At 34.9% G+C, this 133,815-nt stretch overlaps 13 protein-coding genes and 1 long non-coding RNA gene across 48 annotated transcripts; 7 read left to right on the top strand and 7 right to left on the bottom strand.

Annotated features, from left to right (window-relative positions):
- Positions 1 to 3,931: 3,931 nt before the first annotated feature.
- Positions 3,932 to 10,970, bottom strand: LOC110938202 (WD repeat-containing protein 13). Its single transcript, XM_022180664.2, has 12 exons — positions 10,519 to 10,970; positions 9,889 to 9,998; positions 9,238 to 9,307; positions 8,500 to 8,641; positions 8,286 to 8,423; positions 7,756 to 7,895; positions 7,488 to 7,535; positions 7,160 to 7,270; positions 6,893 to 7,074; positions 6,088 to 6,209; positions 5,476 to 5,552; positions 3,932 to 4,325 (listed from the first exon to the last, which is right to left on the bottom strand). The coding sequence occupies exons 1-12, from the start codon at positions 10,738 to 10,740 to the stop codon at positions 4,206 to 4,208; spliced, it is 1,482 nt and encodes a 493-aa protein (XP_022036356.1). The 5' UTR covers positions 10,741 to 10,970; the 3' UTR covers positions 3,932 to 4,205.
- Positions 10,971 to 17,050: 6,080 nt separating this feature from the next.
- Positions 17,051 to 20,236, top strand: LOC110934239 (protein NYNRIN-like). The gene has a single exon (XM_022177421.2). The coding sequence runs from the start codon at positions 17,051 to 17,053 to the stop codon at positions 20,234 to 20,236; it is 3,186 nt and encodes a 1,061-aa protein (XP_022033113.2).
- Positions 20,237 to 25,156: 4,920 nt separating this feature from the next.
- LOC110934238 (purple acid phosphatase 2) lies at positions 25,157 to 29,357 on the bottom strand. Its single transcript, XM_022177420.2, has 8 exons — positions 29,172 to 29,357; positions 27,988 to 28,188; positions 27,541 to 27,652; positions 27,237 to 27,466; positions 26,733 to 26,871; positions 26,406 to 26,626; positions 25,752 to 25,873; positions 25,157 to 25,511 (listed from the first exon to the last, which is right to left on the bottom strand). The coding sequence occupies exons 1-8, from the start codon at positions 29,355 to 29,357 to the stop codon at positions 25,316 to 25,318; spliced, it is 1,407 nt and encodes a 468-aa protein (XP_022033112.2). The 3' UTR covers positions 25,157 to 25,315.
- Positions 29,358 to 31,590: 2,233 nt separating this feature from the next.
- On the top strand, positions 31,591 to 34,265 carry LOC110934237 (E3 ubiquitin-protein ligase RNF144B). The gene is made up of 2 exons (XM_022177419.1): positions 31,591 to 32,228; positions 34,169 to 34,265. The coding sequence occupies exons 1-2, from the start codon at positions 31,591 to 31,593 to the stop codon at positions 34,263 to 34,265; spliced, it is 735 nt and encodes a 244-aa protein (XP_022033111.1).
- Positions 34,266 to 42,145: 7,880 nt separating this feature from the next.
- LOC110938201 (probable E3 ubiquitin-protein ligase RNF217) lies at positions 42,146 to 44,718 on the top strand. The gene is made up of 2 exons (XM_022180663.2): positions 42,146 to 42,817; positions 44,477 to 44,718. Exons 1-2 carry the CDS (start codon positions 42,210 to 42,212, stop codon positions 44,610 to 44,612), a joined length of 744 nt encoding a protein of 247 aa, XP_022036355.1. The 5' UTR covers positions 42,146 to 42,209; the 3' UTR covers positions 44,613 to 44,718.
- Positions 44,719 to 48,735: 4,017 nt separating this feature from the next.
- On the top strand, positions 48,736 to 52,003 carry LOC110938200 (cysteine protease RD19A). Its single transcript, XM_022180662.2, has 4 exons — positions 48,736 to 49,383; positions 49,487 to 49,606; positions 51,211 to 51,457; positions 51,554 to 52,003. Exons 1-4 carry the CDS (start codon positions 48,910 to 48,912, stop codon positions 51,823 to 51,825), a joined length of 1,113 nt encoding a protein of 370 aa, XP_022036354.1. The 5' UTR covers positions 48,736 to 48,909; the 3' UTR covers positions 51,826 to 52,003.
- Positions 52,004 to 53,393: 1,390 nt separating this feature from the next.
- On the bottom strand, positions 53,394 to 54,716 carry LOC110938199. The gene is made up of 3 exons (XM_022180661.2): positions 54,366 to 54,716; positions 54,122 to 54,166; positions 53,394 to 53,938 (listed from the first exon to the last, which is right to left on the bottom strand). Exons 1-3 carry the CDS (start codon positions 54,651 to 54,653, stop codon positions 53,618 to 53,620), a joined length of 654 nt encoding a protein of 217 aa, XP_022036353.1. The 5' UTR covers positions 54,654 to 54,716; the 3' UTR covers positions 53,394 to 53,617.
- Positions 54,717 to 56,602: 1,886 nt separating this feature from the next.
- LOC110935355 (glycine-rich protein 3) lies at positions 56,603 to 57,289 on the bottom strand. Its single transcript, XM_022177760.2, has one exon. It carries the CDS (start codon positions 57,286 to 57,288, stop codon positions 56,725 to 56,727), a length of 564 nt encoding a protein of 187 aa, XP_022033452.1. The 5' UTR covers position 57,289; the 3' UTR covers positions 56,603 to 56,724.
- Positions 57,290 to 69,718: 12,429 nt separating this feature from the next.
- LOC110938197 (B-box zinc finger protein 21) lies at positions 69,719 to 72,081 on the top strand. Its single transcript, XM_022180660.2, has 3 exons — positions 69,719 to 69,961; positions 70,190 to 70,541; positions 71,759 to 72,081. The coding sequence occupies exons 1-3, from the start codon at positions 69,773 to 69,775 to the stop codon at positions 71,764 to 71,766; spliced, it is 549 nt and encodes a 182-aa protein (XP_022036352.1). The 5' UTR covers positions 69,719 to 69,772; the 3' UTR covers positions 71,767 to 72,081.
- Positions 72,082 to 78,092: 6,011 nt separating this feature from the next.
- LOC110938194 (serrate RNA effector molecule) lies at positions 78,093 to 85,244 on the top strand. Of its 32 annotated transcripts, none has more exons than XR_004890960.1 (20): positions 78,093 to 78,546; positions 78,897 to 78,924; positions 79,149 to 79,223; positions 79,427 to 79,495; positions 79,973 to 80,016; positions 80,213 to 80,273; positions 80,427 to 80,501; positions 80,931 to 81,015; positions 81,127 to 81,559; positions 81,649 to 81,766; positions 81,845 to 81,918; positions 82,229 to 82,284; positions 82,395 to 82,478; positions 82,604 to 82,691; positions 82,995 to 83,072; positions 83,213 to 83,670; positions 83,751 to 83,895; positions 83,992 to 84,111; positions 84,183 to 84,254; positions 84,720 to 85,244. XR_004890960.1 is itself a non-coding variant. In XM_035988839.1 (6 exons), the coding sequence occupies exons 1-5, from the start codon at positions 78,800 to 78,802 to the stop codon at positions 80,471 to 80,473; spliced, it is 363 nt and encodes a 120-aa protein (XP_035844732.1). In that variant the 5' UTR covers positions 78,093 to 78,799; the 3' UTR covers positions 80,474 to 80,501; positions 80,931 to 81,015. The 32 variants fall into 32 exon arrangements, 7 of the variants coding, with proteins under 7 accessions (XP_035844732.1, XP_035844731.1, XP_035844734.1 ...); XR_004890951.1 differs by having other exon boundaries at positions 79,318 to 79,495; XR_004890946.1 differs by having other exon boundaries at positions 78,848 to 78,924; positions 79,318 to 79,495.
- Positions 85,245 to 88,395: 3,151 nt separating this feature from the next.
- Positions 88,396 to 103,508, bottom strand: LOC110938193 (kinesin-like protein KIN-7D, mitochondrial). Of its 2 annotated transcripts, XM_035988834.1 has the most exons (26): positions 103,195 to 103,468; positions 102,780 to 103,119; positions 102,508 to 102,605; positions 102,329 to 102,418; positions 102,147 to 102,199; positions 101,517 to 101,582; positions 101,240 to 101,293; positions 101,009 to 101,068; positions 100,536 to 100,614; positions 100,376 to 100,443; positions 100,138 to 100,194; positions 99,931 to 100,035; positions 98,938 to 99,042; positions 98,702 to 98,809; positions 98,488 to 98,619; positions 97,625 to 97,804; positions 96,390 to 96,566; positions 94,548 to 94,685; positions 94,310 to 94,429; positions 94,110 to 94,160; positions 93,501 to 93,548; positions 93,149 to 93,280; positions 91,710 to 92,387; positions 90,119 to 90,248; positions 89,892 to 90,008; positions 88,396 to 88,666 (listed from the first exon to the last, which is right to left on the bottom strand). In XM_035988834.1, the coding sequence occupies exons 2-25, from the start codon at positions 102,923 to 102,925 to the stop codon at positions 89,923 to 89,925; spliced, it is 2,961 nt and encodes a 986-aa protein (XP_035844727.1). In that variant the 5' UTR covers positions 102,926 to 103,119; positions 103,195 to 103,468; the 3' UTR covers positions 88,396 to 88,666; positions 89,892 to 89,922. The 2 variants fall into 2 exon arrangements, with proteins under 2 accessions (XP_035844727.1, XP_022036349.1); XM_022180657.2 differs by having other exon boundaries at positions 102,780 to 103,508.
- Positions 103,509 to 111,394: 7,886 nt separating this feature from the next.
- On the bottom strand, positions 111,395 to 114,272 carry LOC110938192 (septum-promoting GTP-binding protein 1). The gene is made up of 6 exons (XM_022180656.2): positions 113,759 to 114,272; positions 112,894 to 113,032; positions 112,660 to 112,753; positions 112,530 to 112,569; positions 112,365 to 112,448; positions 111,395 to 111,879 (listed from the first exon to the last, which is right to left on the bottom strand). Exons 1-6 carry the CDS (start codon positions 114,137 to 114,139, stop codon positions 111,715 to 111,717), a joined length of 903 nt encoding a protein of 300 aa, XP_022036348.1. The 5' UTR covers positions 114,140 to 114,272; the 3' UTR covers positions 111,395 to 111,714.
- A 10,302-nt stretch (positions 114,273 to 124,574) lies between these two features.
- On the bottom strand, positions 124,575 to 128,417 carry LOC110934236 (general transcription and DNA repair factor IIH helicase subunit XPD). Its single transcript, XM_035989544.1, is given in 10 exon segments — positions 124,575 to 124,777; positions 124,848 to 124,936; positions 125,014 to 125,078; positions 125,081 to 125,213; positions 125,712 to 126,082; positions 126,994 to 127,076; positions 127,368 to 127,669; positions 127,860 to 127,931; positions 128,093 to 128,245; positions 128,382 to 128,417. Coding segments are annotated over 10 exon segments (1,356 nt in total). The 3' UTR covers positions 124,575 to 124,725.
- Positions 128,418 to 129,861: 1,444 nt separating this feature from the next.
- On the top strand, positions 129,862 to 132,694 carry LOC110938189. 3 transcript variants are annotated; one of them, XR_002591248.2, is made up of 9 exons: positions 129,868 to 130,025; positions 130,107 to 130,203; positions 130,410 to 130,480; positions 130,607 to 130,705; positions 130,825 to 131,409; positions 131,485 to 131,567; positions 131,683 to 131,751; positions 132,072 to 132,120; positions 132,434 to 132,694. It is a non-coding gene; the product is annotated as an uncharacterized LOC110938189 (long non-coding RNA). The 3 variants fall into 3 exon arrangements; XR_002591247.2 differs by having other exon boundaries at positions 129,862 to 130,203; XR_002591249.2 differs by having other exon boundaries at positions 129,866 to 130,203; positions 130,434 to 130,480.
- The last annotated feature ends 1,121 nt before the right edge of the window (positions 132,695 to 133,815 follow it).

Genomic DNA, 133,815 nt, shown 5'->3' with positions numbered 1-133,815 from the left:
CTTATCCTATATATATATATATATATATATATACACACCTGAGGGGAAACTCTGTGTTTTTCTAGTAAGGGTAATTACGTCCATAGAATAATTACCATTTAATGATATACGGGTCATAATAAAATCAGTGATAATTTATTAGATCAGTAATAATTTATTAGATAACAAGGGTCATATAATATATTCTTACAAATGATACCATGTATTACCTCTCTTTGGTTGTCTCTTTTGAATTGTACTATGAATCTCCAATAGATCTCTTAACAAAAAAGCGTATACGTCAGGAATTTTACACCATCTGCTGATGGCTTGCCATACAACTGTGGATATGTAGCATGATGCGAAAATCCACTTCACATAGAGCACATAATGTTCCTTATAAGGAGCGTTGTTTGTTGGAAAATGAGGCCCTTGATCAAACACACACGCACACACACGCACGAGAAAATGAATGAAGTTGCTGGACTCTTTTACTATTTATTAATCAAAGCACATCAAATTACAAGAGACCTAACCATCTATATATACTAGACTCATTATAATCTTAACTCAGCCCAAACGCTATTTTAGCAATAAAATAAACCTATCTAATAAACAGAACATTCAAACTATTTAAATAAACAAACCAAACTTTATTTATTTCCAACTAACTTGAATCATCATTAACCCATATTAACTTTATGGATAATCCACCAAATCAGAATTATCTCTTCATCGTTCTCATAGGGAGTCTAACGATTTCTGCTCTCCATGCCATGATGTTACACTTTTTTGGTAGCCATTTGTTGCATATAGATGACTTGAATCCCTTCCCATAGCTATCATTCATTTAATAGAGAATATGCCAGAAGAATCGCATAACCAGGACCACTTGTCTCTCCCTTCTGAGATCTTCAACTGTTGAAGCAGTCTGCTGCATTGCAGCCATTCAGATATTCCTCCCTAATCCATCTCCAGTACACACACTAAGATTATTCTCTAGAGAGGAGCATTCTCTATAGTTGTTCTTTATAGAGAATTTTTTTTTACATTTTCTAAGCACGATCATACCCTGTGTAGTCTCGTGCTTATTGTATCATAGAAACAGACGCGTTGGCCTTAAGAAGAGGTGCGGAAACTGTTTTATATTGTCAAATCTTGAATTATACACATATGTATATAGGCAATTTTAAACTATACATATGTGTATATTACTAAAAGCTTAGAAAAATGTGTGGTCCAGAATGCTTCTAAAGTTTCTCAAATAGGGTGGACTTCTCTTAGGATCCCTACCCATAATATCTATTTCTAAATAAATATATGTTTGATATATTAAATAAACTGTATATACAAAGTAAGTTTATTTAGGCTTGTGAGCCAACTCGAGCTAAATATATGAAGCTGAGGCTCGGGCTTGTTAATTAAACAAGCTTATTTTCAGGCTGGAACTCTGTCTCAAGATCGTTTAAGCTCGGCTTGATTCGAGTTTTTAGCTAGCCTATTTCAAATAGCTTACGAGGGACTTGGCTCCTTTACACCCTTAGTTTTATACGATTACATATCATATAATATAAAATAACATATCTTTTTCTATAGGTACCACGTTCCGCGGTCTTGGTTAAAACCTACACAAAATTTGATAGTTGTTTTTGAGGAAATAGGTGGTGATGCATCAGCCATTTCTATTATGAAAAGATCCTAAAGGTGTATATAGAAGGAGGTTACTTGTTGCAGGGTTGATCAAGACCTCTATACTTGCACAAGAAGTAAAAAAACATGTATATCTGATGTGCTATGAAGTATTGAAGTGCTATATATTGTTATATTATAAGAAATCATACAATGAGAGGCAAAAAAATACTATAAGAAAGGTTATATACTTGTATGCACATGTGATGTTTCCACAAGTCTTTGGTTCGACCTTCTAATGAGAATTAAGTGGATTCTAATGAGATAATCATAAGTATCCAAGTGATTTAGTTGCCTCCAGTATATGCCCAATGTTTGCCTTCGTGTTCGAAAAAAGTATATCATTTTTAGCCTTCCACATACATCAACATTTGATTATAATGATGTTGATCGATTCTTTAATATTTAATAGAAAACAAGTATGTAAATCATGTGTACATGTTAATCCTGAATTCGGTGATATAGAGGTAGACGTGTTACTGACTAATCGAGTTCACGTCTAGGGTGTACGGTTAGGAAGGGTACACCCTATTAACTTTATGGATAATCCACCAAATTAGAATTATCTCTTCTTCGTTCTCGTAGGGAGTCTATCGATTTCTGCTCTCCATGCCATGATGTTATACTTTTTGGGTAGCCATTTACACCATTTGTTACATATAGATGACTTGAATCCCTTCCCATAGCTATCATTCATTTAACCGAGAATATGCCAGAGGAATCGCATAACCAGGACCACTTATCTCTCCCTTCTGAGATCTTCAACTGTTGAAGAAGTCCTCTGCATTGCAGCCATTCAGATATTCCTCTGGGATCCAGTACACACACTAGGATTATTCTCTAGAGATTTAGAGAGGAGCATTCTCTATAGTTGTTCTTTATAGAGAATTTCTTTTTACCTTTTCTAAGCTGTGTAGTCTCGTGCTTGAGAGCCATGGTTGTTGTTGTATCATGGAAACAGACGCGTTGGCCTTAAGAAGAGGCGCGAAAACTGTTTTAAGAGACCTGTTTTATCTAACAGGATCCTCAACCAAAAACTGGCAACCTTTTTAGTGTGTTCATTGTTGCCGTCAAGAAGTAAGATTGAAGACGCAATGTGACGTAGGCGCAATACTACAAGGAAGTTTGTTCAAGTGCCCATAAAAGAAGTGCTTGAATCGTGTTTGGTAATCTATCATAGTTGTTTTCATGAAAATCATTTTGTAATCTTCAGTTGAATGATAGTTAATAATTTTATAAGTCAATTTTTGCTACTCATGAAGTGATATAATATGATGATGAAATATATATTATATCTCAATGTTATCAACTTAACATTGTACTCAGTATTTCAAATTAGTTTATATCATTGTAAAATTTGCAAATCAAACAAAGCATTCAAATAATGTAGTAGTAACTGATAATGCCATGGTTAGCTCGATTTTTAGAAAGAGAATCTAGAGAGAGAGAGAAAGTGGTTTCACTAATCAAGCGTAACCATTATGGTTAGCTTCAACGACTTTTAACGACCTTTCAAACATTTTACAAAGTTTACAACTTTGACCCCCTATCTTCTAAATGTTACAAAATAACCCCTAAACTACTAACTAACTTCCAACTAACTTCTACATATTAGAGTGAGCTCCGACTACCTTTATTGAAGGTTTAGAAGCCACCACATTATGATACACATTAATAACATGATTCTAAACTTCTAATCAAATTACCATAACTATCCAAGTGATTTAATTGCCTCCAATATATGCCCATTGTTTGACTTCTTGTTCGAAAAAATTATATCATTTTTAGCCTTCCAAATACATCAACATTTGATTATAAAGATGTTGATCGATTCTTTAATATCTAATAGGAAACAAGTATGTAAATCATGTGTACATGTTAATCCTGAAATCGCAGATATAGAGGTAGACATGTTTCTGATTAATCGAGTTCCCGTCTAGGGTGTACGGTTAGGAAGGGTAAGGTGATATTGAATTATCGATGATCATGTTTCTGGTAGAACCAGTTAAACTGCCGATACACCCTCTTAAACCGTTTCAGAGCCCAATCCAGTATGATATAAAAACCGGATTTTAAAACATTGGTTCTGATACCCTAGAACTTGAAAAAAAAAAAAAAACTGCTAGTTAAATAAAAATTTAATTTTCAGTAGATGGTTTTGAGGTGGAACATCTTTGCTATTTTATGAAGGAAAAAATTGAGCAAGTGATTAGATCCTACTTAAAAACACACACACATTAATATATTAATATAATACATTATAGAAGGTCCAAATTTAAGATATACTTCTCAATGTAACATGTTAAGAAAAGGCAAATGTACAATAACCTATCTCAAAATCCTGTATTCGTTTAACAATTTTCTACAGAAAACTCAACACAACTGTTACTTTAGTTGACACAAAAACTAAATGACTTAAAAGTGCCATATGAATATTGGTTACACAAACTTCTGGATGATTGATACTATGCAATTTTCACAACTTTTTTTAGACAAATCTTATATATAAAAAAGTTCATCATTTAAGTAACTAAAACTTATCTTTTTTGCTTTGTTTTTTCTCTTTTCCACACAATTACAGTGCCACCAAAATCAGAGGATGCTAATAGATTCTCACCATGATTCCATGCAACTGCAATCACCGGGTATCCATGCCCCTGCACATATGTGGATAATAAACCTAAACCGTTAAAACTTTTCATTATTGGTTCTTATATTTTTAAATAAATTTACCTTTTACACAAAAATGTGTGTGCTTTATAAATAAAAACCCATCAAATGAAAAGATAAACAGAGGCCACACAAATGACACAAGCATGCATCTCATTTCGTTTTATATTAATTTCAGCCAAAAATATGCTGGATAAAAAAATGTTCGTCATTTTGTTTTAATGGATATTATTAATTAATTATAGAGTAAAATGCACGGATAGTCCCTGTGGTTTGGTGAAATTTCACCTTTAGTCCCCAACTTTTCAAAATTACACTCTTAGTCCCCGTGGTTTTACAAGTTGTCACTCGGGTAGTCCCCAAAGCGGATGAAGGTTACTCGGATAGTCCCTGTGGTTTGACAAGTTGTTACTCGGATAGTCCCTATGGTTGCACACCCACTTAACCAGAAAAACTAACCTCCATCCGCTTTGGGGACTATCTGAGTAACAACTTATCAAACCACAGGGACTAAGAGTGTAATTTTGAAAAGTTGAGGACTAAAGATGAAATTTCACCAAACCACAGAGACTATCCGTGCATTTTACTCTTAATTATATTATCATGTGTTGTGTTATCTTTTACGTAATATGTTTGTTCATTCCTCAAATATTTAAAAGAGCATTCAATAAAGATGCAGAAATGTGAACCTGGATCAACACCATTGATTTTGGTGATAATGAAGACAATGGGCACATACGTAATGTTACAAAACGGTGCAGTTTATTGACAAACGGTGTACTTTTTTTTTGTTCCTTTAAAATTAGAGTTAATTACTGTTTTTGTCCCTGTGGTTTGTCAAAAATCACTATTTCAGTCCATTAGTTTAAAAATTGCGATTTCAGTCCCTGAGGTTTCACTTTCGTAACCATTTCAGTCCCTATGGTTTCACTTCCGTAACCATTTCAATCCATTATTATGTTAAGTACAGGGACTGAAATGGTTACGAAAGTGAAACCACAGGGACTGAAATCGCAATTTTTAAACTAATGGACTGAAATAGTGATTTTTGACAAACCACAGGGACAAAAACAGTAATTAACTCAAAAAATTATAAAGTAACACATTTTTATTAGGACAGAGGAGGAACAAACAAACCTGTAGCTTGTTGACACACGTATTTTTGGGCCGAGTTAAGTCATAGAAATAAACAGCTGCATCTTCACTTCCAATAACTTCAAAATCAGAATAAATTTCTTGTATCAGTAAAGCTTTAAATACATTTTCCAAGTGAACCTTAATTACTTGTAAAGATATTTCTTAATTCTGACTAATTAACCTTAAATAGTGGCCTAACAGCAAGTTAGTGGAAAATACTTCTAAATTATTGAAATATACAAGATACTCTAATGCAGTGAAAATTTGTTGTAGGAATCGCTAGGCGCTAGTCGTCGGTGGGGTACCGACTAGTGATTAACCGGATTGGGATTTTTATATGTATTTTTAGTTATATACATACACACACATTTTTATATGTAGTTTTTTAAAGTAGACATGTTTTAACCCCTCATTGACCCATTTTTTTAAGTAATTGGCGGGAATTTATAAGGTTTGGTCGAAATTTGACAGAGATCTGGCCAAAATAAGACTGCCATTGACCGTCTAGCGATTCATCGGCCATTAATCAGTGAACCCTTGATTGGTGATTAATCGCCGACCAATCGGATGCTAGTCGAGATTTTTACAACCATGAGTGAAATGAATATAAACCTATGTATTCTCCTTTCTCAAGGGAAAGCAATGGACAAAAAGACGCCCGAATACTATGAAGCCGTGGGGTCAATTTCAAAGAGCACCGAAGAGTCAGATACCCTTGTAACTCCAAGTTAACGCTACAAAAAAGAAAATGTATCTGATCAGCATTTTGAATTTTAAACTATTTGATCAGCACTGAAATTATAACTTATTTATTTATTGAGTAAAATGCCATTTTTGTCCATGAGGTTTGGCCAGTTTTGTGACTTTCGCCCAGAGGTTTGTTTTTCCATATTTGGATCCAAAAGGTTTGAAATCTTGCCATTTTCATCCGGCTCGTTAGCTCCATCCATTTTTCTCCGTTAAATCAGGGCCTCGGGGGTATTTCTATCTTTTCTGTTAACTTATAGGGCAATTTGATCTTTTTAGGGGTATTCGGTCTTTTTACATAAAGTGAAAAAGACTGAATTGCCCTTTAAGTTAACAAAAAAGACAGAAATACCCCTAACTACACGGAGAAAAATGGATGGAGTTAACAAGCCGGACGAAAATGGCAAGATTTCAAACCTTTTGGATCCAAATGCGGAAAAACAAACCTTTGGACGAAAGTCGCAAAACTGGCAAAACCTCAGGGACGAAAATGGCATTTTACTCTTATTTATTTATTTATTATCATTAACTAATATTATTGTTTTAATCTCAAAAATATACTCATAATTATTTAATTATTTTGAAGTGTTTTCTATTTCCATTTAACCAAACATGTGACGGATTCCAACGGTCTCTAAGCAATTTAACTCAAGGAAGTTCAAACACAAACCTGAAGAAAGACAAACTTCCATCCCGAGTAAGAGAAAGCAACACAGGACCTTGTGTCATAAGAGAAAATGTTCTATATTGTATGGTCGTAAATTCAGATTTTTGTTTGCTGCTACTTCTTGTGCGGTGGGTCCGCGATAAGGTACCTTGATGAGAGTTCACTTTAACTGAATATATAGAACCCTAAGAAATCAAAAGTAACAATTTAATCTTTGTGTGTGTGTGTTATCAGGATAGAGTTGACTTGTTGACTTTGAAAAAGGCTGACCTGTGAATCCCCGCAGAAAATAAACTGGCCCGTATGGTCATAATCAAGGGCAGGAACCTCACCGTCAACAACTATCTTACTTATTAATCTTCCTGTACTAAAATTGAATACCTGAGATAGGAAATACATGATCAGACAATTATTTTAAAATATTATTACTATCATTTACTTCCTTAATTAGTTAATTAGTTAATTAGTTTCGTAGTCTAGTTACAACTTACAATAACTTGGAACACACGTTAATTAGTCTATATTGTTACTATTATTTTGTTCTTTCAAATTCAATCTACCCACAAAAATAAAGGCAGGAAAAGATTTGCATTATTACCGATACTTCTCTGTTTGCATTTCCAACTGTAAGAAAATTATTATTCACCTGCAATTAGTTACATAGATTAAGATTAGTGTATGCCCAAAAATATCTTTCTTTATCAACTATAATCCTAAAATGAAATCCGTTAGCACTCTTCAAATAATTTTTGAAGTGTATTTTGTACTAAAAACCAATGGTACGTACGCTAAAAAAAGATGGTATTTATGTAATTTTCCATATAACATAACTATATAAGATATATGCAATGTTGATTTGCACTTACAGGATGAAATCGAATACAAAGCTGCGAGGTAACTCCATATATAACTCGAATGCAAAGGCCATTTGGAATATCCCATACCCTCACAGTTTTATCCAGTGAAGATGACGCAATGTATTGGTTGTTTAGTGAGAAGTCAAAATCTGAAGAAAAAAATATATAAAACAGAAGTATAAAAGAAATCAATATATTATCAAGTGTCCTTGTTAGGTTAATGTATAATATTTTGACATAAATGTGTATTCACCCTTAAAGATCATGCATTCATATTAAATAAAATCAGTTAAAACGAAGTTGGGGTAAAACTGGTAATAACTGTATATTCATATACATTTTGCGCTTAATTGACGGTTCATAAATCAGGAAAAACTAAAAGTGTGAAGTTCGTTTCGGTTTAGTTTAGTTTGCGCTAACTAAAACATGATCAACGCCAACGGATCACAAGTATATTTGGCAACAGAAAACTATTAAATGTATACTGCATCAAAATACATTAAAGCAAAGCCTCAAGGGTCAGTACCAGTTGATCCAACCTGTGACATCTTTTGAGTGTCCGGTCAATTTCTTCATGATCGAAGGCGGTTCAGAAACAGTGCAAACTGTTATTGTTCCATCTGTTGCTCCATAGGCAAGTATATCCGAAGACATATGCCCAAATTTTATAACAGTAACTGCAAAAAAAATTTCGAACACTCATTGCATGAATAAAAAAATCAAATTACCATAAAAAGTAAACTTGAAAGTTACCCATAGATTTGCATTCGTCAAATATGCAATGCATTCCCACAAAAGAATATGCAAGTTCAGCCTTTCGACGTGGGTGTTCAAAATCACTTGAATTTGCCCCCAAACTAACGGTACGACTTAGTGTTTGACTTTCACGTATATCCTGTAAGAATATCAAACAGAGTATATAAAATACAACAATAAGACTATTTGGGATGATAACAGGTTTGTATAAATTTAATGGGAACTTTGTTGGGGGTTTTTATGGTACTAACGCTTTGTAAAGTTGTTTGGAAAAATAAATATTTGATTGATTGTCTAAAACAGCTTATTTCACTAACAAATAATCAGATAAGCCTTTTTAAATACCCACAATGTGCTTATCTGCTGTATTAAAAAGCAGTAAGCAGATAAGCAGTTTCAATAATTAATCCAAAATAACCCCTTATCATCCCAATATATATATATATATATATATATATATATATATATAGGGTGGGGTTCTAGAGTGAACACTAGTGTATTTGCGAACTGAGTGAACGAATCCTGGGCATTGATTTACACACGTGTATGGCTAGGATTTCATCATCAAATCATAAAAGACACTAGTGTATTTCATCATCAATTGTTGGCCATTGATTTACACACGTGTATGGCCAGGATTAGTTCGCTCAGTTCGCAAATACACTAGTGTTCACTCTTGAACCTAATTCTATATATATATGTGTGTGTGTGTGTGTTTAGGGTGATGAAACATGCCCTGCTACCAGCCCAGCTTTCCGCCTCAAGCGCAAGGGAGAGTTGACTTGGAGAAGACATCCATCGCCCGCTGATAAACCAACCAGTAAATTAGCTTGATTTCAGAATTAAATGAATCAGTGGTCAACTTATCATTCAAATCTGCCTATTATTTATTGCTGAAGACAATAACTTATTAGACCACTTACTAACTGACTTAACTACACTAACAGACACTAACTTACTTAGGCTTAGCTACTAAATGAAATGTAGACACACATCATTCACCAACAGTATGCTCAGTAATAAACATTTCAGTTCCTACTGGAGTATAAACAACTTTTGCATTGTGCATCTTACTATTATATAAAAATCCACAAAAACAATTAAAATAAAACAGAAGCAAGTAAAAGTTCATCCACCTGGTTCTAGCCTTCTAGGTGTGCTAGTTCGACTAGTTGTTTGCGAATTTAACCTATTATCTGGCCTATTAATAAATCTAACAATGTCACTGGCCCTCACTGCATCCAATCCAAACAAGTTATGCTCAATAATGAACATTACCAGATCCTACTGAAGTGTGAACAACTTTTGCATTGTGCATCTTACTATTAAATAAAAATCCACAATAACAATTAAAATTAGACAGAATCAAGTAAAAGTTTCATCCACCTGGTTCCAGGTGTGCTAGTTCTACTAGGTATTTGCGAATTCAACCAATTATCTGGCCTGTTGATGAAATTACGATACGCTACATATCCTTTTCCATTGCATCTCCAGTCCTAAACATAACAATATCAACATCTCATTAATCACCAAACGAGGCATCATTAAACTATTTCACCAAATTATTAAATTTGTTCGCAACACAAATTCACCATACTCAATTACTCATACATACGGCTGTAAATGAACCAAACGTTCAGCAAAACATTCGTGAACCGTTTACGTGCAATAAATGAACGAGCATGAACAAGGAATTCCTTTCGATTAATTAAATGAACGAACGAGGTACGAACAAAGGTCTTGCTCGTTCAATTGCGTTCGCGAACTGTTCGGTAATATGTCCGTCGTGTTCGTTTACAGCCGTTCATGGCCGTTTGTTTAGTTTATGTTCAGTCATTAGTTAACAAGGTGATTATGTCTAATATGTCGGAATGCGAATGTCGTTCGTTTATTTTTATAAAATGATATATGTTCGTTTGTGTTGGTGAACAAGTTCAATGCTAATGAACACATAACTACATCCTCTAGTTAGGTTAAAACTTAAACAAAACTGAAATCAACAACTAATCGAACTACCTTCCGACGAAGAACACCTGATTCCGCCTTACGAAACAGAAGAATCCGGCGAATTCCGATGTAATTCGGATCGGAATCAGGCGGACACGGTTGAAGCATACAGCTGAACGTTTCCGGATCTTCAGTAACATCCTTCTTCTTCTTCCGATTCTGATTCTGATTCAAATTTTCCTCATGTTGATCGATTTCAGACGAGCATTGCTCGATCGTCTGATCCGTCATCTCTACGATTCCGATGAATCCTTCATATCATTCACAGTTGGAGATTGACGAAATTGAATGCACAAATCGAGGATTTTGAGATCGTTTGATGTGAATTTACGGTTAGTGATTCGTTATGGATCGAATAACGTGTAGATTTGAAGTGTTTTGGATCGAGATTTGAGAGGTTGTGAGTTTGAAAATTGAAATTGGGGTTGACGAATGACAACTACCATGTGAGATTGATTTGGTTCTTCGATCTACGGTCACAGTATACTTACAGTTTTTACCCTTTATTTTAACATAATGAACGTTTGGTCCTTGTAGTCATGTAGTGTTTCTTAATTTTGGTTGAGTTAAATGTCATTTTAGTCCATGTGGTTTGGGCCATTTTGTCAGTTTAGTCTAAAGTTTCATTTTTTGTTTGTGGATTCAAAAAGGTTTCATCGTTACCATTTTATTCCACTGGGTTAACTTAGGGGCTGTTTGGCAACATCTGAATGGTTAGGTGTTGAACCAGTAAGAGGTCTGAACCATTAAGAGTAGGGCCGTTCAAATCGCTCGCCGCTCGTCGCTCGCTCGACGCTCGTTCGGAAATTGCTCGGAAAATGCTCGTTCGATTTGATGCTCGGTTGTAAACGAGCCGCTCCGCTCGGTTCGGTTTGTAAACGAGCCAAGCCTGAGCAAAGGTCCGCTCGGCTCGGTTCGGCTCGAATTATTATTTTTAGTTAGTATACATATACATATACACATACACTTACACACACACATACATATATAAACATGTATATACACATACATATACACAAATGTAAATTATATATATACACACACAGACCTATATATACACACATTACACATACATATATATTTAAATATTAATTAAATTTATAGTTTTATATATACCACTATATTAGATTTTGGTTCACTATATACAAATTTACAAGTACATCTATACGTATTAGACCAACCACGCCAATAAAAAAACTAGTAAATCTAAAAGTTAAACCCTAAACCGACAAACGACAGGCTGCTTATTGCCTCAATATTTCATGTCGTTACCTAAAGTCGATCGTCCCTTGCTCTCAACGTAATTGTTAGTGCAATATAATCATCGCCTCGTCGGCCACAACATTGTTCTTCATAAGGAAAATAGTATACCATGAAATGTGCATGTTTTTAAAGACATAAAAACTTGAGACCAACCATTGTCACTATCTCTCTCAGCAAATTTAAATCGGGCAACATGGTTGTCCAAATTACTCGAACTTCGCTCGACGCTCGCTCGTAATATTTACTGCTCGAAAAACGCTCGCTTGATTTGAGGCTCGGTTTTAAATGAGCCGTTTTGCTCGGTTCGGTTTGTAAACGAGCCAAGCACGAGCAAAGGTCCGCTCGGTTCGGCTCGGCTCGTGAACAGCCCTAATTAAGAGCCGTATAATGCGTAACCGTTTAGAGGCAAATGTCTGACCAATTCAGATTAGAGGTCTTAACCATTCAGACTTTGTATAAAAATCTTAACCATTCAGAGGCAAATGTCTGAACCATTCAGACATCTGTTCGTGAAACAAACAGTCTGAACTATTAAGTGCTAAACCAGTAAAAGTTCTGAACCATTAAGAGCCTTATTAAGAGGTAAACAAACAGCCCTTATATCGTTATTCACTTATTTGTTTACTATTTAAATTACTACGTACGTAAGTGGCGGATTCAACTTTTTTTCTACCGTGGTCGGTTTTTTAAAATACTTGGATTTGACTTAAGTCGACGTTCGAATTATTGGCTTGGGTCAGGACACTTATATAAATAATGATAAATTGTCGTCGTAACCGGTAAAACTAAGTGTTAAGTCAAATTTTGAGGTGATGGTAAAAAAGGTCATCACAGTTCAATAACTATTTATACACTATAAATTATCAACATTTTTGTGTATTATAAGTTGTACATCATGTTTGGGGAGTTTTCCAAAAAAAATGTTAGATTTTATACTTTTAGTCCAAAAGCATTTGATGTATTATTTTTAACCCAAAACTATTTGGGTTATAATTTTTAACCCAAAACTTTTTATCTTTTCAGTTTAACCTAATAACTTTTTTACTTTCAACTTTGGTCTCCTGTACTTTTTATATTCCGCAAATTTTTCGTTTTACGTTTCATTCTAAATTTTGTAAGTTAACACAGAGCAATGTGCGTGTGTGGTTCAACATTTTTACGTTCCGTTTTACACTTCGTTCTAAGATGCAATGTACGTGTGTAGTTCAACGTTTTTACGTTGTCTATTTTTTTCCTGTTTGACAAGTTCGTCATAACGTGCAGGTCCTAAATCGACTTAGTTATTATTTTCTATGTTTTACGTTTCAGCCTAATTTTTTTCGCCGCAAATTCAGTGTTGGTGGTCGTTGGCGATGGTATGACATTGATGCTATGACACGGTTTATGCCCCCCCCCCCATCGTTTTCTAAAGAAAAAATGGTTATGCATATGGTTGTTGTAACCTTGGCTTTGGGGGTTTTTCAAAAAAATGATTTTTTTTTTACTTTTCACCCAAAAGTATTTCATAAATTACTTTTAACCCAAAACTATTTGTTTTTTTATTTTTAACCCAAAACTTTTTATCTTTTGCAATCTATCCTCGCAACTCTTTTTACTTTCAACTTTGGTCCTTTGTAGTTTTCATTTTCCGCAAATTTTACGCTTTATGCTTCGTTCTAAATTTTGTGACTTAACACATCGCAACGTGCGTCTTTGGTTTAACATTTTTACGTTTCGTTCTAAATTTTGCGAGTTAACATGACGCAACGTGCGTGTGTGGGTGAACGTTTTTACATCGTCTATTTTTTTCTCATTCGACAGGTTCAACATAACGTGCAGGTCCTAAATCGACTTAGTTATAACTAAAGAATCTCCGCCGCATTGCGGCGGGTCGTAATTCTAGTTTAGAAAAAATAGCAAAAGTAGATACTTTTCTTTATTTGCTTTTCATCTTGTTTTCCATAGCAACATGTATAAACTCATTTTTTTCTAGGAAAGTATAAAAACTCGAGTTCGGTTGACCCCGCACCCTATATTGTAGATCCGCTAGTGATATGAATCACCAACAATTATTATTGACAGTTGTGTACATCGTATTAGGTGGATGTTTTCGTGATATCATTTTAATGTTTTTAGGTTAGTCGTTGGTAATAGTTTTTTATAATTGTAAAGTAAAGCCGAATCAAAGCAAAATCATTAAAAATAGAAACCTAACCAAATCAAACTGTTATATATTGAATCTAAAACAAATCAAATTGTTACCAATGGATTAAAATACAATGTATTTCAGAACGTACATATAAATAAGCAATAAAACGTATTGTATTTGACACGACTCATTTCTAAAACGGATAAAATAAAATTTATTTCAAAACGTACATGACGAGGTGTGACCCGCATCGGTCAACCCGACCCGGTTACAACCTATTATATTAATATAAATACAAATGATTATTCTAGAACTTTCCATATCTACATGGAAGTTGCACAACCAAATCTCCAACTTTTCGGGAAGATCATGTAAATCTCTAACTTATCGGAATATATCCTAGGTTAAAGGAAACACTAATGGAAAACCTATAAATAAAGGTAAACGTATAAGGTATGATCATCTTGCTCTCATACATCTTCTTCTCCTAAACTTCTTTCATAAACCAATACTTATTCTCACGCCGGAGGGTGGTTACAGGAATAACCCCATTCCTGTAACGAGTCCTAACGGTGTTTCTGTTTTGCAGCCAAGCGTTCGGGTCACTAATCCTTGAAGCCCTAGGTACTGCATAGGTCAGTGTTTCTTCATTGGCGTCATCCGTGGGACCTATTCAGCGACAAGAACCTCATGGCAAGTGATCAGAACACGGCTGGTCAAACGTTGACAAATAGTAATTTGGCGTTAGGGGCGAACCCCAGTACCGTCCCACAGTCTTCCCCAGCCGTTACGAGGTCGTTAGATCCAGAGTTTGAGGCAGAAGGACCACCTCCAGGTTTTGACAATATCACCACCGTCTCTTCCCAGACTGTGGTTACAAGTCCGTTTCTCTATATGCCCTCACAAATACCACCAAGGGAGTTGGGGGGAGCTAGCAGTAACATATTCACCCCGGTGACAACTGTTTTTGCACAGGCTTCACGCCTCCACTCCACCCCTGTCATTACCTCGGCGATCCCCAGTACCATAGTGTCAGAAATCAGTACGCCTCAATATTACCAGCCGTTGGTTTCCAACCCAATGCCGCCGCTATACTCAGCAGCGCTCACGGCGGCGTTATCTACACCACCTCACCAGCCGGTTATCATGCCAGCCGGAGTAATGAATGCCCCTGTCACGCCAGGAAATCAGGTATATTTCCCGGGGTATTGCTATGCAACCCCTTACGGGTATTTACCCTCATACGGGGATTCGGCGTACCCTTTCCAGGGAACAGCGCAAGGAAGCTCTCAATCGCCATACGCGGCTTACATGCCGCCATGGTGGAATGTTCCAACTCCACAACCAATGTATACCCAAGCGCCAACTGAGCCCGTGCACGACAGAGGAAACGCGGTCAGGCCCCGGGTAGCCCCGTTGGAAAACTCCAACCTAATGGCGGGACCTGCCCCGGGTATGAACGTTCCACCGGTACAACCCGTAAATGTGGAAGAAGATGAACTTACCAAACCATACAAGCCGGTAGACGCGACGTTCCGGTCCAAATCCACTCGTAGGATCGCCGAAGCTTCTATTAAGGAAAAACCCAAAATGCCCCAAACGGTCGGCAAGTACGATGGTCTCACCGATCCCGACGACCATCTCAATTTATTTAAGAGCGCCGGTAAAGTGGCCTGCTGGCCCATGCCCCTATGGTGCAAAATGTTCGTACAAACTCTAGTGGGAGCGGCACGAGTCTGGTGGGACAGCCTGCCCACAGGCGAGATAGACAGCTTTGAAGATTTGGAATCAAAGTTTATCCTACAGTTTAGTCAGCAGCGCCGACATACGAAAGATAGGAACGAACTCCTTCATATTCGTCGTCGAGACAATGAGACGGTAGAAAACTTTATCACCAGATTCAACAAAGAAAGCCTGGCGATCCCAGGCGTCACCAACGATCTGGCGTGTGGAGCGTTCCTCCAAGGAGTCAACGATGATGAACTATTAAGAACGCTGCATGGAAGGGATGGTGTACCCCTAACCATAGATGAAATACTGCGAATAGCCAAAGTATATGTTATACAAGAAAAAGCGGTAGCAGCCAGTCACGCAGCCAATAGAAAGAAAGAAGCCCTAAAAAATCAGGAGGAAAAAGATCACCGGGGATCCAAAAGCAAACATAGGGGGGACCGATACCAGAGAAACGACAAAGACTCGCGATACGACAGACACCGAAACTCTTATTCGAGGAACGAGACGTCGAAACCTCGGTCTGAATATCCCAACTTAAGCAAGACCCCGGCTGAAATTCTTGCCTCAGAAAACCTCAGGCTTAATCCACCAAAGCCGTTGAAAGACAACCCTAACAAGGATACGAGTAAATACTGCGAGTACCACAAGGGGAGCGGGCATGACACCAACGACTGTTTTCAGCTTAAAAAACAGATCGAATACTTCGTAAAGTCGGGTAAGTTGGCACACCTAGTGCGAGACATCAAGCAAGGCCCGCCTGTGGTCAAGGAGGAGAATGATAAAGCGGCAGGCAAAAGGCCGCGTGAATTGAACATGGTGCACGCTGACACGGGAAGGGGGGCAAAGCGGAGTTTCTCCACGCTCGAGCCTTGGATGTTGGCAACAATGACCATAGAGCCGCGAATGGAGGATTTGCATCTTACCACAGACGCCCTGCTCATCTCCACGGCAGTAGGAGACTACCGCATGAGGCGAATCCTAGTCGACACCGGAAGCTCAGAAGACATTATCTATGAACATTGCTTTAACAGAATGCAACCAGAGGATAGGAAGTTGCTTGAATCAGTACACGCCCCTATCAAAGGTTTCACAGGGGAAAAGGTTGATCCTATTGGTCAAATCACTTTCCCAGTAACCTTTGGGCAATCACCCAAAGAAAGAACCATACTACTAACTTTCCTTGTAGTCCGCGCTGAGTCGTACCACAATGTGATAATCGGAAGATTCACCCTGGGGAAATTGAACGCCATAGTCTCCACGGCGAGGGGTTTTATGAAGTTACCAACACCGCGAGGTATCACTACCGTATTTCGTGATAAAATCGGGGAAGTACTAAATACCAAACGATATCGCTAGGGGCCCACTGGGGCCACGGGCCCAGAAAGATGGGTACCGAGCACGCGCCATCCGGACCAAATGGTCACAATCGGGGACACTCTGTCCCCGGAAGTTATAAGCGACCTGAAGCAATTGTTAAAAAGAAACGTGGACATTTTCGCTTTCGAGCACTCCAATATGACGGGAGTCCCCCGTGACAAAGCAGAACACAGGCTCGCCACACTTCCAGGCGTTAAGCCGGTTGCTCAGGGTAAACGCAGCATGGCCCCGGACCGCCGGGCAGCGGTCGTTAAAGAAGTACGAAAGTTAGTGGAAGCTGGAATCCTCAGGGAAACGCAATACCATACATGGGTGTCCAACCCGGTCATGGTGAAAAAGCCAGATGGCACGTGGCGAATGTGCATCGATTTCAAAGACTTAAACAAGGCGTGCCCAAAAGATGCGTACCCGTTACCCGAGATTGATTTAAAGGTCGACTCCCTGGTACCTTACCGATTCAAATGTTTCCTGGACGCGTATAAAGGGTACCACCAGATTAAAATATCCAAGGAAGCTGAAGAAAAAACAGCGTTTCATACCGACGTGGGCATCTTTTGTTATACCAAGATGCCTTTTGGGCTACGAAACGCAGGAGCTACCTATCAGAGGCTCATGGACAAGGTGTTTGAGGCACAGATCGGGCGAAATTTGGAAGTCTATGTAGACGACCTTGTAATTAAAAGCAGCGAAGAAAAACAGATGTTAGCAGATATCGAGGAAATTTTCCAGCGGCTCAGAGAATACAACATAAAATTAAATCCAAAGAAGTGTTCGTTTGGGGTGGAAGAGGGGAAGTTCCTGTGTGTAGTGGTCACCCGAGACGGTTTTAAAGCTAACCCGGAAACGGTAGCCGCCATAGCGCGAATGCCTTCTCCCCGAACGCTGAAGGAAGCTCAAGCTTTAAATGGACGGCTAGTAGCGATCAACAGGTTCTTAGCAAGGCACGCCGAAAAATCATTGCATTTCATAAAAACATTAAAAGGTTGCCTCAACAAGAAGAATTTCAAATGGACCAGCGAAGCGGAGCAGGCTCTACAAGAAATGAAACGTTTTATAGAAGGGTTACCTACGCTGACAGCGCCAAGGCCCAGTGAAATACTAAAAATGTATTTAGCGGCAGCTCATACGGCGGTAAGTGCCGTGCTCATGGTTGAACGAGAAGGGAAGCAGACACCAATATATTACATAAGCCGGGTGTTAGCGGGGCCTGAAACGCGCTATCCTACACTGGAAAAGCTAGTTTTAGCATTAGTACACGCCACAAGGCGACTAAGAAGATACTTTCAGGCACACCGCGTACAAATCTTAACCAATTACCCGCTGCAGCAAGTCTTACACAAGCCAGAGGTTTCGGGCAGGTTGGCTAAATGGGCCATTGAGCTGGGGGCTTTAGATATTGAATATCAGAAACGAACAGCAGTTAAAGGGCAAGTGATTGCTGATTTTTTAGCTGAAATACCGGAAGGAGAAGCCGTTACGGACCCAGTCGTCCAAGATATACCGGAGTCCAGCACCACAAGGCAGACTTGGAAGCTATACACTGATGGATCATCTAGCGGAAAGGGGTCCGGTGCAGGCCTAATGCTAATAAGTCCAGATCAAATCAGACTAATGTACGCCTTACGTTTCGATTTTGAATGTTCTAATAATGAAGCGGAGTACGAGGCATTATTGGCAGGTTTACGGATGGCAAAATCCATGGGGGCAGCAAGGGTAGACGCATATGTCGACTCGTTGCTGGTTAACAATCAGGTAAACGAGACGTATGAAGCTAAAGACGAGTCAATGGCGAAATATCTAGCGAAAACTAAAGAACTCATGGATTCCTTTGACAAGGTCACACTCAACCATGTACATAGAGGAAAGAATCAAATAGTAGACGCCCTAAGCAAACTCGCCACCTCAGGCATGGAAAAGGAAGTCAAAGTCGAAACGTTACAGACGCCCTCAATCGAACCACGGAGCGTTTCCGCCATCACAATGGAAGAACCTTGCTGGTATACTCCGATTCTACGCTTCCTCGAGACAGGTGAACTACCTCCCGCCAAGGGCGAAGCACAGAAGATACAAACGAAAGCGCTACAATATGAGGTCAATGATGGTGTCCTATACCGAAAATCTTACTTGGGTCCGTTGCTGCGATGTGTTTCCCCGATAGAGGCAAAGTACCTCATCAGCGAAATTCACGCGGGTCTATGCGGCATACACGCCGGACCTCGAGCAGTGGTGGCCAAAATCCATAGCGCGGGATATTACTGGCCTGGGATGCACGAAGACGCTGTAACGGAACTACGAAAATGCCGCAGTTGCCAGAAGTTCGCTCCTCAGACAATACGGCCCAAGAACAGCCTGGTACCGGTGACAGCAGCGTGGCCCTTTCAGAAATGGGCCATGGATATCGTAGGACCTTTCCCGCCGGCCCCCGGAAAGTTAAAGTACCTGATTGTGGCAGTTGATTACTTCACCAAATGGGTGGAAGCAAAACCCTTGGCCAAAATAACGGCGGAAAATGCCAAAAAATTCCTCTGGGAGCACATAGTGTGCAGGTTCGGGTTACCGCTTTACCTGGTGAGTGATAACGGAACACAGTTCACGGATAGAATTTTCCAGGAATGGTGCACTGATCTCCACATCCAACAGATTTTCACATCGGTAGCACACCCCCAAGGTAACGGCCAGGTGGAGCGGATGAACAGGAGTTTGCTGGATGGCATCAAAAAACGACTGGGGCACGAGGGAAGCTCGTGGGTGGAAGAATTGCCACATGTCCTTTGGGCACATAGAACAATGCCCAAAACTAGCAACAACGAAACCCCATTCAGCCTTACCTATGGAATGGAGGCAATGATACCTGCTGAAGCAGGGTTACCGTCGTTATGCCGTCTCAATACAGGCAATGACAACGACCAATCTCTGAGAGAAGGCTTGGATTTGTTGGAAGAAAGGCGTGAGGCAGCCGCCATCAGCGAAGCAAGATACAAGAAAGCGTTGGAAAAGTATTATAACAAACGGGTGGCCAAACAGAGCTTCAAAGCGGGTGATTACGTCATGCGTGACAACGAAGCAAGTAGAATGGAACCCTCAGGAAAACTGGGCCCAAACTGGGAAGGCCCTTATATCGTCCAAGAAGATCTGGGTAAAGGGGCCTATCGCCTATCCCGACTAGATGGCACGCCAATACCGCGCAGTTGGAACATCGCCCAGTTAAGGAAATGCTACCTGTAAAACCTTGCTCCTAACAGCAAGAGTTAACTATTTTCTCAATTCACATTTGCAACCCGTGTTGGGGTTTTTCTGTTTTTCTTTTATTACTCCATGCAAGTTTAATAAGAAAGATTTAAGTTTATTTGTTACAAAAGTTACCATCGCACGACGAATGCATAAAACGGTAAAAACACAAACAACACCCTTAAACACGAAATATTTTCATTCATATAAGTCATAGGGTTAACATTAAAAAGCGCTTACGGCGGGTATCTTGGTAATAGATACATACACCGCCCCAAAACAGATAGGCATCACTACATGTACATAACCTATCTCAAAAAAAAAAAAAAAAACCAAGTACTTGTCCCTGTCACTAAAAACCGAACATATGGGAACCAAAATACAGAACATGTTCAAAACATCTACTGAGGAAGGTTGGGTGCCATCACCACTGCAGGGGTATGCACCACCACCTCATCATCCACAACTACAACTGGATCGATCGCCAAGTTGTCAGATGAACCATCACCGACCATCGGAACCACCGTACCTGAGCTATCCGTCTGTTGCCTCCTCGGTCGACCACCAGAATGGCGTTGGTACGTCAGACGATATCGCTGTTCAGGGTTCACCGGAATCAGACTAGACAGCACATCAGCTGATAGCTGTGGCACTCCGGGATCCACTGGTTGAGGATCCTCAATGACAATGCTCTGACATGCTCGGTTAGCACGAACCGGAGCAGCATTGGGAATGGGTCTCCTCCCCCTAAGCATCGACCTCGTTACCGGGTATTGCAGCTGGAGCAAGCCATCAGCAGCGTCAAGGACCCGGAAGATCTCGGAAAGTCTTTGCCTATATCGTTTTCTTTCCATCGTGTCCAAACTACCAAATAAGGAAACGGAAGGTAAATTTATAGCAGGAGTAAAAAGTTTTGACAGTGGTGACGTCGGGTGCATTAATAGAGAATAATCATCACACGTCACAGAGCCATATTTTCAAAATTCGGCGGTGTCAGAAATCATGACATTTGCATTAATATGGCTGTCAAATCAAAACAGAAATGGGCACTAAGCCCAATTCAAACAGTGTCATTAGCAAAGCAATAAGAGTACATCACAAGCAACAAAAAAGAAAAACAAAGTTGTCATTCTTCTTCAGACTCCTCCGCGGGGTCCAGCATCAGACGCAGCGATTCTATCCCATACTCATTGACTTTGTCCATCAAATCGCCATAATAGGGCAGCGGCTCGGTATACGCCGCTTCAAGGGCATTTGCCATATCAGTTTGCAGTTTACTCTTGACAGCATGAAAATCCGGCGATACCCTATCCAACTGCTGGCAATCCATATAGCCCTTATACACACCATCATGATGCCCGGATTGGTAAGCAGCCGCGGATAAGCGATCAATCAAGCTGGTGAAAGGGGGCGATTCACGCAGGTACTCGAACGCCCCCACAAGCCCATTAGTTATCAACCAATTCCTGTCACCCCGCATAGCCGCTAGCTGGCTGGTCAAATCATCGACTTCTGCGTTGGATTGTGCCAACGCATTTTCCACTTCCTTCAGTTTAGAAGATGACGATACAGCAAGTTTGTTGTTCTGAGTGACAAGTGAATCGCAATGGTCCTGCAACTCCTTGACCTTTCCTTCCCGTTCCTCCAGCTCTGCCTGCATAAGCCGGATTTTGGTATGGGAGGCTTCTATTTCAGTTGTCAAGCTTTGGTACCGTTCCTGAACCTGAGACACAAAATCAGTGTCAACACGAAATTTTTCCAATTGTGCCGATAACTCGAGTCTCACCTTTTGAGCCTCCGCTATGGCCTTACGCTCCAACTCCTCCTGTATATTCTTGGCCTGAGCCAACACTCGATCTTTTTCCGCCATGTCGCGGGCCCACAAGATCCGTTCTTCAGCAAGATGGTTAGTCACCCTCTGCAAATCTTCCTCAGCTTTGTTTTTCTCCGACAAGAATCTGGCCTCCCTTAATCCCACAGTCTGAAGTTGACCTTCTAAGCGATGCTTGTCGTCCCTCAATTCCTGAATAGTAGCTCGCGCCTGGTGGAGTTGGGTGTTATCATGCATCCACCTGCGACGGATTTCAACCAACCTTCGTGGTAGGCTCACAGAGTCAGATATTGAAGAATTCATCAGATCTTCATTGTTCAAACCCTCTACGTACGCCGCTTCGGCAGGGGGATACGCCCGCTCGACCCAGTGTTGAACCACAGGGGGGAAAATCAGCCTTGAAGATTCAGCGATTTTCCAGTGAGGCTGATAGCGTTTGTCTTGAGCATTGGGGTCCCAACGAACGGTTGGTATAAACAGGTCGTCAATCAGACGGACATCGTCATCAGCAATACCGCTGCTCGATCCTCCAGTTTCGCTACCACCCACGCTGGTCACCTCCTGTGCCGCTGATACGGTAGTAACATCTTTATCTACATCGGCAAAAATGCCTCTGGGCGAGTCAATTACAGGTGTATCCATACCGCCTGTCCAAAGTGTGGACAGGGGATCAACAGTCACAGCTACTGATAACGTAGGAATAGGGAGAGGCATGACACAGCTCACAGCGGCAGTAGCAGAAGCCGAGGTTTTGGGGACTGTGGACAAACTAACACTGGAACCAGGACATGACAACGCCACGGTCGACATAAGTGTTGGTGTAACAACCCCAGGTGGGACTCCCACAGAGGTACATGCACGATAAACGTAGCGGGGGTTTAGCAACATGAAAACTAATATCCTACAGCGGCAGGCTAAGTCAGTTAATAGATACCTGTTGGGAAAGCACAAGCAGCCTGTACCGCCTCAAAGGCACTTAGAGTAGGTACGACAAAGGTTTTTCTTTTCTTAAAGGCACGACCTGGACTGGTCAGATCGGTGACCAGGGGAATATCACGCCCAACACTGGAAGTTTCCTCAACGGAGGGCACACCCCCATGGATCGCTGTGTGTTTCTTCCCGGTAAGCTTTATCCGGGTAGGTTTTTTCTCCGACACTGACACGGCGGTAGTTGCCACACCTGACAATTGGGTGACGTATGCTGTGGGATCCGCCGGTACAGCGGGTAGAATAAATTGCTCAAGGTGCACCCTTAGCACATCTGGCTCTCCTTCGTCCAACGCGCGGTCGGCGGGTTTCAACGCGAGATGCCGAGGAGGATCAATAAAGTCAAACATACTCCACTCCCCTGTGTGGCATGTGGGAGTTTAAAAAAAAAAGCAAAAACACAGCAAAAATAGCAATGCACGACAAAGTAAACATACCTGCATCGTCCCTTTGAAATGAGGGATAACGCCTGATATCAGGCCACAACAAACTCATGCCGGCCATCACCAACGCACCTTCAGGGATAATCGTGCACTCGAAGGGGCGGCCACACAGCTTTATGTACAGAACATTCGATACATACGCATCCTCAGATGGAACATCGTCTTTCACTTTATCCTTTGGCCCTTTCTCTCTCCAGTGCATTTCCCCATGGATAACAGAGGCATCAAGATAGAAGAATTTTTTCTTTCAATCTTTGTCCCTCGAACTAGTAGGAATATCCCTTAGGCACGACACGTCAGTATCTCTCCGGTCGAAGGTAAAGAAAGGGGATTTCCACACAAGCACAAAGAAAGCCCTAAAGACAACCAGTTCTGGGATATGGCCCAGTGCTATGCAGGCAAACTCAAATTGCCGAAGTTTCACTAAACCGAGGGGATGTATTTGAGATATGTGAATACGGTAAAAATCAAGCACCGATTTCAAAAATTTAGTGATGGGTAGCCGGAAATTGCAGAATTTGAAAAAATCACTGAACAAAGTGATTTTACCCGCCTTCAAGGGGAATGCAGTGTCAGTCTTGGACGGCAAAACAGGGTTCCATTCGGCCCTAATACCATAATCATGAACAAGGTTGTTGAAGGACGTCACGCCCCACTTGCAGAACAATATGTCTGTAGGGGCGGCAGCGGTGGAAGACGATTCGTTGGTTTTCGAAGCCATTGATTGGAAAGAATGACGAAGGAATGATTTGGGGGAGGAGATTTGAACTCCTACATATAGAGTTGTTATTTATACGCAAAGGCAACTTTTCAAATTCAAAAAGATGTACGAACGGAAATACGTGTCCATGTGGGGTAAAAACAGTTGTCACCAAAATGATGACCCCACTGTCACATCCTATCTTTTCGCCGTCATTTCCCAAAAACGTAACGGTTCATAGCCCAATGAATGTGGCAACAATCATAATACACTAACTTTTTCTTTTTTCTCTTAGTCCGACCTAATGGATTTCTTTCCATGAACTCGGACTGGGGGGACATGACGAGGTGTGACCCGCATCGGTCAACCCGACCCGGTTACAACCTATTATATTAATATAAATACAAATGATTATTCTAGAACTTTCCATATCTACATGGAAGTTGCACAACCAAATCTCTAACTTTTCGGGAAGATCATGTAAATCTCTAACTTATCGGAATATATCTTAGGTTAAAGGAAACCCTAATGGAAAACCTATAAATAAAGGTAAACGTATAAGGTATGATCATCTTGCTCTCATACATCTTCTTCTCCTAAACTTCTTTCATAAACCAATACTTATTCTCACGCCGGAGGGTGGTTACAGGAATAACCCCATTCCTGTAACGAGTCCTAACGGTGTTTCTGTTTTGCAGCCAAGCGTTCGAGTCACTAATCATTGAAGCCCTAGGTACTTCATAGGTCAGTGTTTCTTCAGTACATATAAAAAAGCAATAAAACGTATTGTATTTGACACGACTCATTTCTAAAAGAAATTTCCGCTGAAACATAAACAACTTGAATTTATACCAACTACCTTAGGTTTTACAGTTAAGTCTTTATCTAGTATTTTAATAAAAAAACATAAATATCAAAATAACTAATAATAAATTGTATACAAAACACGGAAAGTATAAACAAATCAAATTATCAATTACTAATCCAATTTATTTCTCTATGATCCGGAAACACAATTTAACTGAAGTATTACAACAAATATACATGTGGTGCATCATTCAAACACAAAGTTTAGTTGTTTGCATGTCAAGATATTAAAAAGGATGATTTAGTGATTAAGTTTCAATGGCAGACTCGTTTTTTGGATACCAGTATCGGTTAAAGAACACTACTGAATCTGATTTAACAGCATATCCATCTGAATTACGATGCCAACTATAGTACGCATGCGTTCGGTTTTTAATCTCCATCGTTGCATGACCAAAACTCGCTTCTCTAAATGCCGAATAGTTTGGTTGCGGCTCCGTCATGCTGCGAGAACAAGAAAATAGTGCATTAGAATCTATTTTCCATGTTTAGCCCGGCTATATAACATTTATTTTCTTTTTTTTTTTTGTACTCAATGTTTTTCTATTGAATAAACCCTAGCCGTTTTTCCTCTGTAAATGTTTATTATTTAACAGATTTAAAGTCGGAAAAAACAATGAAGTATTAGACAAATAATATTAAAAGAATATATAGTAAATTTTTCTATGTGACAAACAGTCTTACATAGTTGCTAGACCTTCAATATTGCCTCCATCTCCAATGGTGATGTACACAGGGGCATTTTGGTCAAAGACCGGAGTGCATTTCCCATTCACAATGTTATAAGCAACGTTTGATATCCGATTCTGTGTGTAATCATTTGACAAAGAAAGGTGAGAGATTACATTGTTACCCCCAATTCATTATGAATGTAAGGATATTTAATATGTAGAGTAAACCTCAATTTTTGTCCTCGTGGTTTGCTGATTTCAACACTCTCAGTTCAATAGTTTAAAAATTGCATTTATCATCCATTAGTTTGCTAATTTTAACAGTTTCAGTCAACACCAGTGTTAGATTTTAACAATTTCAATCCACACCAGTGTTAGTGTTGTGGACTGAAACTGTTAAAATCAGCAAACTAATGGACGATAAATGCAAATTTTATACTATTGAACTTAGAGTGTTAAAATCAGCAAACCAGAAAATTGAGGTTTACTCTAATATGTATAATACAAGTCTTCAATGCATACAAGAGAAAGAGCCAAAGTTAAGACATCGTATCTCAACTTTTTTAAGGGTGTTTGACAATCTCAAACGTCCTTTGAAACGGTTGTACTAATTATATGCATCCATCAGTAGATGTATATAATAAATGTTAGATGGTACGCTACTTACCGAGCGTTCATAAGCATGAACATGACCAGCAAACACGACATCAACCTTGTACTGAACAAACCATGGCTCGAACATAACTCGCATGGTCTCACCTTCCATATAATGGTACGTGTTGCTATTGTACCATGGTGAATGCATAAGAACAATCAACCATGGAGTTTCACTTCTATTTACCTTTGGTAACTCTTCCATAAGCCACATATATTGAGGAGTGTATGTTCCTACACCAAATAACTAAATGTAACCATTTTATAGTTCTATCATTTATGTCACTTTTTTGTAGGTGATCGTATTATTTACTAAAAGTATGAATAATGTAAGTCTTACCGTATGCTGAATAGGAAGACAATACAATGATATATGCCGAAGCTCTCTTGATCGAGTACCAAAGGGGTTCGGTGCTCCTTGATGCTTCAAAAGGGACATGATATCGGTGGAGAAAAGGCTTAAATGGCTTGTTTTCACCCTATATCAAGCAATGCATCATTTAAGAATGTGTCATGTTTTAACATGTTGAGACCCGATTGATCTTGATTTTGTTTCTTCGGCGCATTAATGTATGAGACAATGGATTTTGATAGTGCTTATTTCAAACAAATCAAATGATAAATGAAAATCATCTAACTTATATTTCAATATATATAACTTTGTAAGTTGTTTTATTTAACACATTAACTAGTTATATTAAACTTAAAATGAATACCAAAAAAGTGTTAGCGTGACGATTCCGCCTATAAAAACTACCTCTTTTTGTTTGATTTGCCTATTTACCACCTACTATCAATCATATTTAAGACAGGTGGTAATTTTTATTATATGTTGTTTACTTACAAAGCTAGGATCATAATCAAGTTCATGGTTTCCGGCGGTCCAAATCCAGGGTTGATACGCAACGCTCCTTTCAACAAACCTTGCCCAACTATCCCATCTTCGATTATCATGATACGGGTAGTGATCAGCATAAGATAAATCTCCAACATACAACACTGACTCTCCTTTGATAGGGTTCATCTCATAATGTGTAAGCGTGATGTTCGAATCGTATGTTTGACCAAGATCCCCTATACGAAGTCAACCTTAATTAAACAAGTCGTATTTTTGCCACAAAACTCAAAATTTAACTCAAACAACATACCGATGATTCCAAACGTGTAGGCCACATCTGGACCGACTGCCGGAGGGGTCACAAACCAAAAGGTCCTTGTTGTATGATCAATCCCAACCTCATAATAATACTTGGTATTAAACTGCCAGAGAATTATTAAGAATGTGATGATGGAACAAAATAAGAAAATGGTTTACTTTATAAAATAATAACGTTTTTTTATATTTTTACTTACAATGTATTTAAAAAAGATTTTTAAAAAATAACAACATATTCATCTTCCCCCATCATTGCCATATATCCATCCATACTAATAACTAATAACAATAATCATTTTTAAAGATGTCATCTTTTTAAAAAAAAAAAGTATGCTATTACTTATTATATATTTCGTTAAAATCATATTACTAGCATTAATAAAAAAAATATGTTACTACATTACATAAGTTATGGTCCTATGGAGGGTTGAAGATTAACCTCTAAGTTATGGAGGGTGCAATGATGTATGTAACCAGAGGTGTAATTGTAGTACTTGTAAGTGGTTATTTGGCCTGTGGCTTGGTCCTTTTGGGTGCCATCTTGAGGCCAATAAAGAACTGTGCTTGAACCAGGTTCATCGACTGTGACCCATGACACTATCACTGCCTTTCCCACATGATCTCCTTGTGTTATATGAACCTTAAAAAGTGAAAAAGGTCATAATGACATATCCTGTTATTATAAATGCAAAAGGTTTCAATTTTATTAGTATGATATATTCACATATTTGTTGATTATTATTTCGTGTAAATTTATTGGTAGACACTTAAAAATTTAATGATATTAAACTTTTACAAATTTTAATCCAATTCTACCATTTTACCGAGTCGTTTCTATTCGACCTTGACCTTGTAGTCAACCGTTTTACTCGACCCATTTAGTTCAAAAGGTACAACTAGCCATTTTTACTCGACTCATTTTCAACACCCGCAAATAATGATACATCCATCGCTGTTTGGTATAACTTACATATGATTTGTTTGAATGGCAACTCAACTGTAAAAAAAATAATAAGTTGAAGCTTGGGCACATATTTAAGGTCCCACGATTTAAAGAATATACACGCTTAGGCCAGGCGGGGTCGAACGTTGATTTTCCGTGATGGCAAACTTCAACGCGTTGAAGTTCCGTGATTCCCACCGCCACCTAAACGACAACGCGTGATAGTTCAACGGTTTCCCGATTTCGTTATTTTTTTTAACGGCGTGATGGTTTTTTTTTTTGTGAGGGTAATTGTTGGTTGGGGGGAAAATGTTGGGTGTGGTGGTGAGTGATGACCATTGCCACCAAAAAAGGTTGTGAGTGATGAAAAAATGGTTGCTGACATAACGGAACATGATTGAGTGTTTGTGAGTGATGGAATTCTATCACTAGTGACCACCCCCACTCTCCTTAGAAGGACTTTCTTTTCATTAAAACTCACTTCAACACTAAAATCCAACGTGTATAAGATATGTGTCATCATTTTCCAACGTGTTATGATCCTAAGCAAAATTCCGAATACAAAATCCACTTTCGGCCCAAAAAAATAAGTCGGCCCTAATTCGTTCATGCGAAACTAAAGTTGTTTACAATCAAAAGGTCATAATGTATTCAAAATATATTAATATTTGTATGATCACCTGTTGAGGGGCATTATAGCCAGAAGGAACCCTAAAGACATCACTATCAAAAGGCATGTCTATGCTTTTCTCTTCATTTCTAACAAAAGAGCTTGTAACACCTCCATTAGAGAGCAACAACAAACCTCCATCATCCACTGCCAAAACACATAAAAATGCAAGCAAAAACCACTTGCAGAATCCCATTTTCTGTAAGAAAAATAACACACACACACTAGCTAGATATACTTATAGGGGTTTTCAAAGTGTGTGATACATCCAAAGTGATGGATATTGCATGAATCACTACGGTGATTTCGAAGTGGATGAATTGTACCGTCTTCTGTTTTTGTTTTTTGTTTCTGTTGTATCATTGAAATATTTCATAAGTTACAATATTATTATTGTTTGACTTATTGTCATTATTATATATAAAACTTGATGGGATGAGTTGGTTTCATGAGCGGGCCCATCTTTGCAGTGGCGAAGCTTGAGATTTCCGATCGGATGGTCGAAAACGTACATACCTATAAAATTCTATACGAAAACTACATACCAGACACTACTGAGCGAAAAGTTCGGGGATTTTTTTAGGCGAATATAGAGTTAATAATAATACAACCCATACTCAACATTTAAAATGAGTTGGTCAAATATGCAGAATTACATCTAAAAATTATGAAATTATTAAACTCCTTATTTATATCAAATCTAAAAATATATGTTTATAAAGTATGGGTTGTATATTATAATCATACGAAACCAACGTTTTCTTCCTTGTTAGATTTGAGAAATCAAGCTAGTTAATTTTCCATCAAATAATTTCAATTATGGTGACTGTTATAGACATTTAATCTACATATGAATTATATGATTATGCACTTAATTTATATCTTATATATGATTCTTCATTTTTTTTTCATAAACATGTTCATGTAACACACATAGTAATAATCTACTAGTATATTATATCTAGTTTATTTAATAATCACCGTTTCAAAACATATAGCTAGTCAAAACATTTTAAAATTGTTATATACAAAAATAATTTTAATTCAAAATTCTTAGTAAAATTGATCTAAACTTAAATAAAATTAGGTGTTAGTACCCAAATGTGTTACATTGATACAATTAAAAAAATGGAAAGGTATTTTAGTCATTATATTGATAAAATTAACTAATTTTGTTGTTAGTACCCAAAGGTGTTACAAAATTGAAACCATAAAACCTAAACCTGTTAAAAAAAGTTAGCACCCAAATATGACGCTAGCTATAAACCACAAGATCCAAGAATAAAAGTAACATGAAGCTACTTAAGATCGTGTTTCTCCTGATTCGCATACTAATGCACATAATAAACTACAACTACCACACATGCATTTACATTGTTAAATTATTTCAATTAAGTATCGTAAGCTTAGGGCACATGAGGTCCTGTGTTCGATTCTTACAAGAGGGTTTTCCCGGATTTATCAGGTTTCTCCTGAATTGATGTATAAACATTATTGCCTAGTGGAGATAGATATGATCGAGTGGTTCCGCTGGTGGTACGATGATACTCTAGTGGTCTGTCAGTGATCCAAATTTGCCGTTAAAAAAAGGAGTTATCGTATTTCATCTGTGATTGTCGAGATGACCGTCTGGCTGCCAAAAAGTGGACCTAATCCCTGTTCACCATCGTTAACAACCACTACTCCCATGAGACCATCGTTAGTTCTGAGCACCGTGAAAACGCTAACCTTTGCATGTCCTGATCTGGTCTCGGAACCCTATATCCCTCTCTGTTAGATCTAATCGGACGTCCATGATTTTATAAATCACTATTCAAATCCATGAGTCTTTATAGATAGATAGATAGATAGATAGATAGATAGATAGATAGATAGATAGATAGATAGATAGATAGATAGATAGATAGATAGATAGATAGATAATAACTACTAATCAATGATTAAATTTATTTCATGCATGTATGTATGAAGTTATATACACTTCAAATTAAAGTATAAGGTTGTAATATGTTAAGTGTTCAAAGTATAGTGGCTAAAAGAATAATAAAAAAAACTAAACTAAACCACAGGACAAGATTCAGATAGATTCAAAAGGTTTGAGTTTTAGACTAAAGTTGTAAAAGTGGCCAAATCTCAGAGATCTTTTTTGCAGTTTACTCAAAAAAATATACAAATCGCATCAATTTCTCTTGATCTTTTTTCCTTATCGCTACCCAACAAACTCACGAGATAGACCGGGACTTGGAGATATCCTTACTATTAAATCTAATTGAAGCTTGGTTCAAACTCTTCACAATAAACCTCGCTATCTCTTTGTGCCCGTAAAATATTAATAATACCTACACAATATATATTATATACTTTCATCCCTCCCACTGCTCACAATCTCACAGCAACTTCTTTCCCCTTATTTAAGTTGGGTTTATTTAATGGGGAATGTAAACAAAAAACCACAACAAAAATCAGAAACCAAAAAAGAACATGAAGATCAAGAATCATCATCATCATCATTATTGACGTTCACTTGCGCGATTTGTTTCGAACCGGTGACACTTCCTAACACGAAATTTGAGAATAGTAATAGATGTGTTGATCACTCCTTTTGCATGGACTGCATGATCAAGTACATTCACGTGAAGCTCCAAGACAATGTATCCGACATCAAATGCCCATCTCTAACCTGTGACCATTCTCTCGAACCGTTATCATTCCGCCCAAAAATCCCACACCAATTGTTTGATAAATGGTGTGATGTGCTTTGTGAGTCGGCGGTGCTAGCGCTTGACAGGGTTTATTGTCCGAATAGAGAGTGTTCAGCTCTTATGATCAACGAGTGTGGTGGTGGAGGTAGTTTAAAGAGATGTGTGTGTCCCAGTTGCAAGAAACCTTTTTGTTTTCGGTGTAAGGTTCCGTGGCATGTTGGTTACGCGTGTGAAGATAGTAGGGAGACTATGGACCAGAACGATGTCGCCTTTGGTGTTCTTTTGGAGAGGAAGAAGTGGATGAGATGTCCTAAGTGTAGACATTGTGTTGAGCTTGTGAAAGGTTGCGAAATTGTTCGATGCAGGTAATTCTCCTGTTTACATAATCGTCTTTTGTATCATAGTAAACAAATAATAAAAAGTTTTAATAAGCAATTCATCTATTCGTAAATTTCCATGTATTATAAACTCATCAATTATTTAATCACTAAATTTATGTGAAAATAATTTAAATAGTTATTTTTCGCTAAGTGTAGTTCGTAGTTTATTAATTAAAGAAAAAGATGTAGTTGACAAAATTAAACATTAAATGTCATGCAGCTAAAAAAACTAAAAACTGATGTAGTTGACAAAATTAAGCATTAAATGTCATGCAGCTAAAAAAACTAAAAACTGAAGTTAAAACAGAGAATTTGGAGAGCCAGGATTAGAACCCGCGTCTCTTTGTTGTTTAAGCAACGCACTAAGTCACTAACCACACTGATAAGAGCTTGTTTGTGTCATCTTTTGATTCAGCATATATATATATATATATTCTAGCTTATACAACGTAAATTCTATACAAAATTAAAAAGATTTGGGCCTGGGTATGGGCCCTGTGCCGTCGCCCACCCGCACCCCCTCCAAGCCGGCCACGACCCCTACATACTATAATCTATAATATGTATGTTTATGTAATTTTTCTATCGTTAATTGTTATGTTGAAGAGAAACTGATTTTGATTTTGAATTAAACTTGGTACAGATGTGGCACTGTTACAAATGTGGTAAAAAGGTGGATCGCCATTGGTGCAATTGTCTATTATCACCTTTCGAAAAATGCTTGTTGATTACTGTCATTGGTGGACTGATTTTGTGGTCGTCATTGTTCTTTTTGGATGTGAATGGCTGGCTTAGGTTCTAACTTTGTTTAGTTTTAAACATTCACTCCAACTCTAATATTCCTAATTATGTGCCTTTAAGAAATCTTATACAATAATCGTGTGTTATCGTGTTGGTTTTAAGAAGAAAAGTTTATGTATATTTTTGCGAAGATGGCTGCAATTAAAGAATCGTTTTAGGCCCCCCAAAATACATGATTCGACCCTCAACTATGACAAGAATGATCTAAATACGAAGTTCAATGTCTAGTTTTATTTGGTTGTGGATTTATGTATTTTCTTTTTGTTGGGAATCATGGTATCAAAACTTGAAGCGGAAGCGGTCTACATATTTTAACAAGAGCTGATTATATATATATAGGGGAAGGTTCTATGCAGAACACTAAATATTGCGAGAACACACAGAACAAAGTGAATCACTCATTTTTTCAATCCTAAACAACTAAAAAGTAAATGAAAATGTTATAAATGTAAGAATTATTGTTTCTCACACTAGAATTAAAACAAAATAAGAAAAATCTTCAGTTTTTAAATAACCTACACACATGTAGGTTATGTGTAGGCTAAATTACCTACATGTATGTAAATTATGTGTAGGGAAAAATATATGTTTTTTTTATGTACATATAATACACATATGAATGTAGAGAAAGTATAATGTACTTCAGGGCTTAACCTACATTAACATACATGACAAAAAATATAACATGCGTTATTATCATAGAACGTGCGTGATTATAGTCCCATGCGTGATTATGTGGTCCCATGTGGTCCCATGCGTGATTATGTGGTCCCATGCGTGATTATACCCCTGATCCAACGGTTACCATTGTCTCCTACGTGATGTATGATAAGGCTTTTTGTATGTTAACCTTACTCTATGAATGTAAGAAACATAAAATTTAAGAAATATGAACCTTAAATCCCAAAATTTAGCGATTTAGAGTTGTTCTTTTTGTTCTCGCAATAATTAGTGTTCTGTAATGATCCTTATCCTATATATATATGTTTGATTTATTAATCCAATTAATAAATATTCTCAATCAGGATCAAGGTTATACACGTATAAACAAATAAATAAATAAACAACCATAGTGGGTTTTAGTAATCAACCTTTGACGACTACACAGTGATTGTAACACGCAGGTTACAACAAATCCTCCCTAGTAGGAAGTTCGCAACCGAGCACAAGGGACCTGAGGTAGAAGCGGCCAAGGAAGAGGCGGCAGCGGTGCTTGGTTGAGCAGGTGGTGGCGGCCCCTCATGCTTGGGGTCGGCCGAACATGGGGAAGGAGGCAAAGGGGTTTTTGTTTTGATAAAAGTGTTCTTAGAGTTTGGACCTTAATCTTCCTTTTATAAAACGTAATCTTACATTAAGCCCCCTATGATTATACAATTAACTCTCTTAATAATAATCTAATTAATATTAAGCGCATCGGGTTTAAACTATTACTATTTCACAACTAATAATCCACCTATTCGTGAACATATACGATTCGTGTACCAACGAGTAACTCTTCGATTCGTACCGAGATGGTTACGTTGACTTTAATTATGGTCGAACATATACATATCTCCAACACTTAGGGTTGGCTATTCTTTGATGACCGTTATGGCTAGCCATTAGACATAGTCGTTGGCCACCGACTATTTAAAATAAAGAGTAAACTACCATTTTGGTCCCTGTGGTTTGGGCAGTTTTGCCATTTTAGTCCAAAACTCAAACTTTTTAAATTTGGGTCCCTGTGGTTTCGTTTTTGTTTCCATTTTGGTCCAAAACTCAAATCAGATCAGATTTAAAAAAAAAACTGATTTTTGTCCTTTTCCTTAGGGGTATTTTGGTCATTTTGCCCAACTACCCACCCCACCCCCATCCTCTCTCCCTCTCCTTTTCCTCTTTCTCTTTAAAAGAAACTGATACCTGATTCTCACCACCACCACCACTCTCTCATCTCTCTAGCACCACCGCCACCATGAACTTCACCAACGCCACCGCCATCTCCTCTCCCTTCTCACCAGCGCCACCACCACCACCTCCTCACCGTACAAATCTCCACTCACCACCGTCATCCCCACCCTTTAAACCCTAGCTCCACCACATTCTGCCACCAATGGATCCCTGCCGGCAATCCCGCACCGTCATCGATCCCAAAGTCCTTCACGTCGGCTTCTTTGCACCACAGGGATCGATCGGTGGTGATTGTGGGTGTTTATGGAAAATGGAGTTTGGGTGATTGTGGGTGTTTACGAATCCCCTGCAACGATTCCCAACGAAGCACAAAATCGGAGATCTCGCACCACCATTCCCGAACGGAACAACAGATTCAACGCTCCACCACCATAATCGCCGCTCTCTCTCTCTGGCTTCACCACTTTGAACAACATTTCTAGAGAGGGAGCTTCAAGCTGCATCAAGGGAGTTCTTATCGTTCGTAGGTTGCGTTCTCTTCGTCTCTGTCTTCGTTTTCTCCGCTTATCTTATTCCGGTTCTCTTATTTCAGATCTATCTCATTTGAAAATAAGTTTTGTAGCTTTGGATCTGTATGTTGAATTGTGTTTTAATGTGGATGTATGTGTGTTAGTGTATTAACCCATTGGAGAAGATGATCTCAGTGGGTGATTTTGGGGAGGGTAGGGATTTAAGATGAAGATGAAGATGGGATCTACAGTGTATAGTTTGAGAGAGAGAGTACAAAGTTTATATAAATTGAGATGGACAAAAATGCCCTTGCATAACAAGACAAAACAACCAACTTTCAACAGTTAAAAAAGGGGGTTTTTGAGTTTTGGACCAAAATGGTAACAAAAACGAAACCATAGGGACCCAGATTTAAAAAGTTTGAGATTTGGACTAAAATGGCAAAACTGCCCAAACCACAGAGACCAAAATGGCAGTTTACTCAAAAATAAAAATAAAAACTTATAATTTTTTCCTATATAAACCTTCCATTTCTTACTCATTTTTACCATCCAAAAATTGAAAAACCACTATCCAACTCCAAATATATATATATAGGGGAGGGTTTAAATGAGAACGCTAAATATTGTGAGAACTGTGAGAACAAATGAAAAAACCGCGAAAAATTGGTCAAAAACGAATCAAATTCAAAACTATTTTCTACACTTATCATTATTATTCAAATACAATGTTAGAAATTTAATTTACACCTTTAAATTTATATAAATTCGTAAATGAATAAAATTTACACATGTGTAAGTTTGCCATTTACACATGTGTAAATCTGTTATATTACACATGTGTAAAAAATCTAAAAAGAGTGATTTTGAAAAGAGAAATGAATTTTTTGATGTTGTAAATTCTTTTTTTAATATTGTATCTTAATTAGAATGAGGGTTGTATTGAAAAAAAATAGTTTTGCTTGGTTTTTTCATTCGTTCTTACGGTTCTCGCAGTATTTAGCGTTCTCAAGATAACCCTCCCCTATATATATATATATATATAGGGGAGGGTTATCTTGAGAACGTTAAGTATTGCGAGAACCGTGAGAACGAATGAAAAAAGGAATCAAAACCAATTTTTTTAATACAAACCTCATTGTAATTAAGATACATCATCAAAACAAGAATTTATAACATCAAATAATTCATTTCTCCTTTCAAAATCACTCTTTTTAGATTTTTTACACATGTGTAAATATAACAGATTTACACATGTGTAAATGGCAAACTTACACATGTGTAAATTTTCTTTATTTACGAATTCGCGTAAATTTAAACGTGTAAATTGAATTTATAACATTGTATTCGAATAATAATGATAAGTGTAGAAAAAAAAATTGAATTTGAATTGTTTTTGACCAAGTTCTCATGGTTTTCTTATTTGTTCTCACGGTTCTCACAATATTTAGCGTTCTCATTTATATATATATATATATATATATATATATATATATATATATATATATAGGGGGGAGGTTCATTTGAGAAGAAAATTAAATTGAGAAGAAAAAGAACAAAGGGTACATTTGTAAAACATTAAATAGTATTTCTTACATCTCATTTATTATTATCTTTGACTAATTAATTAGTCATAAAGACTATTGTCCTTCACACTAAATTTTTTGCTTACACACATCAAAATTTATCCTACACGTTTTGAAAATTTATCCTACATATATTGAAATTTATCCTACACAACTCGTAATTTATCCTACACACCTCGTAATTTATCCTACACTTTAAATTAATTGTTTTTCTTCTTTGAAAAAAATATTTTTTGAAAATAAGTTACAAATTTAATTTACTAGCTATTAAAAAGGTAGACTAACAATTAATGATCTATCTGAGTTTACCAATATACCCTTAGACTAATATTAAATACTAAAATTAAATGAAGTAAAATGAAGGATTCTTATTGGTTGAAATTTGTTCTTTTTTATTCTCACAAAAAATTTGTTCTCGTTTGAACCCTCCACTATATATATATATATATATATATATATATATATATATATATATATATATATATAATGCCTTCTTCAAGTTCGAGCGATTTTTGTATAAACTTGTATCGAAACTCTGTTGAAATCAATACACGAACCGTTACACGTTAATATCTTTGTTTATTGATTACACACTCTCGCTCGGTTGTGGTGTAACTTGGATTCCGCACTCGTTACACCATCCGAAACAAGAAATCACCATGTTCGAGATTCGATATCTGGAATTACAAGTGGTATCAGAGCTTTAGACTCGATTTCTTGTTGAAAACCGAGTTCTTGGCGAGGTTTTGGGGTGATTTTTGAAGGTATTTTGGACAAAAACTCAAAACCCATTTTTCTTGGATTAAAAAATGAATTAAAACTAAAAAAATTGATGTTATCGATTGATGTTCTTTGCTAAAACATGTTAAAACGAGTGAAGATGATCAAAAGTAAAGGTTTTGTTGAGCTTTGAGGTTAAAAACACAATTCACCATTTTTTTCCAGCAACCAAGCTCACCGGAAAATGTTGCGGGAATACTACAACTCATTCTTTGCTAAAACTTATAAACGATAGTAAGGTCCATCACCAAATGGTGACTGTCATTTGTTCACATTGAATCTTAAACGACCGTTCATTAAGCTTAAACATTTAAACTGTAAGCCCAACATATCCCACATTTAAATATATAAGCCCCATCGGTTCTAGCCCAAATTTCATTTTGAGTAAATTGCCATTTTGGTCCCTGAGGTTTGGTCACTTTTGACACTTTAGTCCAAATTTGAAACCTTTTGCAACTGGGTCCCTGTAGTTTCACTTCTATTGTCATTTTAGTCCAAAAATGAAATCAGGTCATATTTCTTAAATTAAATCATGGTATTTTGTCCTTTTCCTCAGGGGCAAAATAGTCATTTCTTTTTTTATTTTATTTAAAGCTTTAAAAATAATAACAAACATCCTTATACGACTTAATCTGTCCACATCATATCATTTCTGCAAATTAAAGTTCTAGGGTTCTTCCGGTTCCTTTGCTATCTGATCCTCCGATCACAATTCATCACACTTTCTTTCCCATTCAATTCTTCATTCACAGATCTATCTTAATCTCACAACAGATCAACGCATTTCAGCCGTATACGCTTCCAGTTCATCTTATAAACCCTAAGTTTTTATCCATTTTTAGGGTTCCAGAATCAACCTTTATGATCACATCTGTTAATTCCGCACAAAATTGAGCTTCAATCGTAGTCGGTTATCATTTCTTGTGAAAATTAGTTGAAAAATCCTTTTTTCGTCAGAATATTTTTATTTTTACACTTTTTTGGTGAAATTTAGGTGTTTTGAGGGTGAGAGGAATTGGTAGTCATGTTCTATGGTTCAGTGGTGTGGGGTCCATTTTATTTCAAATGGTCATCAGTTTCACTTCAATTCTCCATGTCGCTTTCTCTTCAACCTATCTCCGACCGTCGAAAAATTTCAACTCCGACCAGCTTCTCAATCCAGCCTTTTCGAGCTCCCTAGGTACGTGACTTACATGGATTTCGTTCGCTTATACTCATTAAACAAAAGCCCCATCCTAATTATTAACAACAACTGATTCGTGTTGATTTGGGACTATAAGGATTGGGTGGTTGTTATGGCAGGAGAAAGACAGAGAAAGGAGGTAGAAGAAGAAGTGGGGTGTGGTGGGACCCACAAAAGATTATTGTTTTAATAAAAGTTTTAAATTAAATAAAAAAGAAGTGAGTATTTTGCCCTTGAGGAAAAAAACAAAATAACATGATTTAATTTGAGAAATATGACTTGATTTCATTTTTGGACCAAAATGGAAATAAAATTGAAACCACAGGGACCCAGATGCAAAAGTTTCATGTTTTGGACTAACGTGACAAAAGTGACCAAAACTCAGGGACCAAAATGATAGTTTACTCTTAATTTAATTAATAATGTGTTATAATAAATTTGTATTGACCATTTTGCCCCTGAGTAAAATGACAAAATAACAGGATTTTATTAGTCAAATATCAGGTGATTTCATTTTTGGACCAAAATAACAATAAAAGTGAAACCAAATAAAACCAGATTTAAAGGTTTGAGTTTGAAACTAAAGTGACAAAAATAAGCAAAGCTCAGAGAGCAAAATGACAGTTTACTCTTTCATTTTACTCGTTTTATTCCAAATCCAGCACATAGTCTTTTATAAAACCATAGTCAGTTATACAAATCAAGCACATGGTTTCTTTAATAAAAACAATCGTACAACACATTGTTGCACAACGTACAAAATTTCATTTTGTAACACAATCCTAGACGTAACAGACTACCCTTTACCGCATTTTGCATCTAATTTGGGTCAGTATACGAACAAATAAGGGGTATTTTCTGAAATGTAAAATTACTTTTGTCTTAATTTGTAATTTTCGGTTACAAATCATTTTCTCCTTTACTTAAATCTCTCATATTCATATTCCGTTTTTATTGGCTTTGTATGAATTATGTATTGTATAAAAGATTTTGGTTCATTATATATACTTCTTGCATTAACCTATCCAAAATTCGAATATATAACTAATTTAAATTTAAATAGTTAATTATATAATTATAAATATTTATGATTTTAATTAACCGTGATACATAAAAACAGTTATATTGCTGTTTATCTACATATTTTTCTATTTGTTGTTATACGTATATATGGCCGTGGGGTATGGTGAGGCTTGGGTTGGGCTTGGGTTGGGGCATATGCTAACACGTGGAATGGAAGCCCCCCCCCCTCCCCCACCGCCTGGTTACGTGGCCGCGGGGTATGGCGGGGCGTGGGTTGGGCTTGGGTTGAGTGCACCGCGTGGCAGAATAATTAAAAAAAATACAAAAAATTTATAAAAAATCACACAACATTTATAAAAAAACCTACAACTTCATTAAAATTTTAAAAATTACATAATACTAAAAATTACATAATTTCTAAAAATTACAAAATAACAAACCTAAAGCGTTAAATAAATTTCAAAAAGGTCGATCTTGTCGAACGCCTTTTTTTCCTTGCCTCGAAACTCTATGTTAGCCACCGCCACCTGGTCCTCGTGGCTTAAATCGCCACCGGGAACGGCGTCGTAATAAGCCTTGAAACGCTCGAGCTTGGGCCGTAGCTCGCACCATTTATGTTGGCACGCGTTGAGGTTGTGGCGGTCGTTACCGACGTTATGTCATTAGGCTCCGAATGCTTCCACCCAATATTTTGTTTGGCCCGGTGGCCGACCCTTCATAGCGTCAACGACGCTTGTGACGAGAGTAATTTCCTCTTCATGGGTCCAGGATGCCATAGCGGGGATGGGTTCGAGAGAAGTGGGGTAGCGGGTTCGAGAAGATGGGGTGGACCAGTAGGGTAGCCGGTGGGGTTGTTGGGTTCGTGGGATGGGGGGACCAGTGGGTTGGGGTTACAATATATAGAGGCCTTTGGGGGACCCGGGTGGCGGTTAGAGAAGATGGGGGGACCGTTTGAATTTTAAATTTCGAAATTTCAAAAGACCGCCTGACTTGGCGAGTGGACCAATGAGATTCAGCCAACTAGCATGGCTATACCGCCCCACGCCCGGCTTGAAAGCCAAGCCCCAAGGGCCACGCCCAAACCCAAACCCACCTGGGGTGGTGGCTTGGGCATTTTCCCCCAACCCATACCCAAACTCCCGCCCCATACCCCACGGTCTAATACGTACACATATGCAACAAAAATAGTATGTGCGAATATATGATACAATTCCTTTAATTTTATATTTAAAATTGGTTCTAATTATCATCTTGAAAGACATCAATATAAAATACATGTGCAACATCAAAGACATCTTAAATAACAATTAGTTTTTCCACACCGCGCTTCACGACGGGAGTCTAATCGTCTTTTTCTCCATGTAACGCGGTAAGAGTTTAGTCATTATCGATTTGGCGTTTAGAAAAACATAAAAGCGAACACCAATACCATTTCATTATGAAAAAATACCGAGAACGATGTTGTTTGCTCATAAGCGGTTCGTCATGGTACCTCAATGGTATTACGTGACGTAAAACGTAGACGAAGTCGATTTTCTACCGACACGTATTAGAAAGCCAAGGAGGTAAAATTAACCAGAGGGACCAGATATGACCACGAAACACCATGATAAGACTAGGTGGTAAGGCTAGGTGGTGTAGGCTAGCACTCACTTTAACCTCAACGCTTTAAAGCCCGCAACACCATCCCATGTTAGCCAACGAGGGGCGCCAAAGAGGGTTTTGCCAAGTCCTTAACGGGTGCAAAAGACAGGAAGAGTTAACCCACACCGAGCCCATGACATTATAGCTTAGTGATATCTTGAGTGTGGAATAAGACTTAGGGACCATGAGGTTCTGTGTTCGATTCCCACAAGGTGGTTTTCCCCATATTTATTTGGTTTCCTCCTGAATTTGTATATAGACATTAGAGCCTATTGAAAATGGATATGATTGAATGGTTTCGCTGGTAACATAATGATACTCCGATCATTAAAAAAAAAGTTAACTCACACCAAGTTAATTCAAAAATGAGTTAGTTAAAGTCTCACTACTTAATCATGACACTTTAAGAGCCCATAGCCAAGTAATTACTAATCACTTTCACCAGAATTTCTAGGAAACTTCCAATGTAAACCCATCCCACTCACTTTATACCTTTCTTGCTCTTTATACTTCCATTACTCTGCTTAGAATCTCAGTGTAACCTCACTTGCAGATGGGGAATGTAAATCAAAAACAAAAACCCCAACAACTTGAACATCAAAATTCATCATCATCATCCACATTCACTTGTGAGATTTGCATAGAACCAGTAACACATCCCAACAAGCAATTCAACAACAGTAACAAATGCACTCACCCCTTTTGCACAGATTGTATCATCAAGTACATCCAAGTGAAGCTCGAAGACAACGTATCCGACATCAAATGCCCAGCGCTAACCTGCGATCGCTCACTCGACCCGTTATCATGCCAGCCAAAACTTCCACACCAACTGTTTAACAAATGGTGTGACTTACTTTGTGACTCTGCCGTGTTAGACTTTGACAGGGCTTACTGCCCGAACCGAGACTGTTCGGCATTGGTTGTTAACGAGTGTGGTGGTAGTTTAAAAAAATGTGTGTGTCCCAACTGTAAGAAACCGTTTTGTTTTCGGTGTAAGGTTCCGTGGCATGCGGGTTACAGGTGTGATGAGACGGGGGAGATTATGGATCGAAACGATGTCGCTTTTGGTGTTCTTTTGGAGAGGAAGAAGTGGATGAGATGTCCTAAGTGTAGACATTGTGTTGAGCTTGTGAAAGGTTGCTTCATTGTTAGATGCAGGTATTGTTTCAACATCACATTATTTATTGTGCATATATCTTTATAATTAATGTGTTGTAGATAATACTTAATAGAGTAAATAAAATGCCAAAATGGTCCTCAGTTTGTTTAGGTCATTTTTGTCACTTTAGTTTAAAAAACAAGAGTAAACTGCCAAAATAGTCCCTAAAGTTTGGTTACTTTTACCACTTTAGTTCAAAACTCAAACCTTTTGAATTTGTGTCCCTATGTTTTCAATTTTGTTGCCATTTTTATCCAAAAGCAAAATCTGATCCGATTTTTCAGTTTAGATCCAACTTTTTTGTCTTTTTACTCCCTTTTAATGAAGAGCAAAATGGTAAAAAAAATTTTAATTTGTTATGATAAAACGTTAAAAAGATCATTTTGCCCTTATTAAAAAAGAGGAAAAAGACAAAAAAAAAACTGGATGTTAACTGAAAAATCTAACCAAATTTTGATTTTGGATGAAAATGGCAACAAAGTTGAAACCAAAGGGACCCAGATTCAAAGGGTTTGAGTTTTGTACTTAAAAAAGAGGAAAAAGACAAAAAAAAAAAAAACTGGATGTTAACTGAAAAATCTAACCAAATTTTGATTTTGGATGAAAATGGCAACAAAGTTGAAACCAAAGGGACCCAGATTCAAAGGGTTTGAGTTTTGTACTAAAGTGACAAAAATGACCAAACCTCAAGGACCATTTTGGCAGTTTAATCGAAAAACAAAAATGAAACCTTAGGGACCTATATACAAAAAGCTTCATTTTTAAACCGAAGTGACAAAAGTGACCTAAAGTCAGAGACCATTTTAGCATTTTACTCTAAATAATATTATTGTGGGTATATGTAACAAAAAATAAATAAGTAAATATGAAATTTTATATGGGGTGTAAATGTGATATTACTGAATGTTTTTTGGGGGCATATATTAAATTTCCGCAGTCCCCGGTTAGATTATGTAAATTCTATCTGAAATTTGAAGAAAGTGTATGATTTATGGGATCTTTTTTAACTGGATATGGATAGGGGTGTCAATTGTGTCGGGTTGGTGGATCGATAGACTTAAGGTTGGGTTGAATAGGTGAACCCGAACCCGACCCATATATGTATTTGTGTCGTGTTTCGGGATCGACCCGTTTAACGTTCATTTGTGACAATTTAATCAAGCTAAGTTCAAATGAACATTTTTGTAATTGATGTCTTTTTAATTATTTTTGTTCCCTTAGCTCTCATTTGTAGTCAAGAAATGTATATATTTAGCTCGAGGAGTCAACTGAAAATGAACAAAGATTTGGTAGTTAGAACTAATAAAAAATATTGTTGGAAATAATGAGATGTTTTTTGTGTTGTGTTCGGGTTCACCTGTTTAACATTTTTTTTAAACGACACCTTTTTAATAAACAGGCAGTGTTCACCAACCCAAAACGTGTATCTTGGGTCGCATCAAATATTACCGCCCCTATTACTTATTCATACAGCTTCTTTTGAATAAGCAGGTTATTCCAGTATGCTTATTTTGAAAAGCAATGACCAAATAAACTGTTTTAACTAGAATTCCCAAACACACTATATATGTTGATATGATTTTTCTGTTTATTTATTTATTTATTTATTTTGTATCTATGGATAATTTAATTATGATTTTGAATTAAACTTGGTACAGATGTGGAGTTAAATTTTGCTACGGATGTGGTAAAACGGTGTGCAATTGTCGAGCTTCTATTCTAGACTACATTTTTCGTTTCTGCATAGTGATTGTGGTTTTCAGTCTACTCTGTCTTTTATTTACATCCACATGATGAGATATAACAGTTCGATTATCGTACTAATGTAAATAAAACTACTAAAGAAGGAAAGTTTTAGCTCTATGTTTGTGTTATATATGTTGTTTGGTTCTGGATTGAAGTGTTCTTGTACAGGTTTGTATTACCTTTTTTTTTTTTCTCTAGACTTGTATTTCTCTTTTTCAATCAAGATTTAAGCCATTATTTTGTCTTCTTATGTGTTGCTACATTGTTTATTGGGGTTGGGCATTGGACTTGTATGGACTGGATCCGGATCAAGCCTTTCTTGAGCTAGATGCAATATAGAGAAAATTCCATTAGAAGGGATTTGAGACCTTAGCCTTACGGTACACCCTCTGACGGTCAAGTCCTCACGGATACGTGTGTGTATATATATAATATGTGTGTATTGAAAGAGTTTAATAAAGAGAGAGAGCTAAGTTGGGAGAGCAAAAGGGAGGAGGAAGCCCATGAAAGAGCGGGTTAGCCCTCATGATATAGGGAGAAGTATGCGGGTCGGATCTCATTCCCGATCCAAACATACATTACCAATATAGAATACATTTAAACCAAAAATATGTAAACATGGTATTTAAAAAATGCCATAAAACCAACAAATTATGCTCATTTATATGGGTCCGGTCTCGCTCTAGCTTTCTTAAATTCTTCATATATGTATTGACAATCATGTAAGTATTGATAAGTTCTTAGTTTGTCTGCGAGAGCAAAATCATTTGGTGTTTCGTACACAATGTTTTGGTGGCTTGACAATAATACACTATATAGTCCTTAAGACATTAGTGTTTTCATGATATGATATATTCATCACCAAAAACCATGGTCCAAACCATGATCACTAAACATCGTGATCACTCGATACCATGGAGACTCGACTATAAAAATGGGCTTGGTTAGAGTTTAGTTATGGTGTTTTTTTTTTCTTTTTGAAAATTCATCGACTCATGAACATATATTATAAAGTTAATGATAGAACCCAGAAATCTAACAAACATAACTGATAGATTTAGCTGCTGGAAACTTAAATATTATAAGATAAAAGACCCGATTCAAGATGGGTTAATCTCCAAGAACAAAGGTATAGATACCCCAATTAAGATAACATAAACATTGACAATTCTCCAAACTAGAACAAGAGATATAAATAAACATAAATAGAGATAACTGCTCCTAAACTTCAGCTACACATTTACCCACCAGCCCTAATTCTTATTAAATGCTTTCTTGACTGGGCCATTGACTAGGTATGGGCTGCAATTGAGTTAAGGGTCGAGTTGTGTTTATTGGGCTCTGTTGGAATCCTACCAATACAGCCTGCCGGAAAACAGACTTGTCCTCAAGTCGGCATTCCACTAATTGTTGACTATTGTGCCAAGCAATCAACCATTCCATTGTAGGCTGTCCCGCTTCATAGACCCATTCATAAGCTAAAATGGATTGTAAAGGCCTTGCAATTTTCTTGTCATTTGCATCTGAACACCCGTTTGATAGCACATTTGATTTCAGCGATTTCCTCCATATCATGTGTGCCCCCTTCAATAACAGGTGGTTGTTCACAGTTGGTATTCCTTTCTCCTCCTCCCGACTCCAACAGTTTGCATGTTAGGAATCGCATGTGCTGATCAAAATCAGATATGCGTGGAGGGATTTTAGGGGTGGGTTGCAATGGCTTAGGTATGGCTGGTAAATAAGGTTTATCAGCTTTAATTTCAAAAATCTGATGGTGACCTTTCCTATTATCAGAGTTGACCATCTCATCTCTTTTGTTGGCCATTAAACTGTTCTTCACCACCGTGTTCTTTCGATCCTCATCTGATTCTTCACAGTAACCGCCATCCCTGATCATTTGAGTCTTGATTGCTGCAAAATCATCCTTCATGGCTGCAATATCATCCTTCATGGTTACTAAGATGACGTCTAATCGTGCCGCAATGGCTGATAACTGGGCAGAGATAACCAAATTCCGGGTTGTAAGCGCCATTCGACTTCCTGGCAATGGAACCAAATGATAGAACCCAGAAATCTAACAAACGTAACTGATAGATTTAACTGCTGGAAACTTAAATATTATAAGATAAAAGACCTGATTTGAGATGGGTTAATCTCCAAGAACAAAGGTATAGATACCACAATTAAGATAACATAAACATTGACAATTCTCCAAACTAGAACAAGAGATATAAATAAACATAAATAGAGATAACTGCTCCTAAACTTCAGCTACACATTTACCCACCAGCCCTAATTCTTATTAAATGCTTTCTTGATTGGGCCCTTGACTAGGTATGGGCTGCAATTGAGTTAAGGGTCAAGTTGTGTTTATTGGGCTCTGTTGGAATCCTACCGGTTAATGTCAAACTTCATATTTTCAATGTAAATTATCTATTTTTAAAAGTTAAAGTGCTTCTGCCTTTCCTATTATTTGTGATTTGTGCATTTAGAAACAATACTACTAGGATGTCATGTTTTAATGTAATGTTATGTTTTATTTTTTGAAAGGCGAATGTTTCTCTACACCAAATTAAAGATAATCTACTATGTGCGAGTATGGTTGTAAAAATTCTGACTAGGTGCCGATTAATCTCCGATTAGTCGCCGATGCATCAAATTAATCCCGATTAGTCCCCATTAATTATGATTAATCCCCGATTAATTGCTAGTCTCCACCCCGTCGTCCGACTAACAACTAGCGATCACTACAACACTGCATGCGAGAATTGTACCCTTATTTTCTCTTCAAAAGACAAAAACATTTACCACCCAACCAAAACTAATATCATGTATGATAAACTTATTAATATATCTATTCTTACGGACACAAAAATCACTAGACCACCAAGTTTTTTTTTTTTAACGACGACATTCTTGTATTCGGCTACAACACTCTTCAAATTTAAGAGCCTCGTTGCCCTACTCCGGCCAAACTATGTTGTTTTAACCACGTCTATGCTGGCTTAAGAGCATAACTCTCTAGCGTTCTATTTTAAATTACTACTAGGTTAGTTCCCCGTGTGTTACACGGGTTAAACAATTTAAACTATATAGTATAGATATTTCCTGTAAATGCAAAACAAAGACAGAGACATTTACATATCATATTGACATAAATGAGTTAATATAAATGTAACCCATCAACCCGTACATATTAATTAATGTCGTAGAGTTCGATAAAACGGCTCTAATGTCGGTTGAATGAGGTCAATCAGAGTCTATTTGATACCCTTTGTACGACTTCTTATTTTTTGAATCTTTGCATTTGATTCTAAACCTATTATTAATATTATTGATAATATTTTTAGTTATATATATATCAATGGGTCAAGTTGTTCTACAAAGGCTTCTAATTGTAAGAAGTGTAAGAAGGATTTATAGAGTGACAAGTGTCCAATAACCTAAAACTAAACCCACTACATCACCACCAAAAACCTAAACACCCCACCCCACCCCACCACCACCCAAAAACCTAAACCCCCCCCCCCCCCCGGCTAAACCCCCCACCCCACCCCCCAAAAACCTAAAAAAAACCTAACACCCCCACCCTCTCGGCAAAAAAAAAAAAAAAAAAAATTAAGGTGGGTGATGTGGGGGGGGGGGTTAGGTTTTTGGTGGTGGTGGATGTTTAAGGTTTTTTTTTTTTTTTTTTTTTTTTTTTGTAGTGAGGTGTTTTTGTGTAGTGGGTTTTTTTAGGTTATTGGACACTTGTCACTCTATAAATCCTTCTTACACTTCTTACAATTAGGATCCTTTGTATTTGATCCTAATCCATATATCAATAATATATTTAGTCTAACATATTAATATTATTATGAATTTCGAAACTTGTTTTGCTAGGATTTAAGATTCTATTGAAGTTTTAGTTTAACAATAGGTTATTGAATTAATAATAAGAATTTGTATTAGATTAGATTAAATAATATTATTAGTATATTATTAATAATTTTAATCAATTAAACGAGAGAATGGGAAGTGTCCCAAAACAAGTTTCTTTTATTATATAGTATAGATTATATTAGCAAATAATTAAGATACAATCTACTTTAACTAGACTTTAATTTAACAAGCATATATTTGTTTCATTCAATTTGATTAAATTTGAAATAATCTTTATATTATCCCAACGGAACCCTCGATTCCACGTAACCGACTACCCTTTTCCCGCTTTATGCATCCGAATAAACAATAACCAACCCAATAAGCAACCTCCACCAATAAAACCCTTCCACGTGTCCTCTCACCCACGGTTTAAACATCCAACGCTCTTCACGTCACCGGCGAAGTTCCGATTAATCGAGTTATGGATCACCGATTCCTTCTTCTCTTCGTGATTTCTCTACTCACAGTTTCCTCTTTCGTCTCCGGCGACGGTGAAGGTGATTTAGCCGGTTTCGGAGATGACGTCATCATCCGTCAAGTGACCGACGACGAAGATCAGCCGTTGAGTTCACCGGAGAACCGTAACCGCTTCGGCGCATTCAAGAGAAAGTTCGGCAAATCGTACACGTCAGAAGCGGAGCATGATTACAGATATTCCGTATTCAAGGCTAACATGCGCCTTGCAAAGCGTCACCAGAAGCTAGATCCAACGGCCGTCCATGGCGTCACTCAGTTCTCCGATATGACGTCATCAGAGTTCCGGAAGCATCTCGGATTGAGATCTCGTCTCTGGTTTCCGGACGATGCCGGAAAAGCTCCGATTCTTCCGACGACTGATCTGCCGGAGGATTTTGATTGGAGAGATCATGGTGCTGTTACTGAAGTCAAGGATCAGGTATTTGTTGTTAATTTGTTATATTGTTTTGAATTAATTACAGTATTTTGTTTGTTTGTTTGCTGTTATTGGATGTTCATTTGAAATTGTTAATGTGAATTAGGGTTCGTGTGGGTCATGCTGGTCGTTTAGTACGACTGGGGCGTTAGAAGGTGCAAATTTCATTGCTACAGGGAAGCTTCAAAGCCTTAGTGAACAGCAACTTGTTGATTGTGATCATGAGGTTTCATTCTTCTCACTTAAATTTTTTGTGTTTCTTCTTATTATTCATATTGGTTTTGACTTTGTTTGACCAAAACCGAATCGGTTTGGGACCAAAAAGTCTGGTGTGTTTGTAAACGAACCGAACGAACACCAACAAGATGTTTGTTCGTTAAAAAAATAAATGTGTTAACAAAAGGTTCATTAACACTTGCCGAACGAGATTTTATGTTCGTGGTCGTTCATTAGGAAATGAGTGTGTTCACGAACACAAATAAATTTGACGAACGCGACGGAGGATAAAGGTGGATGGCTTAGAGAGTAGCACTAGAACTTGAATCTCTTATTATGGAACGGAGGTCAGTCGCGTCGATGTAAATAATGAGAAAGGAAAGGGAAATGATGCATAAAGGAGATGAAATAGGGTTTTCTAGCTTAATTGTTAAGGTAATAAAATATATAAAAGTTTAAAAATATAAAAAGTAGACAAAAGATCAAATACAAATACCCTTATCATACAAAACGTGTGAATAGGGTGAAAAGGTAAAAAAACGCGGTGGCATTTTCGTAATTATTTACTCGTAGAATAATTATCAAAATTACCCTACAAATGATCTTGTAGGGTAATTTTGATCTTGTAGGGTAATTTTTTAAAATGTTCTTGTAGGGTAATTTTGTAAAGTATCATAATTGCTCTACAAATGATCTTGTAAGATAATTTTGTTCTTGTAAGATAATTTTGATCTTATAGGGTAATTTTGTAGAGTATCAAAATTACTCTGCAAGTTTCAAAATTACCATATAAGAACATTTTACAAAATTACCCTACAAGATCAAAATTACTCTACAAGATCATTTGTAGAGTAATTTTGATAACTACCCTACGAGCAAATCATTACGAAAATGCCACCGCATTTTTTTGTTTTTTCACGCCTTTCGTACGTTTTGTACGATAAGGTTGTTTGTACGTGAACTTAACTCATAAAAAGTATAGATAAAATATATGAAAGTACAAAAATCTTTAATTAAAACACAAACATACGAACATAAATGAACGCAAACGAACAAATGTTCACGAACACCTTACCGAACATTCACGAACACAATTGAACGAACGAGACCTCTAATCGAATGAATTTTTGTTTGTTCATGTTCGTTCGTTGTTCGTTTATTAAACGAACGAACTTTCCGCAGAACGGTTCACGAACTTCTCACTGAACGTTAGGTTTGTTTACAGCCCTATCTACTACTTATATAACCAATATATCGCATTTTCGATTTTCATAACTGATTAGTTTTAGTTAAAAACAGTTCAGTTCATATTGTTATCTAAAAAGATGGTTAGACTAATTTATCTATAAAATAGTTATAACTTTACCTGATATAGTAGTATTATTAATAGAAAATAAAAACTATAAAAGTTAGTTTTAATGATGTTTGTTTGGTTAATTCAGTTACTTATAAGCATCTGATCTAACTATAACAATTGAAGCATAAAAATCTGTTTTTTTATCAAAAAAAAAAAAAAAAGCATAACCAAACCATGAGCTACAAGTGGGCTCAGTTTTTATGGGTTATGGTTTGACCTCAAACTCAATGATTGAAATTTGGTATTATTATCTGAAGTGTGATCCAGAAGAACCAGAATCATGTGATTCCGGGTGCAATGGAGGACTAATGAACAGTGCATTCGAGTACACTCTCAAAGCCGGTGGGCTTATGAGGGAAGAAGACTATCCATACACAGGAACCGACGGTGGGAGCTGCAAGTTTGATAAAAATAAGGTTGTAGCATCCGTCCGTAATTTCAGCGTCGTGTCCCTTGACGAAGATCAGATTGCCGCTAATCTCGTCAAACATGGTCCTCTTGCTGGTACGCATAATTTCCTTTAATATCTACTGATTTCATGTCAGTATCCTGCTAACCAACGGGATCAAGTAAAATATAACTTGTGTTGTTCATATGCAGTGGCTATTAATGCGGTTTACATGCAAACCTATGTTGGGGGAGTATCGTGTCCTTACGTATGCTCAAAGAGGTTAGACCATGGCGTGTTAATGGTCGGGTATGGTTCGGGTGGACATTCACCGATTAGAATGAAGGACAAACCATATTGGATCATCAAGAATTCGTGGGGTCCAAAATGGGGAGAAAACGGATATTACAAGATATGCAAGGGCCATAATGTATGCGGTGTTGATTCGATGGTCTCTACTGTTGTTGCCGTTGACCGCAGTTGACCAACATCGGTACTGTAGTTGCAGTTGACCGATACTTATACCGTTGTTGGTTCTATAGTTTACAATTATATATTAAGTGCTTATCACACCTTATTGTTGTTGCAAACATATATATAAACAGTTTGTTTCTTATTCTCCACAACAACAAAAGGGAATGACTATAATACAAGGCTTTAAATTTTTTTTTTTTTTTTTTTTTTTTTTTTTTTTTTTTTATGGTAAGTGGATTACCCAAACAGACACTTTTGAGGACAAGCTTCACGTGATGGTGAAATGACTCCTTTATTATCTATATAAAATAACAAAATGGATTATTTTAGTTAGCATAATATATATTTATAAATAACAGTTTTTAGTATCACAATAGAGACATTTTAGTAAAAGCTTTTAGGAAGCGATCTAAAAAAATGATAAAAAATACACATCTTCGTATTACCAAATTTTATATTTTGAAAATAGTCAACTGTCATTTTCGTCACTGTGTTTGTTCACTTTGTCATTTGAGGCCAATTTTCAATATTGCACCATTTTCCTCCCTAACATACTGGAAACGTGTCATTTCAGTCCAAAAAACTAACCCCAGTTAGAAAAACTCAGTTAGCTCATGGGTAAAATGGTCATTTTACATAGTTTTTATTTTCATTTTTTCATTTTACCTATTAAGTTTATTTTAAAACCAGAAGTCTAAATAAATGAAAACAAAAACTCTGTAAAATGGCCATTTTACCCCTGAGTTAACTGAGTTATTTTAATTCGGGTTAATTTTTTGGACTGAATTGCCACATTTTCAATATGTTAGGGAGAAAAATGGTGACAGAAACGAAAACGAAAATGACAACAGTTAACTCTTTTGAAAATCACATGTATTGTCTAATAATATGAGGGCATGTGCTCAAACAATAGGATATTTTATTTTGTGAATTGACACCATATTGTCCTTTGCAAATAAGAATACCTTGTAATTTTACATGAATATTCTGTCAAAATGGATATTTGGATGACCCGGCCCAACTTCATTTATCAAGTCTAAAAGCTCACATGTTTTTTAAACCGTTACCATACATGTTCAAATCGTTATCTTTATCGTTTATCCTACTTGATTGCATCTAAACCATCCATTTGTTTGGCAATTGACCAGAAAATGCCCAACATATCACCTACAATTTCTGCCTAAATATGTGGTATCCGTTGATTGATAGGCATAATATCCAATGTTATGACCGGACTGCGGCTGAACCACCGGATCCGGACCCATCTCAACAACCGAATCGGCCGACAAATTCAGGACAGAAGATGCAAGCATCAACAGTTTCTTATCGGTTTGCTCAAGCTGTATCTGATTCGTTTAAAACAAACGACTTAATTTATCTGATTTTGTACAACCTGCGCCGCAGGCTACATAAGGTTTGCACTTCAGGCGAGCTTTTTTAAACCAAGCGGTTAACTTATCCCGTAGCACTACATGGTTTAACCCGTCGGTGCAGATAGATTGTCAAATGATAATGTTTATAAAAACCACCCGAACAATCGACTTTTGTCAACGATGATCAAACAAAACCGGATTAAAATAAGCATTCAAAAAGAAACCGAATGAGAATGCATTTAGAAGTTTGATTTGATCAGGTAATTCATATGTACATTGCAGAACTGAAACTGAAAGTAACCAACTTCAAACCTAACTGACCGATGAACCCTAAATTAACTACTGTACATTTGAAATTAACAGATACAATCATCAAATCATTCAAATCGAGCATCAAATTCACACAATCCAAACCATCCAGATCGAAAATTACCAGACGAGATTGTGCTTCATTCCTAATCCATGCTTTCCATGAACACATCCAGGTTTGTTGTACTGATTCGCCAATCGTTTCGACTTTTTCATCTTCGGATACGCTCTTTTCCCCAATTTCCTCATCCTCTGCCTTTCGAACTTATTATTCAACCATTTCGGCACCAATTCATCATCCAAATCCTCCTCATCATCATCAACATCATTATCTTCTTCGTACGGATCATCTTCACCGTAGATCAAACCACCGTCTTTCACAACCGTATCATCATCAACCGTTCGATGACTGTCATCGATTTCACAAGCGCTTTTCACTTCCTGTTCGAATAAATAATCTCATATTCAACTCCAAATTTCAAAACACACACTGAAAACTTTCAAATTACAAATAACTAAATCATGAAAACCTAAATTCCTGTAATCACAAATTTAACTCCAAATTTCAAAACACACACCGAAAGTATCATATTACAAGTAACAAAATCACGAAAACCTAATTACCTGATTGTGACGACTGTTTTCGATTTCATATGCGTCTCTAACTTCCTGTTAGAACAAATAAACTCAGATTTAACTTCAAATTTCAAGATACACGCACCGGAAATATCAGATTATAAGTAACAAAATCTCAGATTTCATATGCGTTTTGCACTAAATCTCGAACGAATAATCTCAGATTTCACATGCATTTTCACTTCCTGTTAGATTACAACAATAAGTAACAAAATCGCGAAAACCTAATTACCTGAGAGTGATAACTGATTTCATCTACAAGAGACTGCATCGATATATCAGAAGACGGAGATCCGTACGGTTGTCCAACGAGATCATCGACATCCGACGCAACTTCTTCGTCTCCGACGTCATCGTCGGTGGTGGTGACGTCACCGTAGGAGAAGTCTCCGTCGTCGGAATCGGACGGATCAACAACCTGCCACGAATCGGAGTCGGAAACGTCAAAGTCAGCGTCGATCGATTCGAAGGCTTCTCCGGTGAATGATGACGTCATAACAACAACAGATTTGTTGGCCATTTTTACAACCTGCAAATTCAAATGCAATGCAATGCAAATGCAAATTTTGTTGTTGCTTTGAAGGGTGAGTGTTTCGTGCTAAATAAGATAGTTATTTGCCACGTGTCAGGTTTTTATGGATTTGGTCTATGTGGATATTTTCTGTAATTCTATTGGTTGGCCAACGTGTTCATGGTTTGAATTTTGAAAGCAGTTTTTTCTTATAAAGTTAGTTATTAACGTTAACTGTACCAAAAGTCTATAAAAATATATATTGGGTACCCACATGAGTTTAACCCGACCAACATCGCACCTACCCAACTACCGATGACCCGATTGAATTCCCAACAAATCGCAATGGCTATTGAAGATACATGTCCGAGACCGGACATAATCCTTGGGACGAACTAGACTCCGTTTGGACGGACATCTGAAACATGTCCGTTCCACATCCAGCGCCCCCGAAGACGAACCCCCATTCAAGTGCGTCTGGACGAATGACATCATCTCAGTTGACTATTATAAATACCCCATCAAGTACAAGGCCAACTACGATTTTCTGAACCTTCGTCCTTATTTTCTCTCTCTACTTTCTCTCTCTACCAATACTTATCCTCACGCCGGAGGGTGGTCGCAGAGGGGCCTTCCCATCTCTGCGGCGAGCCTAACGGTTTTCTGTTTTGCAGGACTGTTCCCCAAGTTCTCTCACAAGATCCAAACCCTCGTTTACAGGCTTCGGTCTAAACACGATTCTTTGGCTCTTCAGCTATCAAACATATTTTCAATTTTAGATTAAAATACACAATAATACCATATCGTGTGTGTTATATAAATATTTTTATAACCGCTAGTGGTAACGGTGAGAGAGGTGGTAGCGACAGTTGTGGTGGAGATGGCAGGTGGGGCGGGTTCGGGTAAATGATTTCTAGGTGGCGGTGATTACGAAGACAATGAGGTTGTAGGTGACGAAAGTGGTAGTGAAAGTAGTGTTACAAACCGGTGTACAACGGTGGTAGGTGTTTCTTATACATTTAAAACGTTAAATAAGGATTGTCAGGTTTAATAATAGTGACTCTCTACCAATGGGTAATCAAGTAATGGATTTATACTGAATGTGTAATCACGTAATGGTTTATGTTGGATGTATAATCACATAATGGATATTCAAAATCACGTAGTCGTGTGCTGGGTATTCAAAATCACGTAATGGACTAATAGGTATTTAAAATCCTGTAATTGTTTTAAGAAAACTATAGCAATAGACTGTTCGAATTAAAGAGAATGAAATGCTCGTTAATAAAGTGTAAACTTTTTAAAAAAAATACTAACTTATTAAATTTTTTGGTATATAAATTGTCAAATTTGAGCTAAGCTCTAATGGTGTCTTTTAAGTCTGAAACACACAAGGGTGAAGGGAGTGGTTAGACATTTGGAATAGGTAAACTCCCAAATCACCCAATCACATAGCGCTATGTTGATTGTTTACCTAATGCTAAGAAACGTTGGCGATGGTTTACCTAACGGGGTTTAGGTAAACTATTTAAAAAAAAAGAAAAATGTGTGATTGATTGAAAAGACATAGACCCCACCACACACACCCTCTCTCTCTCTCCCCTTCCCTCCCTCTCCCCGAATTATTTTAAACCAAAATTTTACATCATTTCTCACCTCATACAACACCTTAACCAATCCTCACGATCTTGTTTACTTAGTTAGAGGACTAGAGGAGTGTACATCATCAAATTATAAACAAGCTTTAGACAATTTTTTAACTTCGTTACATTACAAATATAAAAAGTAACAAATCATATCCGAGCCAAACTAAAGTCAAGATTAATCAAAATCATTACAACAAGCGATGCTAGTTTCACAAATCAAACTAACTTAAAATCCAACAATAATAAAACAAACTATCTTAAAATCCAAGAATAAAAAAAAAAAAAACAAAAAAATCAGCACCACAAAACATACAATCAAATGTAAGAAAATTGATATGAAAAGGCAAAATATAAAACATGAATGAAACCAATCAAATGTAAGAAAATTGATATGAAAATGGAAATATAAAACATGAATGAAACCACAAGAAGTGTTAGTGGTGGTGGCGGCGGCGGTGACAATGAGGCTTGCACATATAAGTGCAATCGTAGAAACACGGGCCGCCACAATGAAGCGGGCAATCCAATTTCATCCCTTTACATGGGCCTACTCCCATGCATTCGGCAAACTCCCCTATGACATAATAATTTTCTCCGGTTGGATTAAAATTTCTATGCTCGCCATGATGAACATAATGGCGATGATTTCTCCTTCTTGGGTGTTTTTGACATCCCCATCTCCACCATCCACCACCTCCACCACCACCACCACCTCCTCCTCCTCCACCTCCTCGTTTTCCCCCTCCGCCAGCTCCACCACCACCACCACCACCTCCACCGCCACCTCCCCATCCCCAACCAAACCCCCACCCATAACCACCACTACCATTGTCTTTACCTTTGTTGTTGATTACTACACTATTGGTAGTTTTGTTTCTTGTTTCTTGAACTCCTTCACTTCTAGAAGAATCTAGTGATGTAACATCAATACTATGAAACATCAAACCTATGAAAGAAAACATAAGAAGCCACGAAAATGTTACAATTACCACCCTCATATTTGATCCTAATCCAACATGTCCTGTAGCCCTTGAAGTCCTCAATTTATAAAGGTCAAACTTTAACTACTAGTACCCTACTGCCAACTAGACTGACCCCACCACCCAAAATCAAAATCATAGAGACAATGTGGGGTTTGGGTGGGGTGGCTTAATGTGCACTCTGTCCCCTACCACAATCCAATCCGCTGACTTGTAGCACAAGTTAACAAGCATGCAAATATACAAACACATAAAATAATTGAGTAGTGTGCTACAAAGCTCCTGCAATTTGCCACCCCACCCAAACCCCACACATAGCGCTATGTCATGCAAAAGCCATTTAGTTAGGGGGATCAAAAAATGTATATACAATATTAAAACACTATTGTTAGACTTTGTGAATAGCTTACATATATCATATTATATGTAGCATGTAGAGAGGGTTGATTTATACACAAGTCATTTTTTATATAACTACTTATAAACAAGTTGAATGATTTTCAACTATTTATTTACCCTTAAATTAAGTTAGAGAGATTAAGAAAAAATATACTAAATATTAAAACTTTTTAAAATTACAATCATTACCTTGTTTTCTGCTTATTCATGTAATATGAGAACGTATACTCCACATTAGACCAGCCAGTTTAACCGAAAGCATTTATGTCTCGTCAATATGTTTATGAGTTAATAGACCGCGCATAAATGATCGAACCAATAACTTTTCAGCGAAGCAGACAATTTGTAAAATCGAGCAGAAGCAAATGAAAATTGTTGATGTTTGTCTCCTCGGTCCCTTGCTAGCCGTCCGATTTTCTAGACCTGATCGGGTAAACTAGTAATTATTATTTATAAATTGTAGGTTTATTAGATACATGTTTCCTCTCATTTATAAAGTTCAAAAGTTTTTTTTTTTTGGTGTAATTTACATATATCTTTTTGGCCCAATTATGTTACCTATCCTATAATGATGCAGTCCATACCCATAGCATATGACCACCAACTAACCATGATGTACCTTTTTCTTTCAGTAGCAGCAACCAACTAAGAATCTAGACAAAAAGTATAACCATCAAGCAATTTGGCTGCTCTCATAAGTGTTCTAAGATTCAACCCCCCATTGTTTGAGGTTTTGATATTTTGTATTTATAATATCATCTCAAGTGTATTTCTAATATAAAAAAATTGTTATTGAATTAAGAAATAATCTATAATTATATTTAACTCATTATTTGTTTATCTTAAGTTAACTATTTTGGCCAGAAGGAGGTAGCGGCACAACTTGTTGCTCGTCTACCTGCCATTACTCTATAATCGTCTCTGTTTTAAATAATTTAAACAATATTGTAAATAAAAAAAACAAAAAGAAAAAAACTCATTTATCTTACTTGGTAAACATGTTTGATTCCTTCATTTTGTAACCTCAAGTGTATATTCTTGGATAAGATGGGGATCGTTTGCAGTGGTTCAGGTATTTCCACAAACGGCCCACTTCACATTTCTTTTTGCGTAATTTTGGTTAAGGTATCGAATGTAACTTTTAAGTATGAGTTATTTGAGACGGCGTGAAAGGTTGGAACCTAACGAGGTAACTTAGGACCACATGACCATTGTCTAAGGATAGATAGAACCATGTTCGAAAACTATATATAAATTAACATTTAAGAATAAGACATATGTATTTAGTTTATGGTCCTAATAATAATATGCCCGATTGTGAAAAACAGGATATAACGGAGATCTACTACATTAAAAGTTCAATAAATTATGCTGCCAATTTTAGTTAAGAGTAAGTATATGATTGTGAAAAACAACATATATGGCCGAATTACCCTTTTAGTAAACAGAATTACATATAAAATGACTGAATTGCCTTTCTTTTTAACAGAAAACATGGATGAAGTTAATACATTGAACTAAAATGGCAACGATGAAACATTTTTGGACCCAAATGCGAAAAATGAAACCTTTGGACTAAAATGGCAAAATTGCCCAAACCACAGGGACTAAACTGACATTTAACTCTTTATATATATATATATATATATATATATATATATATATATATATATATATATATATATATATATATATATATATATATAACCATGATCTTTTATTTAAGTGATTCATACGTTTAGTGAGAACGTTAACTACTAAATATTAAAAGTAGTTAGTTTCAGATTTCTAAATGATGACTCGACCTACCATATTTTATATATATTCATAAAATAGGCTTGTTTGATATAATGAGTTTAGCATTTAATGCTACCATTTTATATTTTTTATTGGGACTATTTTGTGTTTTTTATTTGATTTTTGCTCATTGTTGGTGTTTCTTGTCTCCATGCCTTGATAGTTTGGATTTCGTTCCATCATGACAAGAATTCAGCATTGTATGCTACAAGGTATGTTTTGGGTTAGTATTTATTCGTTAACATGAAAACTAGCTATGCAAGTAAAACTATTCATTTCACATAACAATGTATAATTTCTTGAATATTAATAGTTTTTTTGTTATTTGAAAATAATTATATTGCCATTTTTATTGAAAATACTAAAGTACTCAACAAAGTGATACATTACCTAGACTTGTATAAGTGTCATGATAAATTTTGACATATTTGTGACACAATTTTTCTTATAAGATGTCAACTTACACTTTCTAAGAAATATGGGTAAAAAGTTAAAACAAATCCTTTACGTGAAATTCACAGGTATAAACTAGTAAAATTCTCTGCCGGGAAGCAGTGGAAATTTGGTAATTATCGGTTTGTTTCGTTACAATATCAATTGTATTTGTTATTTGGTCGATCCGTGGTGATTAATGATATCTCTTTGGCCGTTAAAAAAAATAATTAAGTTTCATCGTAACTTGTTAACACGATTAAGTTCGCATTTATTCCAAAGATATGCAACTAAATTGAATATCTAAACCAAAACACATGAATCAAAACACCTTTATTTATTTTTATTTTGAAAGTTTATATTCTATTGGTTTAGTAACACCCATGAAGAACACATGCAACCTCTAAACTAGGGGTGCTAAACGAGTCGTGTTCGTGGGTAGGCGGGTTCAACCCGACCTGAACCTGAAAATTTTATACGAACCCAAACCCGACCCGAACCCGAAAATTGTGTCATACCAATGAACCCGAACCCGACCCGAATATTCGTGACTTGACCTGAACACGACCCGTTCAACCCGAAAACATTTATTTTTACACAAATTAATATATTAAATTTAAAGTTTACTTAAAAAACACAAATGTATATAATACAATTACATTTAAATTATAAAATCTAATTTGAATTTCTTTTTCTAAGTTATAATTATACAATAAAATAAATACCCAATTTAATTTATAACATAAAACATATTGTAAAAAAATATAAAGGGGTTAAACAGGTCAATCCACCAACCCGACCAGGTTGACCCGGACCCGACCCGTTTAGCTAGACAGGTTCGCGGGTTCAACCTGAAACTGACCCGAACCCGTTTGAACTAAACCTAAACCCACGAATTTCGTGTTAGGTACGTGTCGTGTTTTCGGTTCGTGTTATAAATTCACACCCCTACTCTAAACCATATGAGCTTTTTTACAAGTTAATACCAACCTCAAGCAAGTTGAGAAACGTTAAAATTATGTAAATGGTGTTGGGTTAAAATGGGCTAGAGAAGAAGACCAGTAGAAATCCGATCATTGTGGGCCTAATGGGCCTTTTGCTCGAGTCTAGTGGGACAGTTTTCACCCGGATCACGATTCACGGATCTAATGCAAAGCATGTTATTGTATTGTTTAAAAGGTGTACTATAATAATAAGATGATGTAGCGATAAGCATTTGGGACTTGGTACCCGTACCGGTATAGAATTTCTCATACCGGGTTTTTTTGGACCGATTTGGTATCCACTTTTTGGTATTTTCACTATCGGTTTGGTACGCTACTGGTGTTTTACCAATTTTGGTATTGATTATCTTCAGTCTTCTCATGCCGTTTATGGGGTTAGGGTGATAGCTGTGAATGATATATATAGGATTAATATAAACAATAACGGATGAGAGGGAAAAACACATGTTGGAGGCGAATCTTTGGAACCCACAAGAACTAAGCCATGGTAATATATCGAAAATGCTCATCCCAATGTTCTAAGCACAAACGCTTAACTTTGATGACGAATAAATATGTGAGATCCTGGATGGGCAACTTATCGGGAGCAAAATGGACAATATTGATGGTACGAGAGTCTAGATGTTGCATGAACAATGTCCATAACCGTTGAAGGTCAAGGACCAATTATGTAACCTTCATAAGCTGAGTAAATCACACTAATAGTATTATGGTAACATCAGATTGTAGTTTTGGCCATTTCTTTTCAAAATATCATGTGGTGTCCCTACTCACTAAGTTGTAACATATTTGGTCATTTTCACTATTTTATTCATTTTATATACAACTGACTTACTTTTAATATCAACTAGGTTTATAATTCACGCGCGCGTTGCGGCGCCGTAAACCGAATCGTTCTCAGTAGGAAGATTACGTACCGGTGTCGAAGTTGTTTGGAATGTATTTATTCAATTCTTCACAATACCGTCGTCACGATACCAGTACGATACCGGAAGTCGGTATACATCAACATAAATAGAAAACCAAAAATATAAAATCAGTTAGGTTTTCGTTAGAAAACATGTTATCGATCGGAAAGATTAGATCGAATTTAAGAATCTAATGACTTCTTAGGGGTCGTAAACATGCAGAATCAGGTGGCGTTGTCGTGTTACGCCGTGGCTCCACTATCGGGGGCGGTAGCCAGCCGCCACTCCCTTAGGATTTTGTTCCCAGACTCTCCCGTCGTCTACATAACCTCTCTCTCTTAAACGCTCAGGCGTTGTTCCTTCGGTTGGGGTTGTTCCTTCGGTTGGGGTCGTAAACATGCAGAATCGGGTGGCGTCGCCGTGTTCCGTCGTGGCTCTGCTACCAGGGGCGGTAGCCAGCCGCCACTCCCTCAGGATTCTGTTCCCAGACTCTCTTTTCTATCGGTAGACATCTGCATCTCTCAGTATATATGTCACATGCATAACAACATGAGTACACGTGTGAAGTATGGGTGATGTGTCAAATAACCATCACTAGGGGTGTGCAAAAATCGAATTAACCGAAACATAACCGAATTAACTGATAAAACCGAACAAAAAAACCGAACCAAATTAAAAACCAGTGGGTCGGTTAATGGTTTTTTTTTTTTTTTTTGAAAACCGAATGTAGCGGGTCGGTTATGGTTATCAATGTTTCCATACCCACCATAACCGAACCGAACCGACATGTAATAAATCTTTATAGGATTTAGGACTTTTCACCAGTTTTTTTTAATATTTGATGTTTTTGATTAAAGATTTTTAGTATTTACGGGTTATTTTATATTGTTTTGCGGTTTTGTTTGAATGTTTATTTGAATTTATGAAATATATCACATCACTTTATTTGAATATTCGGTGTTAATATTATAGATTACATGTTTTTTTAATACTATGTAATATACTAACTTATACAAATATGCAATAACAATTTATTCCATGTTAAAAAATTAACATATTTTAAGCTAGGCTAAATACATGATTAACCACCCACAACCGACCCGCTATAACCATCAAAACCGATTAACCGTAACCGCCATAACCAATCGGTTATGGTTATGGTTATCCATTAACCGACATAGCGGTTATGGTTATGGTTGTGGTTTTAAGCCAAAACCGACCCAAACCAAGCTATACACACCCCTAACCATCACCAAACAACATAGGTCTAATGAATATGTGCCAGACAAGTGTTGGCACTATTCATTCAGTTCTATTATTATTAGATATAGATATAGATTAGTGAAAAGAAACAAACAGGCTTCAACGAAATGAACGATGGAGACTATGAATGTAGATTTTAGAAATTAAAAAACCAATATTGCAATAGGGGAAAGATGATTTGAGACAAAAACTCAAAAAGCTTAATTTCTCAAATGATATAACAGTAAAAAAAAAGAAATGATATAACAGTAAAACAATAAGTAGCTTATAATTCCTCTCATTGTTACTTTCTCTCTGGTTAATTTTGCAAAAACACTTTATCCTACACATTTCAAAATTTATCATACACATATCGAAATTCATCCTACACTTTAACCTACACATCAAAATTTATCCTACACTTTATCTTACACATATCAAAAATTGTCTTTCACTTTAAATTAAGTTGTAATGAAGAAGTATACTTTAAAAAGGAGTTAAAAGTTTAATTAGTTAAGCTAATTTAAGTGAATAAAATTAATTAATTAATTAATTAAATTTGTGAATTTGCCTATATGTAAGTATTATTACTAATTTAAAACTTATTCTTTATATTCTTAACAAAATTTCTTTTTATTTAAACCTCCACTATTCCAATATAAAGTTATCATATAACATAAGTATTATTAACATAAATTTTATTCAGCCACAACAAAACATATTTATTCCTAAAAACTGCCAATTGGTCCTTGTGTATTAAATACGAACTTGTACTAAACTAGCAAAATAGGTCAAATCACAGGGTCTAAAATGGTCTAAAATGGCATTTAACTCTTTAAGATATTTTGGGACATTTGCACATGAGTACATAATGTGTACTATTAACAAAAAGAAAATGTTGTTGGGACATTTTAGGTGAAATGCACATAAATGAAGGTTACACTGTAGTGTTGAAAACAAAGAATGATAAATGTTTGATTTCAATAGATTGTAAACACTAAAGTCCTAATTCTGTGACTATGTTAAGATGTTAAACAAGTTGAGATAAAGTGAGTTTAATGATTTTTTAGAAAGTCGTTATGCATTTATATATTGTCTAAATGCAATTGCAAGCAATATAATGAATAATCAAGTGTTGTGTTTTAGATCGACTAAAAGAATGTGTTGCGTCAAAAAATTAAAGCACTAACTAATTTAGCACAAGTTGTATGTTTTGATTTTGATACTTGTAGAGTTGTAGGTCTTGGTCTGGGATGTAAGTAATGGTGGACCATTCGATTTTGTTTATAAGCATAACGGGTGGTTTTTTTTTTTTTTTTTCAGAAAACTTAATGTGAGAAAAAAAACCACAATGTAAAACAATAAAAAGATTTATAATTTCTCTCATTAGTTAGGCTAAAACAATTTATCCTCCATATTTCAAACTTTCTCTTATACATATCGAAATTTATCGTACATATATCCTACACATGTCGGAATTTGTCCTAGACATACCGATATTTATGATACATTCTATCTTATACATATCGAAAATTGATTTTCACCATAAATTAGGTTGTCTTGAAAGAGTATATTTTTAAAATGAATAAAAGTTTATTTAGTTAGCTAATTTAAGAGAATATAATAAATTAATTAAAATATAAATTTACTTATATACCATTACAATAACATTAAATATCGAAGAATTTCTTTGATTTAAAACTTTTTTTTCTTATAAAAAATTTCTTCGTATCCGAACTCTTTACTTTACCTTACCCCTAGGTATTGGCTTATTGGTTTTTTTTTGAACGGTAAGGAGCGACGTGCCAACCCCTGTGACACCGGACGTTGTGTCCAAGGTCGACTACTCGACAGCCGCCAGCCCCTTGGCTCTCTCAGATGCGTGGAAACCCGACCTCCATCCGTCTGAAGGCACGACAGTGGAATAATCGGTAAAACCTCGTCTTCCATCCAAGACGAACCAGCGCCACCCGTATTTGCCCTTCACCTGGATGCCGCAGAAAATAATAGAGAGAGTGGGAGTCGAACCGGGGTCACAAGGAACATCAGGTGTTTCTCCAACCACTCCACCACTACCTCATTGGCGACTTATTGTTGATCCATGTTTTATGGGTATTTGAATTTTAATGATATGTCTCACTTTTTTAATGATGCCTTATTACAACTCAAGGAAAATGTAAGAGACATTCTAATATTTTTGTAGATATATAAATGTAAATATCATATTTTTAGTTTGTAAATAAGGTGCGATTTATTTATTCAACTTCAAGAATTTTGTTTCTAACCGACGGGATGCGTCGGTAATCGTATATGTATTTGTTGTTAACCGACAGGACGCTTAGGTAATTGGATATGCTTTTGTTAACCGATGTGATGATGTGTTAAAATCAAACGGTTGGACGTTGAAATCAAACCGGTGCGTTACAATGAAAGGATGCGATGTGCATGAAAGACAACCTAAATTGCTTTTTGTATAAATATATAATATATAATATAATAATAAACCTATGGTTATAACGGGAACATAACAACGGCAAATTATTATGTAAAACCAGAATTAGATTTTGATAAGGATAAAACATATGAAATTCATCATTTATCATACCTAATTTATTCATTATATATCATATTTATTTAAGTTTAATTTTTTTAATACACGGATCTATGGTTAGGTTATAACCATTTATTATAATTATAACAATAAGGATATAGATAAATAGATATAGATAAAGATAGCGATGTATTAATTAATTCTTAAAAATTTAAAATAGAATAAAATAAAAATTTATAAGTTGAAAGAAAAAATAACACATGGCATTAATTAGAGTCTTTTTATTAATATTTAGATTAGATACTATTCAAGTTTTCTTCGTTCATTGCCCCCTCCATCAGTAATATTTTTACGATTTGTGGAATTGAATATTTTATCATGTTAATGAGTTAAATTCCAATATAAAATTCTTAGGGTGTGCGGAGCGGGATGCGGCAAACCTCGGCAAACCTCTTTGCAAAGCGGCAAACACCGCCGCCGAGGTTTTGCCAACGCGGTGAAGCATGTGGTGCGGGGATGGCTTGCCGATGCGGGGAAGGTGATTGAGAGAGAGAGGGGGGTATTGTGGGTGGGGTCTATTTCTATCTCAACCAATCACAATTTTTTCCTTTTTTTTAAATAGTTTACCACTTCACCAAGTGTCTAAACCATTGCCAACACTTTTCACCAAAGTTTAAACACTTTTGACTCATTGACATGGCATGCTCTGATTGGTCGGTTTTTTGGTTTGCCACTCTAAAATGTTTAACCACTCCTTACACCCTTAACCGTGAAGGCTGAGAATATAGTATTTAGGCAATTGGAAAGTGTATTATGAATATTGAAATAATCATTTTGAAAAAAAATATATCCTTTTGAACAATATTAAAATAATCATTTTGGGGAAACAAAAAAAAAGTCTTCTGTAAGTTATATTAGTCAAGGACGAAAGGACAAATATGATCTCTCTAGAAAGATGGAGAAATAAAGTTGTTTAATGATTTAAAAGAGTAAATTATTATTTTGTTCATGTGGTTTAACTAGTTTAACATTTTTAGTTCAAAAGAACTTTTTGACATATTAGATCTTGAGATTGTATTTTATAACGGTTTTGTCCTCTAACACTAACAATATTATGTTTTTCTAGTTAAGCCTAAGGGTATTATATTCCTTTTATAACTTAGAGGCTGTTTATACAAGTTATACAGTTCTTTTAATATTTTTATTTGTATAATTACTTAATTTTTTTATTTCCTTATTTCACGATTATTATTTAACAAAATATGTTTTAAATATACAAATAAATACGTATTTATTTAAAAATTTGTTTTCTTATAATTGTCATTTTTAAGCGTTTTTCAAACTGATTATCTTTTTTAAAATCTTCCATTTTTTGGACCGTTTATTTGTTCGAAATTCGTTCATCTTTAAACCTTTTATTTATTAAAACCATACGCTTTTTAAAACCTTATATTTTTAACATATAGTACCTTTTGCTTTATTTTATAAACATCGTTTTTTAGATCTTCGAAAAACCTGTTCGTTTGTTTAAAATTGTTTATTTTTAAATTCGTTTGATTTAAAAATCGTTCATTTTTTGAAGTTTCTTTTTGCTACCGGCAGTAAATAAATTACAGAATACAAAGTTTAAAAAACGAATGTTAAAAAAATGTAAAAAAATGAAAAGTTTTAAACAAATGAACTATTCAATTTATAAAAAAAATGAGTTCTTAAAAAAAACGATTTTAAAAACAAACAGTTTAAAAATGAACGATTTTAAAAACGATGAACGATTTTAAAAAAGATGAACGGTTTTAAAAAGGTTAAAAACATTTTTTTAAAACAAAATTTATAATAAAAAATAAATTGTTACATAAATATGTATTTATTTGTATATTTAAAAGGTATTTTGTTAAATAATAATCGTGAAGAAATAAAAATATTAAGTAATTACACAAATAAAGATATTAAAAGAACTTTATAACTTATATAAAAAGCCCCTAAGTTATAAAAGAATCATAATACCCTTAGGCTTAACTAGAAAAAAGTAACATGGTTAGTGTTAGGGACCAAAACTGTTATAAAATGTAATCTCAGTATCCGATATGTCAAAAGATTTCTTTTTGGAACATGGGCCAAAATAGTAATTTACTCGATTTAAAAATAGAAAGTATATATGTTTGTGTTTGTTTACTTTATATCTTTCACATTGTTCTCAAATATCATGTTAATCAAAATGGAAAGATTGATTAGGAACTGTCTACACCGACATCTGGTCAAATACTCACTTTTTTTTTATGGTGAAACTTCTATAAAAATATAAGAAAAAGGCTAGCAAGAAACTGAAACCCTAAACTTACAAAATTACATCCCAAATATTAAAGTGACACCATCTAACTCAATCATGGCTTACATATTTAGATCTACTAGAAATCCAATAAAAAGCGTTTTCCTATATAGTGTCCGCCATTTTATTAAAGTGGATATGGTTGTTTCTCGCTCTCCATATTTCCCACACGGTCACATAAAACCTCGCCAACAACCTTTTTCCATTCCTTTGAAGCCTTGTTTAACATTAGCCCAAGCTTTCGTTGGTTAGGTATAGCGCTAACTTGTCAAACCGAATTGAACCGGTTATAGGAGTATTCGATGTTTAAATAGAACTAAAAAACTTAAAATTTGATTTGAATTGAAATTGAATTCAGTATTCGAATTCATTTTTTGAATATATGAATTTGATTTGATTTGATTCAATACAAATTTGTAATTTTTGATTCGATTCAAAATTCAAATTATGCATTTTATTTTTATTTTATACATATACACATGTCCTAAAATTTAGGCCGCTTTCAAATCTACACACAAAACTACGGGCTTTTAAAACTTAATCGATTATAAAAATAGTTTATTTTAAACCACGTTAACTACTAATATCAATGTCTATAGCATCTTAGCTCAGCAAAAACATGTGTTTTTCTTTATCAAAATAATGTTGGTTAAGTCCTATAAACTCAACAATAAAAAGATTTTAAGAATGAATTTGAAGGTGTTTACAAATATCAATAGTGAAAGGCCTTTTGATGTATAAGAAAAACATTAATATGTGATGGGCTAAGAGAGGTGGATTAATGTATTTTTATTAATAGCTAAATGGGACCGCCGGGACTTTTTTTAGAAAGCAAAAAAGGAAGACATTAATAAGTGATGGGCTATGAGAGGTGCATTATTGAAAAAAAAAAATCATATTGAAACACACATTTAATATATACTTTTAAGTTGATTATTTTAGAGTTAAAATGTATTTTTAAACATAAAGAAGCAGTTAAGTTTATAGGACAAACCCGTTAAATCATCCATTTTGATAAAATCCTCTATTTTACATTATAAAAATAAAATCAAGATTGAAAGATGTATGCAATAGCAATTTTGTAGAAATCATTTAAATATAAATTAAAACACATACTTGAAAGAAAGAAAAAACATTACTTGCTAGAGACCTAAAACATCTTATAATACATGAAATGTCTTATGTTACAAATGTTTGTATTCTTTCTCTTATACCCCTTGATGTTTTTTATTCGTTTCATTGTTCTTATAACTAGAGACCTAAAAATATCTCACAATGATAATAAGAAACGCATAGATCATTTTTTTTAATTCGTCTAATTGTTCTTATAACTAGACACCTAAATACATCTCAAATGTGTGTAACACCTCGGGTGAATCACACATAGATCACTTAATGGGTGATTGTAACATAATATGTAAATCTCACATTGATAATAAGAAATGCATAGCCTCAAATATTAACGTGAATTCCATGTTTTTTATTATAAGCGAGAGAACTTCACATTTAAACATACTTAAGCAAGAGGCGATATGCCAGTATCAAGACGGATGAACTCTAAAGAAACTCTCAGTCAACTACAAACAAATTTATTAACTTTTGGTTAATAAAAGAGAATATATTAATTTTGTCCCTCTTAACACTTAGAACCAAGTTGCCATTTCATTTTCACTTTCATTTCCATTTCATTTGTCCCTAGCCCCTACCCTTAGATCTACACAATCAAAACACACAACTTAGCTATGTCCCCATGCCCTTTTCCCTTATAGTTATATATACACACTCTTATGAATTATCAAAAGGTCCATCACACATCTAGTAACTCCCAAACCCCACAATATCAATGAAAATCCAGTGCGACGTTTGTGAGGCATCCGAGGCCGTTGTTTTCTGCACCGCCGACGAAGCCTCCCTCTGCTCCGCCTGCGACCACCGTGTTCACCACGCTAACAAGCTCGCCAACAAACACCCGCGCTTCCCTCTTCTTCAACCTTCTTTCAAAGACTCACCACCACGCTGCGATATTTGTCAGGTACCAAGAATGAGTAAAAGCATAAACACACCAATTTTAGAACTGCCTCGGTATCCGTAGTGTAAAAGTACCCCAAAAATAGCCAGAACCTACTAATAACTAATACTAATACTGAAACCAAAAACCATACAAATGAATACTGATACTGATACTGATACTGGTACCGATGAATAATGCCATAATTGATTCTAATGTTATCATGTGTATTGATTTTTATAAAACAAGCAGGAGAGGAGAGCGTTTCTGTTTTGCAAAGAAGATCGAGCTATTTTATGTAGAGAATGCGACGTACCGATTCACACAGCCAACGAACACACACAAAAACACACTCGGTTTCTACTCACTGGAGTTAAGTTATCATGTTACGATCACCAAACTCCATCGTCTTCAAACTCGAATGCTTCGATTGAAAGCTCGGGTTTTGGAGCTTCGATCCATCAAAACAGTGATTTGACGTATAATAATAATAATCACTCTAATTGTAGTGTGAGTCATGAAGAAGATGCTAGTGTATCTGAGTATTTGGTTGAAACGTTGCCCGGATGGCATGTTGATGAGTTCCTTGATCCCTACGGTTTCAGTAAGTTTTGAAATGAAAACTGAAAAAACAGTATCGATACCTGTATTCATTTTTAGTGTTTTCGGCTTCTTTTTTCCTATCGCTATGTTTCGGGTTATATGTTCGGGTGGAGTCAAACAATAATAACTCAAAATAAAACTAAATAATAATCTTCATTTATTCAAAAGATCCGTTCTTGCCCATAAAAAAAAACTAAATTTGAACACTCAAGTTTCATTTATATAAAAACTAGTTTCAGACTTTACTTAAACTCACTTCAAGTTTAAAAACAATTATAAAAAATTACTAATAGCCTCATTCTCCACATTTTATTTTAACTCAATACGAAAATATGTATGAATTTTTTTGGCAATAAACTTGGTAGGGGCAGACAATATTTAGGCAAAATAATTAGTGGGTGCGGACCTATATATTTTAAAAAATTTCAGACGAAAAATCAAATAAATTACACTACTAACCGAAACATTAGCGGGGACGGGTGCACCCCCTTACCCCTTAAAAGCTCCGCCCCTGTCTAGTGTATCGGTTTGTATTTTTACTCAATTTCAGTATCGGTAATTTAAAAAAAATATCATTTTATCTTTTGATTGATAGGTATATTATAGATACATATAAAGTTATTCCTTTTTATTATATTGTATTCTAGATTTAGCATTATGTTTGTGTCTAGTTTTCATCTTAGAATTTAAAAATCAAAAGAGTATTTTTTATGTTATAGTAAATCAACTAGTTTGTTATATTTGGTCGAATACTGAATTTTTTCTAGTAGTAGATTTCACAATGATATGTTTGTGTTCATATGTTGGTCTATGAAAATATGTAAAAAACAATTTGTGTTATACACTTTATTTTACACGGTTAGTCTGATTTTCTTTCGAAAACACAATGCATGATCTTGTTTTATGAATTTTTAGTTATTTTTTTTTACTATTAGATTTTTTTTTTCAAATGTACGAACTCACCAGGTTTGTTCATTTGAAAAAAAAATATGAAGATTTGTAAAACTAAAGATGATTTAATGAGTTTTTTTTTTCTGATTCTATGGCTATTGAGGTAAAAACTTATTTTACATGAATACATATGTGGTTTTACCTCTAAAAGGTAATCAAATACGTCGTAACTTGAATCATAATAACGGTTTTTTAGCTTTGTATTAAAAAATACTAGTGTTTAATGCATTAAAAAATTAACAATTTTTATATCCTGTTTATGAACAGACTTGTGAGAAGCATATTGCTATTAATGACGTGATCTTGAAAGCCATGCAAGTTTTCAGTTTTGGGTTTGTAGTCACACAAGGGCATTTGTGTAAATTCATCATCAAGCGAGTTCCGCGGTTTCTTAATTGCTTTGAAGGAGTATTTAAGTAGAGAACTCACAGAATTGTATATTCGTATCTTTTGTTTTAAATGTGATGCATAAGATGGTGATGTAACTGTGTGTTACAGTGAACGTCACTCTTTTTCCAACTCTCGTTATATCCATCAAGTACTACATGCAAATGTTATATACAATTCTTTCGATCTCTAAATAATATTGGTTTCTTAACGAATGTGTCACTTAGCTTTGAAGTTTATCTTTTTGCCATTTCTAAGTGTTTATGCACAAACTATGATCCTTTTCCTCTATGACTATATGAAATAAGTCTAGCAATTAAATTTTCTAGTCGAAAAGAAATTTGAGATATGAAACCATATCTACATCTTAAAGGTAACATGTAAAGTATTAATCTTTATTATTAATACCGTGGGGGTGACACCATGAGCATGACACTAACATCTCTAAATGGATAATTTTGCTAAGACCACAAAGGGGATAATTGATAAATTCGTAAACCTAGCGACTCAGTAAATTGAAGGAAAAACATGGTGAAAGGCAAACGAAGATTGGAGAACTCAAAATAGATGGTATATTAGACACGATAAAATAGGTCGGGAATAAGAGTCTAACCCACTAATAATCAATAGTCCACAAGTGACCCATACTAGGGGGCTGATGACGGGTGTAGGCCCAAGCCTACTTCCCCTCCACCTTAAGCTAACAGATTCAAATATCGCCACTCCCGTTACAAGGATAGGAGCGGATGATGTGCACATATTTTTCACATCATTTAATAATACCCGTTTTAAGATTGTTTTCTTAAAAATATTAGTAAATTAGTTCTAATTTTTTTTTACTTTTGATTTTCTGGCAATCGGGCCGCAAAATGACAAAAAATTCGTATGTACCATTGCAAGTCGTTTATTTTTGCTACATTCTGAACCCATCCCGGAGCGCGGGTTCGTCACGATTTACTTATTTTTATCTATGATTTGAACATGCCACGGAGCTCAAGATAAGATATAAGTTCAAGAATAAAAATATGTATTAAACCATAAATACTTGGTAATTAAGTTGATTCGTATTGTTGATAATAAAGAAAATCTAAATGATTATTATATATAATCGAGCATAGATAAGGACATAAAGGAGACAGCCCAAAAGATACTAGAAAATCTAATGCTTGTGAGATCTAATGTGGAAGATACTAGAAAATCTAATGCTTGTGAGATCTAATGTGGGAAGATGGAGATTATCTTTTTTAATTGCTTTGGAGAATATGGTCCCCAAACTAGACACAAGGATGTTGTGAAAGCATGGGCGGTTGGAAAGTTGAACAATGAAGATCTTTGAAGGTATCCAATAACTTAAAAATTTGTGAGAAACACATAAATAACTTATACTCGATGCTTAGAGTGAATTGCAAGTTTTGTCCTTTATCTTTAGGCCATTTTGCAAGTTTTGTCCTTTATGTTTAAATTTGACGAGTTTTGTCCTTTATGTTTAAAAATCAAGCACGTTTTACCCTTTGGGCCTTAAAAATCAAGCACGTTTTGTCCTTTATGTTTAAAAATCAAGCACGTTTTGTCCTTTATGTTTAAAAAATCAAGCACGTTTTGTCCTTAAAAATCAAGCACGTTTTGCCCCAAAGGGTAAAACATGCTTGATTTTCAAACATAAAGGACAAAACTCGTCAAATTTAAACATAAAGGACAAAACTTGCAAAATGGCCTAAAGATAAAGGACAAAACTTGCAATTCACTCCGATGCTTATGAGAGAAAGTGGGCAATTATATGATTACATTACGGTCTTATAAGGCTATAGGGTGTGGTCATGACCCTAATGGTCACCATGACCCTCCACATCAGCGTCATGTCACTCACTTCTAATCGATTATCCAAAACCACTACCCTAAGGGTGTGGTCATGACCAAAACAACTATTTTCTTATTTTAATTTATTTTTGTAAAAAGGAAAAGGAAACATTAAAAAAGGAAAGGAGGCTCATGGTTGTCATGGTTTAATCCATGCCAACCATGGTGGATGATACAAGGGGGTGGTGTAGTAATCCAATAATGATTCTATGTGGCATTAATGACCCAAATGATGTTCCCCACACCCTTTAGCCTAAGTGGTGGATCTTTATCAAAAGCATTCTAGTAAAGTCAAAATGGGTCTAGCTAGAACGGGTCGGGTTGGTCATTATCATATATTGGTATTTGATTTTTCATTTTTAGATAAAGTATCTCTTGCCATTTTATTTATCATTTTTAGATAAAGTATCTCATTGTATATTAAATAATTGGACATTTAAAAAATAAATAGACAATTTTAGTTTTTATATTGGATTGGGTTTGGTTGCCAAGGGGTTTAAGGGTGCCTTCAAGTTAAATCAAGAGGTCCCCAATTATTTTATATCCTAAAATAACATTATAATATGATTTTAAGGGGATGCTATCGGTTCTACAGTCGACCTCTGGTAAGCTCGCGTACAAATACACTTAACGTACAAAACGTACGAAAGACATGAAAAGGTTAAAAAAAACGCGATGCCATTTTCGTAACTATTTTACTCGTAGGGTAATTATCAAAATAACTCTAACAATGATCTTGTTTGGTAATTTTGCTTTTGAAGGGTAATTTTGTAAAATGATCTTGTAGGGTAATTATCAAATTACTCTACAAATGTAGCAAAATTACTCTACAAGTTTATAAACAACATATAATTTAAAATTGTCCTACAAGATCATTACACAAAATCACCATAGAAGATCAAATTACCCTGCAAAATCATTTGTAAAGTAATTTTGATAATTACTATACATGTAAAATAATTATGAAAATGTCACCGTATTTTTTCAGGAAAACATTCAGTTCGTACGTTTTGTACGTTAAAAATATTTGTATTTGATCTTTTGTCAGTAACTGATGTAGTAATATACAACTTTTTGAATAACAAAGTAATTGAAATTAGGTATGCTCAAACCCTTGATAAAAATAACTTCAAATCAAAATTAATGTAAACATGTGTGATGCATGTGTATATGTATTTATCCATGAAAACAAAGTTGGCATGGGGAAGCATGGGCTTTCTGCGAAGACCAAAAAAATAAAAAAATGTTTAGAGGTACTTTTTCATACGTACTCCTTTCAACTAATATATTTATTTATCTTGTTGGATTGATCTTCTTCCAAATATATGTTTTCTTCTATTTATCCTTTGTCGTTGTTACAATTGTGTTATCTATGCATATATGTTTTTTTAAGAATAAAGTCTGCTTCTCTTGTTGTCGTACCAACACACAACGCTTACATTCATTTGAATAGTCTTAAAAAGGGTGGTAACGGGATAGGTATTTGCCTAATTAGTAATCTCATTCGTATACTTGGGATCCAATATCTATCAGGTATGCTTACGGGCATCTGGTATACCCGTTTGTTAAAAATATTTATGGAATTTCAAATATTTTTTTATCTGCCATTCTAATTTTTATATAATTATATTTTAACAGCGAAAATAATTAAAATATGATATTAGTTAATATATAAATGAATTAAATAAAAGAATGTCATATGACATTAGATGAAAATAAGTGAAATGAAAGAATGCCACATGATATTAGATGTATTTCTTTATTAGTATTAGATGAATTAATTAAGAGAATGTTATATGTCATCAGTGGCGGACCCAGGATTTTTTTCCTGGGGGTGCGAATTTTTTTAAAGATTTTAGACTCCTAGCTATACAAAAAAAAAAATCGGTTCATAGCAGGTCGGGTCGGGTCGGGTCATGTAAAACAAGTAAACACAAACAAACGAAGTCTCATAGCGGGTCGAATTGGATCGGGTCGGGTCCATTTCAATTTTCAAACAATCAAACCCTAGTTCCTAACTTCTAGTTCCTAACTTCCTATCACATTAACAAACAAAAAAGCCTCAAAGTACAAATCATCCCTACTTCTAGTTCTCTTAATCATTAAATAAAAAAACAAAAAAACTTATCTAAAAGATACATTGGTCTTTAATTAGAAGAATCCGCCGAAAAAAAGTGGTTCAACCCCTTTACTCTTGAGAAATCGAGACATAACTTCCTATTCATTGTTCCTTCCTAATCCTTTCAGATACAAAAAAAAACAAGGATCTTCAAGTGTTCAACCATAGCCCATGTTCATTAATTTTCAATTTAAAATTTTGAATTTTAAGCCATAGTAATTGTTATTTATCAACCAACAGTCATATATCAACAAAACTAGTAGTTGGATTGGGTTTGAATGGGTACTAAATTATTGGGCTTGATCGATTGAATTTAAGTTTTATTAAAGGGGTTAGTAGGCTAACTTGTTTACATAATTTGATCGGATTTCAATCAGTGTTAACAATATTTTTTATATAAATTCCTAAGGGGTGCGGACGAAATCTTCCAAAGGTTGCGGTCGTAATTTTCCAAGGGGTGCGGTTGGAATTTTTCAAGGGGTGCGGACGAAAATTTCCAAGGGGTGCGGTCGGGATTTTTCGCGAAAAATACCACTAAAATTTTTATTTTCAAGGGGTGCGGCCGCCCACCCACCCCTTAAAGTAAGTCCGCCACTGTATGTCATTAGATAGAAATAAATGAAATGAGAGAATGTCACATGGCATTAGATGTATTTCTTTATTAGTATTAGAATATTGTAATAAATGTCAATGATCTCTAGATCAAGTGGTGGAGGGCTTGCATTTCTCTTGAGAGATGCAGGTTCGACTCCCACTTGGTGCCGAGTGAGGCACTGGTGGGTAATGATAGGAGACCCAGGGAAACCTGGGTTAGATCATTGAGCCAAACGGGTTTTACCGATAATTTCACTGTCGTGCCTACGGGTGGGTGGGTTACCGGGTTTTCTCCGGAATTGGTGGTGGACTCGGGTTACTCTCGGAGTACTCCGTTTGTCCAGTGGGTGCCCCGAGAGTGCTCGGGATTGAGTTTGTTGGCCGTTCAAAAAAAAAAGAATACTGTAATAGAAAAAAACAAAGACAAAATCCATGTAACCTTTAAAAAATAAAGTTTAAGAAATTGACGCAAGGATAAATCGGTATGATCTATAACAATTATTTATATTTATATATTAGAGTTAATTACTGTTTTCGTCCCTGTGGTTTGTCAAAAATCACTATTTCAGTCCATTAGTTTAAAAATTGCGATTTCAGTCCCTGTTGTTTCACTTTCGTAACCATTTCAATCTATTATTCTGTTAAGTACAGGGACTGAAATGGTTACAAGGTGGACTAAAATGGTTACGAAAGTGAAACCACATGGACTGAAATCGCAATTTTTAAACTAATAGACTGAAATAGTGATTTTTGACAAACTACATGGACGAAAACAGTAATTAACTCTATATATTATTAGATATATCAATAATAAATTATAGAGTAAACTTCCTTTTTGCTCCCTGCGATTTGGTCGTTTTAACGAGTTTGTTCCAATCCTTTAAAAATAGCCATTTTACTCCCTGGTCTATGAAGTTTATCTCTATTTCACTCCTGGCCCCTAACGCCATCCAATTCAACTGTTAAAACCAGTCACATGCCCCTCACATGAGGGGCATTTTAGTCTTTTCCCATCCCAGATCTGAACCAGGATTTAACAGTTGAATTGGATGGCGTTAGAGGCGGGGAATGAAATAGAGATAAGCTTCATAGATCAGGGAGTAAAATGTCTATTTTTAAAGGATTGGGGCAAAACCGTTAAAATGACCAAACCACAGGAAGCAAAACGGAAGTTTACTCTAAATTATATTAGAGATTAATTTAATATATTTATATAGTATTAATTTATTTTAAATACTCATTTAATTATTTATATGTTTATAATTTAAATATTTTAATAAAAAAAGGAAACAAAGACAAAATCTATATAATCATTAAAAAATAAAATTTAAGAGATTGACGCAAATATAAATTGGGATAATGTATAACAATCATTTGTATTTATATATTATTAGATATATTATATTATATATTAATAATATTAGAGTTTAATCTAATATATTAATAGGATTAATCTATATATATAATATATGAACAAAGTGTGGGACACGTGTCGCGTTGTGGTGTAACCATTTTAGGTTTTTGGCGGGAAAATAAGGAAAAAGAGTTATTTTTTTACGGATCCCGTGTGTTTGATCCATACCCGGTGTTTTGACCCGGGGTATATAAACTATCTAAAAAACCTAAATTACTCATTCGCCACATTTCACACTTACAGAACCCTAAATCTCTCATTCTTTTCCTTCACGCTTCCTGATTTCCCTTTCTTCTTCATCTTCAAGGCTATGAAGTTCAATCGATTCAACGTGTTATTAACCCGTTTTGTTATATTTGATTTTTGGTGGAAGACGGTAGAGGTTCTCGGATGTCACAGTTGCCCATCCGGTGGCGGTGCTTTGATAGAGGAAGATGGTGACGGTGGTTGTGGCCTGAAGAGGAACTATGACGGCGACATGGGTCCATTTAGGGTTTTCTCCAACAGTGGTCTTGTGATGGTTGTGGTTCAAGGCACAGGGCGGCGGCTAGGGTTCCACCACCACATAAATCTGACACTTCTCTCTCATTGTTATTGTTTGCTCTTATTTCAAATCTTTATGATTTATACACGCTAATCGTCTTCAAGTTGTTCACAATTCCGTATGCAAGTTTTCCAATCCAGGTATGTTTTAATTAAAAATTTGCTTTATCTGCTTGAGTTTTTGAATAAAGCAGTTTCGAATGAACAATTATATGATGCATATTGCATACTCAACATTGCTTATCAGTTATCACTTACAGATAATTAAATAAGCAGTTAGAATTAGCAAACCTAAACACACCCTTCATTTACCTCTATACAGAATCTTCCATTTCTCTTTTATCATTTAAGGAGTTGTTAATTTGAACATGTTCACCGACAAGTTAATATCAGAATGTTTTATTTATTTATTTTTTTTGTTAAGTTTTTATTTTGTGTGAAGTCTTATAAGCATCTATCTGCTTTTGTAAATTGGGAATCGGCTCGCGGAGGTTACAATGATCAGGTCAATACCCTCAGGTCAGTGTTTTGTCAAGTTATTGTGGATGTGATTCTTCTTATGTTGGCTTTCACAATGGTTTTATTATTATGGTATTTGAAAAAGATGATCTGTCGTTTTCACAATGGTTTTATTATTATGGTATTTGAAAAAGATGATCTGTCGTCTCGCCTGTTGACTAGACCCAAATGAGAGCATTGTTACTATTTTCATGTGATTTTGATCCATCATTATGACATTTCAGAGAAGGGTTGATGTCTTATAAGCAATTTATTCAGGAGCTTGAAGATGGTGTTCTGCCATCAGAAGCTGAACGAAGGTATATATCAAGGGTTTTACTTGTACTAATAGTTTGTCATACCTTTTTTCTTATTCTTTACATTTTCGAGTATTGATGTTCTTTTGCGTCACAGGTATCAAGAATACAAGTCACAATATATATCAACTCAGAATTGGATGGCACTATTGGTAATTGCTCGCAAGATTCTTATTATTTTTATTCTTCAACCTTTTCTTTACTAGGAGAAATGAGGCGGCTCGAAAGCTGGCTAAGGAGTTTTTGCATGACTTGCAAAATGGGTCATTAGACTTGTAAGAGACCTTGCCATGATATCACCTATCGTCTCTTGTATTCTAATTAGGCCTGTAAATGAACCGAATTTCAACCGAACACTGACACAAACACGAACATATAACCGAACACATTTTTTTTTGTTTATGTTCGTTTATTAAGAAAATGGGCATGTTCCTGTTTTTAGGGTAGTGAATCGGTTCCTTCTTTTATGTTTGATCGGTTCTCGGGTCGGGTAATGGTTGGGTAGGGTCGGGTTTTTCCTTTTGCTCACCCCTATTTGGTGTGATGTCAACTTCCAAGCTATCCAACTGTGTGTGTCATTATTTATTAGATAAAAATACTTATATATATTTTATTATATTTATTTATTTAATTTTTATTATTATTATTATTGTTGTTGTTAATAGGTAGCAGAGTATAAATACGGTTATAGGTTCACCTTAGGTATTTGGTGTGAAACTTTATATTAAGTTATATATACTATTTGATTATAGGAGACAAAAGCTATCAAGAGCAGAGAAATTCTTTAGATGACCAAGTGAGTTATCATAAGTGTTTTTACTCTGATAGTAATAATTTAATACTTGTCCAAATTGGTAATAATTTTAATAATATTAACTATTAGTCGCTAGCCGACAACGGTAGAATCTATATCTATACTTTAATTTTGGGGATTTTATTTCGCCTGATCTCATGTGGTTTGTTTCCTTTCACAAACACTTAATCTGTAGCAGATGTTTCTCATCAAAGCGAATATTCAAAACCCTAAATCGTTAACAATCGAAGTGGATTCAGGTATGTTTAGTCTTATTTACATAAATTTTTGCTGCTTTAAATCTTACATTACTATTATTCTACCTACCACTGTTACTTTATATGTATTGTGCATCAGAAGCCCTAATACCAACAATCGTTTAGCATACTGATCATTGATATGCAACTGTGCAGGTTCAAATTTTACACACAATACAGGGACTGAGTCAAGTGAACCGTGAGTAAGAGTATCGAGTTGCCTATTTTCAGGTATGATTTTAATCGACAAAGACAACTATGGAAGATTGGTTCACCACTTACCACATTAATACTCATTTAGTTTTTCTTCAAGAATCTTGGAAATTTAAGATTTAAATAGAATTTAGCAAAGATAGTACATTTTTTAAAGAAACTTGAAATGGCAGATTTTGATACGGAATTTAGCAAGACCCGATTGGTTAGTAAGCTTTAATATGATTTATTTCATTGATTATTGATTATATTACTATATATATAGTTAAAAATTGAAGAATTTGAAGGAGAAATTAGCAAAGATAGTAACTTTTTTTCAAGAAACTTTGAATGGAAGCTTTTTTGAATGAAAATTAACAGGTTGCAGGTGGTTAATGATCTGGTCATATTCATATCCACTTATTTCATTTTACTTCGGGTTTAATTTTTTTATGTTTTTTGAAAAAGGTGTTCCATGTTTGTGAAAGTAGGAGCACATTCAGCATACTTATGACTGAGCTAAGTACTGTTTCTTCATGTTCTTGAAACAAAGGTATGGGACTCCACGCGGGGGGGGGGGATTAGCAAATGGGTCACGCTTCTTGAACTTTATAAAGCAGGTTTGGAATAGTAATCTGAGATACTTTCATATGATTTTTCACAGACAAAAACCTCCAAAAGGGTTTTGATGGGAAAAAAGGAGGTCGGGTACATTCGATGTAGAGGTCAAAACGCCGACCATCCAACACGTTTTGTCTATTATTTTAGTTTTGTAAATCTTAAATGTATTTAGTTTGATTATTAATAAAAATTTTCATTGAATACACCAGTTTAAGACGTAGGCGTTTGGATACCCGTTTGGGGATTTTTAACCCATTTAACCTGTTTGCTCATTTGACCTGTTTTGATGGGGATTTTATTAATTTTTTACTAAAATTGGTGGTGGTCAACCAAGGGCAATGAGGGTTTGTTTTGATAAAGAATGTAGGCAAAGTTCCTTAACATAATCTTTGGTTACTATTATAGGTGATGGTTGTAACGACACATGAAGGGGTGCTAGAAGAATTTCATGGAGCAAAATTGGTTGGCTCACGAAGGTTAATTGCTTTCACTCATTCAATTGATTAAATTATGATTATACATATATATTATCATACTAACGGTTTCTTGAATCTTCTTTGTGCAGCTTTTCGTTCCCATGGTACCAACAAGTGCCACTTTCTCTTGCCCTAAGCCCTAGGATCATCAACGAAGTTAAACAATTCAAACCGGACATCATCCATGCATCGTCTCCTGGTATCATGGTACGTATGTATGTTGTATGTTATGTGTGTGCGTGTAGATATCTCATAGTTACTGACATTTTTAAATTTTAATATTAGGTTTTTGGAGCGCTTACGATTGCAAAAATGCTGTCGGTCCACATCGTGATGTCCTATCATACACATGTGCCTGTGTAAGTGAAACATTTGAGCCAACTCATGGATATGTTATATGAATATATGCGCAAACTGCACTGAAGAGAACGAACTTTAGGCTTTCTCTGATATTTTTTTTTTAATTTTTCAATGAATATGACGTTGGTTGCTAAAATCAGTAATCAAGTGCTCATCTAATTCTGTTTTCACCTAATTTAAAGTTGATTTCTAAAATCTGGAAAAAGTTCAAAGTTTAATTCTATTTCGTGCAGTTGCCGATTAATATACATATTTACATAATGTACACAAACACACATTTTTAATGCTACAAGTTTTTGTTGAATACAGATACATACCAAGATACACGTATAGCTGATTGGTCCAGCCAATGTGGTTAGTTATAAGTATGCAATGATTCTTCCTTTTTTGCTCTTATTTTTTTTTATAATTCAAGATCTTATTGTTTCGGAATTTTGATATAAGAAGGTTGTTTTTCTTTCTTTTTTTTTGTCAGAGTTTCTTCACCAAGCTGCTGATCTTACATTGGTACCATCAGCTGCTATTGCAAAGGATCTTCAACAATACAAAGTTGCAGCATGTAATTATATATATGTGGATGAACTTAACTTTTTAATGCCTTGCACCAAATAAACGGTCAAAAAAAGGATTTTTAATTGGTTATTTTATTAATGAAATAACACGTTTTTTATTTTGTTTTTTCAGCTAACACAATTCGTCTGTGGAATAAGGATGTGGATTCGGATAGCTTTCATCCGAAGTTTCACTCTCATGAAATGCGAATTAGACTATCGTACGCTTCTTCTTTGACTAACTAAAATTATGGTTTTCATTAAAAACTAGAGGTGGTAACTTTGACCCATTAACGTGGGCTAGGTTCGAACTGTGATGGGTCAAATAAAAAAAGAGCTAAAAGGGGAACGGGTCAAATAGTTTGAACATGTGATGTCAAGCGGGTTGAAAATCATTCAAAGTCTATATTAAATCAATCTATAATTTTACTTTTTTACAAAATGACCAAAAAATGGTTTATCTGAAACAAAATCACCAAATACTATGGTTGGAACATTGTTCATTTCTGTTTGAATGATTTCAGAAATGGTGAACCTGATCGACCATTGATCGTACATGTTGGGCGTATTGGAGTCAAGAAAAATTTGGATTTACTTAAAAGGTAGCTTCTACTTTATTTATTCCCTTCATTCCATGAAATTACTATTCCAAAGTTTATTCTATTGGTATGATTACTTATGTGTATACATACATATCCGTACCGTCGTATTCTCATTCCTTTTTGGGCTTTTCGAATCTTAGCGTCGGACAACAATTACTAACACGGCACGTAAATAAATAGGTATTGTGTCGGCTAACCCGTTTTATTAAACAGCTGAACTATATGGGTTAATCTGAACATGACCCGTTAATAAGGTTTGGGACACATGGCATGTTGTGGTGCAACCATTTTAGGTTTGGGACACATGGCATGTTGTGGTGCACTTACCGGAATGGATCTTGTGATTATACCTGCTGGTGTTCCAAGAAAGCCCGGAATGACACGTGATGATCTTTTCAAGATTAATGCGGGAATTGTTAAAACTTTATGTGAAGGAATTGGAATGTGTTGCCCTAATGCAATCGTCAACTTAATTAGCAATCCTGTGAATTCTACGGTTCCAATCGCTGCAGAAGTTTTCAAGAAAGCTGGTACTTATGATCCCAAACGCTTGGTTGGTGTCACTATGCTTGATGTTGTTAGAGCCAACACTTTTGTGGTATTCAATCACAATTTTCCATTTTTAACATCTTTTTTTGTTTCACCGTGCTTGAGTTTTAATCATGTTTTATTTTTTAGGCTGAAGTTTTGGGACTTGATCCATGAGAAGTTAGTGTCCCGGTGGTTGGAGGAAGTTTGTGATGTGAGTGAAGTGGCTGGGAGAAATCTGATGTCCACAACCTCAACTACCACAAACTTGATGGGCTTACAGATTTTTGTATCAGTGAGTATTATATATTAGATAGTTAGATCCATTCTTTCATTGTTGCTTATTCGACACATTTAAATACATGCTAACTTTTTTGCTTCTGCAACGCAGTGGTTGACGCCGATGCACTTCTAGAAAAAGATTTAGTAACTTTAGATGAGGCATTGCAGATTGCAAATAATGTTGTGTTGATGTCATTAAACGCAGTCTCCATTTTGACTTCTATAAGTGGTCAGCATACTTCGTATTTAAAGACGCATCATTTCTTTTTGTTCTAACTCTTTTGTTTCTATCACTCTCAGGAGTCCAACAGAAAATTTCTGGATATACCGCATGGGAGTATGAAAGAACTTGGAGTCAAAGACCTAAAAAAGGTATTGATTTCGACTGATAAACAAAAACATGTAAAATTTTACGCCTTTTTGTAACATCCAGGTTAATTACATAAAAAAAAAAGTTAATTTTTATTGAACGGGTCAAATGGGTAATAAGTGACCATCAAAATGGGTAATTTTTATTGCATGGGCCAAATGGGTAAGTTCTATTAAACGTCTCAAACGGGTCAAGTGACCTGCAAACTGATTGCTCGAAACAGGTTCTGGTTGGATTAGCCTAGCGTCGATCACCTTTTCCAAAGTTTTAACAATAATTAGCGTGTCAAGTAGATTAAAGGAAATGACCTTATTGTATTTAGGAATATTTATTTGGTCAAAACAGCTTCGGGTCTGGTTAGGCTGGCCCCAATCACCTTTTGGTTTCCAAAGTTTTAAAAAATAACAGTTTCCGACGCTTAAAGGTCTGCAAAAAAGGAATGTGCATTATGGTTTGATATTATGCAGGTTTTGTAGTGAGATGGAGGAAGATGTGGATCACCTGCTCGTGTCATGCTACATCGTCTTAGGGGTTAGATAGAAGGTAAGTCTTTGGTGCAGCATCCCTTATTTTTCAGGTACAAAGGTGAGGGAGCTGTTCAAATTTTATTAAGCAGAAGGCATATTGGAAAATAAAAGAAAGTTGGTGCAATGATTCTTATTGTGTCATCTTGTGAGATTTGAAAAGCACGAAACGAATTGATGTTCTCAGGCAAGCGGGTATCAGTTGATCGGATATTCGCGTAAACTCAGGCGATGTCGTTCATGTGACTGAAACATCGGGCGAACCGACCAGGGTTAGAGTGGGCGAAGTGGCTAAAGTTTGATGTTTTGGGTTGATCTGTAATTGGAGTATGGGGTGAGTTATGTACTGGGTATGGGTTTAATGGGTACTAGCGACTTACTGGTACATGCCTTTGTAACGTATATAAATTTGGTGTGGAATAAAATCATTGTTTGCCATCCAAAATAAAAGTAGTTTCTTTTCTTTAATTTTTTTGTTGCTTTGAAAAAGTAGTTCTGATGTTGTGTATAAAGGTTCAAAGTTTGGGCCTATTTAGTGCGTCATCCTAAGGTATTTAGGTCTTTTTTTAATCACTAACACTAATATATTATAACAAATGATTAGATTACAAGTAACACTACAAAGATATATTTCCAAAATAGCTTCCTCAAGATCAGTATGTAGTTTCATATTATTTTAAATATGATGTTTATATATATATATTTTTCATATTTGTTGTTAATTAGTAATTACGTTGTCATATTACCAAGTAAGGATGGGATTGGGATCGTACCGTATCGGTACCGGTACTAAAAATACTGATTCCGAGTGAGTATGGAGTATCCGTTCGTTGCTGGTACTGTATAGGTGTCGGTTTTGTAAAACTTTACCACTTTGATATCGGTTTTTGTGTTTTCACTATTTTTACCTAATTTTCTTTATCGTCCGATAAGAACTATATTATTAAGCTTTACACGAAAACTATGAATACACATGTAGACAAACTTAGGATACTGATGAAACGGAACAAATAAATTATTGTCAGAAGGGAAAGAAGATACTAACGACTTTCAATATGTTGTTTTTGTACCTTTTATTATCAAAAACTAAATTTTCCTAACCCGGGATGTTCCCGGGTGATAGCCTAGTTTAATATATAAATAAATTAAATAAGAGAATGTCATATGACATTAGATGGAAATAAATGAAATGAAAGAATGCCACATGGTATTAGATATATTTCTTTATTAGTATTAGATTAGATTAGATTTATCATTTCCTTTTGATTTTTCTCTAAATTAACCAACAAAAAAACCCGGTTGTAAACCGCCAATAACGATCTCCTCTCTTTGCGAACTGAAATTTCAAAACCGGGTAGGAACTACTGTTTTCAAAGTTGATCTATGTTAAAAACATTTAACAAAATATGAAAATAACTAGTGTAATAGACAAAAACATTTGAAAAATAAAGACAAAAAATAGTTATGTCAATCCTTAAATAAAAATAACTTAAATACTTTGAAGTATTAGTCATAAACTTTAAAATTAATGTATACATACATAAATGTGTGTATGTATATGTATTTATACATGAAACATGAATACAAAAGTTGGCATGGGAAAGCATGGGCTTGTGCGAAGATCAAAGAGGTTTAAAGGTACTTTTAGATATGTACCATTTTTGAAGTTATTTATTTATTTATCATTTTATCTTGTTTAGATAGATCTTATTTTAAAGATACCTTTTCTAATTGTATGAACACCTTTTCTTAGAGCATGAACAACAATGGGTCTGTTGCACAAGTTTGGCAGAGCGGAGTAAGCGGAACGCCCCAAACCAGACTTCCCTTGTTGGAGGAGTTTGACCATGGTGGTCCGGTTTGCTTGAGTGGATTAGGTTGGTTCGAAATGATGGGGACCACCCACTCACAAACTTATTTTTTTAGTGTAAAAAGTGGGGTATGATTTAGAGGTTTGGAGTGATTTATTTTTGGAGAAAAAAATGTGGGTTTGGAGTGGTGGTGGTTTGGAATGATGTAGCATGCTGACTTGGCAGTCTGTTGGATGGATTTTGACCACTGTTGTGGGTGCTATGCTTATCGTTTGTCTTTGTTACAGTTGTGTCATCTTTGCATATATGTTTGTAGAAATAAGTTCCACTTGACTTGTTGGCAGATACCAAAAATGTGTTCAGTTTTTTTTATCTTTACATATATAGGTTGGATTAATTCAGTCTAAATAGTCAAAAAAACGTCGTTATCATTTCTCCAACATAACAACTAACCAAATCATAACACCTTATTTTACACAACCATGCCAACCACATTTTTTTCGCAACAATTCTCACCACAATTCTTTTCTCAACCTAATGCTCCTACTATGGTTGCATCCGGTTGACTGGATTTCTCTCAAGAAGCTATGTCTTCATTCAAGCCGTTTGGCGTTTGGTACATATAGGATTCCATGTTGATGGTCCTCGAATGATAACGTGGAACTTCCAATTTGTGAGGCCTTGATGATGTAGATCATGTGTGATATGTTGCAAAACACATGCATTTATCCTATGTAATTTGTACATTTTTAGATAGTTTTAATATCGTTTTTAATAGTTTTAGTTTGTATTTTATTAGCTTGTGTTTGCGTAGGTCCTGGTGCGTAAAAGAAGCAAAAACAAGCATAAACGGTGAAGAAACGAGCAATCGGGAACAAACAATGAAGTCCAAGGGTGAAAAATGAAAATTCTAATGATATTAAAGGTTGGCGTGTCGCGATAGAGGATGACCTAAGAAATACGACACACAAGAGCCAAGAGGTGGTAATTGGTAAAGTTTGACTTGGACCCGGATTAGTTGACCGATTATTTTGTCCATGTCTGCTACTTTCGCAACACCCGATAGGATTAAGGGGCCATAGTCGCAACACGCCAAGGACCTATTCAACAGCAATCATGATACGTTTGTTATTTAAACCTGTGTTTCGGCCTTTGACTGCACTTTCCAACCCTAGCGCCTAGACGACTCTTAGACGAATATTGGAGTTGGGGGTATAAACGAGCCGAGTTACTCGCGAGCTACTCGAGCTCGGCTCGTAAAAAAACTCGAACGAGCCGAGCTTAAACGAGCTCGAGCCCCAGCCCAATAACAAGATCGTTTAGCGAATGAGCCCAAACCGAGCTTCGTTGATCGAGCTCGAGCCGGCTCGTGTGCTTAAACAAACCTAGTGTTTTTATATTTTTTATTAATATACTTATACAATAATAACAATTAATATTTATAAGATTATGAAAAAAGTAACTAAATTATATATAAAATATAAATTATAATTAATAGAAATTAACTAATAAATGCTAGCGAGTCGAGCTTGAGCCGAGCTTTCATAAGTTAAACGAGCTTAAGCCAGGTTGAGATCGGAAACGAATGAAGACCTACTATCTCCTTATGTTTTATGTTTTTTTTTTATTTTCCAGATAAAATCTCCCACGTTTAGTTTGCGGGGAATATTACACATAGAATTGTAGTATACGGACTAGATATGTAATATGGTGTTCTATATAAATGCCCAACTTATGTAAACCCTAATTACACAATTAGAATATAATACAATTCTGATTACAAGTTTAACTAAATACAACACGACACATTTTCGTTGGATAAAAAAGTCAATGGCCACATAAGCTTTATTATGGTCAACAGAGCCATTTTAGTAATTTTCCCTTTATACATCGGAATAGAATCAAACAAGGCCCTCTCTCTATTATAGTTTTTTAAGGTTTCTAATTTTACAACCCATTTACTAGAAAATGGTACTATACCTTTTCAATAGTTGTAGTATACAGTTTTACCAATTAAAGAATGACACCCACTATGTGACACAAAATATAACCAGCAGGTGAATGATGGACGGACGATTCCTGCAACCCATACAACACACATTATTAATATGCACATCTCTACTAATAAAAGTATCAAAATCAAATATTAATCTAGGTTGGGTCATATTATACATAAACAATACGAGCTACTAACGAGCTACTCCAAATCGATTCCCTATTTTCCCTAAATAGTAATAATAGGATATAAAGTATAGGATTAGGTTCAAGAGTGAACACTAGTAGGGCTGTAAACGAACCGAACGAACACGAACAAGGCCTTATTCGTGTTCGTTCGTTAAGGAAATAAATGTGTTCACGAACGGTTCATGAACACTTACCGAACGAGATTTTATGTTCGTGTTCGTTCATTAAGTAAATGAGTGTGTTCGCGAACGGTTCACGAACACAAATAAATTTGGCGAATGTGACGAAGGATAAAGGTGGATGGCCCACAAAGTAGCACTAGAGCTTGAATTCCTTATTGTGGAACGGATGTCGATCGTATTCGTCGATGTAAATAATAAGAAATGAAAGGGAAATGGTGCATAAACAAGGTTAAATAGGGTTTTTTTAGTTTAATTTTTAGGGTAATAAAATAAATATAAGTTAGTTATATAAAAAAGTATAGATAAAATATATGAAAATACAAAAATCTTTCATTAAAAGACAAACATGCGAACATAAACGAACGCAAATGAACGAATGTTCACGAACACCTTACCGAACGTTCACGAACACAACTGAACGAACATAAACGAACTTCCCACCGAACGGTTCACGAACTGTTCGCTGAACGTTTGGTTCGTTTACAACCCTAAACACTAGTGTATTTGCGAACTGAGTGAACTAATCCTAGCCATACACGTATGTAAATCAACCGCGAGGATTTGATGATGAAATACACTAGTGTATTTTACAATTTGATGATGAAATCCTAGCCATACACGTGTAAATCAACGGCCAGGAGTTGTTCACTCAGTTCGCAGATATAATAGTATTCACTCTAGAACCCCACCCATAATAAAGTATAATATATAAAAAAAATATATAACTACACATGAAATAATCAACTAACAAATATATGAACTAGTCATCGGCTCTTAAATACACTAAGGCCTTAACAGACAAATGTACATACTTCAAATTTTGTGCTTATTATTTGTAAACATTTTGGGACGGTAACATTTTGGGAGTGGTAAAATTACGAAGAAAGTCCCCCAGAACAATGGTCAAATATATCAGAAACATGAAGTTTGATGTATACCTTCATTTATGTAGGAGGTGATTTGCATACATCATGAGGTGAAAGCAAAAATTCTATCATCAATCTTTGTCCGGCAAATTGGACACTCGGAACAGGCAACAGAACAAGATTTACACACTGCAAAACATGTAAGATATCACCGTAAGATTAAGACTATTGTGTTCAACTTTATAAACTGTAAGAAAATCAATGTTGAAATAACAATGGGATAATTTGAAGTGGCTTACAACTAAAATGGCGGCAAGGAAGAAGCATTGTTGTAGTAGGTGATTCAAAACATACTTTACATACATGAGAGTTTGCATCAATATGCGCATTGTAATTGAGTTCTTTCTCCTTCATTTCTTGCATCCGAGCCTGAAGACCACAAAGATTAAATAATAATAATAATAATAATAATAATAATAATAATAATAATAATAATAATAATAATAATAATAATAATAATAATAATAATAATAATAATAAATATGAAACTTATTCTAAATTATTACATGTCCCTTAACATTAAGAGGCTTATCGAAGAAGTCTCCAAACTTTTTTTAACAAATATGGCCGTTTTTGGCATGAACAAATCCCTAAATGTAGTAAAACTCAAAATAGGTTTTTTTTGCATGATAGTCCCTAAAACTCCAAGGACTTAATTGCAAACTAAGCAAAAGTCTATAGTGTTTTTCAAGACCTGCCCGCTTTAGGCAAAACACTTACCATTTCTTAATGCCACATAATTACCTCTTTTAACCATTTAATGTGATCAAATTGCGTACCTTGGTAATAAAAATGTAAGTATATGGTATTAAATGGTTAAAAAAAGGTTTCCCATTAATCTAGAAAACTAAAAGTTAAGTTGGCAATTTCAATCCACTTTAGAGCTGGTAGATATAGGTCACCAAAAAACTTAGTAAAGGCCTAAAAGGGGAACGAGTCAAATAGGTCGAACATGTCAAACGAGTAAAAGTCACCAAAAGTCTGATTTTAATGCATACAATCTCCTAAACTTTTGAGTAAAATACAAGGATGGTCCCTGTGGTTTACCAAAATTTTAGATTTGGTCCCTAGCTTTTCAAAAGTACACGCATGGTCCTTGTGGTTTGCATATTGTAATGCATTAGTCCCGAGCTTTTTTTCCAAAAAGCACATGGATGGTCCTTGTGGTTTGCAATTTGTAACACATTTAGTCCCTATCTCAGGGACCTGCTGAAGCCGTTATATTTATTCGCTAGGGACTAAATGTGTCATAAAGTGCAAACCACAGGGACCATCCGTGTACTTATGGAAAGCTTGGGACCAAATCCAAAATTTTGGTAAACCACGGTGACCATTCGTGTACTTTACTCTAAACTTTTATTCAAATATTTAGAAATAGTAAGAGTTAATTACTGTTTACGTCCCTGTGGTTTGTCAAAAATCACTATTTCAGTCCATTAGTTTAAAAATTGCGATTTCAGTCCCTGTGGTTTCACTTTCGTAACCATTTCAGTCCCTGTGGTTTCACTTTCGTAACCGTTTCAATCCATTTATTCTATTAGTACAGGGACTGAAATGGTTACGAGGTGGACTGAAATGGTTACGAAAGTGAAACCACAGGGACTGAAATCGCAATTTTTAAACAAATGGATTGAAATAGTGATTATTGACAAACCACAGGGACGAAAACAGTAATTAACTCAAATAGTAATACTTCTTTTTGAAAAATTTGTAATCATAATTACCAAATTAAATAATTATATAAAATTAAACTCACAAATAAACAAATAAAACTATTTGCAGAACAATATTTCCACAAGATAAGAAGATGTCACAAAATAATCAAATTACCTTCAAACGAGCAACAAGGGGCTCTTCCTTTGGCACATCCAAAACTTGACTTTCTTTAGCATCATCATGAGTTACTTCTTGAACATCCAAAACATCGCTTTCTTTAACAACCGGATTATTTACATCACCATCATCTGATCTTAGTTCATTCACATTTTCATTTTCTTCACCGCGTCCTTCTTCACCGTTGATATTCGATTCTTTAACCTCTTTCTTCAACTGAGCAACAAAAACCCACATGTTAGCCAAATCATTTTCCAAAACCGCTTCTTTTCTCTTTGACTCTTCAGCTTTTTTCCTGTATTCATTTTCTAGACGTTCTTTCTCAGCCAATGCAGCCTCAAGGCTTGCTTCCCGTTGCTTCCTTGCCTGCAAATCCCTTTTCAAATCTTCTAAGTCAAACTCGTCATTGACCCGACCCGGTATCATCCGTCCGTTTCGACCTGTTTTTGGACGGTTACTGCCACGAGCAGCTGCCAATTCTTTTTCGAGTTTTGCATTTTGAAGTGAGAGTTTGGTGACTTCATTGGCTAAATTTTTTAGTTCAACAGCGGCAGCAGATGCTAACTCTTTTGCGTAAGATGCTTCTTCAGATAGTTTCTGATTCTGTACCGATAATCCACTGTTTTCTTCTAGAATCTGGACATTCTCCAGCTTTAATTTCTCGTACTTTACTTCCTGCTCAAAGAAAAAAAAAAACAATAAAAATCAGAATCCGAACATTTAAAGCGTTTTTTAGTGAAACCACCAACTATGTTTACAAAGAAAAAAATACCTGACTCCGACCTGTTAAACCACCAACTATGTTTACAAAGGAAAAAATATTATTGAAAAAAAAAATATTTTCTAAAATCGTATTTGACACATTAACTACTATGAAAACCTATGTAGCACGGATACGGGTACGGGACTGGGGTACGGGGATGATACGGGTATGGGGAACGGCAAAATTCAAAAATACAAGATACGGGTACGGCAAAAAAAAATATTAAAAATAAAATTATATTAAACAAAGTCCAAAAAATAAAAATATATTAAACAAAGTCCAAAAATATATTAAACTCTAAAAACACTACTTAAACCATAGGTAATTAATTATCGTTAATCAAAACGTTTTCAAATTCCGGTTCATCTAGCGAAAGATCCTACTGTTGATAGTGATACTTGATAATTCGATAAATGATAATTCGATCCTACTGTTGATACTTGATAATACAATGTACGTGAATGTTGGAAGTTAAAAGGCCGAGCATATGTAATTTAAAAAGGCCGTCCATTCGTATTTTGGAAGTTAAAAGGGTTAAAAATTGAAAACTTTTAGACAGAAAAGTTTTAGATCAATCCAAGTTGTAGCAAAATTACCCGTTTTGACCGGTTATCCAACCCACCTAAATCATTTTTATACCAAATAGTAAAACTTTTTTGAACTTAACAATTACCTGAATTTGAATTTTCTTTTTCAGTTCATCAATGTATTCTTCAGATCCATGAAGGGTTTTCTCACTCTGGGCTACAGACAGCTGTTGTTCAAGCAATGTTATTCTCTCTTGCAGCTCCTTATTTTTGGAACACTGGGATATTTTTAGAAAAATGTTAAAATAAGGAAAGACATGTCAACAGTGTAGCATTGAGGTGTTAAAATAATAAGGTGGTGTTTATTTCATCCAACTACAACAGTTTAGTGATGCGTAACATAATTTTAGAACCATCTTTAGCAATGATTCAAACAAAATGTAATGAAAAGAACACAAATTAAAAAGCACATGTGGCTTTAACCACATTCATATATACCTTGTTTTGTAATTGTTCCTGGAGAATGCGATTGTCTGCTGTCTTGAGCTGAAAATGTGAAGAATTTTATGAGAATCATAAGTTAAAATGCTAAACAGTAAATACCAATTTGATGATAGCGTAATGTAGAGAGTCCCATATACCCCATATTGTCATACTACAATTAAAACCTATGCAGTTAATATCACCGATATATCAAGGATATATCGGTTATCGGTCCCCTGGTGAGATATTGGTGCAAAATATCGGTTAGAATATCGGTACCGATATTATCAGCGATATTGACCGATATATCACCGATTTTCCTGGTACCTTTCTTCTTAGTTCTACCATTTGTCTTTCTTCTTGTTGTTGCTATTAGTGTTTTAAGTCTTAATTGTTAGTGTTTTAAGTCTTAATCCTACTTGCTACAATTCTAGTGTTTTGCATGTTGCAAAAGACTGTAAGTGTTAAATTGCTATATATATAGATTCAGCATGATATTAAAATTACCGATATCCCATCGCGATAACCGATATCTCAAATATCGGTCCTTGACCGATATCCTATTTTTTACCGCACTAACTGCATAGATTAAAACAAAACATAAAATAATTTAAGCATGCAGACCTCAAGCTCAAACCCCTTTTCGTCACATTGTGTCATCAATCTCATCATTGTCTGAAAAAAAAAAAAAAAAAAAAAAAAAAAAAAAAACCAGAAATTCATGTTAATGAACTTGCAAATTATAACATAAAAAAAACACAGGCTTGTAAATACCACAGACAAATGAAATGAGAAATTATACAAAAATTTACAAAAGAAACTACATGTTGCATATCCGCCAACGACGTATTAGAAATTGAAGCTTCATTGCTTTCGATAATCTGTTTTTCCAATACCCTCATTTGCCTTCTTTTTTCTTCAATTTCTTTTTCCAAGTTTTCTATCTGTCAAACATATATATATATATATCAGAATTCAGAATCATTTGCAGAATCTTAAACAATTATTTTTGATAACTTGAATGTAAAGTATGTAAATTTCAGATGAAGAAACAATTAATACTTGTGCTTTTGAGCTCTCGGGATCATTTGCAGACTGCTCTACTAAACGTTTCATTGTACTTGAACTGAATGCAATCTCTCCTGCAAGCATTTTAACTTGCTCCACTAGAAGGTCCATCTGATCTATCGAGATTACACCCTATAATTAAACAAAAGATTATTCATAACAAAGTTAATTTTAAAGTCTACGGACACTAGAAAATGAAATACTTGCAGTAAATCTGTAAATATGAAACAGAAAATCCTTTTATAAGTTTGGTGTAACAGTTTCATCACACCAAGCTATTAAAAGTTTGTTTTTAACCCTTTTCAACAATGTTTTATTTATATTATATCCATGTTATATATGGTCTAATTTATAAAAACTAGCAATAAGATCCGCGCGCGTTGCAGCGCGGGCACATCGCAAACATCGAATGGATTAGTCCAAGCATTATGTGATGTGTTAACTATATGAAAACGTGCATTTCGACATATCATAGAAAACATAACAGGTATAACAGAAAAACTGACATGTATAATCGAAAAAGATTAATTAGAACTTTTGGAAATAAAGGGAAAAAAACCACAATTTGACTCCACTCGGTTCGAAACAAAATTGGCGAAACATTCATATAATAAGCAAGGAAGCATATTATATTTGACCTCACTCATTTCCCAAAAAAAAGCTTACGTTGAAACATACACCAACTCGAATACCAAAACGTACATATAAGTATGGACGTAAAAATGTTTTTTAAACAAAAGCATAGTATATTTGATCTGACTTATTTCCAGGAAAAAGTTTATGTCGAATAGAGAAAACCAAATTCATACCGACACGTACATAAAAATATACATGTAAAAATAGTTTTTTTAAGTAAAGGAAGTATAGGGGTAAAGTTGAAACACATTATTTTTAGTAAAAAAATTAATACGTTAAAGACGTGTGTAAAATCGTGCCAAGTAGCCCAATGCCACACCACCAACATAGAAGAGCTCGTAAAATAAAATAAATAAAAAGAGTAAAAATAACTTTGAACAAAAAATAGACGTAAAATCATTGAATCATGCACACCCGTTGTGGTATGTTAATGCGAAGAAATTACCGAAACATAAAACGTAGAAAGAAAAAAGTAAGTCAATTTAGGACCCGCACATTAGAACGAACTTGTCAAACGAAGAATAATAGACGTGTTGCAACGAACCTGTCAAATAGGAAAAACAGACAAAAAACATTGAACCATACACACACGTTGCGTCGTGTTGACTCGCCAAATTTTGAACAAAACGTAGAACAAAAAATTTGCAAAAGATGAAAAGTATAGAGGACTAAAGTTGAAAATAAAAAAGTGTTGAGGTTAAATTGTAAAACATGAAAGTGTTTGGGTTAAAAGTAAATGATAAAAAAAGTTAAAATGAAAAGATAAAAATTTTAGATGAAAAATGAAAATGAAAAAGAAAAGAAGAAATTTTTTGAAACTCACCCTATGCACATGGTACAACTAATGATGCAAGAAAAAGTTGCTTATTTATAGTAGTATAATATAATATAATATAATATAATGTTAAATAGCCAACATCGAAAACAAATATTATCTTATGAAAAAAAAACGTTACACTGAATATGAAACTTATCTTTTTACCATGCTTTTTCTATAATTGCTATTGATCATTTCTGACAAAAAGTATTTTCTTAAACATCTAAGTAACTATAAACATATTAATGTACTTTTGTAATTAATTACTTTGGTTTTAATAAAAACAACTAATTTATTTTTCTTTTACAATAATACTAATTTTCATATAGTATGTATTAGATTCTATAAATAATCATGCGTAAAATAAGGGGCTTGAAACATACTGTAGGCAGCTTTGCACCAGCAGCAGAACCATTAATAAGGTCACCCGCTTGAGTTGATTCTGTGATGGTGCTACCAGCTGCTGATATATTGCTGGAATCTCTTCTGTGTTTGTGCTCATAAGATATTTCTGATGGGCAATCGTTTTGATTCTCGCTTTGCGGTACCAGAGAACCATTCTGAAATATATACAAATAAATTTAGTCATCAAATTCATGTCACATACACATAGTTGGCTACAGAGACCGCGATAGCGCGCTATGTAGCGAAGCGACCAAGTGTCGCTATTTGGGTCATAGCGACCAATAGCGTGAATAGCGACAGTTATTTTTTTTTTTTTTTTTTGATGTAAATAGCAATAAGATATAGCTATAAAATAGCTGGATTATAGGTTTTTGTTAAATATACATGTAAAATAGCGTATATACCAAGGTATTTTGATATAATATACATATAAAAATTTTCAAAATTCTTTTTCTAGCGTATCGCTAATATAAAATAGCGGTCGCTATTTGTCGCTATTCGCAATGTAGCATATAGGTCCCTTGTCGCTATTTGTCGCTATTTGTCGCTAATTGCTATTAACAACTATGCACATACATCAAATTGCAATCAAACCGGAGTTAAAAAATCCGAACAGAGATATTACTCTAGAGGTGACAATTTCTATCCATTAAACTATAGATCAGTAGATTTGGCTTATACGATCCCAGATGAACCCCAAAACATGATGCAGAAAATCCAGAACAGAAACATTAATCTAGAGGTGACAATTGATGGTTCTGCTTTAATGTAAATAGCGGGCAAATAGCGGGATTTTAGGGTTTTTTTCCTGCTTTAATGTAATTAGCAGGATTTTATAGGTATAAAATAACAGGATTTTAGGTTTTTGGTTAAACATACATATAAAACAATGTATAAAACAGCTTATTTGGATATCATAGACATATAAAGTACTTCTAAAATTTTCTCCTAGTGTGTCGGTAACCATAATATTGCGCCCGCTATTTCATCGCTATCACTACGTAACGTACAGGTAGCTTGTTATCAATAACTATGACAGATGGAACAAATTTAAGACGTTTGCGTAACTCACAGAGACAGAAAATAAAGTTAATGACCTAAAAATGAAGCAATTCATGTTAAATACCGAATGTTACACCAGCAAGACATGTACACAGATATTAATATTCTAAAAAGGAATAGATAGCGACAAAGGTGAACCTATGTAACTTACATCGTCCTCATTTGCAGATAAACTCCGTTGATGAGCAGATACATCTGTCAATCCAGGAATTGTATTTTTCGAAGAAACAAGTATTAGCTTTGTGAGCCTTTGAATTCTACTCATTAGAGCTGCCTTAGCTTCTTCCTCTTCCTCCAACCGTGATTGCATTTTTACTTGTCCTTCTTCTAACTATTAAATAAATACCAATTAGTAAATATAAAAACATATATACGTAGAAGTGAAAAACCAGCTTGCTCATTGAGTGTAAAATTTAATTAGACCTATAACATGGCAGAATTTTGTCAAGTGACAAAAAGGCCCCAGTTTTTTTACTCATACATTTTGATATATCAATATAAGAGTGTTTTCTGTTTATCAAAAAGGGGCATTCGTCATCTGTCATTTTTGGCTAAAATTGGTATAAATAAAGCCAGATACATACTTGGGTGGCATGTTAGGTCTGATTAAAATTAAAAAAAAAAAAAAAAAAACATTATCCCTTTGAAATTTAAAAAAAAAAAACATAACTACAGAAAAATGTATTACACCTAGTTATAATTTCACCAGATTACAACTCTAGGCCCCCAAAGTATGTATACAGTTTTATAGAATGTTGTAAAATGAAAAAAAAAAAAAATCATCCTGGCTTTTTTTACATTGCTTCATGCTTTGTGATAGATTAATACAAGGATTTCTTTTGTATTTTATAAAAATTTATAAGGGTGTTTTCATCGTCCATCATGTTTTTGGCAAGAATTGGACACATACTTAGGCGAACTGTACTAACTTTCAACATATGTGTGGCCTATAAAAAAATACAGTTGAATACAGAGGTAAGCCACCACAAACATTATCCAAAAATAAAGTAACACCTTTTGTTTTAAGCTCATTATCTCCTCAGGATTAACACCTATAAGCATCCCCCTTCTAAGCTGATCAAGCTCTTGTTTAAGAACTGATATTTCTCGTTGGTACTTCTTAATTAGAGACTTCTCATCAATAATCTGTGTTTCAAAATTTGTCAACTTAGTTTTGCATTTTCAAACTTGTGAAAAAAAAATGTATAATACTATTTTCATAGCAGACCTTATTCCGAGAAGCATAGGTTTCAATACGCTTTGCCCTGCTTGCAAATTTTAATGTATTGTGTGTCTCCTCCATATTACTAGAAGCTGGAGTTATGGTACAGATAAGCTGGTAAGCAAAGAAAAAAAAATGATGAATTAAAAAGAGAAAAGAGAGATGGTTGTCAGATAGCCCTTTTAAGCGTTTATTCAACTAAATATTTGTTGTGTATAACTTTCTGATTTATTTATACTTACTGAAACATGTCCATGGCCACTCAATGAAGATTGTAGTAGTCGAGTAAGCTTGGAATCTCTATACGGAACATGAGATGCCTTCCCCTCACTAAGCTTTCCAATTACCTGTAATCCAGGTGACATAAATTTCCATTAAAAAATTTATATAACTAGATATAATTATCAAATACAGAAGTAGAAATAACAGAGCAATGATCAAATATAAGATAATACGACATTAGGAAATAATTACAAGTATCTATGCTCATTTACAACTAAATAAGCAGGCAAGACAACCTTGTTATAAATGCGCGCATCAGGAGCGCATAATACGCGATGCGCTGATGAGATCGCATCAGGTGATGCGATGCGATTACATGATGCGCTCTAAATTCTAAATCACATAATGCGCTCCTATTGTGCTCGCATGATGGCGCATTTTTTTCTAGAAATCGACTGCTATAGAGCAAAATTGTACAATGTGCTTAATAAGCTTGTACAATGAGCTGATAAAGTTGTTAAGTGAGTTCCTAAATAGATTACTCGTACCTTTGGCATAGACTACTTGTACACATAAGAGTTCAAGGCTTATTTTGGTTATATTGAACTTCTTTGTGTAAGATGGTAAAACTGATTGATTTATTGTTCAACAGATGATTACAATATATAAAGAGGTACGAAACCCTAGATACCTAAAGTGGGCCCGTGGACTCACACTAATAAACCTTAATAATAATATAGTCCAATACTTTGATGGTGCTAGAGCTATTTTTTTGTATTTTTTATTTTAATCTCTAAACTTTTGGGTTTAAAGTTAACAACAAATAATATTTTATCTATAAATTAACTTTTAAGTGACAAATGCATCGCATACGTGATGCACGCGCATCACACATTGCGCATCGGCTTTTGGGATCACAATGCATCCGAGCGCATCGCGCATTTTAAAACCAAGAATACAACATATGATATGAGTAAAACTTAATGATCAGTAAGAATTCGATAATAACTTACAGTTCCAAGGGTTAGAAGGCTTTTGTTTATGTAAGATCCTTCCTTCCTCCTTAGTCCAGTTGTTTCAGTTTTTGAGCTCTCTGATCCGGCAAGATCAATTAGATTCTAGAACAAATATGAAAAGGATATAAATACATCATGTAATAAAGAAAAAGAAAAAGAAACACTAACACCATGTAAAGAATACTAAGAAAAAACTGTACATACAAGTTGAGAAAAGACCACTCCATCATACTCGTCACCATGAGCGCTGCTTTCAATCATCTGTCCATTCAAATTTATATTCGAGAATTTCGTAAATGATTGTCACAATGACTATCAACAGAGCAAGAATTTAAATTGCCAATATTGGAACTAAAACTATTATCAGGCATTTGTAATCAACATACATGTTAGCACGAGGCTACCCTGAGATGAAGTAACAAGCTAGATAATGAATACATACCAGAGTAAATATAGTGTGACTACGGCTACTAAGCAGATTAAAATTATTTGAACCAACATGGCGGTGCTCTGCAACAATAATAGCCAAAAGAAGTTGGAGATTATATGAGTATGAACATGTGCATGCACAAACATGAGAGCACAGTTTAATTCAGCAGTACCTTCACCAGCAGCAATGAAAGAAAGGGCATGTCCAGGGGACAAGACAACCTCTTCCTTTATACCCTCAACATATGTACCCTAATAATGAATAATGAACAAGTAACATGATCAGATATACAGTTATACAGACACACATAAACACACATATATACAAAGCTAACCCCGTGTAACAAGAGGAAAAACATTTAAAACAATTCAACTTCAAGAACCAGTGGACCACATTGTGTTTTTTTTCTATAAAGATACAAGCCCCAACAATTATGTAAGATGGTAAGTCGTTAGTCTCAGAATCCCATTTGATGTACTCGTGAGCAGTGTTATTAAAAGCATTAACTAAACATTGCTAAATGAAGAAACATTTAACAACAATTCTAAACATTGCCACCAACTCACCGAGTTCAAAATAGACAACAAAAAACAAATGAAGAAACATTTAACAACAGGAAATCAGATGTATGGTTACTGCAGAAACCTGTGCATCTTCTCGAATCCTCAGATTTTGTCCAGTTGGATCGAGCAAATCATTGATCACCTGTTACGTGTAGCATAGGATACTAAGTTTATACAAGTAAGGATCATAATAAATAGTGTGCGACTAAATAAAGAATCTGATATTGATGCAAATACTTGCAGTGAAGTGAAATATAATGTGTATTGGCATATGGATTAGTACAAAAGCAGCCATCTGAGTAGCGTCACTAACCTCGTTGTAGATCTCTAAATATGACACACGCAACAAGAACTCCCTTCCTGGAGTCTGCAATGTGATTATAAAATGTTCATTACGCATAAACCATGCTCCTCAAACGTCAAAACAAACCATGTGTGGCACAGCTCCACACGGATATTAGATACACTCATACAGACACTTGTGTGCATGCATATAAGAGACGATAAAGGACATGCTCACAGGCAAGAGTCACTATCCCGTCGTAATACTGAATCCAGTGATGTAATATCAAAGTATGTAAAACACTTACATCCTGTATAATGCTAAAAACATCCTTTATGGCCAATGGTATTATTCCAGGAGAAAGGTGATCACCCTGAAAAAGATAACTGAGAGTTGTAAGCAAAATACACATACAGATAACAAAGGGGTGACTAAAGGCATAACCATATGTAACCTTTAAAAGGTTCTAACTTCTAAGTATTGCATCATACTCCTACCATCCCAAATTAAATCAGCATTTTCCTATGTTAGTTTCTAACCAAACGAGTAATATGTGGTCCGATGAAATCAACCAAACAACTAGAAATCTAGCTTATCAGGAAACTGTATGACCAGCTATACAAATAAAGCAATCAACAGTTCCAAATGGGGCTTACAAAATGCAACTAAAGTAACATAACAGTTAGCTTCATGCCTTCATTAGATATAAAAAGCATAAAACGCACTGGATTAGTTTGCTAGTGTCTAGATACTGATATTAGCAGCAACAACATAATTCTGGTATGTTAATAGCTGTTCACATCACTAATGAAGTCTTCCAAAATCCAAATAACTAATAAAACTCCAATAGTTGCCCTTCTAAGATGAAATTACACAATATATAACTTTGAAAATCATTAAACATCAATAACATAACACGGAGAGAAACTTCTCTTACATGCATTGTATGTGTCTTCCCGCTGCTTGTAACACCATAAGCAAAGACAGTACCTACATTAGCAGTCTTGCATTAGCTCAATCAACTTGTATTTCATTCAATCCATCATGAATCAAAACAGTAAACAAACTATCACGTCACAGTGCAATTTAACTGTTTAATTTAATCTGCTTTTACCGCACCGTTTACTCCTTCCATAGCAGTCTTCACAACCGGTCGAGCAGCTACTTCATACACCTCTTGAGTAACAGCAGACGGTCCAAAAACTCTATCTGTAGCATCATCACATAACAATCAACAGTTACACAAAACATTCAGCTTAAACATTCTTGCATCTTCATAATAAAGCCAGATTTTATACCAAACGCATAGGAAGTCACAGGATTATACTCGTTGCGCACGAGCTTGTCTCCATCCGGATACCACGCAATCTCGTCTCCTTTCTGATACTCTCGTTCACTACAATGTCAACAATTCACACAAAATGTCACCTAATACGATCTCAAAACCCTAGGCAGTTACTATCAACAATTCAGACAAAATGTCACCTAATTTCATCTCAAAACCCTAGGCAGCTCAAAATCAGCAATACGTACAGATCCATAACAAATTCAACAACAAAACTCAAATTACCTCAAAGGCCTAAACCTAACCGTCACAGAAATACTATCTCCGGCTCCCGATCTCGGTACACTATCAACCGGTTCTCCAACAAGTTCATCTGATAACGGAAAACCTACCGGCGAGCGGCCGCCGTAACCACCTCCTTTGGAATACATCGAGTCAGACCGAGGTGTGGATCTAGAACCGTTACCGTTACCGGAAGCACCGTAGAACGACGTCGTAGCGGAAGAAGAAGAGCAGGATTTCGGAACGATCTGCTTGAACGATGAGGTAGATGAAGATGAGGAAAACGGACTCGACGGTTTCCGGTGGTGTAATGGCGGACTGTTTCTTCCTCTGGATGAAGAAGCTGCCATTTATCGATCAAATTCAATGATTATTTAAGTATATTATAAGCAATCGGAACTTTTCAAAAGTGAGATACCGGAATTTGTGTGTGTGTGTGTGTTGTCAGAGGTTCACATGGTGATTTGTTAAAGTGGAGAAGATTGTTTGATTATTGTTTGAGTGAGTGAGTGAGTTAGAAGGAATTGTAGAGAGAGAAACAATGTGCGTGAGTATGAGTATCTATACGTATAGAGAGAGAGAGAGAGTGAGTGTGTGTTTGTGTGCGTGTTTCTTCTTGGTTAAGTTGCAGAGAGTAGAGAGAGAGCAAGAGATCCCTAAAATAAATCGGAGGGAGGTGAGGAGAACGATGAATTGATTTCTTTTTTTATTGTTTTTTCAAAATTTGATAATGAGAATCTTAATGTCATTTACCATATTAAAAAAATGCTATATAATATTTTCTTTTAACAGCGAACTAAATTACTGGATAAGCATTCTACGATACTCTACCCAAGTCACCAGTTCCGGGGAAAACTCACTCGAAGGCTCACTGTGGTAAAAAACCCAGTTCGGCTCGGTTTTGAACTGACGACCTCCAGAGATGTCTAGTTCTACAGTTTATTGTCACCATCAATGTCCTTTAAAGTGATGTTAGTGGGGGTTGAATTTAAAACCTCAAGGAGAGAAACCAAATGACTAATTACTAGACCAACTTATTAGGACTGTTATATAATATTTTTAATCAGCAAAAATTAGTTACGATACGAATATGATACAGATATTAGACAACATTCAACAGCATAACCTCTTATAGTTATGCTCAATAGCTAAAATACAAAATGTGATTGATTGTTATATATTATGATACTTTTAGTTGAAAGTTGTTAAACGAATATATCTTGAAAGTTGTTAAGCAATTTTAAAACCATGTTACAACACTTTTGGGTATTATATGATACATCATCATCATACTCAGTAAATCTCACTAATAGCAAAGTTAACGTAGGGTCTGAGGAGGGTAAGATATAGACAGTGTTACGGAATATAAATGTTACTTCCAGTGAGACCTCCGGCTCGATAGGTATTATTTGATTGAATTCGGTTATACGTTTTTAATATAAAGATCTTTCAACTGTTAATAATTAAAAAATGTAACTGTAAGGTTATTTGCTATGGTTGTAAGCGTTCGTAGATCGACTCAAAACTGAACTTAATGTTTATGGATTTCGAATTTAGTTTGAAATCGAGAGTATCGTAACTAAGAACACATAATTTGACAACTCGAAATCAATACTAAAAACAAGTTTATAATTCAACCATTAAATCCATTTTCTATTATTATTGTAAGGTTTTTAAGGGTGTAGCTTGTGCCCCTTTATGTTGACTTCATAACTACAATGTTTCCTCTAAAATGAAATCAAAATCATTTTTGAAGTTTAACCACTAAATTCATTCTCAAGTTTTCTCTGTTTACCTAACAATCAAACTTAAATTACATATTCACTATCGGTTTGTTTTGATTTTCTGGATTTGACTTGAATACTAAACGTACCGGTATGTCACATAAACGATTAGTCTGAATGTTAGCACGTCGGAATAATTTTATTGTTATTAACAAAACTAGTCAAAAACCTCTATGTAATTTACATTTGACTTAAATATCATTTTAGTCACTGTGGTTTGGACCATTTTGACAATTTAGTCTAAAGGATTCATTTTTCGTTTGTGAGTTCAAAAAATGTTTCAGCGTTGCATTTTTTTTAGTCCACTGAATTACCTTAATCTATTTTTTCTAGTTAACGTGAACGGCAATTCGGTTATTTTATATGTAATTCTGTTAACTAGAAGGGCAATTCGGCCAAATAAAACGACCGAATTGCCCTTCTCATTAACAAAAAAATGGATGAAGTTAACCGAATGGACCAAAATGGCAATAGTGAAACATTTTTTAACCCACAAACAAAAATGAAACTTTTGAATTCAACTTGTAAAATAACCCAAATCACATAGAATAAAATAGCATTTAAGTCATTACATTTTTATACCAAATAAAATATAGAATGACGTGATGTGGGTGGTTCACCAAGTCACCAACAAACATTTGACCTACCATTATTAAATGAGACAATCCAACCAAAAGGTGCGTATCCATGCGTAAACAAAGACAAATGCATGTCAATATTTACAGTTTACAATCAAATCCGATGGGTCTTTTTGAAAGAACGAGTAATTTTATCCCCGACGGAACTTTGATTATCAGTAGAGTACTAACATACAGTAACCGAAAGAGATAACGCAAAATGTTTTTTTACGCACGGGAAAAAGAATATTGAAATGTCAACATACTTGTTGAAAAAAACATAAAAGACGAAATACTAAAAACAAAAAACAATATACTTCTGATAATACCGATACCGGTAACGATATTGTGCGGTTGGAATCGGTTTGGTTCGTCAAGTTAGCGAGGAAAAAACACTAAAAGGCGAAATACTAAAGGAATAAATGTGGAGGGAGTAAATATTTATATTAGCAAAGCTAAGTAAACTTTATTAAAGTTGAGGGACTAAACAAGTATATTAGCAAAGTTAAAGCAGAGGAATTAAACATGTATATTAGCAATACTTTATTGAAGGTGAGAGACTAAACATGTATATTTGCAAAACTTTATTGAAGTTGAGTGACTAAACATATATATTAGCAAAGTTAAAGTAGAGGGACTAAACATGTATAGTTGCAAAGTTAAAGGGTAATGGAGTTAAATCGTTGTGGTTAACCATATCGTAACACTTGGTTATGTCGGATTGGCCCACCGACATAGCCTTTTAAGTAGATATATAATTTAGGGGAAACGTTAACTACGGTTCGGGTGAGCCACAAACCAAACCAGTTGAGTTGGGTGAGTAGATCGGTCAGACCAATCAGTTTTAGTAGTTTAATGGTTCGGTTTTACAAGTTTGAGGTTGAACCATTTTTTGTATTTTAATACTTAAGATCGTTAGTTTGTATTAAAAGCATTAAAGTGATAAACATGATTTACTAATACAATACTTATAAATAACTATATATTCCATTAATAATAATAATAATGACGACAACAATAATAATAAGAGTTAAGTGTTATTTACGTCCCTATGGTTTGTCAATTATCTACTTTTGCCATTTCATGCCAAATTTTAAAATTACACTGTTTTACTCACTGACATTCTCGAAATGTGTCATTTCAGTCCAACAAAACTAACATAGTTAAAAAACTCAGTTTACTCAGCTAGCTCAATAACGTAAATGGCAGATAATTCCCATAGTTTTTTTTTTAACTTATTATTATTATATACGCACAGTTAAGAATAAGCATTTGATAAAGGGTATATAATAATAATACTAGTAATAATAATAATAATAAAATAATAATAATAATAAGTTTAAAAAATAAAAATAGGGGTTATGTGCCATTTACGTCCCTTGGGTTCAAGTGTCCTTGAGTTGACTGAGTTTTTTAACTGGGTTAGTTTTTTGGATTGGAATGGCACGTTTCGAGAATGTCGGGGAGGAAAATGATGCAATTTTAATATTTGGCCTGAAATGATAAAAGTGGACAAACCAAGAGATGTAAATGGTACTTAACTCTAATAATGAAAAAAGAAGGTTAAGCAACACCCCGACTCATACAATCGGTACCAAGCTTCAAACCGCCAGTCCTACTGTTACATTGACAAAACCAAATCATATAGATCTCAAACGAATTATAAACACACATGCCCAAGTCAACATACATATCAACGTGCCAATTCAACACAACTCAAACATTTTATGAAACTTAGTAGCTGCATCAACACTAACAAATTGTATAACAACCAACGTGTACATAAAAAGAAGCACGATGTTCTTACACGACATTAGCTCATACTTATACCCCATAACATTATAACCACACGAAATGCATGTTCCTTAAACTATGTTGTTTTTTTCTGAAATCATACTTTTAAATCCATAACCATTTTCTGTACCATAAATGGAAAGGTCCCATCATGGGCGGTGATGAGGGTGTTCGGGGGGTACCGCCATACAGGGTCCGTGATTTCAAGGAGCAAATGTTTTTTTCTTAAATATGATATATATACATGTTTATGGTTTAGAAGTCAGCCCAATATCCATTTGATTTAGTGAACCCCATACACATTTAGTTTTAAATAATGATAATAATAAGAGTTAATTACTGTTTTCGTCTTGTGGTTTGTTAAAAATCACTATTTTAGTCCATTAGTTTAAAAATTGCGATTTCAGTCCGTGTGGTTTTACTTTCGTGACCATTTCAGTCCCTGTGGTTTCACTTTCGTAACCATTTCAATCCATTTATTCTGTAAGTACAGGGACTGAAATGGTTACGAGGTGGACTGAAATGGTTACAAAAGTGGAACCACAAGGACTGAAATCGCAATTTTTAAAATAATGGACTGAAATAGTGATTTTTGACAAACCACATGGACGAAAACAGTAATTAACTCTAATAATAATGATAATAATAATAATAATAATAAAATATCACGGAATGACATATTTTTTCAAGCTCGAACATATGAATTCTTAGAGATACCACTCCTATAATATATTTGATTTAAGAAAGTGTGACAATCTAGTAATAACATATGGAACCATATAAATAGCAAGATGGGGAGTTAAGAAGACAACGTGGGCATGTGCGGGTGATTTTAAACGTGAAAGTGACGGGGCAATAATATTATCTTCGAAAAGGTAACGTAAAACAAGAGGGGAATAACAATTGAAATGTTAGTGGGGTTAGTTACCCACACACCCACATTTTTTTTGTCGGGAACTTTTGTGTTACGCTCTCATGATTTGTAATAATAGATACAATGAGTGTATGTAAAAAATTGCAAATTGCAAGTGTGATATAACTAGTATTAGAGCCCGTGTTCCACGGCGGGGTTGTATAAGGGTGCCGGCGTCATTTGTTATTATAAATGACGAAGGCTTTAATCCAAATGACGGTAAAAATAAGCAATTAACATGGTTAAGTAAATGTGTCTAAAGTTAAAAGTTAGCTTTAACTATAATAAGGTAAATAATGAAATTTGTTACCTGATACGTTAAAGGGTTAATTTAGACCATGTATGTTTTAATCTAAACGACACTAAAAATAATCAAGCAACATATTTAAATACCATGTCTTGAGTTAAAAGTTAGTTTTACTTTAAATAAATAAGAAGGAAAAAAAAAAAGACAAAAGAACAAATTTTTGTTAAAAAAAGAAGACAAAAGAACAAATTTTTGTTTAAACTTCAAGTGTCGTATCACGTATGTTAAGTTCGGGGGGTCGAAACGTAAAATGTTTAAAGAAAAATAACTTTTTAAAAACTTCCGTATGATAAATCTATTAAAGTTCAGAACTCATGGTCAGAAACATAAATTATTTAAAGAAAACAAATAATAATAACGAGTTGCGATGAGCTTGTTGTTGACTCGCAAAATTTTAAACGAAACGTAAAACGAAAACTTGCAAAAGATGAAAAGTATAGGGATCAAAGTTAAAAATAAAAAAAGTGTTGTGATTAAATTGCAAATAATAAAAAACTTTGAGTTAAAAGTTAAAAACTTAAAGGGATTAAAATAAAAAGATTAAAACCTTTGGATCGAAAATGAAAAATCAAAATTTTTTTGAAACACTTTCTATCCATATAGTACAATAATAAAAGCAATAAAATGTTGCTTATTTATACGTGTTAATGTAGCCATACAAATTTACATTAACCAATAATGATTAGTACCGTATACAATTGGAAATGTATAGTATACAATATGGCAATCAGTTTTGTTATAGCACTAATTAGTTACGACACAAAAGCATATTAAAATAAAAAGGAAAAAGAAAGGTAAATTGTTTAAACGGTAACGTAAACTCAATCTATTTAGCTAAACATGCTTGGTCAAACTTATTTCCCCTTTATTAATTAACAAATTTTGTTTCTCTCACACAATCACTATTCAATTTCTCCGTCTTGATTGGTGTTCTCATCTAGCCCCTCTAATTCTGATGATAACATATGGCCACTTCTTTTTATTTTCTTTTTCTTCTTCTATTTTTGTCTAACAACACTCATGAGAAGATGAATAAACCTTGAGTTAACATGCCTGATAAACATTTATAGGTGTGTTTTACTTATGGACAACGTTAGGCTCATTTTTTCTACCATGGCCCTCGACATTTCGTGAATCATCGAACATGGCCCTGGCCTATACAAAAATAAACCGAACTTAGTTTTTGGGTCTTCTACGGTGGTGAAGATGGATATAAACTGGATATGTCGAAGCTGATGACATATATATTTGTTTGAGTTATTTATTTTACATGTAAAATGTATATGTTTGTCATTAACTTATTAATTAGAACTAATTACACGGAGGAGCCTTGGGGTTTACCAAAATTACGTATACGATTACGAATCCGCCAGAACGTGTGAGTCCTCAATGCTGGTTATAATCATTCTTTGACACAACAAACATCATCCAAATATGTACTAAAGTTTACTAGATCGGGCTGGATAAATATATGTTCGGAAATTTCTAACACGATGTGATACATGACAAAGAAAATAATCTGGTTTTTAGTACAGGCCCATTTTAGCAACTTGGAGTAAATGGCCGGAGCTAAAGTGTAGTAGAAAAATTACAAGCCCAGTAGTTACGTCAGAAACCAATTCTGATTTTCTAAAAGAAAGGATGAAAGAAACAAAACTTTCCCATGAACTTGCATTTACAAAATATATATTATTTACTTATTTTATTCATAATTTTATATAAAATATTAATAGGTATGTAATTATATATTTATTATATATAATAAAGTTTATTATATTTATAAATATAATATACCCGTTTATACTCGTAAGGCTTGTAAAGCTTGGGCTCGAGCTTGTTTATTCAACGATCTTCCAATATCCTCGAGCTCGTTAAGCTCAATCCATTTTGAGTTTTTAGCAAATCTGCCTCAAGTAGCTTACAAGTATCTCGATCGGCTCGTTTACGCATCTGGTGGCCAGACATAGAGAGTTGGCAACAAATGTAGTTATGCCATGCAATTTCATATAAACACAGGATATACTTGCCGAAATGTTTTTAACTCTGATTAAATAATGATAAGAACATCCCGAACTAACGGAAGACCAAAAGTTGTGTTCGTCACATGAACCGAACCAAATGCAACACAAATATTCATAGTTTGACACAAATTACGTTGTGTTTTAACTCGATTTTCTTAAAATCCCATATTAATACTCTAAAATTACAAATTTACTATAAAAAATACAAATATATATAAAACAAATCCGCTTAATTTATACGATATGTTGTCAAGTTTTCTTTTAGTTATTAAATTTTGACATACATAAGTGAAGAAAACCTAAACCTGTTTAAAAATAATCTTGATACCCAACCATTTTAAGTTATGACATAAAATTATGTTTTTAAACAATTTTTAGAAAACCTAAACCAGTTTACAAGGAATTTTGATACCCAACCATTTTAAGTTATGACATAAGATTATGTTTTTAAACAATATTTAGCATGTTTCTAAACAATTAGAAAATCAAATGGATCAAACGAGTCAAGCCAAACCCAATCAACCCAACCCATTTAGCTAAATCTGACTACGACTTCGATCCTAATATGTTTAAACTTAGCCAAAAATCACAAATTTTATGTTAGTTTGTGTTTGTGTAAATTAAAAATCAAATTGTCTTAGATCAACAAAGAGAGATGTAGAGGCCTTTTAGCACCTTGGACTATCGGAGTAATATGGGATGGAAGAAACCAAATTCTACTTATGAGCTTATCTGTTGGAGACTTAGTTAATTCGGATTCGTCTACAAAGAAAAAAGAGTACCGATTTTAAAGAAGATAAAAAAAGAGGATTAAAGAGCTTAGTTAAAGTTTGATATATGGATTCCGCACATTTACTAGTTATATAGATATCACATTTGTGTTTCTACACGTCAAACCCGATCCTACAAGTGGTATCAGAGCACGGATAGCTGATATCTACTAGAAGATTGCTTGGATTTCAAGAGTGGAAGCTTAAAAGTTCTTTTTCTACTTTTTTTTCTTCATTTTTCATCATCCCACGGTTCAAATTTCACCAATTTCTCAGAGATTGTTTTAAAACCATCTATGAACATTATATCTCGTGTGTGTTATGAAAAAGAAGATGTAAAACCCAATTTTCCTTTACAAATCTTTTCAACGTAATAACCCACATTCATGAAAGCTTAATTAACATTTAAATGTAGATAAAAGTATCTCAACGAGCTACTATGGGTTGTAAGCAATCCATTGAGAAATAAAAGACAGGTTTACATGAATACGGGGAAGCCTAGATACCTCCACCAAGGTGTCCACAATACACTCAAAATCAAAATCAAAATCAAAATCAAGTGAACAACAAAATATAAATACAGATTAAAAACCCCTAGAAAACGATTCCCAAAGATGTGATATTGATCCTACGACCACTTCCTCCCGATCATTACATATTTCTTTTCTAATATTTACATCATAAACGTGAATGCGAAGGAGGGTGTGAATCAATGCTTAGCAAAAACTCACACTAGAAATCAATAATAGGTTCACCAACTGTAAGATTACGTTCCAGGGTCCATGACAAATCAAAGAGCTTTGCAGTAACAAACTTGAAGATTTTATTTACATTTATGTTGTAAGACGCACTCGAGAAGAATAAGGGCGCGTTTATAGCTTTCGCGTACGCTCTTGCCTGAAATTTTTAAAAATACCATGAACACATTATAATCAACATTGTAAGTTTGTAACCATCTATTTTTGGTAAAGGTTAGAGTTTCCTCTCTTGATGGGACTCTTGTGACAATATTCAAGATTGGAGGTGAGATAAAGAACATTCTTTTTAGAAGCTTGTGATAGGTGCCCCATCACTTTCATTATGAAAAGGTCAATGGTGTTCACCTCTATATTGAATTTGACTTTAAAGGTCATACATCCCTTTCAATCATAATGAAAGTTTTATTATTTTATTTTGGAAAACTTAAACATGATGGGCACACAAACCACCCACCAGAATTAATGAATTACATGTATTACTATGGTATCTAACATCTTTTATTTTTTTATTTTTTATATATATGTAGTTTCACACCTCAGTTAAAATGTTAAAAGAAATTAGTTGTCATTGTTCTTCATGTGATATGAAAAAAAAAACATAAAAAAAAAAACATTGAATCTCACCTCACTTGTGATCGTCCATTGTAAATCTAACGGAAGCTGGACAAACTCATCAAATTTGCTCCCGACCATTACTGGAATCGCGGTCTGAAAGATTCAAACAATAATCAATCAGATAAAGAAACCGAAAATCATTAAAATGTTATTTTAGATATAATTCATATTTACCTGATTATAATTCCTAGCTTGTTGATGCCAATTGATAACACTAAACACAATACAAAAAGAACAACATTTTAACAAAAAAAATTAAGATAAAAATATATAAAGACGAAACATATATCATATACTCATTTACCTGTTAAGCGTCCGACGACTTGTTAGATCAAACATGAACAAGATCGCTACAGAGTCCTTACAAGCTGTAGGAATCAGAGTCCTTGAATCACCATCTATAAAACAATAGGAAATTGATTAATTTTTCGTTAACGGATTCTCACGATGAAAAAAAATCAATGGTTAGAGAATAATTAAACCGATTAAACCGAATTAAATTTAAAACAAGGAACTGATAATATGATATCTTGTTTACCTGGATATAATGCATCACCACTAACTTCCCATATGTTATATGAGATTCTGGCTCCTTTGACACATAGGGTTTTATCCATATGATCTATTTTTTTAGTTGATGATTCTTCTTGATTTTTTTCTTTCCCCACATATTTTGCCTGCAATCATGCAATTACACACTAAATATAGGTAATTATACATATCTTTTTTGAATATTATTAGTATTCTTGGTTTTAAAAAGCGATATACGCACAAAAGCTACGAGGTCTAAAATTCAGGCGCGAAGCGCAAAGCGCAAAAGCATTGGGATTTTCGTACCCGAGGCGCAAGGTGTTTATATAATTTTTTTATATATCCCATAGGTTTTTAGCTTTTTTAACCAAAATATAGCTATATATAAATAAGGCTTTTATATCATTTTACTTACATGTACAGGTCAAAAAACCTAAGGTACAACTTTTTTCTGCAGAAAAACGCCTCAGATAAATGAGGCGCACGCCTCAGTCCAAAAAGCCCCCAAAAAAACCCAAAATTCTGTGCCTTTTGGGCACTTCTTGTAATTACACAAGGCGCTGACGAAAAAGCCCTAGAAGTTGCGCCTTAGTGCGCCTCGCGCCTCAACGCGCTTTGTAAAACCAAGTTAGTATTATATCTTACAAATATGAGTTTATAATGAATGCTAAACAAAAAAGAGATCAACTTGTAAAAAATGTTTTTTTTTTAGTTTGCTAGACAATGTACAAATTCTTCAATAATGCAATAAGTTTCAACACTACAAGTAATCCAATAAATTAGTAAGAATAACTATTTGTTTTTTATGTTTGTCAAGTAATATAGGATAATTTTCAAAAAAAAAAAAAAAAAAAAAAAAAAAAAAAACTAACCAAAAAGCTGGTTTTGCCGATTTGTTGATCACCCAACAAACAAATCTTCAAAGCTACCAAATCAGAAGCATCATGATCACAACCATCACCACCAAAAGATGACGTCATTTCACCGGAAGCAAACCGATCACTACTAGAGGCTGACACAGCAGCCATATCGACCGCGGTTGCCCTCTCCGCCGGCAAAAGATACCGACTAGACGTCGGTATCAATTGCCCGGAACCAGAATTCAACAATTGCCGGTACCGGACAGATTTCCCCATCCAACACGTCAGAATTTGGTGCCACAGAGATCGAACACATCGCCGAAGAAACGCCACCCGCCATATGATTGTTCTCTTCAGGTTTAATCCCCATTTTTTTCTGCTAATTTGATTCATTTTTCTAAATTTAAAAAAAAAAGAAATATTTCAAATCTTTTTTGCCGGAAAAGTTGATATGAAAATAATGAAATATGGATGGGCTATGAGGAAGTGTGTGTTATATTATGTGTGGGGTGTGTGTGTTTTTTTTTTTTTGGTGGGAATTATAATGATTTATTGGGAATAAAAAAATGAATAAAATATGTGTTTTTAACAGCCGTTGGATTGGTGACGGTGACCGTGTAATAGGGACATATGACCGGAATATTAGGAAGGCTTATGGCAATCACGTATGGTATCAACCGGCTTTCCGGTAGCTTTCGGCTATTTTAACACCACACCCACCTTTTATTTATTTTATTTATTGCACCTTTCATCATGTGATGTTGTTTGCATCATCTTCTTTTTATTAAAACTAGTAATTAAGCACCCCGAGTTATGACGGGGTCATCAACACTAAACTTGCGGCGTGTTAATGCGAATAACTTAGACCGAAACGTAAAACATAGAAAAGAATAACTAAGTTGACCTAGGAGTCGTGTCTTGCAACGAACCTATCAAACTGGAAAAATAGACAACGTAAAAATGTTGAACCGCACACACGTTACGTCGTGTTAACTCGCAGAATTAAAAAAAAAAAGTAAAACGAAAAATTTGCGTAAGATGGAAAATATAAGGGATTAAAGTTGAAAGTAAAAAAATTGTAAGGTTAAATTGCGAAAGACGAAAACATTTGGGTTAAAAGTAAAAAAATCAAATATATCCTTTTAATGAAAATTGAGAATCACGAACTGAACCTTAGAAGGTTTTGTGGTTCTGAGTCCTAAAGGTTTTGATGGGTCAGGTGAAGGGTCTGATGGACTAGAACTTTTTTTCTGTAATAGACCTTTGAGTGTTACATCTTCCCATTCTTTTAGCATGTTCGTCAAAAAATTCTTTCATATGGTTCCAACTTTTTAAGTCATTTTTTGTTTCACGGCTTGTGTTTTAGTAACGATTTTGTCACTCTCGTCGCTCGAAACATTATGCGAATCCATTATGTATACATTACAAAACAAAGATGCATGTATATGTACATGTACATCGGAACCTACCAAATTAAACATAATTTAGTAATCCAAAACTATGTAATAAGACTATACCATAACATGTGGTGTGTTTGCTTAAACATAACATTTGGTGCGTTGAGAGATAAAAAAAACTTCAAAGGTGGGACAACCTTTGAGTACCGTTTCAAAGTAAGTTTTGAACACTTAAAAGGTATTCAAAGGTGGGACTCTCAGTAGCCAACAATATGAGATTATTAAAATCCAGTTTCCCTTTAAACAAAAAATAATAATACTGAATGTGTTATTTTAATAATTAATCTTTTAACATATGAAATCTACACATATTCTAGCCAATTAATAAATTTTAATAAATAAATAATCGAGGGTGAAAACGATTTAAATACTTCTCAACATATTATTAGTGTTATGAAAATGAAAGTTCACCTATTTATAGATTCAAACTCCATGTCCCTAATTGCAATTGTTTGTACTTCATATGAATCTAACAATGTTAAAAAAGTTGCTTGGAATGTAAAATATTACAATAAATACATACAACACGAACGTTACAACAATAATAAAATGTTTAATAAAGTACCTTTACTATTTTGGTTTTTCCTCCATCAATTCTTTTTTTAGGGGTTACCCCGGTTAAATTTTTCTCCATCAATTCATTCACATTTTTTCGTATTAATGCTCATTTTCTTTGAGTAAATATATGAATGTCTAGTTTTGAATCCTACCCGTCAACAAAACACGATGAACATAAAAAACTATGAAGTTTTCATTTAATAATAAATAAATAATATGAATTTAAGGAACCACAAACAATTAGGCATGGATAAAAGGTTATCTTTCTAACGGGCAACACATTTCTTTGATGTATCCATCATATTTGGTTGACATAAATGTCTTCTACGCGTGTTATGTGGCTAGCTTCCAAATTAAGTGGACGTAAATACCAATGTCCAATTTTAACGCTCAAACCTTGTGTCAATTTACAAAACTTGTCATCGTATTAGACACGTCTTATTGTTTTCACACTTTTTAGAATATATGTATATGTATAATTCTATATGTATATGCAACGTGCATGCTTAATTTCTTGGAGACTTGGTCCATAGTTCGTTTATGTCACGCATGTAGATAAGCCAGATCATACATGATCAATAATGGTATTATTATTTATTTGTGAGGGTAATTATGTTGTTTTATATTATAATTAGAATAATGGAAGGTGGGCAATTAAAAATATATAGTTAGTTTGGAAGTTAGCATAGTAGTGTAGACCAAATGTAGGCCATGTGGCGAACCTTCATCAACATAACACATTAACATAAACCTTGGTATATGTGTAATGAGAGCATAGTTAGGTTGTCGTTGCATTATTTTCTAGTGTTTTTAATGTAATTTATTATGTTCTTGTTCCTTTATAAAAAAATAGTTCAACGAGTTGTCATTTTTTTACCTTTTAACTTTTATAGTGTTTTTAATGTAATTTATGTTCTTGTTCCTTTATAAAAATTTAGTTGAACGTGTTGCATTTTTTTTTGAACGGCAAATTTGGATCACTGACGGACCACTGGAGTATCATCGTGTCACCAGCAGAATCACCCGATCATATAAATCTCCACTAGGTAATAATGCCTATACACTAATTCAGAAAGAAACCCAATAAATCTGAGAAAAACCCCCTTTGTGGGAATCGAACCCATGACCTAATGGTCATAAGCCTTATCCCACCACCAAGATACCACTAGGCTATAATGCCATGGGTAATGTTGTCATTTTTTTACCTTTTACTTCTTTAATGTTTGCAAACATTTTGGGTTACTAGCAACAATTTTAAGATGTCACTACCATCTATTAATTAATAAATTGATTAATTAATTAATTAATTTATTAATTATTAATTAATTAACTACCATACATTTATCAACTTTTGTTAATAATGATTTACAGTTTTACAAACATAGAGTACAATCTTGTTTCTAATGTATTGAGAGTATTAAATAACTTTTGTCTTTTATTTTATAATTTTATTTACACCCCTTTAATTCTAACATATTTATTATATGACCTCTCAATTCTAATAAAAATATATTTACATTTTTAACAAATTTACACTATAATCCCTAAACTTTAATAAAGTTATCTACATCCTTTGCACTTTAAGGTACAAAGATTATCAACGACGTCTAGCTAGGTTTCATTTTTCTTATACAAAGTTACGTATAAGGTTATCAACAACGTCTAGCTAGGTTTCATTTTTCTTATACAAAGTTACGTATGTTGAGCTACATCTTTTTGTCGCTATACATGGTGTCGGTATTTTATTGATACTTTAATAAAACGAACCAATACAACTAAATTATTGCCGCAACGCGCGAGTTCAGATTCTAGTTACATTTTTATATAACAACTAACTTAATCTTAATTTTGAATAAAAAAACGCCACACTCAAATTATGTTATATTAAATTACTGCACCTGTTTTAAATATACATATTGTCAAAACAAGAGTAAACTTTAGTTACTAACATTATTATTACGTGTGTGGTGTGTATGTGTGTGATCTTTAATTGACATAGACAGCTCAATAGCTCATAGCATGTAGACTTTTTTGACGAGGTTGTCAATTTTGACCACTTTAATAAGACCATCTTATATGAAAAAAGAAATAAAAAAATTAACTCATCATTTTTGCATACCCATAACTTCACTTTATTAAAATTTGACCAAATCTATTGGTTGATAATTCATTGTTCTTACAATTTCACACTTTAGTGTATTTATGTTTAAGAAATTTAATACACTAAAACAAGAATAAATGGGTTTTTCATATAAAAAAAAAGAAAGTAATGTGATGTTTGTATGGTATTAGTAAATACATGATATGCTACTTAAATCAAATCATAAGAATATCTCTAGATCAGGTGGTAGAAAGTTTACATTTCTTTTGGTAGATGCATGTTCAACTCTCACTTGATACAGATTGAGATATTGGTGGACAATGATAGGAGATCAAGGGAAACATAGGTTTGATCCTCGAGCCAAACAGGTTTTACCGGTAATTTCACTGTCGTGCCTACGGACGGGTGGGTTACCGGGTTTTCCCCGGAATTGGTGGTGAACTCGGGTTACTCTCAGAGTACTCCGTTTGGTCCAGTGAGTGCCCCGAAAATACTCAGGATTGATTATGTTGGTCGTTTGAAAAAAATCATACGAACACTAAAGTGTATATCCACCATTATAATCAATTAGGCCTTGATGCTTATTAATGAGAATCGTCTTCCCGGTCCCCACCGTAGATTAAGTGTTGCAAAAAGTTAAACAAGTCTTTGTTGGGATTTGTTGACATTGATAAAATCTTTGATCATGAACGGATACTAAATAATCATATCCATGGATTTTATTTAATCATGAAAGAAGCAACTAGAGGTGAGATGAATGATAAATATTGAAAAGTTGCTATAAAAGTACATATTTATCTCTCTTAATGTAACCATGTTAATAAAAACGGATTATATAACATTTTTACGCACTAAAAATGAGTGGAGACTCGATCGTTACTTATAGTCCGATTTTTTTTGTTAATAATAGTTGTTCTTAAAAAGACACATAAATGATATATATAGCAAATTATATATATATATATATATATATATATATATATAGGATTAGGTTCAAACGTGAACATTTTCTCCAGCGTGAACTGCGTGAACTCTTTTGAACCATTGATTTCATATCCATCTGATAAGGGTAAGATTGTAACTTCATATAAATATTGATTTTTAATTATTAACTTATTAATTTCAACTTCATAATATCATTTCAGTTACAATTATCCGAGAATAATGAAAATTATAGATTCTTAGGATTTCAAATTTTATTAAAGATTATCTTCACATATTTTTATATTTATCAAAAATTTGTTTCATGATCTTTTCATATAATAAGCTTCAGTTACGATATTTCTCACGTAAATTATATCTTCACGATCAAAGTTTCTACATGAAAAATATCATCTACAGTTCGAGATTTTTAGTATTTTGTGGCCGGACGTCGTCTTCTTCAGTAAACTGAAATCTTGCCGGACATTAACCTTTTGCAAGAACCTGAAAATATAGCCGGATTTTTTGATTTTTGCCGAGTAAGTCTTCTCTAATCGCTGGATATCGTCTGTAACATTTGGTTTTTTTTTTTGCTTAATTCGCCGTCAGATGCCGGAAATCACAAATTATGCCGGAATAAATCTCCGGCGAATATGTTCCAATTACTTGTTGAATTATTGACCGACAACTTGACTGTTTATTTATGTTTTTCACTTGATGTCGTTTTGAAATAAATTGCTCAACGTATTCGCATATTTTTTCCGGCAGGTGCTGTTGTATCAAGATCAATCATGGCCGACCCAGAAATCGACAATATCAATTCTAACCAAAACGATGGCGATAATATATTTGTTACAACAATGGACCATCCAGGTAACAATATAATTGATGAACATATTTTAATCTTTTTCCGGCAGGTATTGGTATGTTTTATTTAATCAATAACGATAGTACACATGTGCATAACACACGGTTCTTTCCATGTCAATAGTGTATAACATGATAGTACACATGTGTATAATACACGGTCTAGTGCATAATACATGGTATTTATATGTAGATAGTTAATAACATGAGCTCGTTGGGCTTGGAACCCCAAACCATTTGTTGTCTTTGTTTTTTTGAATTAATATTTTTACTTTAATTTGGCAGAGTCGGTTGCTAGCAATGTTTACGAAACGCCAAATGGGACTAGGTACTGGACACCCATTGTCCCCCATGGAGTCAAACCGTTTTTGAAAGCTAGATTTAATACGATTGAACAAGCAATTGCAATGTACGAGGCGTACGCACAACTTGCCGGATTTGGAACCCGTTTGGGTACTTCGAAAAAAGTAAAAAAAGTGAATCACCCCCGGTTCGCACGGTTGTTCCCTCTTTTTCAGCGGCTGCCTTTCACCACGGCCATCGCCAGTTTTACCATCCTCTACACATACGGGCACATTACAGAAAACATACTTACAGAACCTTAATTTAAAACCATAGAAAAAATATAAAACACATTACTTCACAATATTACCATCATCTTTCTTAAACTGTACGTCCACATCCTTTGAAGAAGCCCTCGGTTTCTTATAGTCCCTGGTTTCTTTTAACATCTTCGGTGCTTTTTTTTTAAAATAAATTATGTTAATCACTTATACAAAACACAAATTTATATAAAATTATAGAATATATAAATTTAACACATTTTCACCTATATTGTCCGTTTCTTCATCATCGGAACATTCAATGGGGCAATCTATCGTGTTACTAAATCTACTCGCCAACATACGCGCTATCCTCTCGCTTTTTCCACCTACAAAATTAAGTTATATAGGTTCCTATTAAATTTATTACCACCTACATTCAATCATTCTATTCGTGAGATCTTTCAAAATATTTAAAACTTACGTCTTCTCATTGCTAAGTTTCGAACCTACAAATGTAAAAACAAATGAAATTAATCATAATAAGGAACCAATGCACATAATAGGCAAAACATATCACTTTTCAACTCATCTTTATATCATACCATACAGATGTGTACACATTCATATAACTACACATGTGAACTATGAAATCTTACTACTACATAACTCAACAAACACACAAGCCTAAAATCACTTAAAAACATGGCACAAACCCCTATTTATCATAAACAAAACTATGTAGCCATCAAAATAAACAAACAAAACAGATATAACAATATAAACACTATGTACACCGGTGTACATCAAGAAGTAAACAACATACACATGTGTACTTATCGTCTACATATACTGGTATACTCACCGGACCCTGAACTACACAAGATTCGCAACAAAAATTTCATGCCCTAATTCCGATTAGGGTTCTTAGTTGAATAATAAAAGGATATTAACATGCAACTACTTTTTGAAGCAATTAAAGATAAGGGATTTCAATATGTACCTTCGATTGTTGAAGACGAAGCTTACTTCCCGTCGATTATTGAAACTCCGGCGCCGATTAACTTTGGCCTTTGTAGACGGCGAACAATATAAAAAGTGAGGGAGAAAGATACGATGTTGATTATATTAAAAAAGGGGATTTTGTTATTTTAACCATAACTAAGAATAGAAAATCACGGGATTTCATATTTAATTAGGCAAATATCTTGCAAAATGACCAAATAAGCTAATTACATAATTACCCTTTTGCTTTTACTAAAATAATAAAAAGTAACATATTAATTACAAACATGCCACTAACTAAGATTATCAAGATCATAATAATCAACGGTCTATATAAGTTCACGCAGTTCACGTCTAGGATGTTGTTCACGCTGGAACCTCACCCTATATATATATATATATATATATATATATATATATATATATATATATATATATATATACTAGGCTATCACCCGGGAACATCCCGGGTTAGGAAAATTTAGTTTTCAATAATAAAAGGTACATAAACAACATTTTGAAACTCGTTAGTATCTTTTTTCCCTTCCCACAATAATTTATTTGTTCCGTTTCATCAGTATCCTAACTTTCTCTCCATGTGTATTCATAGTTTTCATGTAAAGCTAATAACCTTTTAATTCTTAATGAGATCTCAGTATAAAAATGTTTCGTAAACCCATACAAAATGTTATATTGTTTGTTTTTAAATTAAATTATATTATGCTTTTATTTGAATTTTCAACTAATAAAATTCATAAATATATTATAAAACCCAGTGTAGGTTGTTCCTGACATGACCTGAACACGACATTAAAATACTCAAGTTTTGGGTTGGCGAAACCTGAACCTTTTAAAAAAATCTGGTGTTTGAGTTAACCAGCTTTATTAACGGGTCGTGTTATGATTCCCAAATTCTGGATAAAATTTTAGCAAAATGAGTTAAATGATCGTGTTCAGGATGACCCGGATTCTGTGTATCCAGGATAGGGTTGAAATCTTTGACAAGAATAAAAAAATGGGCCGTGTTCGGGTTCCCATATTCATCCCGACAGGATTGACACCCCTAACTACCAATGTTAGTATTCATCTTCCACAATTAGATTTAGGGTTTCAAAGTACAAACTATATCTCAAATCCCTAACTCAAAAATTGAGTTTCGATTGACAAATGAAAAGGTGTAATGAAATAAAGGTTTTGAGTATACAAAATAGAATATAAATTCTTGACACCTGTGATATAACAATATTCTTCTCCAAATGTGTGTTGCATGCCCCTGGTAAAATATTATAGAGCATCTGGCCCAGAAGCTTCGTCTGCACAATAACACACCAACAAAGTTAAGAAACTAACTTTGAAAAGCAATATAAAAAAATCACACTTATAACTGAGTGTTTTCTTAGTTCATATTATTCTAAAGAACATATGAAATCAAACATCTTTTAAGAGTGCTATTCATATAGAGCAATAAATGAGTTCCACAATTATTTATGGATCAATACGATAATCTAAGACCTATAATGAATGAGTTTGACTACAACTAACATAATAACTATAACCCTTGTTCAGCGACAAATATTATCATCCAAAACTCAACTCAAGCAATTTACCTTTGCCAACTCACAACTCATAGAATGAAAAACAATTTGAAGCTAAATATTGACTTACCTTGAAACTGTTGACCAAACCTTAGAACTCAGAAATCATCATGTATGCCCCTTCAACCGTCGACCAAGCCCTATTTTGGCCACCACCACACATAAAAACGATTAAAGTTTCTAGAATTTAAACAGTCTAAACATGACTGGAAAATCACTGTCAGAATCGCCATCACCATAGTTGTCTCACTAAAATATACTCGTACCACAAAATCCACAAAATAGAAACCAATAACCGCTTATAATTGCTGGTAGGAGTGACCAAAACATGAACTCTGTTTCCAGCCATTGTCAACACACCCACAATATTCTCTGGATTATAAACAAAAGAAAAGGTTAAGCTAATCGTTAGACACAAGCCTCAATATGTCAAATTTGCTATTGATAAATATAATCATGGGAAACAACACGCACTAAAGGTATCATTGATTAGAGTGTGTGAGTGGAGAAGCGAAAAAACACAATCAAGTAAGGAGCTGTTAAGAAAGATCAAGGAACTGGTGGTTCTGGTCAGATAATGGGTCAAATGGGCGTTAGATAATGGGTCCAGTGAGCGTTAAATAATGGATCAAATGGGCGGAGTATGGTCCGATAACAGATGGTAGACTCTTTCTTCTCTCTCTTATACTTCCAGGCCATTTTAAGCTTTTTAAGACGTTTTTTTCCGCCTTAGGCATGTTTCCAAGCAGTTCATTTCACTCGTACGCCTAGATAAACCAACATGCCTCTTTATCTCCAGACAGAAACAGACAAACACTACAGCATAACTAATAAGATTAGTTTTACAAAAGATTTAACTGAACAGTAAAAAGTTTTTGAACAAAATGATACAAAGGCTTGATTGACGCATCAATAAAATAGTGAATTATGGAGTGAATGAATGTCTCTTTTAAGTATTTTTCTTTGTCTCTAAAAGACATGCATAAAATTGTAAGCACTCACTTTCTCATTAAGTTTTAACCATCGTTGCTCTATTTCTAATGCAGTACAAAAATAAGTACCAATTTGACCAATACAATCTAATGACAATCCAGTTGTTTCAACAACAATGAATAAAAAATAAGCATAAAGTGGACCAAAAGGAATGCTATCAAAAGAACAAAAATGGGTTACCAACCCAACCAACCTGTTTCGAACCGTATTTACAGTTACTTGTTCTGACCCGTACCCATTTCAGCGTATTACCCTCCACCCGTTTTTCTACCTGTAAATTAATGTAAAGAACAAAAAGACCAACCTGCCTAAAATGGCGAGACACCACAAGGGATTACGTATAAGATTACTCTAACATTCCATACATCAACTTCCAGGCCATAATTTCTTTTTAGGACCTTGGGATCCATGTAGTATGGACTACCTACAGTCTCGTTGAACCATCCACCTGCAAAATTGTAAAGAAACAACAAAATTCAGTTAAAAATATTTAGCAAAAGAGTATATCAAAACTGAACGTCACGTTTAAGCATGTAGCGTATTTGCTCTTTCTTGAGGCAACTGTACCTGTGACCCCTTGGCAGGGTCTAGGGGCATTCATCAATTGTAAATAAAAAAACAAAACAAAACACATAACATAAAATCCCCTTAACATATTAGTTAGGTCAGGTTGGTATGAATTCATAAAAAAGGAAGAGGAAAGCAACATACTCAAGGGCTTTCATGTCGGCGTCTTCTTCCCGTTCCCAACTTGCTGATGGGCGTCGAGGGACCCTTTGTGTACTTTTGGCAAAAGTTGGAGACTAAATGTGTTACTAAAACCACAGGGGCCATTCGTGTAGTTTTGGCAAAAGTTGGAGGCTAAATGCGTTATTAAGTGCAAACCACAGGGACCATCCGTGCACTTTTGGAAAGCTAGGGACCCCATCGGAAATTTTGGTCAATTTTGTAAAAAAGCAGCGCTCACCTTCAAGATTCCTGTTTCATTCCAACTGTTGACAATTGCATCCATATATGAGTAACTGACAAAAAAAACAAACAATTCCATGAGGAACTACTAACACCATTTCCAGTAAAAGCCTTCCGTAATTTCTTTCAACTCCAGGATCACTTCTCAAATCAAATTTTGTGCTAAAACTGGAAGCTGATGGCTGCAATTAAAAGAACAGTTAGTTAGCAAGCACATGGAATTACAGAATACAGATATAACAGTTGTTAAATGGTTTACCTTCCCCGTGAGAGAACCGAGAACCATGGGGCATATGCAATCCCTTGTTAACGACATGGTAAACTTCGACTAACCACGGGATTGAAATTAAGAAGTCGAGGATAGAGGTCGATTGGACTTAGGGTTCCAGATGTGATCACAACTGAGTGAAATCTGTCGAATATGGGTTTTATTGCAAGAGAAGCATCATGGCAGCTGAGCTGGAAATATATTATCAACAAAATATAAATTTATTTAACGATAGAATGCACAAGACAACACAAGATTTTGACATAACCATAAGGGTGAACGGGGTGCTCCCCACGTGGGGAGTATTCCCCACTTAGCCACAACTAATCAGGATATTCCATGTCAACTCCCCTCTTAAGTCCCCATTTTGCACTCAAACGTTGGCATCACTCCACTCACACAATTATTTTTTTATTAAAAAAGAAGAAAAAAATATGATTGGTGGAAAAAGGGTGGACCCACATTAATAACCAATCACCCCCTCTCTCTCTCCTCTCTCTTAATCGGTGAGCACACACCAAGCTAAACCGTCACCGCGCGGAAAAATTTTGTGCATGGGGTCACCGAAGGTGCCCCGTGCACCCTAACAACCTATTTTCAACTTGACAATCTAATAAATCATTATAAAATTCAGTTTTTAATGTTGTACACTAAGTAGATACTGGAAAAAATAAGTGAATATAAAATACCTGCAAAACTGGATCCATTATGATTGAAAAACCTCTGGTGTATGTCCCCACAAGTGTTGCAAAGTCGCAAATCATTTGAATATGCAAAAATTCATCGGTATCAGTAATTTCCAAAGTTAGCATAAGTGAGTGCAAACGATCATAGCAGAATTTCAGCATTTTTTGGTCAATTCCAACATCTGAATTCACAGCATTAACAAACGTAAGCGGGCCCTCTTTTTCAACGATATCTGTATCCAAACTCCCTTTTAAGTACTGAACTAATCTGCATAAAACAGACAAAAAATGCTCTGCTCGCCGTATGTTTCCTGGTACTGCTTCCTTTAAAATGTCATCAGGTAAAGCAGGATTTGCAAGCCACGTGTCACCAGCTGTACAAATCAGGAGTAAAAATCTCAACATATATAATATACAAAGTGCAATTGCATAAAAACTTAACATACTATATATAATGAACCTTGAATTCAATCATAAAAGAGTAAGAACTTTCAAAGCATAGTTGTTAAAAGCCATCGCCTCTTGCGCCTAGGCCCATTTTTCAGGCGAGGCGAGGCGGTTGCGCTTTAAGTCGAGGAAATTGCGCTTTAACTCTCCAGGTGATGATTAAGGCGCACATTCCGGCAAGATTCCTAGATTCCGGAGAGTTTCCGGCTAAATTCCGACAAGATTCTAGCCAAATTTCTACTTTTAATCAAGGAAAACTACTTTTCTTTAGTACTAATTAGATGATATAAAGTGTTACATAATAGACTTTGTTTATTTTATTTGAAGAGTAGTATTCTTTTTCTAATACATAATATATTTTTAAAATTTTTTCATTATGCGCTTTATTTTTATCAGGCCCTCGCTTTTTTTGCGCTTTGCGCCTAGGCCCCAGGCGAGGCCTATGCGCCTTGAGTGCGCCTAGTGCCTTTAATAACCATGTTTCATAGTATACTTAAGGTGATCTTGTAAGTTAGCCGATTTTCATATTACTTAAAAATATAACTTTTGAATGTTGGTTGCCTTAAATTGGAACATTTAAAAAGTCCGTTAACCTTTTGTAGATGTTAACAAATTTCATTAACTAATATAGAAATACACCTAAATACATTGCCTTTTTATGGAATTTGTCCCCCAGAAAATACCACAACATCAATAATTAGAGTTGGTGTATAAGAACTATGCAGGGGTATTGGTCCCCATGTAAAATATCGGTGTCAAATATCAGTAAGAATATCAATACCGACAATCGACATTATCGACGATATTGAATGATATGGCGATATAAGAATGTGCTTACTTGGCAAGTTTCCTCTTTGTGCTAAACCATCAACAACGCGATTATATTCAGCACGCAATCTACCAGCATCAGTGGCCTTAAACCTTCCTACCAAGTTGAAAAAAAGTTAAAAATATAGATATATCAATATATCATATACCGAAGATTCACAGCATATATATATTCTTCTCAAGGTAAATAAACAACAGAGTGTTCTTTTATGGGACAACTAATTCCACTTTTTTATATGACCATGATCCTTTCACACAACCAATTAAAAGGTCTGATAACTTAGCGGACGCACAATAAGAACATTTACACCCCCAATGACCTATGAAATGATTATTAGAACACAGTGGAATATGATCTGATTGATTAATTATCCTAAAAAATACCTGTTAATCTCCTGAGGCATCTTATTGATATTTCGAGTTGCACCTTCAATTGTCTGCTTCCTTACACTAACACTCAGTGCCTCAATGCAGAAATTATCAATATTATGAGCCTCATCAAACACCACGACAGATTCTCTCTGCATTTCCTTTGATATAATCCCAGCTACCTTAGGATCAAGTAAATACTGGTAACTATAAACCACCACGTTTGCAAATTGCACCATATGTCGTGCTAGAAAGTATGGGCACCACCCTTTTTCCTTCCCAAACGCTCTTAGATCCTGCCATATAAAATCAAATCTTCACGAGAAAATGATTAACCATTAAGTCAAGCCAATTATAACTGAAATACGTTCAGAAAACTAAACAACATAGTAGAAAAAGCATAAGGTAGAGAAAGGTTATAACTTATAACTATTTCAGACAAATATAATACTAAAGCACTGCAAGGCGTCAAATGTCAACTTTCGGTTCTCACCAATTGAAAGAGACCTCAGTCAAGGATGCAAGTATCACTCCACCAACAATTGGTACAAGCGAACTCAATACCCATGTTGTTGGGATCTGTTCAGTGAAAATAAACAGTATTATAATTACTTATACGGGTCAAAATAGGGGTATTAATGTATTATAAACAACTTTCATATTATAAAACACCAATAAACATGTATATTGATGATAATAATAGAGAAGAATGAATGGAAGTAGATAAATAGTAAACAAACCTCTCCTAGAAACATAGTAGATAGTACAACTGTAAATAACGGTTCCATTGCCTTGATTGTGTGAGAAAACGAAACAGAAACTTTGCTGAGACTCATGTTGGTCGTAAGATTACCTAATGTATGCATAACATCCAATGGAAGGATTGCTAAAAGCTGCCAAATGTAATGAAATAAGCTTCAAGAAATATACAAATATGCAATAGATACATCAGTTTGATCAGTTTCTTCGTACATGTCCGCGACTGATATTTGGCCATTTATGAATATTTAAAGCCCATGACATAAATACAGTGAATGTCCCAACGGCAAGCTGAACTGCAGTCATCGTTACTGGATTTGGGAAAAATTCTAGAACCTGAAAAAAATTAATCAAGATGAACCGCCTTTATTTATTCTGACCAAATTATTTAAAAAAACTCGGTATTAATTTACAGAGCTTTGAGGATAAAAATATTTTATTATTCTCGAAAACAACCGATAATCACTCACTGTACATTAATTACATCCATGGTTGGATTACACAGCGCTATAGAACAACAATATGAATCTGTAAATCAGCCTATAATCTTTTTCATTTTATCTATAAATCCAATGAAACAGTAATACAACAATTTAAACCAAATCACGTGACAATGATTAACCGGAGAGACCAATCAAGGACAATATTCTATTCACTTTCATTTAATTAATCGAATTACAACTTTTTGTTTGTTTACACTTCGTCACTTTCTTTTATAACTCTACACTTCATCATTGGGTCTATCATTATATCTATTCATATCAGGTCATTTTTTCTAGCATCATAAGACCAAAATTTTAGGTTTTCATCCTAACTTTGAATCAACGAATTATCACAATTAACAATAATATTACTAACTGAATATATATATAAATCAACGAATTAATACAAAAATGTTACCATTCAATCAGTGCAAATAACCTCTTTGATAATATTCATATTCCGGTGCCTATGCAAATGAGTTCCAGATTCTTTTGTTGGTTGTGATATTTGTCAAGAAAACAACAAACATCTCGTATTGGAATTTAATTTCTTGTGAAGCTTTAATTTTAAAACATACCGAGGTACCATATTCTTCTTCATCATCATCCTGACTAATTTGGTAAACCCTAAATAACATCCAGATCCAGCCGTCACCCAAGCACACCTTCATTCTTCTTCTGCGTTCAAATCAACAAACAACACCAACAATAAAAAAAACTTACCTTGATTATAAAAATGCTGAATCGTAGTGTGACAAAGATGAAACCGAATCAGACCTAATCAAATAAAACCGCTCGAATTAGATTGTTTGTCACAAAAAATGAGAATAGATTCATTTACTTACCAGATGCTAATGAAATCGAAAGAGATGGTGGTAGATTTGCTTGTCGGCGATGAACAAAATTAGGGTTTTGTAAGCTTGAATGAAAGCGTGAATTAGAAGAATGTGAATGAGAAGAATGATGCGATTGAGAGATTTAGGCTAATTAGATAGTTTTTATACTCGGGTTCAAAAAACGGGTATGGATATACACACGCGGATCCCGTGTAAAAATAAAAGGTTTCTCATATTTTCCCGCCAAAAATCAAGTGAAGTTGCACCATCTAGTGACACGTGTCCCACACTTTATTTGTTTATTATATATATATAGATGGAACCCATTAAGTGGCAGTTACATTTGAAATCAATATCATCCGTTCGATTATGCTGAGATTAAATTTGGGCCGTTTAAACTCAAAAAAAAAAAAAAAAAAAAAAAACTGATGCTGTGGCAGTTCCGGGCAGTTGTTTGCGGTGGTGGTTACTTCTATCTTTCTCTGCCCATTATCCCCACAACTTCCATCAGTCTCCTAGAAACCTGGTAGTGCTCTCAAATTCAGTTTACGCTTGCAAGCAGTTGACGACGGTTCCCCACGCTCCCGTAATTTTTGGTCTGTTGAATCTGTTCTTCTCACCCACCTATAAATATGTCGTCTCATCTCTCCAATTAATCTGAATTGCCAAATCAAAAGGAAAAATTAGGTGAATGAAGATGGTAGACATCCCTACGATTGAAGGAGTGAGCAGGGGTCGATTTAATTGGTCTAGGGCCATACCCATGAGTTCAAGGTAAGTGAGTTCTTAGTTCGAAACTGTTTTTCTTTATAAGATTTTTGGTGACGACTTGAGGAGGCGTGATGATATTGAGGTGTTTTCTAGACTACATGAGTATATTAAAGATTTTCTATTTCTAATTGCTGGCTTCTTAAGATGAAGTTCTGTGTAGAAGGTTATTTGGTTTACGATTTTAAACCCTTTTTGCTTCTTTTTGACAGATGTTCTTCCAATTGTTGTTACAGAAATCACCCCTAAATTCAATGATTGAGTTCGATTGGTCATGCTTAAGGTTTGAATTTCAATGCACTGAATTGTTAATTGATGATCTAATAATCATAAAGGGAATCAATGACTTTTATTTCGATTTTTTAGTTTTGTTAGGGTTTGAATTTGGGGTTTTTTTTGGCATGTGCAGGTTTCATTAGAAATATTTGGAACCTTGAGCAGAAGAAACCAAAATGGTTTTCTCCAAAGCCAAGGAAATTGTTTCCTCAAATCCCCTTATCATATCCAGGTTTCCCCTCTTTCCATTATGATTATGATTCAATATTTTAGATTTTGTTTCTGTTGTTTTGGTTATCCACTTTTGTTTAGCTTATTCTGACCAACTCATTTTCATCTTTGTATCACTAGGGTAACTACAAAACAAAATGAGGTAGAGATGAAGGCTTTCACACCGTGACTAAACTTCAGGGACTATTTTGGCAGTTTACTTTTTTTTATTATAAAGTTTCTTTCTGCTTACTTAGACTACGGGTTGTGGAGGGGCTTGGGTTGGGGGCATTGCTGGCGAGTGTGGGATCCACAAGATAATATTCAAAACAAGGGGTGTAGTGTGGCATGGCTTCGGCTGGCGTGACCAGCCATGTGGATTTTGTTTTTTTTTTGTTTAAACTATTTTAAATTTCATTTAATTAAAATAACACACTGATTAAAATAACACACCAATCAAAGCCAACCATGTCATCTTCCCCCCTCCCCCCCTCCCCCGGGCGGGGCAACGCCATGGCCAACGCTAGCCCGGTGTGGTCTAGCCAGCGTTGCTTGGCAACCGTTGCCCCAACCCACGGTCTTAGTTCTGACTTTTGTACAGAGTGTTCGGTTACATGTAAAATTATGGCTCCCAAATGCTCATTTGTTATGGAATGCCTTGCAGCAACAGCAAGTACAGATATAAATCCTAGTGGAGAAATTATGGTTTTGGATAGATTTTCTCATGTGAGTTTAATAATTTGATACCTTGATTGCTACACTTTAATTTTAATTGTTGCTTGCTAATATGATTTTTAACAGGTGCATCTCATTGCTATAAGGATCATATTGCTTTGGCCACCCTCATGTATAAGATCTTCATGCAGTTCCACAGTTTCATGGAGGTAGTATGCTTAACTTGAAGATAGTTTAGTTTTTAAAACTTCAATCTGTTGAATATTCATTGTTCCAAGAATTTAAAGTAATCAATATCATTTTGTTTTGCTTCGAATAAATCAGGTTGAACATCTTCCGGTTATTTCACCCTCACAACATCAAAAGGAGAGTGTTGCTTGCCTTGCTGAGAGGGTTAGTTTATTTATTCTATTAAACTATTTTTTTATCCTTTTTGTTGCATTAAGGTAAACTAAATGAAAAATACCAATCAGTATTGTATTATAAAGGATTATTAGCATTAGCAATATTATAAAATCGGACAGGTCATCTAACCGATCTACTACTGGTACAGACGGGTCAAACGGGTTAGTATCATAAGTCTAAATCAAGATACTAATGATCTTTAATTTTTCTTTTTACCTTTTAGGTAGTTGCTAAATATAAACAAGTTAGTATTGTATAGTACTTTCAGACGTGTCGAGTTTTTGTCAAGCTTCTATCTTCTTTTGTAGATTGGGAATCAGCTCATGGAAACTACAATGATCATGTCAATACACATAGGTGAGCATTTTGTTTAAACTATTATGGACGCGATTCTACATGTTATGGCCACCACAATCCTATTTTTTTTTTTTTTTTTGAGTTTTTGACCAAAATAATCTCCTGCATAGACAGTAGACTAGAGAGCATTGTTCCACATATGAATTTAGTCTGTCATTTTGAAATTTCAGAGAAGATTTGATGTTGACCTATTATGAAATGATTAACATATATATAAGGTTGTTGAAGGCAATAAATTGGGAGACAATGGTTATTTATTTATCTTTTTTTAAATATTTTTCTATCATTATTAACATATATTTCTATATTGTAGCTTTAATTGTCTATAAGCATGCCGTTGAAATATGGAAGCTTATTGATGAAACTTGGACAAAGGTGTTTGCTCATCCGGATGTTGTGTGTATATCATTGTCGGTGAAGTCATTTTTTTCTAATATGTGAATTCAAATGGCAAATGCCTTGTGATACTAGAGTGGAGAGATTTCTTTTGTCTACCATTTACTTTTGTATGAAAATGATGGTGATACTATTCATATTTAAGTAGTTTACCAATTTTATTATTCCTTTACCAGTTTTAACATTCATCACTTTGTGGTTTACCATTAACATTCGTTTTTCCTTTGATCGTTTTAACATTCATCACTTTGTGGTTGTTTACTATTAACATTTGTTTTTCCTTCGATCACTTAAAGAGCGCTACTTATTTTTCACATTATCTAATTTTGTTCACTAAAGGTTAGCTTTATCAGAGTAATACGTTAAACCTTATTCAATTCCTAAGATATGAGATACACGTGTTGACTAAGGCGATGAAAAGTGTTGATGCAATGTTGTTTAGACTTGTGTCCACTTAATGTTGGTGTTTGAGATTGTTTATTTTGAGCTCCTTTTAAGTTTTTGACTTCGTGTAAAAGTTAATAGGTCATTTTTGTAGTGTTTGGATAATGTGTTGAGAATGAGTTTTAGTGGTTTGAAAAGAAGAAAAGGAAAAGTTAGATGGTTGCAACCCTTTCAAAAAAAGATATGGAAAAGAAGAAAAGGAGAAACGTTCCCGGACACCCTCAATATATATTATATTATCTTTGTTTGTTACGTTGTTAACGTAAGCCGTCCAACGGACGGGTATTAAACTAGTTATTTTAGGACCAAGAGGGTTCTATTTGCCCACCAAAATGGGTGCATCAAAAGGGTATAGGACCAAGTTATTTTTATCAAAAAAACGAACTTTATTATCTTTTATTATCTTTAACTAAACCATAAAGTAATCATCTTTACTTCATTTTGCCTGAATAGACTACTACCTTCTTTCCTTTTAAGCTCGGGTTCCTTTCTTTTCTTTTGAAAACAATTGGTGTGTTATCTACTTCATTTTTTAGTTATTATGACACAATTGGGCATGTTTAATTTGTTTTTGTTTTTTTTTCGGCCGATAACATATACTTACACTTCTATACAGTAAAAGGAACACGCAAATAGTACTTTGAGTGACTAGAATAAAGTTTAAGATGTTGGTGATGAAGTTTCCCGCCCATGATGTTGCTTGCCTATTTCAATCGGTTGGTCAGATAAAGGAGGATCGAAGGAGATGTGTGACAACAAAAAAAGAGGATCGAAATAGAATAGGGGAGTTGAGGGAGATGTGCGACAATAAGGTCCTTCGCCCATCAGGGTTTGGTACTTAGAGACGGCTTTGAT

This window comes from Helianthus annuus, chromosome 4 (genome assembly GCF_002127325.2).
Source record: "Helianthus annuus cultivar XRQ/B chromosome 4, HanXRQr2.0-SUNRISE, whole genome shotgun sequence".
In the NCBI taxonomy this organism is placed as follows: domain Eukaryota; kingdom Viridiplantae; phylum Streptophyta; class Magnoliopsida; order Asterales; family Asteraceae; genus Helianthus; species Helianthus annuus.
This window is presented reverse-complemented; position numbering and strand designations above follow the sequence as displayed.

Excerpts from the sequence above, each read along its gene's own strand:
- LOC110935355 (XM_022177760.2), bottom strand. The coding sequence starts at position 57,288 with ATGAGGGTGGTAATTGTAACATTTTCGTGGCTTCTTATGTTTTCTTTC.
- LOC110938197 (XM_022180660.2), top strand. The coding sequence starts at position 69,773 with ATGAAAATCCAGTGCGACGTTTGTGAGGCATCCGAGGCCGTTGTTTTC. Across the intron at positions 69,962-70,189 it reads CACGCTGCGATATTTGTCAG|GAGAGGAGAGCGTTTCTGTT; the intron begins GTACCAAGAATG and ends TAAAACAAGCAG.
- LOC110938194 (XM_035988836.1), top strand. The coding sequence starts at position 78,800 with ATGTTTTATTTATTTATTTTTTTTGTTAAGTTTTTATTTTGTGTGAAG. Across the intron at positions 79,224-79,317 it reads CCATCAGAAGCTGAACGAAG|GTATCAAGAATACAAGTCAC; the intron begins GTATATATCAAG and ends TTTGCGTCACAG. Across the intron at positions 79,373-80,209 it reads AGAATTGGATGGCACTATTG|CAGATGTTTCTCATCAAAGC; the intron begins GTAATTGCTCGC and ends CTTAATCTGTAG.
- LOC110938192 (XM_022180656.2), bottom strand. The coding sequence starts at position 114,139 with ATGAATCAAATTAGCAGAAAAAAATGGGGATTAAACCTGAAGAGAACA. Across the intron at positions 112,754-112,893 it reads TGGTGATGCATTATATCCAG|ATGGTGATTCAAGGACTCTG; the intron begins GTAAACAAGATA and ends ATTGTTTTATAG. Across the intron at positions 111,880-112,364 it reads AATGGACGATCACAAGTGAG|GCAAGAGCGTACGCGAAAGC; the intron begins GTGAGATTCAAT and ends TAAAAATTTCAG.
- LOC110938202 (XM_022180664.2), bottom strand. The coding sequence starts at position 10,740 with ATGACGGATCAGACGATCGAGCAATGCTCGTCTGAAATCGATCAACAT. Across the intron at positions 9,999-10,518 it reads CAGGTGTTCTTCGTCGGAAG|GACTGGAGATGCAATGGAAA; the intron begins GTAGTTCGATTA and ends TGTTATGTTTAG. Across the intron at positions 4,326-5,475 it reads CGTGTGTCAACAAGCTACAG|GGGCATGGATACCCGGTGAT; the intron begins GTTTGTTTGTTC and ends ACATATGTGCAG.
- LOC110938201 (XM_022180663.2), top strand. The coding sequence starts at position 42,210 with ATGGGGAATGTAAATCAAAAACAAAAACCCCAACAACTTGAACATCAA. Across the intron at positions 42,818-44,476 it reads TGCTTCATTGTTAGATGCAG|ATGTGGAGTTAAATTTTGCT; the intron begins GTATTGTTTCAA and ends AACTTGGTACAG.
- LOC110934239 (XM_022177421.2), top strand. The coding sequence starts at position 17,051 with ATGGTCACAATCGGGGACACTCTGTCCCCGGAAGTTATAAGCGACCTG.
- LOC110934238 (XM_022177420.2), bottom strand. The coding sequence starts at position 29,357 with ATGGGATTCTGCAAGTGGTTTTTGCTTGCATTTTTATGTGTTTTGGCA. Across the intron at positions 28,189-29,171 it reads GCTATAATGCCCCTCAACAG|GTTCATATAACACAAGGAGA; the intron begins GTGATCATACAA and ends TCACTTTTTAAG. Across the intron at positions 25,512-25,751 it reads ATTGAAGGTCTAGCAACTAT|CATGACGGAGCCGCAACCAA; the intron begins GTAAGACTGTTT and ends TTGTTCTCGCAG.
- LOC110938193 (XM_022180657.2), bottom strand. The coding sequence starts at position 103,126 with ATGGCAGCTTCTTCATCCAGAGGAAGAAACAGTCCGCCATTACACCAC. Across the intron at positions 100,444-100,535 it reads TTTCATTGCTGCTGGTGAAG|AGCACCGCCATGTTGGTTCA; the intron begins GTACTGCTGAAT and ends TTATTGTTGCAG. Across the intron at positions 96,567-97,624 it reads TATCTGCAAATGAGGACGAT|AATGGTTCTCTGGTACCGCA; the intron begins GTAAGTTACATA and ends TATATATTTCAG.
- LOC110938200 (XM_022180662.2), top strand. The coding sequence starts at position 48,910 with ATGGATCACCGATTCCTTCTTCTCTTCGTGATTTCTCTACTCACAGTT. Across the intron at positions 49,607-51,210 it reads TTGTTGATTGTGATCATGAG|TGTGATCCAGAAGAACCAGA; the intron begins GTTTCATTCTTC and ends TATTATCTGAAG. Across the intron at positions 51,458-51,553 it reads CAAACATGGTCCTCTTGCTG|TGGCTATTAATGCGGTTTAC; the intron begins GTACGCATAATT and ends GTTCATATGCAG.
- LOC110934237 (XM_022177419.1), top strand. The coding sequence starts at position 31,591 with ATGGGGAATGTAAACAAAAAACCACAACAAAAATCAGAAACCAAAAAA. Across the intron at positions 32,229-34,168 it reads TGCGAAATTGTTCGATGCAG|GTTACAACAAATCCTCCCTA; the intron begins GTAATTCTCCTG and ends TGTAACACGCAG.
- LOC110938199 (XM_022180661.2), bottom strand. The coding sequence starts at position 54,653 with ATGGCCAACAAATCTGTTGTTGTTATGACGTCATCATTCACCGGAGAA. Across the intron at positions 54,167-54,365 it reads AAATCAGTTATCACTCTCAG|GAAGTTAGAGACGCATATGA; the intron begins GTAATTAGGTTT and ends TTGTTCTAACAG. Across the intron at positions 53,939-54,121 it reads AAAACAGTCGTCACAATCAG|GAAGTGAAAAGCGCTTGTGA; the intron begins GTAATTAGGTTT and ends TTATTCGAACAG.